We start from the raw sequence: 136738 nt of genomic DNA on the forward strand, positions 1-136738 counted from the left end.
AGGCCAGACAAAAACCCAACAATCACTTTAGCTGTTCAGTCTTACAGAGGGTCATTACTCTCAACATATGGACATTTTGGTTTTTCAAAGGTTGGGAGAATGGCTATCACTTATTATCTTTCTCATTTTGTCAGACGACACCGTTCCCATCGATCTGTTTTCATCTCCTATCAAAGGGATTTATTGTTCTAGCTGGGTAAAACTCTCTCTCTCTCTCCTTTCTCTTCAATCTGGGCAATCTCTCCCCTCCGATTATGCTTTAGCTGGATGAGATCAGTGCTACTCTGCGCGGGAGTAAAAGTGACCTCAGTCTGACTCAGTGGTCGGCATCCATCCGCTACCCGGACCCTACGACATGCACAGACTGAAAAAGAGGCTGACAGGAAGGACAGACTGACTGAGTACTGCTGGGTAGACAGATGTGTAGAGACACAGACGTACAGACAGGCAGGGTCCTATATGTTTGCCCCCATAAGGAAGGAAGGAGGCAAGTTAGAGAGGCCGGACTGTGACCTTATTGGCCAGACGGGTAGCGAATGGGGGCGCTGGACTACATTTGACGTCACAGCGTACAGGTTGTGGAAGCGGCCAATCGCTTTCCTATGTAGATCCTAAAAAGAGGAAAGAGAAAGCAGGAATTAACGATTAACCCTTCACCCGTAAACCCGAGCAAACATAATTAGGGATTTGATAGCGCATTCTGCCTTTTCAAAACCAAAGATACAGGAGCAAAAGTGTAGGAAATGAACCAGTGTTTGTATCTGCTCTGATGAAAGTTAACTATCTACAGATTATATTAAAAAATGATCTAAAAAAAAAAAAAAACGGGCTCACCAATGGCACAAATTAGGCGTTTAGTATCGAAGTTTGATATAAGGTTGGCATCGCTGCCTTACACCAGTAGGAGAGGTCAAGTGAAACTGGTGGGTTTTGGTCATTTCTTTAAAAATCCTAAAACTCTGAAAATCGAGCTTTTAAACAGAACCTTTTCTCACTATGCCATTTGGCTTGCTTCCTATGTTTCACAAATATCCACTGTATCTTTTAATGAACACCATTTCCATTAAACCCTAGACGAACGAAACATCCCATCTGGACGGAAGAGATGACCTAATGGACGAGTCAGGAGTCACATGAGTTCAGAGGTAACAACTGGACATTTGAAGACAACTTTTTGGTGAGTTACAAACCAAGTGATGATGCATAAATACCAGAAGTGCTGCACTTATATCTTTTTTTAATGGGAGCTGCATTTTTTTTCCGTGCTCACACAGTAATCATCTAATCCTTTCAATCCTTGAGGTCTCTGTCCCTGTAGCGGGACCAGACTCCAGCGTTTTTTCAAAGGTTGTTGAGTGTGCCACATTCAATAAAGAAGCTGCAAAGTGGAGGCTGAAATATTGGAAATAACCCAATATTTTTTTTTTCTTCTTCAGAAAAAACAATGAAAGAAATGTTAAATGAGAGATTGGGCTGAGTTACAGAAGTGAACTGGTTGTTGGATTTGGGGGAATTTACAGTCCAGAGAAGCAGCTGAAGCATCGTGGGAGGGAAAACCGCTTCAAGTAAGAACACAATGCACTTTCTTTATTTCCATTCAATTCATATAGATGCTAACATTTAGCATGGAACATGCTGTCACAGGTTTTGCCATCAACTCTATCTTTAAAAAAAAAAAAAAAAAAATCCTCTTTTTGAAACTAGTCAGCTGGATAAAATGGAAGACAACTCAGAGATAATTTATCATAATTAGCCAGCTAGCTACAGCGGATAAAATCTTCCAGCAACAGGGAAAGCTCAAAGGCGCCATCTAGAAATGAAACATGAAGCTGTTGTTGTCTACATCTGTTTGGAGTAAAGAACCCATTATTTAAAACATTGGTGAGAAGATCAAGCTGTAAATCTACCGTTGCAAAGTGCTTATGAGTCGTGTGAGGAAAGCTTAACAAGCAGCAACAGTAGGAAGTTGGAGGCAGGACGGTTGCAGCCCTGTAATGTACATGCAGTAGATACCAATGGTTAAAGGGTAATTGATGTGAGTTCGTCTCACCCGACTCCGAGTGTGAGCAGGTGTGAAGCCAGCAGTGACGGAACAAGAATGAGGAGGACATCAGAGGAGAAGATTCCTCTCTTCATCACCTCTGTCTTCCGAACGCTGAGGGAGCTCTGCTGTTTCGGGTGCTGAAACACAAACTCTCTGCAGAGAGAGAGAGAGGAGAGGAGTCGGAGATAAGAGATGCAGGAGGAAGTTAGATTGAAAGGGTGGGAAAAAAAAAACAAACAGATAATGAGAGCACAAGAGAGCAGACTGAGAATGCAGGAAAAATACTGAGTCTGAGACCAAGGAGAGCTGCTACCTGTCAAACAGACTTTATTTCACTGCAGGAGATTAAAGGTGAAGAGTGGCAGTGTAAATAAAAATGAGGTTGATTCATGTGCTTCAAAGGTAAGATCCATAAGTAAAGTTAAAAACACTACGTGCTCTTGAAGTTAAACTGAACAAGCAGACGAGACAACCAAGGAAGCCGTGCTTGCGATTATTTTTTAATGCCGTTATCTCAAGATCATAAATTAACTATTTTTTGATCTCGATAAAACAAAAAGCAGATTTCTTGTTTTCTATGAGACTTGCAAGCCCATCCCACTTTACATAGTGATCTCCACCGCATCGCCACTCCGGCCTACGGACACCTGTTGACTGTGACACTAGATTTCTATCAACAAATTTATGGGGTGGCATGACACATCTGAGGTTTAAAGAATATAAGAAGAGGAAACAACCTTCTGTTTTCTCTTGATAACACGTTGATTAACTTGAGATAACAAAGGTCGTTTTCTCGGGATAACAAAATAATGAACTTGTGATCTAGCAATAGCAGCAAAAAGTACAACAACAGTAACAAGAAGACAACATGACTTCAATCAGGAAGTCTCTGCTCCTGGATGCATCTCTCCATTAAACCATATTTTTGTTGTAACTATTCATTTTAATTACAAATTAAACAAACTGGATCGGCAGTGTTAATTACTGACCTCTAGAGGTGCTGCTAAGCAGAATTTAAAACTGGTCATCTTTGCTTTCCATCTTTATAAAATCTTTATGCTAAGCTAAGCTAATTGCAACATGGCTTAGATCTCTGACAACAGTAAATAGTGAAATTCAAGTCGGTCTTACTTTGGTGGCATATTTTCAGGCCTACTGGACCAATCCCAGACCCAGTCAGTGTCCACCCGTCGCTCTCCTTCCTCCTGCAACACACACAGTTCATCAGATGTCTGACAGTAAAAGTAAAACTGTGACAGTGTCATCATTGCAAAATGGGTCACGTAAATCTTTTGAGGAAATCTAAAACAAGAAGAAACAACTGCTCACAGACAGTTCTATAAAACAGCTTGATTGGTTCCCTTGGAAGTCAGAACATTAAAAATTTAGATCCCACTAAATAATTTGTTACGTAAATGCCCAACATATTCCCTGATAATGATTACCGATTTCAAGCAAAGCTTCTATATCCGCAAGTGGATTTCTAAAGTGTTCCAAAATAAATAGAAACGATGCCTTTGTGTTTTGGTGGTTAGTCATCAATAATGTAAAATGTAATGCAGACACATGCTGTGTGGGTTTCATAACTACAGACAATGTTTATATTCTTTTCACTACATCATTAAATGGCTCTGTGGTGCGTTTCTGTTTGCAGATTACAGGAAGGAGGATCCAGTGAATATGAACATGTGTCAGTGTTGACAAAATGAGCACCTGTATGGTGATACAGTCGCTGTCCTGCTCACTAGCGGGTCTCGGGGAACCAGTGGACTGTGGAGTCGCTGCCTGTGGAGGACTGTGGACAACAAACACACGTAAACAATGTGGCTGTAACACCAAGAAATACACCGAGTGCAATGTAATAATTCAACATTTGTGGTAAAACAAACAAAAACAGAAAGTAAACACATTTTTTTTTAAAACAAGCAAAGTTCTTCTGAGGGCAGAAAAAAAAGCTCATTACTGTGAAAATGCTTTCCACACCTCGCTGTGCAGCTCAACCCCCGAACAAAACAAAACAAAACAAAGCCCACTGCATTACCTGTCTCGACTCCTCTCGCACTCGAGCTGCGCCTCCAGAAGGATCCTCTCCAGCTCCCCCTGCAGGGTGGAGGAGATGTTGTCCTGCGACCCTGTCAGACTCTCCCTGCGGCTCACGGCTGCGATCAGCTCCTCCAGCTCGACCCAGGAGCCTGGGGGGGGGGGGGGGAACAACACAGGCCACAGTTTGTAACGACGCTCAGGGGGACAGAAAACAATACTGCTTCATGCCGGACTGTAATGAGCCAGAAAGGAGTCATGATGAGGAGAGTAAACAAATCTACACCCTAAAAACTGATTGTTTACACAACATCACATTCATCAGGCTTTCAACCTTTATTTAGATTTTTATTGTAATTTTTGTTCAAATAATGAATAGATGTTAGCACTTTGCCTTAATTAACAAAAAAAAATCTACTATTAATCTACTATTTCTTTGAGCATAATTTTCAGCCATGAGAGATATTCATATTTAAATCAAATGAATCTCACATTTTCTATGAATGATGCAGTTCAGTGATATTTTCTGTCTATTCTGGTTGGATACACTCATACTTTCTATATGAATTTAGTCTTTGCATAATGGCCAAAACATGACTTAACACTTGTTTAATTTTCCTCCCAATTTTAGTTTCCATTGTCCACATTATTTTTACTTTATCGTCATGTCAACCTATTTGATTTTTTTCTTTTTCTTTTTAGAATAACTGAAGACTTCAGCTCTTGTTGTGACCAAACAAACCATCCTAGTCAGTGGCTTAGAATAATCCAGGCAACCATATTAGATTTACTGGACTTAATATTTCTGTAAATTCCCATTTCACATTGCGGTATTAATAGGCTCCATTTCACTGAACTCTAAAAAAGGCATGTGGGTAGTGAAGCCTGTTGGTTTCCTTCCAACCTGCCGACTGTTTACTGTGAATGGACAGGTGTGTGTTGTTGTGCGCTGACATATGGTGACTTATATCCTAAGTAGCACCTCAAATGCCCTGACGTGACATGGGGTGACCAGAGGGACCGCTGGACGGACATCCGGCCGCGTTACACACATGTACGAAACCCATTCACGTAAACATGGAGAGAGAGAGAAACAAAGCGTCCGTTTCCGTCTGTCAGTGCGCTCTGCAAAACATACGCAGCAATACGAATGAATGAATGGACACGCAGGTTCAATGGGTACAAGAGCAGGAAGAGATTTACACATGCACACACATAAACACACATGCACGCTGGTGTGTATGGCGTGCACACGGCCTCAGCTAAACAGTAGGGCAGGCCTAACTCGGGCTGACAGCATGCTTGCTTACGTAAGATCTTATTTCTGTTAGAGATTAGCCATTCACCCTCTCCCTTCCTCCCCTTGCATCTCTCCTGTCATGCTGTCGGTGTCTCTCTCTGACACAGACAGCTTTAACAAAATATCTCGCCTCATCTCGCCTCCCAAAGTATCCTTCCTTCTCATCTGATCTCTCCCATCTTCACTTTACCCGGGTTTATGACACACAAACAGCAGTGGAGGGGGTAGAGGCATGAGTTGGCACGGTGCTGGAGGGAGGGAGGGACGGCGGGAGGGAGGGAGGGCAGAGGAAACTGTGCCATTGCCCTAGTTATTCGCCTACAGACGGGACTTATGACATAACAGCTGCTTCGCTGATGACTTATCTATCTGTCGCCATTCTGCGGCACTAAATCAGTTTCTATGGTGCAATCATGTACACATTCGTCGGTGCCGCTGCCAAATCAGCGTTATGTAATGTGGACAAGAGCTGGATGCGAAAAAAGACTCAATGAACTGCGGCACAACAGATTCATTCTTGTTTTGCCAGGTTATGAACGCCTGTTTCCAGTTTAGGGAATGTACACAAATTATCAGGGTGTCAGGTGGAGTCAGCAAAGGAGGGTTTGAGTGATGCCTGGTTGTTTTGGGAGAGCAGGGGAGGGTAGTTTATGTGGAGTCATAAAGTAGTTATGTCCAAAACGTTTGTTTTTGTTTGTGTCCCGGACCTCAAAGGACAGCAATCTAACTACAAGTTAAAAACCCGAAGTGGAAACACCAAAAACAACAACAACAACAACAACAACAAAAATTGCAAAAAGGTTTTTGCCATTTAGTGAGGTGGAAAAATAAATTCCATCCCATTTTCCACAGTGTTGACATTCGTTTAGACTTGCTTTTTAAAATGATGCCGTCCTCTGCTTCATTGATTTGATGGCACCTCATTGGAGAATTTGAACTTGTGCTTATCTTCTGATGATAGTTTAATAGATGAAAATGTGAATTAATTTAGCTTTTTATTTAACATATTAAACTTGAAATTGAGGCGTAATTATTAGAGGATGAGGGTTGATATTTTTCAAAAGGAGCATTCAAATTAAATACTGATAACAGAGCTAGACTTTTGCACATCCAGTGCACTGTACCAGTGTTGATGTCAGATGATAACAAGAAATTGCAGTGCAGAAATATCAAACTAGGTTTGAAGTAATTATAAAGTATTATCCCCTTCACATAGCTTGTCCACTTGAGAGCACTGACAAGTTTATTTTTCAACTGTAAAATGTCCCACTTAGTGTTTCTCTTGTTTACAAGTCCTAAAAACACCTGATCCAGAGCATCCCTATCAAGTATATTTATGTGTTTAAGTTAAACAAGAGACTACGAGTTGATATATTATTGTTGGATTTTATGAGTGTTGGCGTTAAAAATCCAGTATGGGTCAGCCTTTATTTTATATCCCTGTTTTGCTTTTTAAAAAAAGTCAAATCCCCACCTCAGTAATTTCTGTACAGTAAGTCAGAGTGCAGCTGATTCCCAGCATCCTCTGTGCCAAGAACTGTGTACCCAGCACAGTGGAGCTATAAGTGTCAGGAAATTTCCACAGCTTAATTGGCTTACAGAGAAACGGACAGGTGAGTCAGGGAATCCGTTTACACAATGACGGTGTCAGTGGCAACAACAATGACAACCAAAAAACTGGCAGTGCCTTCTTCTGACGTTGGCATCCTCTCTCACACCTGCTCTCAGACTGACAAGCCTGTTAGTATCATGTCTCCACTGATGAGCAGCTGTGGTTGGATATCTGCACATCAGACCTGGGCTGGGGTCCCTGCGTGCACTGGTTACTCAGACTGATGATATTTACATGGTGAAATTAAAATGTAAATCGACACAAATCGACTCTGCTTTGTGCACACACAAAAGCTGATCTGTTGGCTGTTTAAATTTAGCGAGAATGAACTACGGTGAAAGGCAAATATTGAACTGTCATGACGCAACAGGGAAAAAAAACAACAACATCAGCGGCCTGGTCCATGTGCCACTCTCACTCACCGTAGAGTCCGTCTTCTGGTGTCTGCGAGCCGGACAGAGACATGCTTGAACGGCGGGGAGAGGCTGGAGACGGAACTCGGAGAAGATGCTGACACGGACCGAAGACGACAAGCAGGTGCAATTGGGTTTCTGCCCTGTACGCGTTTCCCCTTAATCACTCTGGTGTTTGTTGTCGTCCAAAGAGGACACCGGACATCGACGCTGAGCTAATCCGCTCCCCTTGTGCTCCCCGCCCCTTCCCGCACGCTCCTGTCCCCCCTCCCCGTTACCACGTGTCAGGAGGGAAGAGGTAAACAAAACAGGCTGAGAGCTTAATGTCAACAAGACGCACGAGAGCCCTGAAATTACCCTCAAATTGGGATGCGATGTGAATCTTTGGGATGGCAATAGCACCCCTCTTCCCCAACCGAGGCATTCCTATTGTTTATATATTTTTTAAAATGTCTAATATATAAATATTAAAATCAAAAAGTAGACTCATTAAAATAGAATCGATTTTTTTTGGGTATTTTTTGGTATTTATTTTTTACACAAAAAACCCCCCATAAAGCCAACACAGATAATCTGATTCGGACAATTGAACTTTGACCTTACTTCCACTTCCTGTTAGCCAGAGCTCATTGTTTTCCTAACTTTAGCATTATCATGAGCATAATGTTGTTTTACTCCATAAATGAGTCCAAACCTGGAAAGGAGAGTGATTGTGAATCTAACAGGGTGATGTTAATGGGTCTCATAAAAAAATAGTCGTCTCTAAAAAAGATTGCGCACGACTCCTGAGGATGCCAGCATTGCTACAGCTGTTGTTCTGTAATGAAGGTAACATCAGTAATAACTTACTAATGGTAAATGCATGATTTTTTTTCCCCCCCTTGTTGGCATGTTGTAAATGTAATGCATTTGTTGGTTGAGTCACAGACTCCTTATAGCCTCTGTGTGATTCTCTTCCATCTAACATTTTGTCTGTGAAACTGAAAACTGTTAATTCACAAGTGCAGGTGTTGGCAGGTTTGAGTTTTTGATCTCAGACATTGAGGCTGAAATGTGCAAACACACACACACACACACACACACACACACACACACACACACACACACACACACACACACACACACACACACACACACCTGTGTGGCTGGCTGTTTGTGTGCCGGACGTATCCGTGATGTAACTGTGTGAAATATTATACTCAGAGGTGTGTTTACGAAGGCAGGCCTGTGAAGCTTGCATCTATTTCCCCTGGAGCTGAATATCTCGCTTTGTGTTTAAGCGAGCGGCAACTTAAAGTGACGTCACACCTCGGTTTGTGAGCTGCCGTTGTAAAGTCTCAAGTGCGGCATTTCGGGACATCTTTGGAGCCAGAAGTGAAAATATTAGGACGAGCTCACCTACCTTTAGGGGAAACCTAACAGGACCACAGGCCTGTCAATCAACCCACACGACTTTTTCAGGCATAATATCACATACATTTTGGGGAACAAATTTAGCAAGTGACAGAAGTTGAATGGGAGTCTATGGCGCCAGAGGCATTTTTTGAAGCCATCCCCTAGTGGCCATTGGTGGTATTACACACACACACACACACACACACAATTGTATATTCACAATTAGGGTTCCAGTGTGATTTGCCATATTGGCATTGATGTTACCCCTCTATGCATGTTCTGGCTGTAGTACGGTGTTATTGATACCTTGAATAATAAGAATAATACATTTCCCATCAACAATTGATGGGAACAATAATGATTACTTGGTTACGTTATCTTTGTCTTGTAATATGACACGATTCTTATCACATGTACAAGCACTACTTTTACAGGGGCAGCAAAAAGTAAATTTAGAATTATTTTACTGTTTGTTAACAAAAATCTCACACAATTCTGCAAAGCTTGTAATGAACACATATCATTTTACATGCAATTTAATTCTGAATGTGTTAAATAAGCTTCTTGAAACAGTAAATAGCGAAAGGATGAACACTGTTTTCAAGGACAGCACATTAAAAAATAATAGTGATTATCAAATGATTATATGCATATATAAACAAGGGATTTTAAAGGCTAATTTAATGTTACTCTGAATTTTATCGTCAATTATTCTTGTGTAGAAGTATAAATCTGTCTGATGGTGGCACTTCAGGCAGGATCCATGTGGTCCTCTGGTTATACGGATGTCTACATTAAATTGTACAGGAAACAAGCTATTATTGGATGTTGCAGCATTGTCATGGTCCAAAATGTTGCTCGAGATGTTTTGGGCCGGTGATGTCAATAAAACCCCTGGAATTTCATCTTCTGAGGACCATGAATGTCCAGACACAAAATATCAAGGAAATGTGGTCAGCTCTCATCAACATCAGACAATATTACCAGCCATGTGCCCAAACTATCCTCTGTTGTCTGCGGAAGCTTATAAACATGTGCTGCTGCAAGTGCAGCGAGCAGAGTCTCTCCTGGCATGTGGAGGACGGATTGACGGGGAGCTTACATGAGTGTGTTCCAGTAGATTTGGAGTTACACAGCACTTGACAGACAGGTTGTTCCAGGCAGCTTGGAGGACTTTCTGCAGTTTTTGGGTGGATTTTGTCCATCTCGGTGTCTTCTGTGTCCTCATGTTATCCCAGACGGACTCCGTGATGTTAAGATCAGGACTTGGAGGGGTCCACACCGTTTGCCGCAGGACTTCTTGTTCTTCTTGTTCTTCTTGTGGCTGAGCGGTTCTTTATGACTCTGGCTGCATGTTCAGCTCAGTGTCTTGCAGCAGAATGAATTTTGGAAACAATTAGATGTCTCCCTGATGGTATTGTGTAATGGAAAAACATCTAAACTTTTGCACAGTGCTGCATATATACATGTGTGTCACATAACACATCTTACAGTTCTTTGACGCATTTTTTTTAAAGCTAAATAAAATGCTGTTTTACTTTGTGAAAGGTGATTAAGGATGACTTTCTTGGTCCTGGGAACAGGCCGTCCAAATCCCTCTCAACTCTCCTATTTATACTACAATAACTCAACAATAGTGCAGTTTATTTGTTGGATTTGCGGATGGATTATGAGACGATTGCTCCTGGGTACAGACATTGTAAAAGCCTCATCCTTTCTTCCCACGCAGGCAGGGTCACTTGGAGCCATTTTGTATCTCTTTCAGCAGCATTTTGCAGGTCGACTATGACTCTTAACTCCTGCTGTTGGTTGGAAACTACACCTGTACTTCAGTATTTTTTTTTTCTTTTACTATAATCATGAAAAGAAAGTCTGTTCAAAGCCTCCTGCCATATCAAATCCACACTGAGCGATTTCCAGAGCCACACAGCCATCAAAGATATTTCTTTTCTAATTTTAATATAGGTGTACTGTAGTGTAAGTAAGCCCTGTGGAGCAAAAATAATAACAAAAAGTCTTACAATAACAGGTATTGGATTTTCAGACACCGGGCAGGAGGAGTCTCGGCCCTACAGTGAAAAGACTCAGAGACTTCTTTGATCAGAAGCAAAGCAGAAAATAAAAGAAGAGAAAGTATGTGATCAAGACTTCCTTAATTCTCACAGAGTGCTTTAAATTTGCAACAACAAAGGTTAACATCAATTTCTTCATTCAAGGGGGACATGGTGTCCTGCTGTAATATCCTGTTTGAACCTGATTTGTCAATAATAGAGAAGTCCTCAGGGCTATCTAAGGGGAATGAATGTGATTATTCTTGTGTTGAATATAGTGCCGTCATGATTATAAAGTTTTAGTTTTATGACAACATTACGATATAAGGCTAATGATAGTTTAATAATACGTATGCAAATACAAAGAAGAGCCATTTATTGGCTGTGGTGTTTGGCTTTGTCAGTAATATTAATGTCAATATAGGCTCACGAATGTGGCCTGTCGAATATTAGAAATTAAGCGACTTGAGATAGTTGGTGGCATTAATTCTCCACTCGTATGCATTTATTCTTGGCTCATTTATATTTAACCACACCTTAATGACAACACCTGTTGTTTGGACATTTGTTTGTTTTGGTGCCAAATAATTTAACATTACATCTGTTATATTGGTAACAGTAATGTTTACTATGATAAAAATGATGTTTTCATAGGTTTTAATATAAGGTTATTGCCAAACTCAAGAATATATTTCAAAAGTTCTCCCTTTTTAATCTTTGGCAAGCTGCACAGGCTGGAGAATACCCTTTGATGTGTGCCTTAAAAACATCAAATGAAATGGACCAAAGCAGATTAGGATGTTCATGGTTGCAGCATCATCACTTTATCAGCATCATGTACCTGGAACATGTGAGAGCTCGGCGCTATATTTAAACAAATTCTCGTCAATTTGATCGAGAATGTGTTTGAGATTTTTCCGTTGGTGTGTCGAATGAGCCCCGTGGCCAGTGATTCATCTATTTCTGTGACATTTCTCTAAGACGCTTGGCATCAGTGACATCAGCAGCGCAGCACAGACTCAGTGCTGGATTTCCTTCATGTAGCCAAGAGCAAACAGAGGCACAACACAGGAGGAGGCACATACGACATGCAACAACAGTGCTCATCATCATTAATGTGTTTACCGCTTTTTTCTGATACTTCCTCAATTGAACAATTCAGCCTTGAGGGTCAAATGAGTAAATAACATTTGAGGGAAATTGATTTTTTTTTTTTCTCCCTTTCCCGGATCATTTGGAACATGTATTGTGAAGCAACATTGCCCAACACTTTATGAACAACATCACCACCTGGTGGAAAGAGCTATTAAAAAGCACCATGTCTTGAAGCAGTTTTATTAGCCAGTATTAAAACCAGAGCTGCTGCATGCTTTACTGATTGAAGTCCAACTGATTTAGAGCCTCTAACCTCGTTTGTTAATCACTTTTTAAGACTTTTTTGAGGGTAGACGAGAAGACGGAGCATTAAGAATGATGCAATGTATTGATAGTGCCTCCTGGTACATAGCAGCTGCCAGAAACCACTCGGCTTTCACACTCTATCCTTTCACCCATTCATTATGTTGCCAAGCAGCATTTCTCTTCTGACCTCCAGCCTTGTTTCGAGGGAAGAGGACAGACACAGAAAGTCATTATTCGACCCAGAAACAAAGCAGGAAAAGTTACCTCATCCATCAAAGGAACTTAAGATCTTTGACAATGTCCTGGGCCCGGCTCAGATCAGAGAGAGAGAGATGGCAGCTGTACTCGGGTCCGGCAAATGACTGGCCACCTCGTTCATCCATCATGCTTGAAACTGAGATAGCAAAATAATAAAACCTTTTCAGGTAATGGCCACAGTTAGACCTCACCATTACACACATCCCCCAGCCTACAACCTTGTATTAGGCTGTGATTGATGACTTGATCTGAGTGGACATTACAGGATCTGCTTAAGATTCAATGTTTTTATGTGGGTAGGCAGTCGCAGAGGCTGATTAATGAGTACCAGGGGAAACAAGTGGTGTTCTTTTGGTGGCTCTGTAGGCACTTTGAAAACAAGATCTGATTGGGTGTATGCAGGGAGCCTGTGATAAATAATAATTACTGTCCCTTGGCCCACCCAACAGCATGGTAACTGTGGTGTGGACAACACAAAAGCCAGAGAAAGAAAGAGGAAAAAGTACATAGAGAAACAAAGGATTTTATATAACAGCTACGTGTGGTATACACACTTTACCATGACATGTGGTTGATTTGTAGCACAACCAGTGAGAATTCACAGCCTTGCTATTACTGAGGCTGTAATTGTTATGGTGGTGCTTTGAGCTGAATGCTAACGCCCGCATGGCAACGTGCTAACCTGCATATAGGTATCGTTTCCCAAGATCACCGAATGAAATGAGGATGTTAATATGCTAACATTTGACTTTTAGCACTAAACAAAAAGTACACCTGATGCTGAGAAAAGTTTCTCCTCTTTTGTAGGTATTTATTTCTAAACCATAATATTGAACAAATTAAAATTTTCACCTAATTGAGGCACTCATGAAAAAGAGTCGGGCTTTTGTAAGTCAGGTCGGATTCGTCTGTACAACGCAAAGTTTTGATGATTGGTTCTGTGTTTTTTTTTCTCATAATCTGGCAACCTGTAGGCCTCCCGTGACTTCTGTGCAGGTCTCCCACAGAGCACAAGTCCTAATAACCCTAACTCTTTAAAAAAAATAAGAAGAAATGCTCGATTTGAAGAATCTCAGTTCACAAAGCAGCTGCTGCGTCTGTGCCTGAAAGGCTCTAAAACTATAAAGAGCTTCTTTTTTTTTTTTAGGTCTCTAAAAATGGCTTGACCATCACGCAACTCCACCACAATCCACTGGAAAACAGCTGAGATGGTAGAGAGCTTCAGCATCGTCAAAACAGAAAGGGCAATACACTGAACACCACATAAAAACACCGCCAGGAGAAGATCTTTGTTGTGTGTAAACTCAAGGTCCTCTCTGTTGCCAATATGGCTGCTCTGCCTGTTTAGACGCCTCATGGAGTCTGTCCTCCTGTCATTATACTTCACGGCTCCATCTGCTGCTTCGCCAGGCTGACGGTCTCCAACTGCCACAGACGTGCTAATTCGAACATCACCGGTCTTTCAGCTCGCCCAGACATCAGTCGTGCAAAGCAAAGCTCTCGATGCGGCACGTGACCCTGAACGCCACTTCAACCCGTGCGTCACTCTGCTTCAGCCCAGCTGCAGGTGCAGATCGTGGAGCCTGATCCTTAGTTACAGTATCTGTGCAAAGTTAAAGGTTTTAAAGGTTCAGTGTGTAGGATCTTACAGATTCAATATTATTTTGACAAGTATGTTTTTATTAGTGTATCTTCACCTGAAACTAAGAATCATTGCGTTTTCATTCTGAGGTCAAGTCCTTCATATTGATGAAGGGAGCGGGTCCTCTTCCACGGAGCACCGCCGTGTTTCTACAGGAGCCCAGAAGGGACAGACCCAGCACTTCAGAGGACATGTTGTTTTGTGTTTTTGGCCACCGTAGATTCTTCGACATGCTCAGAAGGGGAAGGTGAGAGGAAAGGTGTTTCAATCTGTCACTAAATCCCACTCCTTTAAGTTTATATGGTGAATATTAGGCGACCTGCAAAATAGCAACATGCTTGTATTGTCTGTTTGAGCCTATTAGCACGCCGTCCAAGCACATAGCTGTGCCTCAGTATGGCCACATAGAGCCAGATGTCAACTTTCAGTGGAGATCCAACAACAGATTTGAAGATGCGCACAAACCCACTGAAGACATATTTGTGACAGCGAGCCACGGTTAACACACCACAATGTGTAAAGAATGCTAAATAGCTTGTAAAACGCATACAGTATGCATAGTTAGGCAGCTAAAATGCTTGACTCCATATTCATGTGTCTTTCACATTTTGGCACATTATATCACATTATGTCTCGGTAGCGCAGTGGACGGCTCGTCCATTCAAGTCTGATTATTGTACATTCAGTGGGAGTAATTGTGTTCTTTCCATGAAATTGTATTTGAAATCTATTCAATTCCTAGAAATTGAGTCTGAAAGCGTAAAGTAGAGCAACTGAGAGATATAAAAACTCGATTCACTGGGATGTTAATGTAGGTCTGATAGAGAGAGGAGATGGGACAAGATAAGTGATCAGAGCTGATAAAGCAGGATGAGATCTCTCAGCCCTCGAGGCATTTAGGTGTAGACTTTATCTCTCCGTCTCTGCTGTGCAGAGTGGTTTCTCCCGCAGCCTCAGGTGACACCAGCCCGCACCGTTATGATGGGGTCGATGTACAACAATGAGGAAAAGAAATCAGTTTGTTCTAGTCATCAAGCGCAGACAAAAAACAACTTGTTCCCCAACACTCACAACTTCAGACAGGAGGGCAGAAATATGGGATTCATTTAATACAGATTGGCCTTTTATTTACATGCGCAACACTCACGCGTGCTCTAATCCAGAGAGGCCTGAAAACACTTAATCTTCGATGGCTATGGATCTGCCGCTGCCTCAGAGGGCCGTCGTCCATGTGTCTCTATTATCCTGCTGGTCACGGTTCCCCGGCTCGGCCCCCGCTCATATGGGAGATATCTGTAGAATAATTCTACCTGTCTGTTCCTATCTCCTTCTCTCTCTTTCTGTGCCTGACCTTTCTGCATTCCTCTCCAGCTGACCTTGGTGTCCTGTCAGCTCGTTCCTTTTCCCCAACCTCACACTACTAGCTGCTCTCTACCCCCCCCCCCCCCCCGCCCCCACACACACCTAAACCATTTCCACCCCCCGCTGACTGCTTCTTTCCCTCCCTGTCCCTCGGTTCCGCCCCCTGGATCACTTCGCTCCCCTCTCTCCTCCCCCCTCTCCTCCCCCCTCTCCTCCCCTCTCTCCTCCCCCCTCTCCTCCTCTCGCCGTGTCCCTCTTCGCTCTCTGCAGCTGTACATACTCTGCTTTTTAATTAGACCGACTCACTAGCTCCACCTCCCTCGGCTTCCTACTCTCCATCCCCCCCCCCCGCCCCTCTTGCTCCCTCCCTCTTTTTGCTTACAAGGATACGGGGGCTTGCATGGCGACACGGAGAGGAGGTCATGATGGAGAGATGCAGAGAGAAAGAGGGAGAGAGGGAAAAGGAACAAGACAGGGAGAACTGAGAGGAGCATCTGAGAGGATAACTGCCTGTTTGCTCACTCTTGTCTTCTTGCTCCCCCTCCTGTCCTTTCACTTCCACTCACGGCACAAACGCACAGACAACTAGGTAGGCACAGCGGAGCACAGAGCTGTGAGGGATGGATAAAAAGGTTCCCACGTGAAAGCCATGAATCCGCGGGAGAGAAGAGGAGGGTGAGATAGAAGAAGACACAGCCAAAGAGGAGAGGAGGAGAAAGAGTGGAGGAAAGGAAAGACAGGAGAGGAGCAGATGGACTCTACACAGAGGAGAGGAGACGGTGTGAAGCTCACCGAGCAGCAGTGACAGAGAGGTGGGAATAAAAGCAAACATGAACGCCAGAGGGATGGAAGAACGGGAGGAAGCAACGTGAAGGAATAGCGGAGAAGAGGAGCGAGCGCTCGTGGGAGAAAGAGACAACACAGAGGGAAACAGGAAGAGAGAGATGTGGTATGTGTGACTCAGTTCTGTGTCCTGATGGAAGATAGTACAGCAATCTCCCCAGTAGCCTTCTCTCAGCATCACCATAGAGATAACCAAGTGAGGGGAAATCAGAGACGAGGACAGATTTAAAAGAACACACAAGTATCTGTTTCTATTTACTGAACACGAGTAGTGAGAAGAATTTACTTGTTGTTTTGTTTTGGCTCTTTAAATTCTGCTGAATTGTACAACGAAGCAGAGGCAGTGTCCTTGCATGCGTGCACACACACGTGCATGCACACATTTTGTTTATGTGTTTGGCAGGTGCGTGCATGCACACATATTTGTTTTGACAATGGGGGTGTGTTCATGTGCTGGCGATGTGCCTCTGCTTGTTTTTGTGAAATGTAGTGAAATTGGATTGCGTGTGTGTGTGCGAGTGCGTGTGTTTGGAAACTGGGATTTGCTTTACTGCAGGTGTGGGAGTTATTTTCTGAGATTGTGCAGCTTTATGAGGAGCTTTAAAGAGTGAGGAGCTTAGATTGGTCTGTCAGTGATGTAGCTTTGCAGATTCGAGCAGCATGCTTTCATTGCATATTTGTCATGAGGCAGGACAGTGCGTGTGTGTTTGTGTGTATATATATATATATATATATATATATGTATGTGTGTGTGTGTGTGTGTGGAGGGGAGAGGAGAGAGGGGGACGCAGAAAGTTGGAGGAGGAGGAGGCACTGAGTGAGGGAATTCCATTTGTATGGATCTATGTGTGTGTGTGTGTGTGTGTGTGTGTGTGTGTGTGTGTGTGTGTGTGTGTGTGTGTGTGTGTGTGTGTGTGTGTGTGTGTGTGTGTGTGTGTGTGTGTGTGTACCCTAAGCAAGGTCCAGTGCTGTACAGGCTAGTCCTCCCATATAAATTGTTAATGCAACATTAACACACTTCAACATTATGATCACACATTTAGATGTAACAGTTTATTCTAGTTTGCACGTTTTCACGTTTCTTAGTTAAGTAATCTTGTCCCTGTCAAGCATGACACACACGTAATTGCACATACATTCTCTTGTGCATGCACACCATCACATACACATGCATGCGTTTACCACGCACAGGTGCATTTTGCACACACGCACTCGCTGTGTGAAGAAACGCTGTGCTGTTAATCCTGTCCGTCTTCCCACAAGTCTTTCCTCTTGTTCTCTCACTCCTTCTGCTGTGCACTACTGTATCTTTCTCTTTCATCTTATCTCATCAGTGGCTCGTTTAAGGGGTCAGCTATCTCCATCTCCCAGCTTTCTTTCTTTTTTTCTGTCTGGCAGCCCTTTCCTAACATTTCTTATAAACGTGTTGTCTATCTCCACCACTTAAACGTCTTCACCCGACAGCAGTCAATGTCCTCTCTTATTCTTTTACTTTGATTTACTTCCTCTACACTTGGACAACCTGTCTGTCTGCAGGCCAGGTGTTTTCTCTGGACTGACAGCGACTTGGCTTTATAGGTAACACACTATGATGTACTCTTGGGACATTAGTCTGGACAGGGACATTGCAACACGACAGTCCAGCAGAGAGTAGCCCCCAGGGAGTGCACTGTGCTCTACGTACCTACATGAAGCATGCTGCTGTGCACTGGACATGTCAGTCAGGCCACCTGTTCTGCTTTGTTGCTGACAATTCACACAGAGAACATAGGAACTTCTCTGAAACCCGCGGCGGAGTGGAAAAGAGAGACAAATAAGCTCGAGCATAAATTAACTAACCAGCCAGTGAGACAAGACAATTAGGCTGCAGAATGAGTGCAAGAGAGAAAACTATGTTTACTCTGGCTTTCTTTCACACACACCCAAACATCCTCAAATTTGCTCACAATTGGCCGAGTATGCTTATGACAATCCAGTGGCCTACATATAGGGATTTTATATTAGGCAGTGGATTTTGGTCAAAAGATGACAGATGGAACAAATCATTTATGGCACTCACACCCTAAAAGTTAGAAATAATCCACCCATCCTTGAAGGAAAGTGGAACAAGTACGGCGGCCGCAGTGACCTCTTTCGTAATAAGCTGTCATTTATACATGTTTATGTGACTTTTAAAGTAATGATAGAAGTAGAAGATGTTCAAGTATTTGCTCTGTGAGGTGAGCAGGGCATTACAATAAAGCATTGAAAATGAATTATAACTCATCATTGTGAATTATGAACGTCTGTCTTGCTAATGAACAGTGCTGAGATATGGAGCATCAAAGTTTCACATCCATCCATCAAAGTTATGCTGTTAATTCTGAAGATGATTTTAAATGTTTGTCTCCTAAAACAAACCAGCAGGAACAACATTTCCCAGATAAGACATATGAGCTTCTTAAACCTCCTTCCAGATCTGTGCATTGCATCCCTATTCAGTATCTGTTAAAAATGAATGTGAAAAATTGTGTGTGAGGTGAAAAGGGAAAAGCAGAAATATCAGGTTAAAACCTCTTTTTTCTTTCACTACAGTCTCTCAGTCAAAACAATAACAAAGGACAGAATTTAATGACATTGTGAAGTAGCATGAGATCCTGGGAGTTGTTGTCTTGATTGTTAAACAACCACCATTAGCGATTCAAATCTTAAATTTGTTTTTAAATCAATGTTTAGCTTAGCATCTAGCGATGTCTTCTGTTTCTCCCTCTCACTCTCCTGCTGTCTCTTGTTCAGCGAGTCTTATAATTTGCTATTCCTCTGCTTCTTTTAGTGATAATGATACATGTGAGGAGTGTCCTTTATTTGCCGTGTTACAGATAAGCCTCAGTGAATTCGAAGGGAGGCTCCTCACTATGGAAATCCAATCGTTAGCTGCTGTAGTTCACCAGCCTTCAGTAGCCGGTGCGAATCATCTGGAGAACGTTCAGGCTCGACAGGACGCAGAATAACATTGGTGTTCAACGGCTGTGCGTTGAACATCCTGTGGGGTTTTCACACCTCTGACACACACCCAAAATGTGAGAAAACCCAGAAGCCATAGCAAAACAGTGCACATTGTTTTCGGGTTGAAGGTGCACCTGGTCTTGAGAGTATTTCACAGTTGGAGCAAATCAAGGGGGTAAAGTGGATATGACGCCATGGACAGGCGACCTAATTAAACACTTTAATTTAGATTACTGATTTCTCTGAACATTGCTGGAAACCTTTGGGATGATATGTCTCGTCCTTTTTTAGACATTTTAGTGTGAAAAAGTTTCATATTACACCTTTAACTAAAAAAAAAAACGTGCATGCCAAACTAGCCAGGACACTCTTGAAGGAGCGGTCTGTATGATTTAGTGGCATCCAGTGGTGAGATTGCAGATTGCAACCAAGTGAACACTGTTCAACTCACCCTCCCAAGCATGAGAATCTACAGTAGAAATGTAAACATACAGTAAAAACATGCTCCAAAAACACAACCTTTCTCAGTTTCAGGTGATTATACACTATAACATTTTTTTTTTAATTTTTTTTTATGGAAATGATGTTCCATTCATGATTCTATTCATGCCAGTAGATTCTCCTAAATCCTACACACTGGACATTCAAGTGAGCAAAAAGTGTTTTCTTGCCACTTTGGGGCAGCGGAAGCAACTTGCAAACGCTACCACGGCAAATGATCGTCTTTTGAGTTGTAGCTAACTTTACCCGACCGTCACACATCCAGCAGGCACACAGAACACTCATTTAGAAATGCGTTGCCGGCCACCAGATGAATGTTATATGAACACTGACTCTCTTTTTTTAGCTCTGTTTGTCTCTCCACTAACTCCTGAGGGACATATTTGTCATATTTGTCATGCCCTAATTGGTCCACTTTGTTCACCAGTTAGCCCCTAACTTTGGCTGTTGTTTCTCTTTTTAAATTTTTGCTGACTAGAGCTCCAAATTTAAAATGCGTGTAGGCGTGTCCTCCTCTAAGAACTCACATGAAACAAGGAATGCATCACGCTGCCCATGGAAGAGAGAAAATAGTCGCCAGCTTGCTAACAACTAATGTTGATTCCTCGAACAAGAGATAAAGTGCAGCTGTCAGTGCCAGTGGACTCTCAGAGATCATCTGTGTGTATAGACTTTTGTAGACACTTGGCATCTAGAGGTCAAGTGCTTCAACTCTGAGCCAGGGTAGTTACCACTTGGGCAATAACTTCATTTAGATGAAGGGGAAAATAAATCCTCTGTCTATTTGTATATGCTGATTACAGAAAACCTCCAGTGCAGCTCGTGCCTCTTGAAATATGGCTTGCTGTGATTGTAACTGACCAAATTGGATGCCAGTACACAGTCATAAACAAACAAACAAACAAACAAACCGACGTTTACTGCCGGATGCTTTTACACAAGTGTCTGACAGGAATGACAATGTCTGTGTTGCCTCACATAATGAATTAAGAATCGTAATTTAATTTACGTTTGTTTCTATAATTTAATTTGCTGTTCAGCATTACCACGCTTAAGATTTCGTCAGTCAGAGGAAGCAGGAGTAACACCGCTTCCTGCTTTGATTATCGGCAAAGAACCAATCTTATTCCCCAGACCAATAAAGATGATGCGTTTACTTGGTTTCCCTACAAGTTGTACATTTCTTATTCCTTCATCAATGAATAAGTGTATAATTTCGGGCTGTGTTTAGTTCCTGCTTTAGCACCACTTAGGTCTGCATGTGGATCTATTTACGGACGAATCTTTGTGCCCACAAAGTCTTTTATGGGCTTACATGTGCATTTTTTATGCGCTCGCTGGTTTCATAGTATCCAATAAAACGAAGCATCCCCCTGTTTGAGATGTTGCTCTGCTCTGCTCTGCTGCACACAATGCTTACCTAACAAAATAGTCATCTACAGGCAACTCCCAAGGAGCTCTTCTTGAATCGAAGATCTCTTTGGACAAGAAGGTAAACACCACAATGGCTCATGCACTTTGCGTCTGTTCGGTGAGCTGACTGTGTTGTAAGTTCCTCTGACAGAGCGCAGGTATAACTCTTACGCTCCTTGTGCTCACAGGACCAATAACCGATCATATAGCTTTTTTTTGTTCCTCTCCAGTTCTCCCTTAAATGCCCTGACATGCTGATGCTCCTGATTTACCACTTCACTGAACCCTAACCATGACATTTCCTCTGCTGCCAGGGGTTGTTCCCTCCTGCTTGGCTCCCTGTCCCCCTACCTCCGCCTCTTCTCCCTCCTACTTATTCAGATTTCTACTCCTCTTAGTTTGCTGTGCGTTTCATTGCCTCTCTAAATATAACCAAGCATGTCTACCTCCTCTCCTTCCTCTTCCTCTTTCTGCCTCCTCTTCATCTCAGTCCTGTCTGACAAATTTTAAGCGTGCCTAGACAATCCAATCTGACATGCCTTTACATAACAATTCAATCCACAGCACCTTCCGCCTCCTCAGCACAGTGAGAACCAAAGGTGTGTTATTGGCATGGATGCAATTCTCAACATCCCTGAAAGACTCTGACTCAGAATATTATTAGATCAGCGCAACCAGAGTCTTGACTTCTTGTATTTTGAATGCAACACACAGCCATGAAAAGGCACACACCGGAAGGAGGTTAGAAGCCCATATTCATCGAAAAGCCTTCTCGGAGACGCAGGCAGGGAGGCTATAGTAAATCTTAAATAATAACCACAAAGAGTTATGACCCTTGCTGGCATTATGCCGTTGCACACCTTCCTCCTCTTGCCTGGTGATTTATCTCTTGTCTGCCAATAATGCTCAACATGGAAATGTCACATGTGGGGCAGGACTGGCCTCAGCCCAGAGAGTGAGCCCATGCAACATTAAGAAGGTCTCAGAAGGATTCATTAAACTGTCGGCGTAAATTTTGATCCGAGGGTAGTTTGCGGAGTGAGAGGGAGGAACTGTGGATAGAAAGGGATGTGGGACAAAGAGGCAGCAGGAGAGACTGTGGCAGAGCAAGTGGTGGCGTAGGAGGAGAAAAAGATCTGAGTGACGGAGGTGAAAAGACAAAAGAGAAAAAGCCAGATGTAAGAAAGATGAAAAGAGGGCATGTTCAGGATGACACCCCCATAGAATGAGCGAGGGTAATGGTCCTACGACGCGTGGATGGAACTCTGAGGAAAATCTGTCAGGGTGAAGGTTGGGAGTAGAGTGCCTTTTACAGGGGATGGGTTTGGAAGACTGACGACGGGTATAAAAATGGGATATTTATGAAAAAATAGGAGCGGAGGAAACACGATTTTGTCCAGGAAGGAAAAAGAAAGGAAAATCCCCATCAAGGTCAAATGGACAGCGTGGATCCAAGCAGGTTAATGATATGCCGTATAGAGCATGATTCAGTCCTCCATGCTTGAGACATGTGTACCACTACCTAGAATGAGTTGGTCTTCTGTGTGATTCAGAGTTAAGCAGTTCATCTGTATACACTGCAGTGATAAGAAAGTAAAATGAGAAGGAATCCCGTGGTTTTGTTTCTAAATTCATTAATATATCTGAGTGTGTATGGTTGATATTTCCCCTCAAGGCTCTCTCTGCTGTGATTTTAATCATAATTAATCCTAATAACCATGTTTTTAAAGGGGTTGACGGGAAGGGGGGGCGCAGTTGTGACAAAGATCCTCCTCCTCTGAGCCGGGGAAAGAAAGAGAGAGCGCGAGGAAAACAGTGGACGTAAATAAAAGTGGCAGCCCCTCGGGTATCTCTCTCCCTAAATAACCTGGGAGCTGTGAAGGAGTCACTAATTACCCCTCCCACAGAAGATAGGGAGCACCGAGCAACGGACAGTCACACTTGCGCACAGAATTAGCCCGGGCCTGTCAGTGTCGGAGGCTATCACGATGAGATAACAAGAAACAGATCCATAGATGGTGTAAGGCAAATGACAGCATCACGCCTGACTGCTAGTGGCACAGACAGGAAATGGAAGTGATATATACGTATCAAGGCCACAGATCGTCAAAAACAGACCGCAGAATCAGAGTGACGAGAACATACTACTAACTACAGCATGGCGGACAGACTGTCACGAAGTGACCGGATGAATCAGAAAGGATGTCAACATGACAGATCATCAAGGACTGATAACAGGGCCACAGACTCTTAAAACATGGAGGAAAAAGAAAAATCCAAAGATGCACACATGTGAAGAATAACAACCACGCTGTGTGCCCGAGAGGTAATAATACTACCAGTGCTGATGCTACTACAACACAGCTACTTTTAACAGTAATGAGGGAGATGAATATCGAACAGACATAAAACATAAGTATCCCCTTCAGGCAATGTGAATAGGCCTTAATTACAATCTCTTGTCACTTGTTTTGAGTGTGTATTTCTCCACCGCTGATGATATTCCGAGTGTTTTTTTTCTTTTGCCACCTCCATCCTTTCTCTACTTTTTCTGAATTGATGTCTTCTTCATCCTGCTCTCGTGCATTTCAAAATAGCTGCATGTCATATATCTTCTTCATTATCCTGAGGCACAAGCACATTGTGTTTCAATAGAAATGCAATAATATGGAAACAATTACAGTCTCTTACTCCTCTTCTTTCTTTCCTTTGTCTTTCTCCTCACTCTAGGAGCTCCTACTCTCTTCAGCCATGAGAGACTGAGTCACCGAGAGAAGAGCTAAGAAAGAAAGAACAAGAGACAGAAAGTAATAAACTAAAAAGGGGAGTAGGAAAGAGCGAAAAAGTTCCTAAAGACAGGCTACTATGGGGAAGCATGCAAGCCCATCCCATAGTTTGGCCATCCAATCTCCTGAGGTCCCACGGGACAAAGCAGGTGGAGAAGGAGGGGCTGCCAAGCCAATGTGATGGACACAGAGAATGGACAGGATGCATTCCCTTCCTCTCGACTTGTTTGCAGGTAACCTCTCTGGCCTCGTCAAGACTTAACCTTCCTGGAAAGTTAAATGGAAATGGGAATAAGAAGCAGAAGCGCACAACTTCAGTATGGACATGCTCCTTTTAAAGAATATTTGATGCTGCATATATTTATTTTTGTAACAGTATAAGAGTAGAGACCCATAAGGTTCTTTGGGTTAACATATGATCTATACTCAGTTTTTACTGTCTGTGCTTGATATTACCACACCTTGAACTGTGAATATAATCCACCTTTTTCTCGGGGACAATCTTAGTTGCAAAGGAAGTTCTCGTCCTGGTGTACAGATAAGCTGAGCAGCTATACACAGTCCTATAAAGAGACATCTATATCTCCAGTCTGTTCTGTGGTGAAACTGGAACCCAGTCAATAAATTGTATAGATCTTTCATTGTTGTTATGAATATATAGTAATGGAGAGATCACTTTCCTTGTTGACGCAGTAACACAACAAGGCCTTCACGACAGCAAACTCCCTGCAGAGCCTGTGGATGTTGGGGGAGCGAGAGAAGCAAGAGAAATGGTGAGCAAAGAGCCCAACCACTTGCTCACAGGCCGAACCAACGGCAAGAGCACCTTGGCGGACAAGTTGCCCGGGACAATGACTGTGCGCTCTGTGCTGCTCAATCGAGACTCCCCGGATATTGAGAGTCGCCTTAAGCGGCGCCGCAGCCGCACCCACCAGGTCCGCTTCAAAGACCTGGAGGATGGCAGCAGCAGCAGTGGCAACAGTGGAACAGGAGATAACAATAGCCATCAGAGGCCTGCCACAGACTGTGACAGCCCACATCCTCTTCGCAAACACAGCAGCAGGTCCCTGCAGCCATGGACTGACAGGGACAGGCCACAGACTGATAGTCTGCCAGGCCAGACCTCTGTGGTGGGCGCTGTGCGTGGGGACATGGCAAGTACTATTGAGGTGGTGGCTGCTTTTTTAGCCCGGGCCCCTCCTCATCCATTGACACCAGGCCCGACACGTCGATGCTGGGCACCGCCACAGACGAACTCCTTAACCTTGCCAATGACACGCAGGCCCAGTACGAGCACCAGCACAGCCATCCAGACCTCCCCATGCCTGAGAAAGCCCCAGCCTCTCACTTCCACTCACACACGTAGCCACAGCCTTGGGGACTCGGTCGGTGTGGATGGCGATGACGAACACGACTCTCAAGATGAGTACCTTACGCACAACCATGTGCCGTCTGGGGCCAAAGATCAGAATGGCCCTCATGGCCATGGGGATCGAACCGTTGTGGAACGAAGGTCTAAGGTATCCAGGGCAGACCTTAAGTCAGCTGTTAGTGTGTTAAAAACCTCAAGGCACAGCTGCCCCCCTTCAGTCCTTCATAACACTGAGCCATGTCACTGTTCCTCTGTATCCTGCCGAGACGGCCCGAAGCGTCAAGGAAGCAGCACTCCCTCGGTGGTCAGGAGGAGAAAGCGGCTAAGTAGGACAACAAGTGATCCTGGAAAGGAAGTGCACTACTGTACCACTCCCACGCAGACTGAAAGCCCCAGTCCATCCCCGCCACCCTCCGATACCAAAATCAGTACCACCCAGGTTCAAACCGAGAGCCCTCGCCCACCTCTAAATTCAAAGTACTGCACCACCCAAAGTCAAACTGAGAATCAACATCAGTCTCCACCTTCGAGTGACGAACAATGCACAACCCAAGTTCAGATTGCCAGTTCTCATCCGGCCCTACCTCCAAACGCTGAACAATGCTCCACTAAAATACAAACAGACTCTCCCTGTCACTCCTCTCCTAATCATAAACCTTGCACTACGCAGACACAAATTGACAGCCCCGTTGCTTCCCCACCTCTGACGGAAACACCCGGCTCAGTGCAAATTCGCCCTGACAGTCCTGTAGTCCCAATCACAACTCAAGACCCTCCCACCACCCAAATAACTACTGTGCCTTACTGTACCTCCCCGCCACCTACAAGTGTGACAATACAAACCCCTAAACACTGCGCTAAGCCACCTTGCTCCTCCCCAGCTAAGCCAGCTTGCACCACCCCACCACCGCCCAAAGCACTGCCCATTCCTTGCTCCACCTCTGCACCCGCTGTGATCCAACACCCTATCCCCTACTATACTGTTGTGTCGCCACCAACAACCCCAAGCACAGCTGTGGTCTGCTCCAGTCCTTCCTCAATTGCACCGCCATGCCCCACCCAAACCTGCACCACCCCCATCCCAAACTCAATGTTATCCCCTCCCTTAACCTGTTCCACCCCGACCCCAGCTATAACCCCTGGTGTAACACCTTTTGACCCCAGCAAACATCCAACCAGTGCCCCAAATGTAAAACATCATCCACCATCAGGTGCATCAAATGCTACACCATCTACAAATCTAACACCCTGTACATTTGTAACGCAAACAGCCCTGTCTTGCACCTCCATATCATACTACACCACCACACATCCAGGCGGTCCCCATGCACCTCATTTAAATCAAACTACACCTTCATATGCCACTGTCATACAAACTGTATCTCATTGCAACATCCCATGTCAAGCTCTGCAAAATACCTCTTCTGCCAACACAGGCATAACCCCCTATTCCTCCCCAGTCCCCAAACTAAAATCTTGCACTTCTCCACCTCCACTTGTGAAAACTTATGTTTCCACTCTTCCAAACTTGCAACCGTGTGCAACTCCGACTAAAGCCGTCCCTCTATATTCTTCCACATTTCGTGCTGCACCACCGTACACACCCCCCTCCTTCAATGCTCAGGATAAGAGGGGCATTCGACTTCCACCTCCTCCCCCACCACCTCCACCCTACACACCACGGAAAAAAGGAAATGATCCACCTGGTCCTACAACCCGAACACCCATGCTCAGGGCAGACGGCAAGGCCGGCGAGAAAGATAAAGAGAAGGAGAAGGAGAAAAAGGAAGATATAAAATGTACAAACTCACCCAAGCTGTGTGAGAGAGCCAGCTCTCTGAAGCACAGAGCTCAAACCCCGCCAGTCGCTGTGATGAAGGGAGAGAAGCAAGCCTCCTCCTCCTCTCCTGCCAAGGCCTGTTTTAAGCCCAGCTGTCTTAGCTCAGCCCAGGCTCAGCTAGGGGCGCTACACAAAATGCTCTGCTCAGGAGCCAACGCCAGGCCCAACACTCCCAACAGCCAACATGCTCTCCCTTCAAACCAGCAGGGCTGCTCAGGAGCCAGGGGCTGCTCTGCTTCGGGGGAGCGGCCTACAGCCGGACCTCTGACTGCCACCCAGGCTGACACTCTAAGACAGGTCCAGGAAATTCTGGGAGGGTTGGTGTCTGGGGCCAGGTGTAAACTGGACCCTGCCAGGGTGACAGAAAAGCTGCTGGGCCCTAATGGACCACTGCATGATATCCGCAGCCTGCAGACCCAGCTTCACAGCCTGGAGGGGGTCCTGGAGACCAGCCAGAACACCATTAAGGTCCTGCTGGATGTCATTCAAGACCTCGAGAAGAAGGAAGCCGAGAGAGATGGGTGAGGCTGTATTTTATTTTAGTGGACAATTTACATAATGAAAAGCTAATGGCTGCGTATTGACACCCAACTGTTGTAATCAACCAGGATTTCAGACTTTTGTCAGGTTGTAACATTTCCTTAAACGTGTGTTCAGGCAGCGGGGAACTGGGAAGGGGAAAGTCCTACTTCCTAGATAAGAGCATTTACATGACAACAACAAACTGGCAACATGGCCACCCCTGAAACTGTACTCCGTTTATGTTGTCACTGTACAGAAAAACCTCATCCTCATCCATATAAACCTACACAGGGAAAGAATGGAACTCAAGACGTCAATATTATTTGAACACTACATTTCTACAAGCTTTGATCTACTGTCGTTTTTAGCAAACTTGCTAGGCTAGATTGGCTATTTCACCTTACTTTTTACCGTATTTGTGTGCAGAGCAAGAACATTTCTTACCTTTTTACCTGAGCTCTCAAAAACCGCCCACATTCCCAGAAGGATATTCCTCGTTCAGCAGATTTTAAAGTATATCCCCCCCCCACTCAAAGATCATAACTTTCTCAGTTCCCAGTTGCTCCTGAACACACCATTACAACTGCTGACTTTCTAACAACTGCTGACATTAGTGGGTCTGAAGGCGATTCATGCTTGCTGTTAATCAGCCCTTGGCTAACGAAACTCTTGAGTCTGTAGAAAGGCTAGTGTGCTCAAGGCAACGCCTCGCTTTGTTTTATCGTAGAGCTTTTTTGTAAGACTTTTAAGAATTCATACCTGAAAATTTAAAGCCCAAACTTTATCTCTTTGGGGGTTCACTGCACACAATTCAGACAAGCACCGCTTTGATTGGATAAAAGTGCCATCTTCACTGAACTGATATGAGAACAGTTCAAATCTCCTTTCACACAAAACAATTTTAACCATGTGCTTCTGAGGCTAAAACTGAGATGTGTGAGACCCTGCTCCTGCCCGGAGTGGAGTTTAGTATGGGGCTTTACGCTCGCATATATTAGTGCAAGTGTAAACTGGGGTTAGACTATTCCTGGGTCAGCATATACCACATTTCACATTTGAAAGGTTAAACAAAATCCCCCCAGGACTTTATTTTTTTTTAAATTTCACACAGCAGGGACGATGACCCCCGGACCACAGCATTGTTCTGTGTACCACATGCCCAAGGTGTTGTCCAAAGGTAGCGTTAACAGTAGTGTGAAAAGTGTCGTAGCCTGGGGGTAAATCAGGGGTTTTGGGAGTCAGCTTGTTTGGGTTTAAATGCTGTGTGACAGCCCTGAGCCAAAAGAGGAGCTATCCCATATTTTGAAGTTGTAAATGTGAAATGACTGGAACCCTCAGGCTAATGGAGCTGTAAACCCAAGGCTAACAGGACCGCTCAGCCCAGGGCCAAGTGCACTATGAGAAACCATCTGATAATATTTAACAGTCAGTGTTCTCTTAGCCTCTATTGAATTTAGATAGATAGATAGATAGATAGATAGATAGATAGATAGATAGATAGATAGATAGATAGATAGATAGATAGATAGATAGATAGATAGATAGATAGATAGATAGATAGATAGATAGATAGATAGATAGATAGATAGATAGATAGATAGATAGAAAGAAAGAAAGAAAGAAAGAAAGAAAGAAAGAAAGAAAGAAAGAAAGAAAGAAAGAAAGAAAGAAAGAAAGAAGGATAGAAGAGAAGGATAGAAGAGAAGGAGAGACCTACAAGCAGCAGGATAATGTGCAGTAAATTATGAGTGCCTGGTACTTTGGAGACCTGCAAAGTAAATGTCAGCATGTAGCTTAAGTGCCAACTGTTTTATTCCAAGACAGTTCATTTTTCTACTAAGGATCTGGTTCCACACATACAAACAAACGAGGGCCAGATGCGATGTTGTGATCACAGCTTTGCACTAAAAGATGGTCTCCTCTCTCCTGCAATGGAGGAGACAAGTGGGTTGTTGTAGGCAGATTATTCTTCTTCACCAAAAAGGGAATATATCCACAGCCCAGCAGTAATAACCTCCCCGCATCGTGTGCTGTGAATATTACAGATAGATGGTTGTTGTGCCTGAGCTTTGCTCTGATGCGCCTCCTCTATTTATAGCCAATCCCAGTAAGCATTGTAAATACAAAGCTGTGTGGACAGAGCACAGTGTAAATTTGGATCGAATGACAAGGCTAGAGAAACAAAGTGGCTAAAACGGCAGGGTGAGCACCAGAAGAAGAGGGGGGGAAAGATTGAATTCCGCAGATAGACAGCAGGGGAGCATCTGCAATTATTTTTATGAAGTCTCATGTCAGTCATCCAAGTCTCAACTCTCAATATGCTGAAGAAATTATGTCATATCCGACTACAGGGAGCCTTTTGGGAGTTTGGTTGCACCTATTTAGCAGCAGCTCTCTTCCTCATGCATGTATGCAGCAGGCGCGGATAGATGGAAATCAGCATTTGGCTGTCATCTTGTTGGTGGTTTCAGATGCTCCATGCCTCTTAGTGTAAACCCTTTACCATTCTCATCAAGTCTTTAATTAATCTGCTTCCTACGTTGTAAGCTGCTTAGTAATTTCTGCCGCCTTATCGCAGCAAAATAGTACACGACGTGGGGACGAGAAAAATTCTTGGATAGGAAGCGATACACATGGACGGATGTGTGTCTGTGAATCCACGGAAAGGCTTGAGTGATATCTGAGCAGCGTAATCCAAATCACGGTGTTACCAGTAATGCCAACACTATACTTCGCAGGCATTGAAACATGTGACTGAACGGCCCTGTGTCTCATGAAGTGACTCTTGCGTGTTCCAGTATTAGGACTCAGTGATTGGTCTTATGCACGCAGACTTGACTTTTACCTCATAAGCATTATTTTATGCCTGGAGTGATATGGTGAGTCATGGTTTACATAACAGACTGAGCCTGTTGGAAGGGGGTATCGTTCATTAAAAAATGATCAGGGGTGATTTCAGAGTGGAGATTGGTATATTTGAGAGAGAGCTCACAAAGACATATTCAGGTTACGGTTTCCCTTGTTGAACTGAATTTCTGGCACACACACACACACACACACACACACACACACACACACACACACACACACACACACACACACACACACACACACACACACACACACACACACACACACACATTAAAAATCATTCTATTACCCCTGATATGTCATTTCTATGCTTTTCAACAGAAGACATTCTTACAGAACCGGACAGGACATTGAAAACTGTGGGACCTGCAGGGACTGTGCCTGCATCATCTACAGGTATGTGGATCTCTGCACGTGTGAATTGCTGCATATTTGTCGCTTGTTTTACATGCGAGCGCTGAGAGCACAGAGCTCGTCTCGGTGCACAGTTGTGTGCATCACGCTGTCATTTTGAATCACGTCAGTTTTTTTGGAAAGTTCCGTTTCATGGCTTGGTAGGATTGTCATTCTGCTCTGTGTGACAGCACAGCCGGATGCAGCACTTTGAGTTTGGCCACTCATTGCATAAACACCGCTGCAGGTTTGATCACTGAGCACAGTTACAAGAGATTTATTAAGATTTATTACACACACTCGTATGCTCTCCCTCTTCAATTTAATGAGGTGAAACAACACAGACTTAAGTCGTGCGCCCGTGTGCCCTCTTTGTTTCCTCGCTCCTCCTCGTTTTGGTGCTCCTCTTATTTCTGTTTTACGCACACGCACACGCACACACACACACAAGCACGCACGCACGCACGCACGCACGCACACACACACACACACACGGTGTCAAAGACACAAACACACAAGCAGAGTTACTGCATAATCATTGCGCTCTGAGATTTGAATTGAAATCAATCAATTAACAAACAGGATTTCACACTTTTACAGGAGGATGAAGAAAGGCAAAAATAAAAGTGTAGATCGCTATGAAATTTAAACCCATGTCTGTGAGTTGTAAATGTCAAAATTTTAAAAAGAAAAAAATCCTGCGGAGAGAAAGGAGAAATAAAACAGTGGAGGGATGACACGAGTGCAATTTAATTTGATTAAGACCGGATTAAAGCGGCACTCTGATTATTAGAACTTTCATGTAAACACCTCAGAGGGGTTATGTTTGTCAAATTATGTCATAAATCTGAGGAAGCATAACCTCATTAACAAGCCCAGATTCATCATAAGGCTTTTGAATTGTGGACTGGAGCTATGAAACGTGGCACGTATATACCGTAGACTGATTGCTTTCAGTGATTTTATTCTGCGCGCTCACCTACTCATTTATTATTTATTATTTAGCTCTGCTAATGAGGTGTTTCCTGTAGCTGCGACATATCCTCGACCTCAACTCCGTTATCAAACAAACCATATTATAGCTGAAGTTCAGTTACTGTAAACCACATCAATGATTCAATCAAGCTATCATCCTAATCTGCTTATGCTCAGTAATTTATTTATACTGTGTATGCAAACCTCCTCAATCAAGGCACATAAAAAGAGAAGAGAAGAGACGGTGGGGGAGGACAAGACGAAAGGCAGTTGAGGATAAGGGAGTGGATAGCCAAAAAAAGAAAAAGAAAAGAGAGAGATCTGAGAGAAAAGATCTGAGATTTAGAAATGGAACAAGAGAAAGTGAGAGCAGAGGGAGAACAGGCCCATAAAGAAAATGATTCATTCAGAAACCAAATAGAGTTCATCTTGAAAGATTAGAATATTACTGCTCAGGAATGTCGGTTTGAAGTAGCGGCTCCTCAGCTTGAAGTGAGCGAATAAGAAATACAGATGACACAATACAGGAAATGTGACAGAAGATCTCATTCTGAGATGTTGTACTGTATCGTCGTGTGTTTTTCTTGACAGCTTTACTTAATATTACACTGCACAGTCGACATCGCAATTCACAGTTTTATGGTCAGACGAGGGCTTATCACTCAATCAGCTGTCAAGTCGTCGTGTTCCTTTCATGTGTGACAAGAGGATTTTCCTGCTTTGTGAAGGGGAGGAGATTCTCTTTTTGCTGAGGCTCCAGTTCAGCCGAGTTTAAAAAGAGAATTTGGCAGCAACAGAGAAAAAGGTGAAGATAAAGTGAAGCCTAAAAATGAGTGAGTGATGGAAAAGCCACAAGATCTGACAAGACAGATTCCATCAATTAGAAAGCTTCTTGAAATCCAGAGTCCTCGAAGAAAAGCACAGCTCAGCACACTGCACACTGTCAGTCTACTTGAAAAGCTCAGACAGGAATACATTTAGAAAAATGAAATTAATTTCACATTTCTATGCAAGTATATTTGTCCTTGACCAATCATCCAGCAACAGAGTTGACCTCAGTAAATCTACTGCCAGAGAGATTTATTTTGAAGCTCCTGTAATAAACATTAACAATAAGGTCAGATGACTAGATATAATGTAAAAAGAATTTCCTGCACGGGTTAAGGTTCTGTTTTGGACCGCAGCCCACAACTGTTTCCAGTAGGAATCTAAACAAGTACATTATTTGGATATGAAGAAGTTATGAGCTCAGACCAAAAAAACTGGATCATTTTTGAGTTAAAGTAATTTATATTTAACTTTAACTTTTTCCCATTACACAGTTTTAAAGCAATTGTATGCCTGACGCACTTCTGACTTAATAAAAACCTCTTCTGTTTTTGTTCACACATACACAGCTTTTGTTTCAACTCTTTTTAGACTTTGAAGGTTTCACATTGTACACTTGTACAGTGTTTTATTTGCAGTCTTGATATCCATAAGAATTGGGTTTTTTTTAAGTATAGTTTTTTATCTTCTCTCTTTAGCCTCTGTCTGGAGCTCTGCCGACAACAGGATGTTCTGTGTCTGTGTCCTCAAGATGCATTGATATCAGTGACTCTTTCTTCTGATTGGCTCGTTCTTTTCTGAGTGACGCATGCCCAGGCCAACCACAGGTTTTCTTCGTCTTGTAGATCACTACCTCCATGACAGAATAAGCACATATGACATGAATGTGAGTTTGTGACGTCACAAACTTACCAGAGTCCAACCAGCAGAGTTGCTGAATATGGGCTGTGTGTATTTTTCTCTGTGGAGACTTCTGACATCTAAACAGTGTTTACAGCACCTTGACCTGCTTTATGATAAAATAAGAAATCTGATTTGTACAATACAAGACTTTTTAAGTTGGTTTTAAATGCAAACTATTAGTGATTAGCTGGTGAATTTAGTGAAGATATAAAGAGCCAAAGAGACGCCTAACTTTTTATTTAGAGGTTGATGGAGAGCAAACAGATAAATCTGTTATCTGAAGTCAGTGTTGTGTTTACAATTTACTGTGCTTCCCCAAAATGGCAACAACAAATAACTCGAGGAATTAATTGTAATGGAGAACCTGAAGTTTTTAAGCACAGCAAATAATATCAAAAATAAATTGTAAAAACAAAGGCACAATATACCAAACAGACATTTTAGGAACATGTCAGACTTAGTTTGAATGTATTTGAGCATTATAAGAACTACAATAAGCCCTCATTTATTTGTATAAGATAATATCATAAATGGAGATTGTCTTTAATTGAAAAAAACCTAAAAGAAAAATATCAAAGGAAAATACATCATATTTGCTTCAAAGAAGGTAAATAGCCGGAAATAGCGGACATTTCTTTAAAAGAAGTAGAAAAATAAAAGGCTAACAACAATATTGATATGTTGAGTACAAAGCTATTATGATACATATATAAGTAAGCCTGTCTTTGTGTGTTTGCACACAGAGCTTTGTTCTCCAGTTACTCAGGACATCTTTCAGGGCAAAGCTTATATAAAAATGCTAATGACACTTTAAGCATGCAAATTTAGATAGTAAAGGCTAGAGAATGTAACATTTTGTACCCAACCAAGACTCATACGTAAGCGTTTCATTTGCTCTGCTTTTTTAAGGTCTCATACAGGAAGAATAATGCATGATGTATCTGATGTTATTTATCCAGCACCAGTGGCACATTATGTGCATATAAATACGTGAATCAGATTGTGTGGCCGTTGTGTTAATTGGCAAGTGTAGTTGTGATGTTTCCCCGTTACTCTTTTTGCTAATGGCGAATGTGCCGTATGTAACAAAGTCGGGAGGTCTAACAAGGAACTGTTGTGCTTAATCCCCGTGGAGTGTGCGGAGACAGCAGCCTAATCAGATCTGTACTCTGCTGCTTTATCTCTGCAACTGCTCTGTCTATTGCTCGATCACGCATTTCGCTGGAGGAGCTCGATGGGCCTCTACTCTGAGATGGATTAATGACTCTCTGAACCGTACGTTTTCAGCTAAACTATAAGTCCACTAAGAGTTTTTTTTTTCCCCTTCAAACACAATCCGTCATCGCCTTCACTGAACAGCAGATAATTGAGAAAAAGGACTGCTGAGGTAGCATTCTTGGTCTGTCTGTCTTTCCTGCTCGCTGATGGTTATCTGTGGAGATGCCACTCTTGCTTGTTTCATATCTGCTCTGTGGCCTCATTTCACACGCACATTGTTTTGTCCCTATTTCTCTCATTTACAGTCTGGTTTGACTGTTTATAGGTGCTCTATGCACATGTTTTAGTTTTAAACGTTCAATTGTAAAGCTATCCACAAAATGTGAAGAAAAAACTGTTTTGACATGAAGTCAGAGACATCAGTGTGTTGTGTTGCGGAGAGATCTAACCAAGTTAGCATGCTAACCAGCTAGCCCCATCCCGTACTGTCTCGTAATACCACTTTGTACCTCAAGAGGTGTTAGTGAGTAACTGTAGTGTCCAGTCTGCTCTCAGTCCAACAACGACGAAGTAAAATTCATCCTCTCATTGAACAATAAACACAAAGATGGCTGAAGCTCTTGGCAAACGATGATTATCCCCACCAAAGAAAAGAAATGATAGTCAATCAAACAGACACCCCCCCAAACATCCTGCTTCTTGAGACCTAATATCTAATCAGAAAATGAATAAAAAGCTGTGACCGTGGTCGATAACACCATAATGACATGTGGATAAAAATTTTTGACTTTGTATTTCAAAGGAGAAGTTGAATGGGAGTCTATGGATGCAGAACCTTTTCGGAGCCAACCCCCCTAGTGGCCCTCGGTGGTATCGCAGTTTAAGGCACTTCCGCATTGGCCTCAGTTTTCAGACCCGAAAGCTACGTCCACTTTTAGATACAATCAATGGAGCAAACTGGATGCTACAGTGACTCACTGACGCCTCTTGAGGTGTAAAGTGGTATTACAAGACGGGACTCAATATGTAAATACAGCACCATTAAACATTTGTCAATGAATGTTTCTTCACATCGGGGACACGCATATGCATGCCAGGCGCAGTGGTGGTGGTGGGAGGGCGGAGGATTCCTCTTGTGAGTCTCCAAGACTCGCAGGATGAAGGCTGTAGACTGATCCATCAGTGGAGGACTTGAGACGAACATTTTGTGACAGCGCCCACAGTAACAACTCATCACTCCCCATTCTCACCACACATTAATAATGAATCAGTGCGTTCTGACGCACATCTCCAGTGACACAACATTGCATGACAGAACCGGATACTCGCACGCTGTCCTTCGATTGAGATAGACCACAGAGAGAGTTGGTGGAGCATAAGAGACTCCGGAGACTGAGCAGGGAGAATGAAATTGGGGTGACTCTTCCTGCAGCTCAATATCTCCAACTTTTTTTTCTCTCACCACGTATCCCTCATACCTTTGCTTCGGAGGCTCTCCCCACACCCCACCTTTTTTTTTTTGTTACAATACCCTGACTCTAATGTGCAGTGAAATATTCATCCCCATTAAAAATTAATCACAGAGGCTTTAAACGATTTTAAAAAGTAATAATAGTGTTAAAGGAGACCTGGAGACATCTCCTCGTTGGCTCGGTGTGGGTAAAGGATGCCTGCCAGACACATTGGCCCAATAGATCCCCATGATGGAGCAGTGCTTCGTGTCTTGCATGACTAAACATGCAGTGTAATGCAATTTGAGTTTCAGACAGAATTAATTGATTGAGAGACATAATTGATTGTGGTAAAAAATTCCAAACAGCATGTGGTTTTTTGTGCATCTGTGAAGGGCTAAACAAGGGAATATGTAGATGGGGAACAGACAACTCTAAAGTGGAGAATCTAGTAAGAATAACATGTAGTGTCTTCGCTGTCACTCAAGTCAATGTTAAGAGCTGTGGGCTGTGGTGCATGGAGCCCTCATTCATGCTACTCCTGCCCTCTATAATGTGCTTCTGTCTCCTTCCCCATCTCCAGGGTGCTGCTTCTCAGCTCGGGCTCACGTTTCACTTTCACCGGCTTTGAATCACTTTCTCATGTGGCCCAGAAGGGCGTAGCAGTCCAATTCAAATACTCTCCACACGGTCCTAACACTGGCCCATAGCTACTGACAGCTTCTCATTGTCCGGGTTTCATCCAGACGAATATGCTATTTTACAGACATCAGAAAGAGGCGCCTTTTCCAGTAGATTGCTTGTGTCACTTCCTCCGCTCTCCCCCCACTTCTCCGTTTTTCTCTGCTTTGAATATAAATACATTTCACACCTAAATGGGGATGAGGAGAAGTGGTGCAAACTGGCAGCTCTGGATTGGGTCTAGGAGCAGGAGGAAAGAGGAGCAACAGAGAGGAGGTGAGTAGGAAAGATTGCCTCGGCAGCTACTTACAGCTTTGCCTTTTCTTCCACAGTCAAATGAACCAGAACCCGACGTGTCTCTGTGCACAGTTTACTCCGGGAAACCAACATCTGCACTATATATATAGTATGTAAATGAGCAGAAACTTTTCCAAAATAAATCTGTGCCTCAGCGTGCACACATTTAGCCGAGCTGCTCTAAAACAGTGATGTGTGAGCAAATTATAGATGAACTTCTCATGTTCACAGTCACAAGGATATTTCTGAACCTGTATCTAGCCTCCAGCCTTTCATTAAACATTGACAATTCTCTGCCATTATCATAACATGGAGAGAAAAGACCTGACTGAATAGAATATAAAATGAATTCTCAGGAAGATATGCAGGTTGAGAGGAAGAGTGCATCTGTATTTGAAGAGGCAATGAAGCAAAGCAAACAGAAATATTAAACATATATAACCGTATATAACAGTGACAGAAGAACCTGCGAGTGTGTCGGAGTAAAAGAGAGAGAGAGACATCGTACAAATTTTTAAAAGAAACTTAAAAAATTAAAATTTTTAGCTCCGTATTGGTGTGATTTACGTCTGTACCGGACTATTCTGCACTTAATTATGTATCTAGTGTTAAAGTCCAATGTTTGTTCAGAAGTTGTTGTGGATGTGGCGGTGCTGGATGGACACGTAACGAGTTTGATTTTCATGCATGAGACTGTTCCACTTAAAATCATAGTTATTAACTATGATCTTTCCAAAACCTAAAAACATGTATATTCAATATTTTTACACCAACGATGTTTCAAACAACAATGTGAAAACAAAGTGAAGCGGGTCACTGCTCGTGTTGAACCTACAGAGACGTCTCATCCAAATGTACTGCTTTAGTACCGTCGCCCTCACAGAGCTTCAAAGCAAGTTTCAGCTTGGTGTTTTTGGTTTTCTGGCCTACAACCTTACTGTTTTGCTTCGTCGGACCAAATTACAGTTAAGTACTTCATCGTCTCCCCATGTGTTACGTTGGCTCACTTTTACTTGTCTTCCAGTTCCTTTTCTTCTTCTTCTTCTTCTTCTTCTGTTTAACGGGTGACGATAGCCTGCCTCAACTTCCTGCATTGGTCAGAAAGTTCAAAGCATCCAAGTGTTTTCACAACCAAACCATGGCTCAGTTTTATCTGGACTGAGACTGCCTCTCTTGGCAGGACCATACTTTGGTACTTTGGTCCAGACCAGAGTCCCTGGCATCTTTCACACATACTAATTTGGCTCGGACCAAACTGAAAAGTCCCAAGGTCTGGGCCAAAATCCGTAAGAGACAAATATTTCCATCTGGAGTTTATAGAAACCAAAAACAGAGCTAAAAGATCATTATTATTGCCCATTAATCAGGTGGACTCACATGAACAAATACAACAAAAAAAAGAATGGAAATACACTAAATGACAGTCATAGATTGTAAATTAGGCTTGATGTAATAACATGTCTAAATATTGTGGCATATATATGCATAAAAGAAAGAAAACAGACACTGATCTCAAATAATAAAAAAATAATCCAGTTACCAGTCAATAGTACACATCGAATCCTGAGGTTAAGTCCCTCAAGTCAGTCAACATCCAGACATAATCTTCTCTCTGCAGAGACTAGATTTGTTTTTTTCTGATATTCTAAATCGCCAAGTTGTCAACGTGTCACCGGAAATTGATCTGAACGTGAACAGATTTCCTCCTTTCTGTGCGTCTTCAATGACAAAATTGAGTGAAAAACAATGATAAATAGAATCTGATATAAAGACAACAAGAAAGAAAAATAATAGCTCTTGTATTATCAGTTTAACTGGCTGTCAAGGGTTTGAAGATTTGTCAGATTCTTGACTCTGACCTTTTGCTAACACTGTCAGAGCTCTCAGACCTGAGTGGATGTAGAGGTGTGTGTGTGTGTGTGTGTGTGTGTGTGTGTGTGTGTGTGTGTGTGTGTGTGTGTGTGTGTGTGTGTGTGTGTGTGTGTGTGTGTGTGTGTGTGCGCGTGTGTGCGTGTGCATGTGCGTGCGCACCACTTCCCCCATGGATGAGGCTGATAATGGAGAAGTGGTGTGTGTGAAATGTGTAAAGGGCAGGGCAGGCAGTTCCTCTGCAGTAATCCATCTTTACTTCAGGGCTGAGCCGTGGAGCAACAGGCGTCTCACAGGGGAGATGGAGAAAACACACTCTAGGCATCACTCTCATTCATATGAAACTACACAGAAGAAATGTTCAGCCAGCAGGAGCACCAGATTTTCCCTGCAAGAACACAAGAAAACAGAAATGAAGATTATTATTTGTTCCATATTCTCTCCATTAACAGCTGTACGGTGAGGCACACTCGAATGCGAAATGTTAGCAGTACATACATCTAAAAACACTTTTGTCTCAGAACATTCACCGGAGATGCCTCGCTGTAAAACTGTTATATGTTCTCACAAATGTGTATCCATCCACTTGTAAGTTTGTTTTTGTGAGGAAGTGACAGATATAGGGGCTGGGTGTGAAACAGAGGGAGAGGGAGTGCGAGACGCACCAAGAAAAGGGGGAGTGCGAGAACCCTTGTTCATGCTGTTTGGCAATAATCACAGAGCCGAAGTCGTGCCAACAGTGAGTGCCAGATGGTGCCCATCACCGTTGTGCCATGCCTTTGAAACACGGAGGAGAGAGCAAGATCAAGAGTGGCATGTGGAACAAGGAAGCGCAGCCTAATGTGGATGATGTGTCAGATAAATACTAATCACGCTAGAATCACACCCACAGCTAAATTAGATCCCTGAAGCTCATCCACTAGCACCCACTTTCAATCGTCTCCTTGCTTTGGCACCGTGCATCTGTCATTATCAGAGAGTATCAATAGATGAGAACATAAATGCTGAATGTATTTTTTTCCACTTACTATAATCAAATAGTATTCATCAGTACCACTTTATAACGTCTGTATGTGTGGGCGGGTGGGGACTATTTGCTTTATTAAAAGATATTAAATCAATTATTAATACTTTGTTATAAGCATTCTTTTAGATTGCCATGTTGTAAGAAACTTTTGGCTGATGTTTGGCCACCAACATGAACTCCGGACTAAAAGACTCAAAATGAACTAAACTACACTGTGTTGTCCAAACTTCTCTGTAGGAAACCATGTTTATATCGTCCACACTCAAAAATAAGAAAGCTGGTTGTAGACCTGATTATTATGTTGCAGTTTCAGTCTCACGATAAATGACAGAATGGTTTCAAGGTTGATAAAAAAAAAAGCTTTAAAGCGCCTTTCTGGTTCAGCAATTCGGAGACAAAAGCTAGCAGTCGTGAGAGAAAAATCTTTGGTCGATCTCAGTCAGCCCCACTGTGACGGTCTTAGACAAGGACGGAAGACATTATGAGAAATTTAGGATGAAATTCTTACAGTGTGGCCACTGCTACAAACCACATCGATAACTAACCAATCACAATTGGACATGAATTGACTACGCCGACTACGCCAGCTAATTTTGTGAGTGCCAGTTTTGCAACAAGTCCTCCAACCTGAATGACCTTAAAGGTTGCTATCAATAGTTTACAATGATTAACATGCTGTTAATCTTTCATAACAATCATGGTTAAAGCATTAACTTTAGATTTAAAACCGCAAACAAGTTTCCCTTGATTAAGTCCAAAATTTGTTGACACATCCATCCGCCCCGAGCTCCTCCTCATGCAGACAATGTGTCTCTAAAACTACATCAATTCACTTCGTCCTTTACATAATTACCATTGCTTAATGAAATGTAACTCTTTAGTAATAATAAACTGTTTAAGAGAGGGCAGTCTCCAGTTTTGAAAAACGTTTTAGAAGAAAAACACACATGGTCCACACTTCTGGACAACCTCTTTCTCCACACTTCTGGTTTTTTGATAGATGGAAGAGTCGGCACTGTGGCCAAAGCGTGTCCATATTTATTTTGCTGCATTTTCAAACCATAAGAGCGGCACAGATGGATGACATGGGCTGTGTTTTTATATACATCCTTTCACTGCAATTCACCAGACAGTCATTGCACAGTGTGACATGACTCAAATTGATATCATGGTTGGACACAGACGGCAAACCAGAATTTAGTTTTGACCCACCCTGCACAGTGTGACATATGGGAGACTCACACAAAAGTTGTCATTCCAGTCTAAAGGTGCCTTTAGAGAGAAGCTCATACTGTTTCAGAAAGTTCCAGAAAGTCTGAAGGACCCCTTAAATTCCAACATTAGAAAGCTGTGAGTGAAAGTCATTTCAGACTCTGTTCGATCGCCCAATAAACATATATATACGAGAAAAATGAATAAATTTATGTTCTATTACTCTGGTTTGACAAAAATTTGTTTGCTTAATAGCTTTTTATCCCAAGGCTTTCAAACACACGTCCCAATCTTCCTCAGTAAAAGGAGTTTGCTTCATGTATTTGCATCTTTATTTTGTCATATTTACATGCAGGTGTGAGATGAAAACAATCCTCAAAATTCATAGATTTTGAGGATTGTTTTACTTATACCCTCCATTTTCTTATTACATTATCATCTCATTGTTAGTAATCTGTGAATGTATTTTATACCACGTAAACACAAGTGGATTAAATAAGAGCTCCAGGCACAAAACTGGCATTTTTTTTTTTTTTTTTAGAGAGATAACAAAACTAATCTAAACAAAACAAACCTGAGTTAAATACTGTCGTTTGTGGTTGAATTCTTCAGTTGTCCGTGGAAATTCCATTTAGATAAAAGAATCAAATAAAAAGATGATAATAAAACAATCGAGATATCCATATTTTCTGCATCTGTGCACATATCGTCCAGCTCACCTCAGCCCTAAATCTTCATTACCCCTCCAGGCTCTTTTTTATCCGTCCCGCCTCCAAACACTGGTGAGGTGAAACAAGAATACACCTCGTCACACAGAGCAAGCTATGAAGAAAGCCTCCGCGCGTTAGTGTGTGTTTATGAATGGGTGTGACAGAGATAGAGATGGATTGATTCTAACTGCTGGTTGTTTATTCTCTTTTTTTTCAGGTGGCAAACTGCCACCGTGCCGTCACACCTCCCTCCCTCCGATCCCCCCGACAGCCACTCATCCATCAGAGCCTTCTGCTCCAGCAGCTTTCACTCAATACCTCAGTGGTGCTGAGGACAAACAGGCGATGTGTGCAACCAGCCATCACCTTTTGCCTTTTAATTCACCTTACCTGACTTACTGTACAGCTGCTTTGTGGTAGTATCCGGGTGAATAGTGGACAGACTTCTGCAGTGACAGGAAAACTCTGCGGTACTTTTGTGTGTACAATTGCTGGATAAATATCGATTGTGGGCGAGTGGTGAGGAGAAATCCTGGCTCGAATGTTGGGACAGACTGTGTAAGCACACCTCACCACATATGCTGCACTAAATTTGGCCCGAAACAGCCCCGGGAGGCCGAACAGTAAGTTTGGATCCAGTTTTCTCGATACCAGCACTCAGCTCAACACAAATCTACACTGTTTGTGTTTAACTACTCTTCACGCTGAAACTGTGTTTTACACTCAGAATTACAGATCAGCTGAATTGAAATGACGTGTTCAGCAGTTCGTGGTCCACAGTAACAGGGACGGTTAACCATCGTAGTTCAAATTTTCCTGCTCAGCAGTCCAGAAACAGCGCTGTAGAGGCAAACTGCAGGCATGTGAAAGATTTACCATTAAACCCTCCTCTTTCCTCTGTCAAGTCTGCGATGCAATTAAAGGTTTTGTGCTTCATCAAGCGTTTGGAGACCAATAACTTAAAGGCTGCGATAATCAATCATTTTTACGTTGCGTAATATGAAAAGGTCACTTGCAGTGATGAACCGTCACCCGGCGCCCCACCCCAACAGACGATTGAATAGGTGGTCGTCATCACATCTATCCCGAATGTATGGGCGAGTAGGGGGCTACGTAACCAACAACACATACACCAGTAGCAGCAACATATGTAACCTTCCTGGACTTTATCACTCTTTATATTACGTCACCTGACTTCCTCCATTCGAGGTCGCAGTTACTGTGAACTTCTAGCCGACTACTATGTGCAGTAGTATGTGGGTCCGGCCGGTGTATGTGGAAGAATGTGTATCAATAACTGCCTCTTCGGTCTGATAACAGTCAGATCTAGTGAGACTCTGCAGTTGCCCTCAGCTCCATAGAGGTTTTTTCTGCATGTTTCACACTCACATTTTTGTGTTCTGGCTTGCATCGTTATTGTTTTGGTCTCTTTGCTGTCATCAGTGTTGTTTCCAGACACATCAGGCAGCTGTTTCTATTGACAAAGCTCTAAAATCGGCTCTCACCGAACAGCACACAGACACAGTTAGCGACTAGCTGGTGAACATCAGGGGACATTTAACAACTAAAGAGCTGCACATTTCCCTCAGGAGATGGTGGAGACCAAAGACGGAGCTAAAGGAACATCACATATTGTCTGCTGGATGTCGATGTAGATGCCTCTCTGTTAACGCACTCCGCACATGAACTGACGTCCAAGTGGATCAGTGGCCATAACGTGATTTTGTTTTCTCCTCAGAGTGAATTCTTATGTCCTCTTACTTTGTCCGTCAGCCTGTTGTGTCATCGATCTACCGTACATCTCACCTACCACTGCCTCTGCTACGCTACATTTAACAATCAGGTTGCTCAAAGCAGCTCCTGATAGAGGAGGTTAAGTGTTAGCGACGTGTGCGCACACTGACCTCCCAAAGTAAAACAACAGCGAGTGTGAATTCACAGCAAACCGTTTTCTTTTCCCCCACAGAGCAGACTCTGGATGTCTCAGGACTGCCAACCTCGCTTTTGGCTGCATGTAAGCTTGTCGTATATATACACTTTGTACAGCATCTTCCCATGGTACAATGAGCTCTACGGGGTAAACAAAGCACTGAGAGTTAGACCACAATAGCGGGTCAAGTCTTGAGCTTGCACAGGCGAACTCTGATGGGACCGTGAGCTCCGAGCCTATGTCTGCTTTCATTTCCTCATCCTGAGCTCATGCTTCCTCAGTAATCAATCTTAACCTCGCTTGCTCTTTATTTACGAAGCTCTGTGATGCAGGGGATCTTCTTTGATCTTAAGCCTCTCAGGTTCTTCATCTGGTATCTTCAATAAAAACACTATTTTGTGTTATTTATTCATGCGCGTGGAGAGAAATACAAACAAGGTGACACCCTGCTTATTCTCTCCAACAGCTCAGTGTTGCTTTCTGAAAAACAAAGCTGTGTGGAAAGTACCAGAGGTCACTAATAAGGTCATATTAGTAAAATCATTGTGGCTAATTGTTTAATTGTTATAAAAATGTAAATATTAGGCATTCATTATTACACAATTGGAAAAATAATACAAGAGAAAGGGCAGAGATGCTGGGAGAGACGATGATATTGAGGCTGCACAAGGTTAAAATGATCCATAACAGGTTTCCCTTTGTTTATTCTGAATCGCTGCCAAAAACTTCAGCACTTTGTTATGAAGCCAAATGAACTGACCTTGAAAAAAAGATAGTTTCAATAAAATATTTTGTTCTGTTATGCTAAGAGGCATTGTGGCGTAATGTGAACTGACTGCTGGTGATGTGCTTTTAGACTTTTAGCATCCTATGATTATCATAAATTATAGTGTATAGTCAAACCTGACTGTGGGCAGCATAAATCATATGAAGATGTGTCCCCAAGGTATTAGTTGTGTTTACAGTGGCTTTCTTGTCTCATTCAGTCACACAGTCTCCTCTCAGCGAGATGTTCGCTGCCTGTTGGAGAGATCCACTTCAGCTGGTTCTCGCCTTGAGTTCACTAACTTGCTGCGCATATGACAACCAAACATCTCACCTGATTTGGATCTCGCCACCATGCCATTCAAAATAGTCCCCTCGAGCAGCGATACACAGAGATTCTGCCACAGCTGGACGTTGAGACGTTTTAATGAGATTTCCTCCAGACTTCTGAGTTTGATGAATGAAGGTGTGAAAATGACTGATTTTGTGTTTCTCTCCAATATGAAATCTCCTCTTATTGCTCCGTGGTGACCGCTGTGATTGGGTCTCTCTGTCAATCAGTTCAAGCCATCAGACGAAAGATGTTTTAGTCAGCTGCCAATAAAGTGACAGAGTGGTTGTCATGCTTGAAATCACACCTTAATTATCTCATTATCTTTAGATGTAAGACAATTTCTCATGATCATAACTTAATTATCTGAAGCTTGTATTTAGTTTTCAAGCCTGTCATCCTGAGATACTGATTTAAATATCAGACATTGTCGACAATCTTACTGTAAATGACTACTTGTGCCGAAAATGTCTACCGGTCGGTTCACTGCTTTGATTCATATCTCGAAAACTATTACATTAATATTTCATTTGTGGTTTTGTGTGAAAAAACCCAAAACTATCACTGTGAAATTTTGTACAAATATTCCAACCTGATATCACACCAAAGCTTGTAATAAACCCGTCAGTCAGACAGTGTGTCAGTTTCACAGTCGGCCTCGCCTCACAGAGAAAAGTATGGTGTCTTATGTTTTGGCATGTTTTTACCTAAAAGAAATCCACCTTTGCTGTTTGCAGCCTGAAACACGTGTCGTCCTGGTGAAAGTCTTGTATTTGTTCCATCCAACCACCGCAGACTTTCTTTTTTCTGACTTGATCATTCTTTGTACTTTGTTACTTGATCTCCATCACATAACCTTCGGGTTTTATTTGCTTATACTTTTCATGCCTATTCGAGGCAAAACGTGACACAGACACGGTGTCTCGGTGAGCCTCAGCTGCACTTTCTGTTTGGTGCTACTAAAAAAGATGTTTGCAAGCAAAATCTAGTCATTGTCATTGTCAGTATGCCACTGTTAGCATTTAGCTCAAAGCTTTATTGTGCCAAAGACAGTCCACCCTCTCAGAGCAGCATGTCTGCACACTCTTGGTTTTTCATTTTGCGGTGCTCTTGTTTCTTTCTTAGAACTATTTGATTTTGCTGAGGTGGTGTAATCACCTCACTACCAATTTAATCTCTTTTCTGTCTCATTCAGGTTTGCTCGGCCAAATTCTGGCCCTGCAAAATTCAACTGCACTTACTGTCCAGTAATTGTAAGCGATGCTCACAGAGAGCTTGTACTTGTCGCTCTCTTCACCTGACTACCTTGAATGACTTTGAAGTGTGAACCTCTTTTCCCATAGTGTATTGTAAGGCATTATATAGTGTATGTTATCTCCAGCTTCAACAGAAACAAACAGACTTACACTATGGTTACATCTGTAGCTAAATAACAGGATTCAGCTGAGATCACACACACAGTATTGTAAAAAAAAAAAAAACCGCATAGATATTTGGACAACATTAAAGCAGTGCATCTATCAGTATTTGAGGAAGATCTTTATTCAAAATTCTGCATCCTGCTGCTGGGTTTCTTGAAATGGATGAGCTAAACAAATCACACCTGGTTGGATAAATTACCAGCTTGTAGAAAGAATCAAAAGTTAAACAACGCAACCTTGGATACTGCAACACTCTTTCTAAAACGCACGCATCTGTTTGTATCCCACTCCCCGAATCAGTGCAGTCTAAATGTTAATGAAGAAGTGACTTTAAAGTAAAGGATTTTTTAAACTCGTCAAGCAGCTGGTGGATCCATCTTGAGGACGATAGTAGGAGGGGGGTGTAATACCTCAGGGAGCATCCTGTTCTCCTGAGCAGTAATAGGAAAGTTGCCGTGTGTGCAGATGTTGAGGTGTGTATGTTGCATGCATGTTTATCTGTTTTATTGTGTGTCTACGTATGTATTTTGCGTTTTTTTGGGTGTGGTGTGGAATTACATGCACAGTCCATCTCTGGACTGTGCATGTAATTCCTGCTAAACGGAAATGTTCTGTTTTTCTTTTTAAAGGATAGTCAGCCTATAGGAGAGAAAATTGCAAAGATATTTGGAATTGATTGCCTTCCCACTGCTATATTTCTGCTGAAAGTCTCTCCTCCGACAAACCAGAGGAGGAGAGATGGAGAAGAAATGATGTTCTCCTGCTGGTGCAGTTGAATGAATGTTTTATAGATGGAAGGATGAAAAAGAAATGAGGCCCTGCCCAACCACTATGCCTACATTATTTTAGTTTTAAAGTAATGTGTTATTGTCTGTAATATTTCAAATACTGCTGTTAATTTTATTTTTAATTTACTGTTAATTTTTTCAAATGTGAACAACCTTGAATTTCATTAGGTGGTTAACTACAAATCTGCTGATTCAATCCCCTCTAGAGATGCGCTGGGGTAGTGCTCTTGGGCAAGGTCGCTGCCTCCCAAACTGAATGATTATAATAGAGGAGATTTATACAGTAAATCTCTTAGGATGGAATAATGTGTGCAAAGTAAGGTCACTCAGTGGGAATAGATCGTATACTTACATTTTAACAGCGAGAAATATCTACTTTTTCCAGCTGATGCGAGTTGACTTTGGAGTCACTTTGATCTTCCTCGTTCGGAAACTGACATCAGAATTGTTTCAACCACTGAGACAATTAGATACGAGTAGAGAGAGAGAGAGAGAGAGAGAGAGAGAGAGAGAAGAAGCCCCTCAAGACACATGACAATACTCTGCTTTTAACGATTGTTTGCGAGGTTTCGAAGGTTTAAATGTTCAACACAAGATGTCTCCTGTGTCGACTGTTTGTGAAATGGCAGCATTAATAGAGATTGAAATGTCGATGTGTTCTCTAAACGTTCTAATGTTCAGAGACTGTGATGAGCTTCGGTGCATCCCAGTAACTGGATGATGATGATGTCAGTAATTACCACCATAAATCTGGTCACATACTCGCCATCGTCTCTGACACTTCCGCTGAACTTGCTTAGACTAAGTGTGATCACACTTACACATGGTACTATTACACTACCATCACAACACATTTCTTTCTACTTTACTTACTGGATGCTAGATTTAGAACGAGCTCGCAGCTGCCAAGTCACTCGAGCTCAGGTCAACACCGTAATATAGTTTTGAAACTCTACTTCTATACGGCGAGAATTGTATGTAAACACACCTAATATGGCCACAGGCAGGAGATGAGGTGGGGCGCAGCCTGAAGCCAAAACTGCAGAGTTGTGAGCGGAGGATAGAAGAGGAGCAATGGGGAGAGCTGTGTTAGGTTCACAGCTTCCTGCCTGCCACAGTTTGTGGGCTCAGTGTGCAGATAATTAAGGTTGAGGGTGGACAGCTCCCCACAGCACCAATGTGCCTTGATCACGCAGAACTGTGGACCGGGGCTATTCATTTTCAACAAAGAGGGAACACAGCAGAAGGGAGGCGGGAGTCACTGGGGAGCTCTATAGGGAGCTGAGCTGTATGGTGGCACAAATAAGGGAGGCTGTGAAGATGAAGGAAAGGTTTACTTTGTTTATTCTGTTCATTTTAGGGTAGCAGAATGGCAGAGAGCCTCCATCACGAACTTTCCCATTGACTCGTGCCTCATTTTACACAGCTTTGGAGGTTTGTTTCTCGCTGTGAAACAGTCCCCGTTGCCACAGAGAGGTTTAGTTGAAGTGGCTTTTTTTTTCCTACCTGCTGTAAATATTGTGGAGTGAAGAAATCCTCTCCACTGCTCTTTGTACCCACTCACTCTTTTACTGTTTACTCTGTCCGCACCTATCGCCTGCACTGTGCTCCTGTCTGGAGTTTGATGTTTCATTTGTTTGGTTTTTTTGCTCATTTGAATACCAGTGGGCATCCACTCCAGTGAGGGAGTGGGAGCTATGAAGCCAGATGGAAATGAATGTGAGAGTCCTCGTTGTTCTTGCCTGAAAACTCCAGGCCCGGCTGCTGCTGCTGCTGAGCTGAGTTCTTCTTCTTGCTTCCTCTGCAGCACTTCTCTCCTCATATCTTCAACCGAGGGAGTCCTCTTTATTTCCAGCATCTGTGCTGTGATGAGAAACACCAGCTAACTAGGCCACTGCATAATAAGCAAGAATAGCAGCAAAGTAAAATGAATTAAAAAAAAAAGGGAAAAAGAATCAGTTCACGGGGGGAATGCTTACCCGACATGTAACTGCTGACAGAAGTAATTCAGTAAGCAAATATTGTCCTTATTCCTTTATTGCCGATGCATCCATTTATTATTGCTTACCTTTACCTATAGCTTCTGCAGAGGTGCATCAGAGTTCACGTCTCATTTCGCCAGTGAAGCCCCTGAGCTATACTGTCATGTGACTGACAATGAACCTTGCTGACTTTTCCTTTGGTGTGTGTCAACTGCAGTTCTGGGATCCCTGCTGCTGCTGCGACATTTCTGTGATACTCAGCATTTTCTCACTTGATTCACTTTGTCAACAGCTTCATTATTGTCTTCTAGGAAATGGCAGATATGGGACTCTCCATTGTCTGATGCTTTTCACACTGGCTCTTTGTTGTTTAAGACTCAATGTACACCCCTGTAATTTGAAAAATGTGACGATGATTAAAGCAGGTATAATTACTGCTCGTATAATTTATCAAATAACATTATAAAATCAATGTGAAAGGGGAACAGCTGCAGAATCTGCAGCTTCCTCTGTGTTATGGACCTTTATAGTGATTTGTAGCTTATTGTTTAGCTTTCTGGCCTGAGAATTCACTCTGGTTTCCCTCTCACTGCTCTCATAGGGTCACTTTCAGTTTCAGGTAACAGTTTGTACCTGCTTAACACCAAACAGCATTGTACTGGGATCCTCCCCAGAAATATGGTCACTTCTAGCCCCAATAAAACCAAGATGGCAACTCCACTCGAGGCTTCAAAACGGCAGTTCACGAACCAGGGGGTGACGTCACAGTGTGTTGCCGCTTGGTTTAAATGCATACAACTAACTCTTCCTTGAATTGTCTGTGTTTTTGTCTTTCCAGTGTAGAGCACGACTTTCGTCTGCAGGAAGGGCAGGTGGTACGCACGTGGAAGGTGGGCGACCCTCCGGAGGGCTCGCCACCGACCCCCACTCCCCCGCCCACAACACCTCACCAACAAGACTCCCCTCAACCAGTGCGACCCCCTGCCACCACCAAGAAGAACCGGAAGAAATGCTTCTGGTTCCTCTGAGCGCCAGAGGATGGAGACATTTTGATACTGTAATGCACTGCATACCCCTCGAAAAAAAGAAAAAAAAAAGATTATCGATGGAGATTTGTTTAAAAAAACAAAAGGGAAATGAACTTGAGGATTAAAATGCAAACATAAATCCTGTGGGAGTTGAAAGCGCCACAAAGGTTATGATGCTAGCTGTTTCTGTTGGAGTCGATGAGAATAGTTTGACTGGGCCGCACATGTTGTTACTGCTCTTAAAATGCCACTGCAGCACTTCTAGGTTTGACACTGGTGCAGGAAAGCAAAAGTGCTGAAGTCAAATAAAAGCAAAAGTTCAGTACACAATATGACTCACAGTTAGGAAGCAATTAGGAGATGTAAAGAGAATATATAGCGGTCAAGGGGCACAGAACAAGAGGCAACACAGCAGAATGGATGGAGCATATTTATAAAAGATGAAATGACTTTATAGACGAAGAGAGAAAGAGACAGAGACGAGGGATTTATCTTCATTAATGGACTAATGAGGGTCAGAACACCAGCTTTTATATTCAGAGACATTTAAAAAAGAATTATTATGACCTGTATTTAAAACTTTTAATATACTGTAATTGATGAAAAGACTACCACACATGTCGACACACACACACACACACACACACACACACACACACACACACACACACACACACACACACACACACACACACACACACACACACACACACACACAGAGCACACACACACGTGGACAAATAAACTGACACATTTACATGGAAAGCATATATAAAGTGGAGAATAACGGTGAGATGAGTTCTGTACATATCAGAGCTATTCTGCTTGGATGATATATTTCAGATATGGATTACTGCTCTATAAAAAATATTTTACCACAGCTCCGTGGTGTGTGTTGTCATTCGACATGTTTTCGACAGGAGACAGTGGAAGAATCACCTCCTACAAAACCTGCATTGAAAGTCCTGCTGAGGTAAAAGTACGTTGATATTAGCTGCAAAATGTTTTTCGGTTATTAAATGTAAAAGTATTCGTGAAAAATTGACACTTAGCTGGTTTATTACTATAGATTACATTATTCACTGTTGCAGCTGGTTGAGTTGGAGATAGTTTTATACAGTTTGGTGCTTTAAACCAGTGGCTTAATGTTTGAGGGGGTCACAAAAGGTCAAAAAATAACTGTGAGGGGTCATGATATGATTAAGAGGGCAGCGAAGAAGAAGAAGAAAGAAGTTTCTATGCATCTATGTTTGGTAACCCTGTTTTAAACTATTTTAAAATATTTGCTTTTTTATTCTTTGAACAGTGAAACCACTGAAGAAATTTAGAAGTGAAAATAATTTCTTGGTGCAACTGGAAACAACTCGCTGATCTAAAATGGGTCACCTCCAAGATGTTGCTTTTCTGGAAGGGCCAAAAAAGTTGCCTCCAATTCACTTAATTTCATCACTGGTCATCATCAGTAAGCGTTGGTCACTTCCGAGTGACACGTTTTTTTTTTTTTTTTTTTTCAATGTCCTTTGATTTCCAGGAAAAAAAAGATACCACGACGGAGTGCGAGCAAAGGAAACTTCTCAGTCGTCAGATGGCGGCTCAGACAGCCCACTTTCGTGGACACTGCGGGGCAAGTCTCAGGAAATTAAGCCTCAGCTGTTTGATGGCTGCAAGAAGCCCCAAATATTACTACTTAGTAATTCATGACACACATAAGCTGCTTCTACGGGGCTCTGAGGTGGTATGAGATCCTGGCCTAATTTATTCCAAACTTTAGAAAGTGTTCGCTCTCAGTTTGTTTGCCGGCTTGTTTAGATTTGTTCGACTCCCGGCAGCTCCCACTTTGCCTCCAAACAAAGCAGTTAGAAGCAGACTGTGTTTTATTTTCGTTGGGAGGAGTTATGTGGGAAAAGACGTTTGAGGCGTCTGTCAGGCAGCAGTCCACACACTCTCATGTACTGGACTTGTAACTGCCACTTGTTTTTTTGTTCTTTTTTCCTCTTCACTGGGCTCTTAAGACACGAGTACACAAATGTGCTCACATGAGAATCCTCGCATGCATCAGCCTAAAGCTTGTTCAACTTGTTCACTGACTTAACTCTGTCCTGCTGTGCTGCGCTGAGGTGCACAAGTTGAAAAGCTTCTGCTGCACGTATTACCGCTTCAAAATAAGAAACGCACTCACACACAAACACAAACCCCTGTCACACACACTCTGTCTTCTAGCAGCCACACATTTCCACTACACACACACACACACACACACACACACACACACACACACACACACACACACACACACACACACACACACACACACACACACACACACACACACACACACACACACACACACACACACACACACACACACACACAATCTCACAGCTAACATATTGTTCTCAGACCAACACAATGCATTATCTCCCCCGCAGTTGTTCCTCTCCCCTTCACAACCAGGCACACGCTCCGTCCTGGTAGCTCTGTGTGTGCCGTGCAATGCTGAGAGGAGTGTAGAGTTGTCAGTCATTAATCTGCTACAGCACAGCCTGTAATCCTGATGACAGAGCGGAGCGGGTTTACAGAGAGCACAGAGGATCTGAGCCCAGCCTGGAGTGGGGAACAAAGGAGCCGGAGAAGACTGGCTTTGAATCCGTAAAGAGAAAGGAAGTGTGTGTGTGTGTGTGTGTGTGTGTGTGTGTGTGTGTGTGTGTGTGTGTGTGTGTGTGTGTGTGTGTGTGTGTGTGTGTGTGTGTGTGTGTGTGTGTGTGTAGGGATTCTAGAGTGAGCTAGGTAACTATTTTGTCAGCATTGCTGCAGTGCTATTCAAGAATGCTGGCACACACAAAAGGAAAAGAAAAAAGCTCTACATGGAAAGCAACCCTGGCTGCCGGTGTGTCACGGCAACACATCAGATAAACCGGCTCCGGTCCAGACTGGTCTTTATGGAGCTCCGGATAGAGACGCACAGGTCTGCAGAGAAAGAGAGAGAACAAGCTTATTTGGAGGGGCCTCTTCAAAGAAACATCAAGGGTCAAAGTTGGCTCACGCAATTCAGTGCAACATCAGACGAAGCTCGGCTGAAAATGAAGGAGAGAAAAAAAGAGAAGCATGTCTTCAGGCATCAACAAGCATGCATAATGGGCATGTGAAAACAACTACAACTGCCCCTGCACGCTGAGAGGAAGCAGTAAAGCTAATACTGTATGAGTCATTGAGTTTAGGCTGCTATAGAGGTATTACGTTTCACTTTACCACATTACAACTAAAGAGGTCATCTCACAGTCAATCAGACCGAGAAGTCGGAGGTGCTGCAGCCGTAACCTGTCCAGCAGTCAAATAATATCATTTGAGGACTAATGCAGGAAATGATGCAACATAAGCTGTGTCTTTTCTCAATGACTTAATAATGATGCTGATAAACAAGCCCTGAAGTTGCAATGATACTTGAAAGAATTTTATTTTCTTTGAACTGAGATAGGAGCCTCATTAGTGACCAAATAAAATAAAAATATGGATTGAATGTGGACCGGGGGATCCAAATTAAAAAAGACCCACACACACAACACGCAGACTGACACAATGCCTGGGCACATCCTCTGGCTCAGCTCTCTAGATTTCAGAGGCAACGCACACAAACACACACAGTATTCCAGTCATATCCGAGTGTGTGTGTGTGTGTGTGTGTGTGTGTGTGTGTGTGTGTGTGTGTGTGTGTGTGTGTGTGTGTGTGTGTGTGTGTGTGTGTGTGTGTGTGTGTGTGTGTGTGTGTGTGTGTGTGTGTCTTACTGGGAAATGGTAAATAATGAATTAAAATGTACCCATTTCAACACGACCTGCCAAGTTTCTGAGTCAACTGCGATAGCTGCAGATTGGTTTAATAAAATATGAGCTAAATTCTCCCCTGCCACTTCTGTCACTGATGCAAAAAAGGGCAATGAAATGTAAATACGGCGTGGCTGGGCTGAGAAGGACACGGCAGAGCTGCGGCACAAAGGGGGGGGGGGTGCTCCAGTCGTGGAGAGAAAGACGATCACATGTTGATGTTACAGAGGAAGAGGAAGGGCTAAATTTGTTGTCCATAAGTTGTTTTGCTTTGTTTTGGACATTTTCCCTTCACGGGAAACCTCTGAGCAGGAACGCATAGGAAAGCTTTGATGATGATATATGTGACAAAGGAGGTTCAGAAAAAGCAAACAAACCTCCCAAATGTATGTAATCAGGGCTGCAGAGGAACATCCACATAAGAGCTGGGCTGTCAGGGAATTTTTTTTAATGTCTTCTCATTCCTTTACTAGTAACAATTGTCCTTATATCCTTTTGTTTTGCAAGCTAATATAGTGCACACTGTTTAGACCTCAAATGAATCTGTTGATATCATGGAAAACAAGAAAAATCTGTGTTTTCAGTGTGTAAAATATAAACATTCTTTATCCTTGATAAATCATTTACAATTTTGAAATTTCCGCCTCAAGAATGAACAGTTTTCAGACAATACTCAGGGATGTGTTACATCAGAAAGTCAAATAAAGTATGCTAGGAAGCCAGCAGGTATATAAAAAAATTAAGTTGGTGTGCATAAAAGTTACCAAAAGATACCAAATCTTTGAAGTTGAAACTTGTTTTTCTGTTTCTCTTAGAGCCCTTTAAGCGAATGTACACAGGAGTCAACCAGATATTAGTGTGTAATATTTTTGTCAGTCTACAGCAAGATCCTGTGAAAGTGTCACTGATGCACCTTTTCTATATGAGTAGTGTCACACATGAAAGACAAAAGAAAACAGTTAAATCCACACTAATAATGACATTTTTTTAGATCTTCAAAATGGAGACTTCTCACCACAGCATGTCATGCAGGAAAACTCCTGATGCCAAACAACAGAGTTCGTAAAACAGCAAGAAATTTTGAACAAAGACTAATAAGAGTTCATGCCTGTGCTGCCTGCAGGGTAGTCAATGTGCTCAGGAATACGTTTGACAATTATTTTCAGGGGAATATGTCACTGTTTTAGAGAAGTTTTCTGAACATGAAAGTCAGTCTCTCTGAAGACATGTTAGATAACTTCAAAGTCTTGTGACTGCTTTGCCAAGAGGTGCTTTTCCTTTGTTTTGTTCTGCTAGTTTGTTTTCTACTCCGTTGTGGAGTCGATGATAAGGACTTTGAGTGTCTATTGCATCATGAACCTGTTCCTTGTAATTTACAGTTCAAGGACACGATGGACATTGAACATGATTTTAAACACCGAAATATTCTGACAGGTAGGTATCCATGAAGCTCGAAGCTCGAAGCTCACAGAAGCCCCTTTGAAGCTGTTTCCGTTTCTTCTTTCTTTTGCAGAAATAGTCATGAATTTGTGATGATAAAACAGCATAATTTTAGAATTTTTAAGTTTTGATTTCCAATTTTATCACAAATTTGTCACATTTGTCCTTATAATAATTTTTTCGCTTAATTTCAGTTCATCACAACAGAGAGAAAACTGTCCTGAGTTTATAAGAAGACAGTGAAAGGAGAAGGGCTGCGTGTGGTTGAAGTGCGTTGTTAGTTGGGTTGCCATTCACACTGAGCTGTGCACTCATCAATATCCTGCTTTTTACCATTACCTGGTGAGATTTTTAATTTTTTACAAGATAAAAACTTTTCCAGACCTTCATTTATTTTTCATAACAAATCTGAACCAAAGATATACAGCCAAAAGCTCCGGCTGATGATAGAGCTTTCAAATGGGAAATGGATTTAGTTTTCATGTCATAGTTTGTTGTGCTTTAAGGCCCTCCAATTGACGTAATAATAATCCATTAACGTAATATCTCGTTTCCAGTCTTGATGCTATGCTGAGCTGCTGTTGGTATATTCTTATTAAATGGATGCCAAAGTGTGTAATACACCCGTCAGTTCCCTCGAGGATACCGTGTCAGTGTCATGTTTTGCATCACCTGGGAGTGAAAAGTAAACGCTTGTATGACCGGGGTTGAAAAAGGAGGTCAAAAGTTTCTTGTAAGCAGTTTTTTACCCGAACCATGACCTTTCCTTAAACCTCACCCAAACCACATGCGTTTACTTTTCGCAACTCAACGAGGCAAAATGTGACACTGACACGATGTCCTCTAGTGGCCCGATGGGTGAATTACACACTTTGACATGATACCTGGTTACGATGTTCTCAGTCGGCTTTCTCCAAAAAAGTTTTTAAAAAGTCGACTTCCCAAAATGTCAAACTATTTCTTCAATAAATTACTCCAGATAGTATTACTGCCCATGTAATCATGAATATGCACAGTAATTGGGAAATACTTTCCGAAGGATCTGAAACATTTTCAGGGTCGTTAAATATTTCATATTGATAACCATCTGGATACATGCGTGGATACAAAGACTGATAAAAAAAAAAAGAGCAGCTGCTGTCATATCAGAAAAGATCAGCTGTCGTGAAGTCTTTATTTCCCACGGCATCAAAACAGCAATGAGAGGCTGATGCCTACAAGTCCTCTTAATTAGTCGAGTATCCTCCAACAACATGCAATATTCATCACATTATGAACCTCACCTACCTGCTGTACACATATATTAGGTCTCTGGTGACATAATTATATGATGATGCAGCGTCATTGGAATTACTATCCCTGAAGATCAGTGTCGGTGGATATAAGAGGACTATCTCTGTGATATTAGCCCAGAGCCCACTCAGGCAATCACAGTATTTAATCTATAGAATGAGCCAGATTGATAAAGAGGAAGGACATGCAGCGTGGAAAATGAAAACATGATCTCTCCAATCTATCAATGCCTGTCAAGCAAAATAAGCAATTTGTTTTGAGCATTTACTTAATTTGTAGAGCTTTGTATTTTTATCAGTAAAGTGCCAGTAATGTGTGCACAGGACTAACATTGATTAGTTAAATATATACAGCAGCACTGTAGAAAAAGTTACAACACCAGGACAGACATTTCACTGGGCTTCGTCTAACGCAAACGCAAAGGCAACATCACCTTCTCAAATAATGCACAACTGAAATTAACATACCACAATGTGTTGCATCACATATTCTGGTAACCCGCCTCCTCCTTTTCCTATCAACTCCCGCCATTTCCATTTCTCCGTGTAATACAGTATTGTAGAGTATAAAACATGCAGTAATAAGCTGCTTTGGCTGTGGATGAGAAGATTTACTTTCTCTGTAGTATGCTACAATATAAAGAGGTATCCAACTTCGGAGATCACACAAGTGATTTCATTTAGTTCGTCCCCTCCTCCAGTTTTTTTTCATTCTTTTTTTCAAGTAAATTAAATGTAAAACAAAGTGGCAAGAAAAAGTAAGTGAACCCTGTGGAATTACGTCTGAAAAGATGATCTTCATCCAAGTTACAATTATAAACAGACACAATCTCTTTGAACTAATAATACAAAAATAACTGTGTTGTTCTTATTAATACACTCTGTGATTATTCAGGGTGTAGATTGAAAAAGTCAGCTCATGACATTAATAAAAGCTAAGTATGGTAAACCTGGGAGTTAATCGTTAAAAATAATTGGAGGTGCAGGTTAAAGCTAAACATTCAGTGGGATGTTGAGAATCAATCAAGATTTCTTGATTTGCACGAAGCTTGAAGGGGGTTACAAATTCATCTTAAAGAGTTTAAATGATGAAATAGTCAGATAAGCTGTTTACGATGTAGGTTCAGCTCTGTGGCTATTCTCCTTTGAGGATGACCCACGCAGAAGAATCACTGCACGCTGTTCATGTCTCTGAAAAAACACATCACAGTTTGCCTGAAATTTGCAAAGAAAAAACAACTTTAAACTCCACAACACCACCAGGAAAATGTTTTACGGGCTCTTGAAAAAGGCATAAAAAGGGCACCGCATGCCAACATGAAAATATCATCCCAGCGGGGGGGTGGCATCATGATTTGGTGCTGTTTTGCTGCTTCTGTGCTTGGACAGCCTGCTGCACACGACCGCTGGCAAACTGGCAGAATAAAGAGAAGAGGTATAAAAATGTGCATTTATCTCGAGAGCTCTATGCATAAATTTATGATTCAAGAGATCTCTCATGTTTTAATAGACTTTATTCGTGTGTGTGTGTGTGTGTGTGTGTGTGTGTGTGTGTGTGTGTGTGTGTGTGTGTGTGTGTGTGTGTGTGTGTGTGTGTGTGTGTGTGTGTGTGTGTGTGTGTGTGTGTGTGTGTGTGTGTGAGGACATGTGGACACTAACACAAAGTGTCACAGTTGAAGAGCCAAAAAAACACAGTGCACATCTGCTCAGAGAGCAAACAGCAGACTCAAGTAAACACTAGACCCACATTAAAGGAGCCGTTCAGGCAGAGACTTTCGATGGAGATGTCTGACCCCACTTTCATATTTGTTGCTTGAACATGAACCTGCAGCCAGTTAGCTTAGCTTAGCGCAAACAGTGAAGACAGGCAGCCTGGTTGAAAAGGAGTGTGTGTGTGTGGGGGGGGGGATGTGCCCACTATCTGCTCACAAGTTACATCTCGTTGTTTAATCTGTACAAAAACATGTCAAAATAAGAATTTGCCGTTTTAGGAAAGCCAGGCAACCAACAGAAACACCAAGAAGTTACTGGACCAGGTCAAGAAACAACATAAAATAATGACCAAAAAACAATCCCTAAAACTAAATTGTTGTGAATATTTGTAATTATTTTAGCTTTGGACAAAGTCAGGCTGGCTGCTTTCTGTTTTCAGTCCTTGTGCTTACATTGCAGTAGGCTACATCAATACTGCAGATGACTTCTCAAACCAGTAGCTGCAGTTTATCGCCACCAAGGTTTCTCGTCCCTCCTCTGTGGAGAATCTCAGCATTAAATTTTAAGAATATCTTGATGGTCTTCTAATACACCATGAATGATTTTTTTCTGATTGCTTCAGACTGGCCCAGTTAAAGCAGTGAATTTTTTAAATGCAGGGATATCGTTTCACAAAGCAGACTGCTGTGGTGCCAACGGGAAAGGCATTTGGCCAAATAAAAAATAAAAAAATCCTTCAGGCAAATATTACTTCCCCCCCAAAATACTTAACGCATCCTCTGGGTTGAGGATTAAGCTTTTCACTGCAAACACACTGGCCATCTATCGTTGATGTGGGCAGTGACTTCTATGTGACTGAATGTCAGTACAAATTACAGCAGAGTGGCCGCGCTGGCAAAGAAAGCTACTGACAGATGCTTTAATGCGGCTTTTCTGTTCTTGTTTGTTGTTCTGATCCCAAAACTATGATGGTCAGTCTGAGAGCGAGGAGGTGACTGAAACAACTGTCACACCTTATTGATGGAAAGAAAAAAAGCCAGCTGTTTTCCAATGTGTGGATTTTGATATAGACAACTGTGTTGTGAGACAGACAATGACAGATAGGTTATCTCAAAATGGAAAAAGTACCAACACACAAAAAATGCTCTAGTAAAAGTAACATTCCTGTATTGTAGTATTATCTCCAAATAAAGAATTAAAAGTTAAATTTATCCCACTGCAGAAAATACCGGCCCTTTGACTGATTTATATGACACTTTAAGATTGTAACTGTACAGCGTTAGTGTGTAAGCAGTATTTTACTGGGGTGCTTTATATACCGTTTGGTAAGGCTCCTTAGGCCCTTTCCAAAGGTCGCCAGATAGGTCATGATTACTGCAAAATGTTGGTTATTTTCTGTAATCTTTGCTTTTTGTGAAACACTGAAGCCATACTTTACTGAAACTATATGTGACGTTTAATGAAACTTTTGCTGGAATAAAAATGTATGGAAAGTCAAAGATTTGACATTTACCATACCTATGGTGTTGCCAATAGGCTTTTAGCTGATTACATTATGATCTAGGCCTACATGCACTTATAATTTTACAGGAGGAGGAAATACTAAACAACAACAAAAAAAGACAGTCTATAGACAGTCTATTTATTAGTTTATTAATTAAATTGTTTCATACTGACGAATCTGCGCCTTTTCGGCTGCGACCCACTGGTCTGATCCTTGTAAAGTAAAACGATCTCTGGCTCTCATGTTGAAGTAATTTGATAGGTGCTTGCTGCCATTGAAGGAGAGTTAAGTCTTCACAGCTCCAGCTGGCAAACATCCTTCCGTTTCTGCAGAGTTTCGGCTGCAACCTGCTTCTTTGAGTCCGTGGACTTCCCGCAATGAGAAGCACCTTCAGCAGAACCGGGTGCGGGGACGACGCCTGAACCAGCTGGGCTCCGTCTAATTACAGGAAGCCTCTTGATCCCAACAGTAATGGGGCGATTTTTGGTGCTGTGGATGGTAACCCTCCTTCAGTTTTGTCATGCAACGATTTACACCAACGACTGGGCGGTAAAAATAAGAGGAGACTTGGAGTCTGTGAACAGGATAGCAGAGAAACATGGATTTACTAACATGGGTCAGGTGAGTGTGCTGAAACACGAGAAGACGTCACAAGAACACATCAAGCATGTTGATCTCAGTTGTTGTCAAAGTTTGTATTACACTGTTATTTTCAGTCTGTTACTGTTTATGCAGGCCGGTAGGGACACACACCGTGTAGGCCTTCAGATTAACAGGTCGCATCCCTCGGATGGAAAATTATAACAAATGCAGACAAAATCCAATATTCGTTATGATGATATGTGTAAAATATTGTCTCTAATCTTTCACCATTGTGACTGATAGTTTTAATAAAAAATAAATAAATAAACAAGTGTCCCATGTATCCAATTACCAGACTTGCCCTCATGCAGTCATAAAGCAATATTGCAAAAAACCCTACTGGAGTGGAAGCATGAATTGTGTTTTATTAGAGATGTTCAGATGGGAATTACCTGTTATTGTGTCTGTAATTCACTGTCAGCCATCTGCAGGCAGAAACTTGAGTAATGTTTAATAATAATTGATGATTGTGATAAAACAATAACAACTTTAATTGTTAGAAGTAGGATTAATGATTAGGATAGTGCACAAAGAAGCTAAAAATATATATATATTTTAATCATATAGACTGGATTTCCCTATAGAGTTTTACTTTTGTCGCTTCCAGGAACTCTTTTAACAACCTCTACAAGCTTGCTGGGATGTTAGTCAGGTGTAAGGGATAGCAAGCTGCCAAATAACACACAATTAATTCTCACTTTTCGCCTTAATTTAATAATTCCATACTTGAGCGTATTTTATGGATTATCAGTGAAATTTGATAACTCTAAAGAACTAAGATCCTGTACTTGTCTAGCATTTTAATCAAAGTTGCACACAGTTTGTCTGCACTCGTCTACACAAAAGAAATACTGTATAAGCAGAATTAAACCGGATAAGACTTTCAATAGGCCCACAGAATGGTCAAATAAATGAAGAGAGCAAATAAATAAAACCGAGTTATGGAGCCTATGCCCATAAAACTCAACACGTACTCCGACGGGATAGGTGCTGTAATGAAAGTCTCAGGCATTCAGTCTGCTGCAGGTAATATAAACCAGGAAGACCTAAGGAAACTGAAAAGAAGACTATACAGCTTCTTTATAGTGCTGAGGTCAGAAATCAAACAGTAAATTACACAACACAACCACCAGGGGATATATTAAGGCTATAATTTATTAGTCAGAAAAAAGAAAGGTCAGCCTATGACACGTTTTTATAAAACATTAAATTATTCACTGCTCTGCTTCTTTTTGTACAAAAAAAAAAATCACCTTACATCATGACATTACAGACCTAAATACACACACATACACACACACACACACACACACACACACACACACACACACACACACACACACACACACACACACACACACACACACACACACACACACACACACACACACACACACACACACTAGTAGCGGTGTGGCTGAAGTCTTGTGGCTCAGGTTGCCCTCACCTGAAAGTCTATCACAGGTGTAAGGTAGCCGCCTTAATGAAAGATGCCAAAAGCGCTTTCATAATTTAACAGCTGTTTAGTGCAGAGACGCATCGCGACGAGCAACACGCCTCCACCTGGAAACAAATGCATTTAGACCATTTCATGTCTGTTTCACCAGATTGGAGAACTGAAGGGTTATTACAGTTTTTGGCACCACGAGACAGAGAATCGGTCCACTGTGTGCAACAAAGAAGTGACTGTTGGCGTCGCCAAGGAGACCAAGGTATAGTAATGGGATATGAGGAGAGCTGGAGGACTCTGCTGGATTATTAATCAGCAGCATGTCCACTCCCTACCTCCACATACACGTCAGCAAACACGTTAGTCTGCTGGAGCCTTCCCTCAGATCACAACCTGACACACACACACACACACACACACACACACACACACACACACACACACACACACACACACACACACACACACACACACACACACACATACACACTTACACACTTACACTTACAAAACCTAAAGACGTCAAGAGTGATTTAAGGACAACCAACTGCACACCACATTTAGACGATGGTTAGCTCTAGAACATAGTTGGATCACAGTTTTGTCGATGCTGCCGTCATTACTGTCAATAAAAAAGTTTTTTTTTTTTTTTTCTTGAACATGGTGCAGGATGTCAGTCGGACAATTTTTTTTTAGTAAATTCTTCTGAGCATTCGAAACTAAGCAAATATTATTCTTTTTATTCTCAAAATTTGACCCATTTCGCACAGTAATCTTTGAAAAGTCTAGAGGAGCCATATGATTATTTAATTTCATCCCATTCATGTGTGCAGGGCGCCAGCGGCAATCTCAGTCCTCATGCTCCCAATGTGCTCGTCTGGGAACTTTCTGAGAACTGAGAAACTTTCATTTGAATGAATGATGCGCCATCTTATAATCCGGTGTCCAGCTCTCTTCAATACATCAGTGGTACAAACAACCTGTGTGTTCCTTTGAAGGTGGAGTGGCTCCAACAGCAGGTGCTCCAGAGAAGATCGAAGAGGAGCTCCAGAGTCAATCACATCTCTTCCAAACACCTTTCTGCCGCCCGTCGTCCGTCCAGCGGCAGCCAGACACTTCACTTTAGCGACCCAGTGTGGAGCAGCCTGTGGTACATTGTGAGTCAGATTTAATTTTTTCCCTTTACTCAGCTCAAGTCTGAAACACAGACACACAAACCCAGACAGACAGAGCCTAAAATAGACCCTGATTTATTCTTTACTCCCAAAGGCTAAGTTGGATGTCCCACTATTTGCTCCACAGCGCTGCAGTGATGAGTCTAACAGCTGCCAGTCTTATATGAACATCGCGGGGGCCTGGAGGAGAGGGTATACTGGGAAGGGTGTGGTGGTGTCTGTCCTAGATGATGGCATTGAGAGAGAGCATCCGGATCTGAAGCCAAATTATGTAAGTGCCCTGGGATGGGACGCTCTTCTTGGGAGGGGGACATTAATCATAAGCAAATTGGCAGAGCTCTCGGTGTAAGAGCGCGGAGCTGAGACAGATATTGCAGGCAGAGCTTTTGGGCCAAAGGTTTGGAGGGGGGGGGGGGGGGGGGGGGGGGGGGGGGGGGGGGGGGGGGGGGGGGGGGGGGGGGGGGGGGGGGGGGGGGGGGGGGGGGGGGGGGGGGCCGGCTAAGAGTATTGGAATGGACATTAAACGTCTGATCCACTTAACTGTCGAGTGGACCGGTGAATAATGCTCTTTGTGATTTGTCTGATGAAACGGAGACAGATAGCCGCTGGCATCCTCTTACGTGCTGCTACTTACTATCCATCTGATCTAGGATCCTTTTGCCAGCTATGATGTGAATGGACAAGACCAAGATCCTTCTCCAAATTACTTCAACAATGCTGCTAACGAGTGAGTGCCTCTTATCTCAAGATTTCTCTTTGCACCTGCTTTGCAGCTTCCCCATAGTAATTCCAGTTTTAATTAATGCATGCCTCTCCTTTCTGTTTTTCAGTAATTACATGCACATATGGATATGCAAATTCCCCAGTCTGAATTCTGTCTTCTCACTGGTTTGATGTAACGGAAATAGCCTGTCTTCTCCTCATGCATATGCAGCTAACCTCGTGTTCTGATGTTCTCCTCCTTTCTCCGAAGCCATGGGACTCGGTGTGCGGGGATGGTTGCTGCGGCTGCAAATAACTCTCAGTGCACGGTTGGAGTGTCTTTCCACGCACGGATAGGCGGTAGGTCCATGTGACGGCATGAAGGCGGCGTGCTGAAGGACTTCTGGAGGCCGACGTTTTCTGTACAGCGCATTCACACATTACCGTTGCTCCTCTGCCCTCTTTCCCTGAAGGCATTCGTATGCTGGATGGAGATGTGACAGACATCGTGGAGGCCCAATCACTGAGCTTCAGGCCACAGTATATAGATATTTATTTAGCTGGCTGGGGGCCAGAAGATGACGGGGCCACCTTGGAGGGACCTCGGCCTCTGACTCATCTGGTTTTACGGAACGGCATTCAAACAGTGAGAGAGAGCGAGACAGAAAGAAAAAGGCTGTTTGTTTCTGTGTTTGTTTACATTTGTGTCCTACCTGAGGCTGTATATTTACTTCACAGATTTATCCTCTTCTCCTTATCAATATGTAAATATCATTAATAAATTAATGTGTGCTTCCCCAATTAATCTCAGGGCCGCCGTGGGCGGGGCTCTGTTTTTGTTTGGGCGTCGGGGAACGGAGGGCGAAGAGGTGACCACTGTTCCTGTGACGGCTACAGCAGCAGCATCTACACTGTCTCTGTCAGCGGCAGCACTCGGTGTGGAGGCCGGCCTGATTACCTGGAGCAGTGCTCCTCCACGCTGGCAGCAGCTTACAGTGGTGGGGAGACGGAGGACATGGTGAGTGGAGACTGTGAGAAACATCTCCAGCATGGCTGTAAAGTGCCAGAAGACACAGACCTTTATATGAGATGTGTCCGTATGAGTAACGGTTAATATTATACGCTTTCTCTAAATAAAGGTGTGTGTGTGTGATCCACAAAAAAGGCACTTGGCCTTCTGAATCATCAGCAACAACCACAGTCTTTGCCAGAATCAATCCATTAAGAGTGGTTTTTACCAAATGCTACAAAAATATTTATTTTCACTAGAGGCTAAAACAAGGTTGTAAAAACACTTGTTTATGTTTCTTGGCACAAATAACCACAAGTTTTTAAGCCTGAAAAATCAGGTTATCAACAAAAATAAACAGTATTTAACTGGTAAATTAATAATTCCAATTAATTTTTTATCATAACTTTGAGAATATTTTAGTGGGTGCAAAAATGTGAAATTTGTCTACACACAAGCATACAATTCAACATTAACACACAATATTTCCAGTTACAAGTGAATAATGAATTAATATTTCCTTTGTCTTAAATTAACTTCAAATACATAAAACTGAGAGTGCAAATTGACAGTCCTGAGGGTCAGAAACTATCACTGACCTGTTATTTCTGATAATAAAATTATTTTAACACAAAATTAGAAATATATTTAACATCATTTTTGATGGCGACATCTGTAACTTGGGTTGAACTCTTAAGCGCTGTTTTAAAGTCCGTAGTCGGATTTAACTTTCGCCGCCGTCTTGCCAGCTGCTTCAAGCCAGAAAATACACATTTAGGAAATGAGGCGTGGGCTGGGGGGAGCTGTGTTGGGGGAGAGCGAGCGACAACTTCTGCAGTTGAGTTTGATACTCCGAGACACCTGTCAATCAAGAAAATATGCCCTAGAAGTACCCTCTCTGAACTTTTCCTCCTGGTGGAACAATAACTTTGAAATTCAAAAGTCACAGGAGCGAGTAGCTGGTGAGAACCTGTCGCCTCCTGTGGGGAAAAAAGATCCTGTGTTTTACAGTACGCTTCAACAGACTGGATATTTTTGAAGCTTTTAGTTTCCGGCAATAAAAGCCGCTAGAACACGGACAGTATGGCTAAATAAAAGTTTTATGAAGTTTGAAGAAATGTACTTTTCTAGAAATACCTGATTACCCTCTTTTTACCCCTTCTGCTTGATTGATTAGAATTGATGTTTGTGTTTTTATAGCAACGCACCAGAGTTGATACATCGTTATCATACAGTAGGTAATGCAGTGCACTATTGGAAAACAATACCACTGAAAAGGCTGTATATCGACTCCATATACTGATTTATGTTGGCAGTGTTGGGAAGCAGCAGTCAGGTAGTGGCAAAAAAAAAAGAAAGAAAAAAAAGTCCAGTTTGAATTGAAATGCTGTCTGTCTGAGTGAATTTGTGGTTTTTGAGTCAGAGGGCAGAAAGAAGCAGACACTTCTCTCGTGTCATATAATTTGCAGGCGCCACGGGTAAACAGAATTGGGTGGCTCATTACAGTAAATTGGGTGAACACTGAGAGCTGCTCCCATGGCCTCAGGCTTATGTGTTCTCCACTTGTGCTTTCTTTTGTGAGAATCTCACCTGACAACATACCAACAGCAACATCACGTATCCCCAGCAGTGCTCAACTATTTCACTGTTACAAAACCCATGAACTTTTCTTTTCCTTTTTCGTCTCCCAGTTTGATAAACCGCTGATGGTTTATAAACTAATTTTGCCTAAAAAAGAAGCCTAGTGATTTTCTGCCGGATGACATGGTAATCGGTACGTCTACATAACAAGAGGAAGCAAAAATAAGAGCAGGAAAACCAGAAGCATTTTCAAAATAATATATTATTCTAAATTGTCAATTTATCTTATGAAGATAAGATCTTGATCACATTAATGTAAAAATACGTCAGTATTTTTGTTCAGTATTGACAAATTCCATAGCAAATTCCTCACAGAGAAAAAAACATTCTGTGTAATTGATAACTGTTAAATGTTGAAAAGCTGAAAAGATCTGGTGTCCTCTGCAGGTAACCTTGGGCCCACAGCAGAGCTGCCGCAGGGCTCCATCGGGTACTTCCCTCTCCGCCTCCATGGCTGCTGGTGTCATTGCTCTCACTTTGGAAGCCAAGTAAGCAGCGAAACTCTAAATCCATACACGTTAAAATCGATATGTATAATGAAGAGCTGAGAGTATGTTGTTTCCTTTTCTTTGACTTTTTTTTCTTTTTTTTTAATTTTCAGTCCTTTGCTAACCTGGAGGGATGTGCAGCACATTATTGTCCGAACATCAAAAGCTCGTCTTCTCACTGCTCCTGACTGGCATGTTAATGGAGCCGGGTACAAAGGTGCTCTGAATATCTAATTCTAAACATTATTTATTTCAATATTCTCAGTACATTACATGACGACTTCTGGAAATCGACTCAAAACTTATAATAAAGAGCAGGGGCAAAGATGAGTTAAGCTTGATAAGCATATTTTGGGTAATTTTCACAGCTCTTTTTAGGGAAACTATAAAGCAGTGAGCACACAAACTAATGAGATACTGTGAGCAGAAGAGCGATAAACGCCCACAAAGTCCCAGGAGTACGTGAAGTCTTTTATAAGCTGCGATGCCTTCTCTGCCCCAGCTAATGTGTCTGTGTGTGTCTGTTAGTGAGCCACCTCTACGGCTTCGGCCTGCTGGATGCTGAGAGCATGGTGAAGGAGGCCGAGCGTTGGAAACGAGTCCCCTCACAGCACGAGTGTGTGGAGGAGGCTGCCATCCAGCTGAGCAGGTATCACACCCGCCACACTGTGAGAGATCTTCGCTTTGAGTCAGGGCTTCCCTTGATTCCTCCGCTGTTATCGCACGTTATCTATTTCTGTCTCAGTCCTCACATGGATTTCTCTCGCATTGATTCCCACCCACTTTAATGGGTGTCATTTTCTTTACTGCTGCTGTTCCTTGTAACTCTCGACTCTGCTCCTTGTTTTCTGCCTCTTCCCTTATCTCTGCCGCTCGCTGTGTCTCTTTATTCTTTTTCCTCTCTGTGCCTCATGACAGAATTATTCATCCCGGCTCGGTGCTGACGTCTGTGTATGAGACTACAGGCTGCTCCGGCGAGGCCCCGCAGCACGTTGTTTATGTGGAGCATGTCGTCGTCCGTGTTACCATCACTCACAGTCGTCGCGGCGACCTTTCCATTACGCTCACATCACCTTCGGGCACCGCGTCACAGCTGCTCGCTAACAGGTAACTAGGAGCGATGCTCCATCCAAACTACGATAGTCCCCCTCCCACGTCTTCACCACATGATGGTTTCTGTGTACAATAATTGATGTGCATCATTTTTGTTTTTGGAGCGCAGCATCTACTCTGCAGAGCTGAAGGCTTCAGTGTGTCCAATTAGGGGGGAAAAGTAGATTTTGGCAAACACTACTGAAAAATCACAGGAGTGGTGCTCATATGGCGTTTCAAGGGAACAAGTGTCTGGGCAAGTTCCCGGCAAAATTAATTCCTGGCAATTTTCCATTCAGCGTCTCACTTTCGATAAACTCTGAAATTCCAAAAATACACAACAAATTAGACCCAAAGTGTCGATTGAAAGCACATTGGCTCAGATACAATTTGACATAAACAAAGGGTAACAATGACTATATTGTGTGAAAGCTTTTTCTCCTACCCACAGATAATTGACACGTGACCGTGACTGTAACCTATGGAGCATTATAGGTTCTTTTAGCTCACTGTTTCACTCTCATCAGCATCGTTTCTGGCATGAGTGGGAAGTTGTTTTCAGTGTAAAGGCTGTAAAAAAAAAAACCCTGCTGTTCTCAACCTTTGAGGCACTTAACAATAAACAGATACAGTTCGTGACTCGATGGTAACGACAGAGGAGCATTTAGCAGCAACAAAGAAGAGAAACAGAGTTATTTATTATTGGACTGATAATCGTCTGGTGGCCAGCCCGTTACTGTGTAACTCCTGGATGTGTTACAAGGTGATTAGGAACACCTGTACAATCCACTGCCATAAATATATGTATATATTGAAAAATGTTCCTAATATTTGGTCCATCCCACCAACATACATGAAAGGGACGAATTATTTGGTGTTCCTAAATAAAGTGCTCGGTGAGTATTAGCGCCTCAAGTGGCCAGAAAATTATTGCAGGTTTTACTATCGAGGTACTTTAGTTTCACAACAATTCATATAGAAAATCCATACAAATATAATCTACGCCTGATATTGTGTATTTTATTGAGTATTTTAACCTGTTAGTTAACTAATTTGATTGTTAGAAGTATCAGTAGTTGTAAATTGTCTTCACTTATATGGCATTTTATCACAGTGGTGGTCTCAAAGCGCTTTACATTGTTTGCTATTCATGCTGCCATAAAAGGTGCTTGCCTCCCATCGGAAACAACTTGAGGTTCAGTTTCTGGCCCAAGGACACTTCGGCATGTGGACGATCGAACCCACAACCTTATGATTAGTGGACAACCGGCTCCATCTGAGCCAGAGTTGTCCCACGTAGTAGAAGTAATTAGTTAGTTATTGTGTCATGTACGTACAGTTGTTTAAAAAAACAAGTACTTTTCATAGAATTTTTTTATTTTTTATTTTATATATATATATATATATATGCCTAAAGAAGTTAACATTTGTTTTAACCAAATATGTTGAAAAAAAACAACAGTTGTACTCACTTTTTTACATGACTATCAGCGCCCAGCCCACAAGGACTCACAAAACACCCTGTACCCGCATACTGTTGTGGTGCATTTGTCAAACATACACAAGAACAAAACTTCTTGCATTACAAACAAAGAAGCTTTGTCTCACATCCGAGACTCCACAAATAGAACGAGCCACACAAAAGGCTCCCTACCCGAAACACTGCTTGAGTTTCTTATAATTATTCATCCGGAAGAAGTTATTTTGCTAAATAATGTTGCCTTTAAATCAGCAATATAATGAGCTGTGGTTGTAATTACAGCAGTGGTATAATAGTGATTATGTAATGTTTTGGTTTAGGCCCCTCGACGACTCTACTGAGGGATTTCAGAACTGGGAATTCATGACGGCTCACTGCTGGGGGGAGCAGGCAGCCGGGGAGTGGACTTTGAAAATCCAGGATACTCCCTCTCAGAAGAGATACAGCGATGAACTCGGTCTGCTCTTTCCCTTTGTAACATCTCAATATTATTAAACATAAACTGAATCAGAAGCAGCTGAGATCCGGTGCGAGGCCTCGCGGGATGAGCCTCTCATCTTACTCTGTTTTTGTTTCACAGGGACGTTAAAGAAGTGGTCCCTGGTGATTTATGGCACCGCAGAGCAGCCGTACCCTCAGCATCGTGAGCGAGCTCGATCAGCTGAGAATCTGATGGATAGTGATCTCACTGAGGAATACAGCGGTGAGTCATATACTCTGCATCTTGGTGGTATTAAGCTTCTCCTTGTTCTCACTCGGACCTCTCAGACAGCAGCTTAATGCAGCTGTGACGCAGACTTGCAGTAGATGACTGCTGAGAACGTTTCTCACATACTGTAGATGTACAATTAAATCCGCAGTCCGAATAACTTCTCTTCTCGTTGTTGCCATGATGGGGCTGTGACTTTTCGAGCGTTTGCCCTTGCAGGACCTTGCGACCCAGAATGCAGTGACGATGGTTGTGAGGGGCCGAGCCCGCAGCAGTGTGTCACATGCTTGCACTTTTTTCTCAAGTTCAAGAACAACACAAGGTTAGCATGATTACACTGCGCAGAGTGCAGATAGTAGACCCAGAAAGCCGTGTACAGTTCATCCTGTTGCTGTGGAGCATATGGCTCATACGTACCTGCCCAGCTGTTCCTTTATCCACATGTTTATATATTTTACCAACTCATTTTTGACTTTTAAAGGCTTGTCTGTAAGGAATAAAATGTAAATGACCAGGATGTCACATTATGTTGTAATTGTTTACACCTGTTGTCCTCCTGTGTGCTTTGATCCGTGTCTCTCCTATATATAGATTGTGTGTGTCAGAGTGTCCCAGGGGTTTCTGGGGCGACCGCCGGCGTTGTAAGAAGTGCTACTCCTCCTGTGAGAGCTGCACCGGGAGTCGCAGCAACCAGTGCACTTCCTGTCAGCCTGGTCATCACCTGACCGAGGGGACCAATACCTGCACAGCCAGCTGCGAGGACAACTACTACCTCGACCACGGTTGGAGGCTTCTAATTTTCTGTGTTTTTTGTCACATTTTTTATAATTAAACTTAACAAGATGGAAGGAATGTCCTTAAGCGAACATGTAAGGATCTGCGTCTTACACAGGAGTACACAGCTGCACACGGGCCTGTAATGAATAGTCAGTTGGTGTAACTGGAGCTGAGAGGTGTGTGAGTAAGATGGATTAATGGCTCTGATGTGTAGTCCATGTGTATTGTTTGATTTCCCCACAGATGCGAATATGTGCAGAAAGTGCAGTGAAAACTGTTGGAAGTGCACCTCCTACAGCATCTGCACAGAATGCAAACCAGACACAAGGTGAAACAAATTCTCTGATGGTGCTTGAATTAAGTGCTCGGTAAACACTGCTCCGTCTCCTGCAGCCACCGAGAATACCGACTCTCCCTGTGCACGCGCGCGCGCACACACACACACACACACACACACACACACTCTCTGCAGTATCATAACAATTAGAAAGAGCTACTGTATTTTTAACTCTGTATTCAAAACTTTGTGCTGTCAGCTCAGACAGAAAAGTGTATCTTGATTTCCATTTTGCGATATGATTAGGAGAGAAGATGAAGCATCTCTGACAAATTCACCATATTGTTGAGTTAGAAGTTTCCGGAATGGAGCGCTCACTGACTCAGTTCACTGAGTGCCTGTGGTGGTGTGCTGTGGGTTGGAAAACCGAGCCTGCAGTCGGAAGGCAATGACTCATCTTTATGGTGTCACATGATTGACTGAGTGTGTCTCGGTGCCACATGCTTCCTCCGCCCTCTCCAGTCTGCAGGGGAATCGGTGCCAGCAGAGCTGCGCGGCCGGATTCTACCATGACACACAGGAAGGCGCGTGCAAGCCCTGTCACAAGGCGTGTGCTACCTGTGCAGGTGAGGCTGAGGTCAAAGGTCACGGCCGTGAGCTGTATGAAAACCTCTTTAAATGTCATTAAAATGCGTGACTTTACTCTGTTGTTGCTTGCAGTACTACTTCATATCCTCTGTCCACTTAAGAGCGTGTTTGTTTGTGCGTCGTGCGGCATCAGGTGCAGGCGTTGGGGCGTGCAACCGTTGCGCAGAAGGCTACTTGATGGAGGAGTGGAGGTGCGTGTCCGCCTGCAGCGCCGGCTTCTACGCCACAGAGCTGAACCCGGAGATAGATGATGGTCACAGGATATGTAGGAGGTGAGCTCACTGGTGTGGGTGGTTTGTTTATCTGGTGATGGCAGGCCTTAATCTGGAGGTTGGCTGCTGAGTGCGTTTGTTTTTGCGCTTGCGTCGTGCGCCTGTACATGCGGAGGGTGTGGGTAGTTGTTGTTGTTGTTGTTGTCTCTGTGTGTGTTTTTATGTGCTCAGTCTCTGCGCTCTTCTCCTCAGGTGTGACGCCAGCTGTCTCACCTGTATTGGACCGAGCCGGGGGAACTGCAGCAGCTGTTCCAGCGGTCACAGCCTGCAGGAGGGAGTGTGTGTTGTTAGCACAGTGTGCTCAGACGGTCAGTCAACCATCTTCTTCCTCTATTACACGTTGGCTCGCTGCTGCTTGATGAATAAAATGCAACTTTGAGACATTTAGTTTATTTACACAAAAATACAAGTATTTCCTTTTACAGAATTAATACCATGTATTCTCAACAGCTACTCGTGTTTGTTGAGAGTGTAAGATTAGACCTTTTGTATCTGTTTAGAGTGAGATGTGTATTATCATATCCTCATTCTGAGCCCTCTGAGTCAACCATAAGTCAGCTGTGTTTATTTGTATAAACGAATGTTGTGGAGCTGCTCGGTTTATGTGTCCCTTCCGTTCTTCGGTATCTGACATTAAGCCCACCTCTGTGCCTCAGATGATTATTCATTCCTGACTCACTGTGGCTCTCTCGCTGTTTGTCCATCAGGAGAGTACCAGGACAGCGATGGGAAGTGCCACGCGTGCGATGCAACGTGTTTGAAGTGCACAGGGCCGCAGAGCGAAGACTGCATCAGCTGTGCTTCTTCACGGTGAGTTGGACTTGACTTTTTAAGTTTCAGGGTCAGAGGGGAGATGAATGCATCCCACTGTTTCTCTGAGTAATAAATGGTATTTCACGACGGTGTCGGATACCAAATGGTCATATTTCACAGATGTATTGGTTTTGTTTCAATAAAGCCAGTCAGATGCTGATTCAATTCTAAATCAATTAATGAACAGACAGACTTTGTATCCAGCTGAAATGATTAGTCATTAAATTGATTTGTTAAATAAAAGAAAGATAACTAACAACTACTGTAATAAAATAAATGACCATTTCAGTAATTTTAGGTGAGATAGTAAGAAAAATAAAAGAGTCTCTGGTTTTAGCCTCTTAAATGTAAAGATCATCTGCCAAATGTAACAGAATTAAGTTAAATAAGCTGCAGATACTACATTGACTTTTTGAATTTTTGGACAATCAATAACAGAATTTTTAACTCATTCATTGAAAAAGGTAACTTACTCCATAGAGGATTAGGTTCCAGTCACTGATAAGTACTCTGCAAAAGATTACTGCACTAAAAGTAAACTTGGGATGCTTTCAAAAATGAGTCCATTAATAGTGTTTATTTATCAGTAAACTTCAAACAAAAATCAGTAAAGAGAAAATACCTCAATCATCACATGACCACCGTTTGTGTTAAGAACAGCAGTTCTCTGAGGTTCACTTGTGCACAGTTTTTTTTTTTAAGACAGGCCGGTTGTTCCAGGACTCTTTGAGACTGACTGAATCTACAGAGCTGTGCAAGTTCTCCGTGTCTTCTGTCTCGTCATTTAATCCCAGACTGAGTCCATGATGTTGAGATCAGGGCTCTATGGGCGCCACACCGGCTGTTGGCTGATGATAGTTCCTTGTAACTCTGACTGGATGTCTGATATCGATGTCATGCTGCAGAATGAATTTCAGACCAATCAGACTCTGATGGTATTGCATGGTGGATGAGAATCTAAATGTGTAGTGTCTGACATTTCCACAGTATTGAATATCAGACAGATTTAGCAGACAGATTGGTTGTTGGAAATTCAAATTTTGAATACTTAACATTAGTATTTAAAAACATCTAAATTCCCTTTCATTTTAACCAACTTTCCTCCTCTGCTTTGTCAACACACTCTTTGTGAATCCATGTGTTTCATGCTGGGACGTAGATGAGTTCAACTCATGAACACAGACATAAATCACATGTGTGGACTTGTTTTGATGTTGCTGCAGGGCTCTCGACGAGGGCCGCTGCGTGGTGGCTTGTTCCAGGGGCAGGTACCAGTCAGGCGGCCAGTGTCACCTGTGTGACCACACCTGTGCCACCTGTGTGGATGCCGTGCCCGCCAACTGCACCAGCTGTGACACCGGTGAGGACGAAACCAGCGGATCACGCTGCGTTGAGCATGTGTGTTCAACTTTAATCATGTGCACCTCCAGTATGTAAAAGGGAAGTGGGGTGTGGTATTTTTTGCCCTCTCTTTACTCTCACAGTGGTGAAACAGGTCAGAAATGTTCCTGTTAAAGAATATAAAAACCTAAAACTATGTATTCCTTTTACTTTTTTATTCAAGGGATTATTTGAGTGACTGTTTTACTTTTTTTAGAATAAGTAAAATGGCCTGGAGTTTTTGACACATTAATCACACAATGATTTAAACAAGGTTAGTGTTCTGTTTTTATTTTACTGCTTCTAAGTTTTTCACTTTTATCCTGACCTGTTGTCGGGGTCTGACCATACCAGTCTGTAACTGTGTCTGTCATTGGCTGTTTGGAGGTCATGTAAGAGGTTTTTAGAGCTGTGCAATGAGCTGCCGGCTGCATCGGAAAACGGTCCTCAAGAGAGCGGCGACAGTGAATCAATAATTATTTGTGGGTTCGTCACTATAAGTGACCCCTTTCACATTGCACGCAATTCATTTACTCGCATTTAAAAAAGTAAAACTTAAATTTTGCCCAATAAATTATTAACTATGTAGCCAAACGACAAGCTGAATGTTTTGTACATCTCAAAGCTCAGTGTCACATGTCTTTGCACCACGAATGTTGTTGTTCTTCCAGATAAGTTTGGCATGGAGCGTTACCTTTATAAAGGCCTGTGTGTGGACGCCTGTCCAGAGGCCTTCTACCACACCAAGGAGAAGAGCTGCGAGCCCTGCTCGGACCACTGCCGACTCTGCACCAACCCCAACCACTGCCTGAAGTGCAACTCCTCCTACTACGTCTCTGATGGAAGGTGTGCGAAGCTGGAGTGTGGAGAAGGTAAACAAGCGTTATTTATGAGATGGCCTTCTGTTATCTGTTGTGTTACAGCTTCAGAGATGACCTTGAAGAGCTTTGTTTCACACCCGTCCACCCTCAGCGCTCTCTCACCTCCTTTCTCCAGTTGTTTCTCTCGCTGTATCTCTCCTCCACACTCCATCTCTTGTCTGTTTTCTCAGGAGAGGTGGAGGATCCAGATTACGACGACTGCATGGCTTGTGAGGAGGGCTGCAGGAAGTGTGTCCTGTGTAAGTCACGACTCAGTAGCCCTAACAAAGTTTTCCCCAAATGAGCGCTGCCTACGGTAGAGCGAGCTCTCCTCCCAGTGTGTTGCCGACCACGTTCAAAGGTTTTTCCCGGTAGTTCCTGTTTATAAGGAGAGCTGAGTTTTTTGTCTGCTTTCAACAGATAACCCCAGGCATTGCCTGTCCTGCACTGAGGGCTTTTACAAGTAAGGCTGTGTGCCTCTCTGTCGCCAGGTGTTGATCTCGCCTCTCTGCACCCGCTCTGCGTTTCATTTCACTGCTATACGAATGAAAAGGCCTCTTTTTGCAGTGAGAGTAGAGTTGATCTTGTGTGTGTGTGTGTGTGTGTGTGTGTGTGTGTGTGTGTGTGTGTGTGTGTGTGTGTGTGTGTGTGTGTGTGTGTGTGTGTGTGTGTGTGTGTGTGTGTGTGTGTGTGTGTGTGTGTGTGTGTGTGTGTGTGTTATAACCACAGGTATCGACTGCTGCTTTTGTTATCAGTTTTCAGGATGGCTGCTACAAAAACTGCCCAGCTAAGACGTACAGCATGGAAGAGGAGATGACCTGCATTCCATGTGAAGACAACTGTGTGAGCTGTGATGAACACGAGTGCTACTGGTGCGAGACCGACCTCTTCTTATCAGGTAAAACTGCCCCACTGGTTGAGACGTTAAGTCATGAAGCAGTATTTACAGCAGTGGAAGTCTTGCATTAAAGGATCAAAAGTTATTGATGTGGACAAAGAGGCTCCTGTCATGTTTTATTATACTGCACATGATAAATTAACTTTTATTAGAATTGATGTCGTTTTTTTTTTCAACCTACTTTTTTTTTTTTTTTTTTTTTTTACATTTAAAAAGCAGAAATAATGTTCTGACTGTTGTGGCACACCTCCTCCAGCAGTCTCCTGTTAGTGCTGCTTTTATTTTTGCCACTCTGGTTGGAGGAAAAGAAATGTCATTTTCCATCTGTATTCTGCTCAGGTATTACTCTGACATTCTTGTATTTTTTCCATGTTTTATTCTGAATATGTCCTTCAAGCTAAGACTCCCATTTATTTTTAATTTGCATATTACTACTGCCTTTTGCCGCAGTGGAGACTAGCAGTATTTAGATGGACAATATTATTTTAAATACTTTAAATACTACTTTATGTTGGGTGATTAATGTATGGCAATACATAGTACTTTACAAGATGAGCATTTTATATTTCAAGTATTAATATATTAAACTGACTGTTAACTGTATCCAAGGACAGATTAACCCACAAGAAAACTGATTGACTAAAAACAAATTTATATAAGCATGAGTATGCACCATGTCAGCTTGATAGAAACAGTTCTGATAAATGTATTAAACCTGAATTTTGACACTGCATTTTTACTTGAATCCCTGAGGCCACTTTAGATGCTTATCCCTTCAATTTAAATTGTGCTGTCATGTCTACAAACAAAGGTCTGTGGCCCCAGTGCCCCAGCCCAGCCTTGACTGTATCTGCCAATTACATGCAGTGCAGGTAAAAATACTCTAATGTTGAGAAGAATTTTAAAGTGCTGTAACATAAAATGAAAAAAACCCCGAATGCAGCCGAACGGATAGATTATCTGTTTTTATTCACCATATTCTTTTTCTTTGTTAAAACCAAGCAGCGACCAACAGTCACGTCACCCGTTGATTTGTGAACTGCAGTTCTGAAGCCACGATTTTGGTATTTTGTCCTTCGCCATCTTGCTATTTTGAAGCCAGAACTGGCCATATTTAGATGAGCTGGAGAGGAGCGAGAATTTGACTCGACCTACAGCGGAAACCTGACTGCACCACAGGCCGGTCGGTCATAGAGACACACCCCCAAACATGCCGCTTTTTGTAGCCTAATATCTAATTAATAATGGGATTATTTCTAGATGGACTGCCAGAAAACTAATAAGTAGTGACTTTAGCTAATGACACCACAGTGACTTGTGAAAAACATTTATTGACTTCATATTTCATGAAACAAGTTGAATGGAGTCTATATACACAGAGGCTATCTGGAGCCAACCCCTTGTGGCCCTCGGTGGTATTGCACCTTAAGACACTTCCGTTCTGGCCTCACTTCTCCGAGACAGCAGCTATGTCCACTTTTATATACAGTCTATGGTTAAAACCCAGTGCCTGTCTTACCCACAATGCAACTCAACCGCTGACAGTTCACTCAGGTGTGTTGTGCTAATAGCAGCTAATGTAGCTATAAGTAAACATGCCGACAGAGCCACAGTGACCTGATAACCTTTCTTCTTTCTAACTGCACACCACAAGATTTGTTTTTTTTTTTAAGCTGGTTGTCTTCAGACCCAGCAGATGTATCAGACTTCACACCAAAGCATAAAAAGGCTTTATACATCTTTTTTTCATACATGCGGTAAAACTGAAAACAGACTTTGATGTGTAAAATCGGTGGAGTTCGCCTCTTAGGAAAGTACAACCTCCCAAAATGGTGAACTCGCCCAGCTGAAGTTGGTTACATACAAGATGGATCTCAGAAAACAGAGAATTTTCTCCTTTTCTTTTTCCTCAGAGGGGAGGTGTGTTTCAGAGTGTCCCGACAGTTTCTATGGCGATGAAGACACCAACGACTGTGAGGAGTGTCACTCAGACTGTGTGACTTGCAGCGGCCCGGAGGACGAAGACTGTCTGTCGTGTGAGGAGGGGAAGATGCTGGAAAACGGAGAGTGTGTGTCTGACCATGAGGCCTGTCCCATTAAGACCTTTCGCAGCGGTGAGACTAATACTTGTACTCCACTAATCCAACCGTCTGCCCATAATGAATCAGGGATTTGGGCACTTTCACAGGGCCAGAAAAGAAATGTTGGAGGGTAATTGGTCTGTGTGCCATCGTGCCTGAACCCTGTACCAACTTAAGCACTCAAAACAGAATGAATGTCGGCCAGATACGGACTTTGAAATAATTGATCGTATACGCTGAACATTTTGTTCCCTCCTCGAATTAGTTGGACAGTCCTTAAAACAACATATGGTAATTAGTGGGAGGCAAGACATCTTAATTATAGGAACTAAAATAACTCTGAGAAAAGTGCAGAGGTTAATACAAAGGTTGAAAGTGAACGCACAGAGGTAAAGTTATTCTTAAACTTTTCAGCAATGAGAAAACAGAATCTGAAACAGCACAAAATCGCAGGGTGCAGTTGGGATTTTGTGTAATTGACAGTTAATTCAGATTGTGAATGTAGAATTTAAGTATTAATCCAAGTTGGTTTTTTCTAATTGCTGTTGTTGGAAGAGATTTTGGTAAACACACTTTCTTACCCAGAGTTAAATAAGAAGATCAATCCCACTTTCACGCCTGAAACAAATACACTTATTTGCTTTCTTGCTGGTATTTAAATGAGAAGTTTATCTTAGGACACTAGTTCTCTACTGGTGTAACCTCAGGAACTCAATTTGTCTTTGTCATTAAGTCACAACCCAAATGAGTCATTCATTTATCATAAAACACAATGCCTTCATGCACTATTAAAAACATGAAATAAATTGAAAAAAGTGGAACAAAAATGCACTCAATGAAAATGACTTTTATCTTGAATTAAACAGGTCAAATTTATCTAATCCCAAACCTGTTTACAGATGTTCCACTGAGAACTAATTATTGAGGTTAGGTAGTTACTTTTGGTTTTAACTGTCATGGCAATGTTAGCAGTGAACGGCTTCTGCACACGCACTGCATCGTGGTAAACGCATGTCCTTAAAATAAAAGGGCAGAACCAAAAATTCAGTAGACTTCACAATGAAACTTTCTTTTCCCTCAACTTTTTTTCTGCGACCCACTTGATGGGTCATAACCTGCCAGTCAAGGCCCAGTCGCTTAGGACAGTGACTGAACTCAGGGGGAAACAGCTGACCTGGCTCTGTCAAAAGGTAAAACGTTTGCCAGACAAAGTGGGAAGGACACTCAGAAGTCACAGCTCCCAGACAAAATGAAAAAGTTGCCGCACATAGCACCGTTTAAAGCCACAATTTGTCATTTTTACTGTTTGGTAAGTAAAGATCCGACTTCATAGTGTTAAGTAATATTTAGATTTGCTGGTTGGTGAATAATGATTTTGACCAGAGCCAACCTCATTGTTTCCTCCTGCTTCCAGTCTTTACGTTAAGCTAAGCAGCTTCTAGCTTTATCTTCACTGTAGGCTGCAGGCAATATTACACTACAAGCAGTATTTCTGCTTCCAGCAACCTTCCTCTCACTTCAAACGTCTCTGAGACGACCTGTGACCATTGTCTGAGTTCAAATTTTTATCGAATGACCGACATGTTTTGGTTGCATCTGTTGGCCAGGACTGTGATGGTCCTGGATCACGGCTCAGGTTTCCTCTGTTGTGCGTTTTGTGTGTTGTGATGTAATGTGAATCGTAACTCTTTCTCTCATGTCCATCGTGTTGTTTCCCTCCAGATGACGGTGCGTGCGAGGACTGCCACCCGTCCTGTGAGTCCTGCTCTGGAGAGGAGAAGAACCAGTGTACTAAATGTGCAAAAGGTCTGTTCGTGACTTCTGTAGATTAGGTTTATGCTTCCGGACCTGCAACAGCCGTTTTAATATTTTCATGGTTACACCACATGAGATCCTGCTCTCCCACAAAGATGATGTTTACTGTTTGTTGTTGCTCCTCCAGGGAGATTTCTAACCACACAGCAGACATGTGTGTCAAAGTGTCCGGGGGGCTTCTTTGCCAGTCGGCTGAGCGGTGTGTGTGAGGCGTGCCCTCCAGGCTGTTTGCAGTGTGTGGATGCTGAGCACTGCAGCCGCTGTCAGAGCACTCGCAAAGCTCAGTTGTTCCTGCAGGATGGACAGTGTGTCCAGGAGTGTGTCAGGTCAGGGGTCAATCCTATCACTGTTGGCTCAAATTGAAATGCATTTACGTGCTTCTTTTCATCTCTGCCTGGGAATTGATTAATCTCAGTTTGCAGAGATTTAACCTTGCTGCCATGTTGTAATCACATCTTTTGAACACCTGGCCAGATGTATGAATCCCGTCCTCTGGGGAGCCATAAATAAAATGTCAGGAGATGCATTTCTTGGCCATGGTTTTGACATTTCCTGCTTGATGTTTATGTGCAAATAAACCGTGATATCCTTGAAACTGAAAGCATGTATTGTCCTTGCTGAAGCACCATTAGCATTAAGATGACAATTTAAACTTTCCCCCCATGCGGGCTTTATGATAATTCATTTTTTTTACCACCGTCTAATAATTTTTTTGAATTACTTAAGGTCTGCATAATTGCCTGTATACATTATTAGCTGTCCTCTCGAGTGGAGCAGAGAGCAGAGCAAATGTCAGTCCACTTGTTTACCCCGGCGGCATTCATGACAGCTTATTTAATATTTTTCACATGCAAAAAAAAAATCCGTGCAGCTTGACAAGTACCGCAAGGAAAGAAATCATTTAATTAAGAGAAATAATGCAAGTGTGAAGTTTAATTTGTTTCAATATTATCATGCATGGCTTGAGTGATTTCAGCAGAATGAGGACAAAACAAATATAAAGTATAAATGCATGAGTTCAGTTTATTTATTTTCTTGTGTTTGATTATGTGTCTACCCATCCGTCATCCAACAGGGGTTATCCTGCAGGCCAGGTGTGTCGTAGCTGTGCGGCCGGCTGTGCGTCCTGTTGGAGGAACGCGACCCACTGCCTGAGCTGTGAAGAGCCTCTCCTCCTGCACAAGCACCAGTGTGTGGAGGAGTGTCCGCCAGCACACATTGTCCGGGACCGGGGGTGCCAACGCTGCCCCTCGGCCTGTCAGGAGTGCAACCCAGTCGGGCAGTGCACAGGTACTGAAACACAATGCAGACCAGGAGAAATTCAGCTGTTGGAGCTCATTCAGTCTGCGTGTTTTTATTCTACAAGTCCTCTTTTGACAGCAGTGTTTTCACAGGCAAGTTTGTTGCTTGTTATTGTCAGCCACACTAAAGGGATACCTCGAGGGACAGCATGACTGGTCAGTCCAGACTGAATTATAATCAAGCTTTATCGATGGTTCCTACACAGTGTATCCTAGTAACTTCTGTCTAGCGTCACCAGGAGTTTATATTTAGGGTTTTTAGTGATATATCACAAAGCTATTGCACGCTAGAGGGCTCTTAATTTGATACGAGTACAGAAAGTGTTACATTTACATTAACTGTAACTTTAAGGTACAGGTTTAAGGCAAACTACACCTGTGCCTACAAGGCTGCTATAATCAAAATTATAATCATGGACCAAATACAGGGTAAAAGGATCATCATGAAGAGTCCACAGAGAACTACCGGTAGCTCCCTTGGCTCTACAGAGCTTTGCAGTGAGTTTTAGATTGTAGTTCAGTTATTCACTCTCAAAACGCTGCAGCTGTTTTTAGTGGAAAAAGTTCTACTACAAACATGGTTAGTGTCTAGTTAACAGACTGTAGCATTTATAGTAGCTAAGGAGCCAGATATTTGACATCAAGAGCTGGTGGAGACCAAAAACGGAGCTAAAAGAGAGGAAATATTTAACTTATCTTCACCTGGTGGTCAGAAACATGACTTCAAACAACTGCTAGATGTTAACTACTGTTTGCAAACAAACTCACCGTACCAACTGAAAACCATTTGACCATTTGTCTCTAGCCGTGCTGTTCCTACTCCCTCACAGGACTGGTAGCATGGCTGTAGACAGATATGTTAGAGAGCACAACGAGGTCCCTTGTGGCAAGATGACAGCGTCAAACTTCATTTTTGTTAATCTACTGTGAACACACTTTTACGTTTTGCGGCAGTATTTGGATACAAGAAAAGTGTGCGTCTGACATAATACACAACTCGCCTGGATAATTTTTCATTCGTGGCTTGTCATTTTCTAACCAACTGAAGTCCATGCCTGACAGAGAGGACTTTTGTTAAAGACTTCAGGGTACTTACTATCGTTTCATTGAGTTGTAATAAATTGTTCCTCCATTTAGTTGAAAAGCTCTTCTCGGTGCAGGCTGCGAGGAGTATCACTTTCTCCACGAGGGCCTGTGCGTGCTCGACTGTCCTGAGAGGTTCTTCGAGGACAAGGAGGAAGGGGAGTGTTTGCGTTGCCACCCAGACTGCGCTTTGTGTGACGGGCAGAACAACAACGACTGTGATGCCTGCGTGGACCCCGACGCCACCCTGCACAACGGGGCATGTCTGGCACCCTGCCCCTCCCATACCTACAGGGACGCTCTAACTGGAGACTGTAAAGGTACGACCTTCATTGCACAGCAGAAAACACACTGCTTATCTGTCTTTTCAGATGTTTTGGTGAAAATGTATTTATCTTGGGCTGCATGGAGCATCACGGGCAACAAAAGTTACTCATCAGTGAAGCCGTCACCCATTTTTGAGTTAATAACGCTGAAATTATTTCTTACTACACAGTCAGAGCTTCTGTCCTTTTGGGTATGACATGCATTTTCTCAATTATATTCCGTAGTATGCCTGAGTGTGTTTCTTCACTTCAGCACTGACTAAAATAGCAACGCTTCTCAGACGGTTAACAGGCAGCTGTCAAACCTTGAAAACAGCACAGCGACGCCAAAGACAGTTCCCTAGAGAAAGACACACTGCTCTGGTTTTGTGTGCCTCTCCCTATAAAATGTTGCAGGCGATGCCCGCTTTTGTTGCTACTTAAAGTAGCTGCCTGCAGAAAGTCTTTTAAAAGCAAAGTACATTGCTCTGCTGCAAAACGGACAGTGTGAGCTTACAACAGAAAATGTTTTCACAGATCATGCACGGGTAGAAACTACCAGGTAAAATGTGCTGCTACAGTAAAAAGACAATTAATTAAAATCTCTGACCTGATGTTCATAGTTTATTTTCAGATACAGCTATTACATATTAGATATCATGTCTAGATGAAAAATATAGAATCTACATGTGCTTCACTTTAGGTATGATAGCTTTTGATGTAGTTCTTTTTCACTCATATCTCCAGACTGTGATACCTCCTGCCTCACATGCTTCGGGCCCCACGCCGGCTCCTGCACTAGCTGCAGAGAGGGTGAGAGGCTGGACGGTCACAGCCACTGCACGCCGCCCGCCAACAAGTGCTCGCCTCACCAGTACGCAGACCAGCACGGGGAGTGCCATCCTTGTCACAAATACTGCCACAGGTGCTCCGGTCCTGGCAAAACCCACTGCCTGAGCTGTAACCAGAGACATCTCCTGCTCAGTGAGTCCAGTTTGGGCTGCGAGTCCCGGAAAGCTCTTCGGGCGTCTGCGACTTGTTTGCTTAGCTGCATGATCGTGTGTTTGTTGGTACAGATGGCACCTGCACGGACAAATGCCCAGCAGACTACTACGAGGAGGAGTCGGGGCAGACGTGTGAACCCTGCCACGCTTCCTGTCAGTCCTGCGTTGGAAAGCACAGCCACGAGTGTCTCACCTGCAAAGCCCATCTATTTCGAGAGGGCAAGGAGTGTGTGGAGACCTGCCAGCACAGGTAGTTTAACCTGCTCGCCGTCCAACTGTGCCGCTCACCCATCACATTAAATGCGGTCACACAGTGTTGTCGTTAATGAAAGACAGGCCGTGTCCGATAATGACACTGTGGACACTAAACCATAGCTTTCTTTTAGTTAGCTGGACAGGGGCGCAGTTTGGAGATGCAAGCTAATTTACCCTGAGATTTAAATAGCCCTTCATGTGGCCTGTAAAATGCTAATTAGACTGGATTATTTTTGGGCAGGGGTGCTGTGACGGAGACAGTTAAATTAATGTGCCGTTAAATTGATGCGCAGTTAAATACTTTAGAGAAAAATAAAACAGGATGCAACGTCTACCTACAACAATCAGCTGAAAAATAAAGCTGCCTCCTCTCAGCCACCAAACCAGCTCTGATCTGTCCAGGCAGGGACTCATCAAGACCTCTGACAGTGTCCTGTGGTATCAGGATCCTTTAAGTCCTGGAAGTTGCGAGATGGGGCCTCTATGGATCAGACTTGTCTTTCCAGTACCTCTGGGGACTTTGTAGGCGTAGTCAACACCTTGAGCTTTTTGTCATGTTCCTAAAACCCTTCCTGAACAATTTTTACAATTGGCAAGGTGTTATCCTGGTGAAAGAGGCCACTTGGAAGCAGGAAGCAGTTTCCTGATGACAAAGGCATTACCTTTAAGAACTGACGGTTCACGTGCTGCCACATATGTCCTGTTCTCTGCAGGTCCCAGTGTTATTCACCTCACCTGTCAGTGGTTTTAATGATGTGGCTGTACTTTTATACCTGCATGCAAACAATGTGACATTCCTCAGCAGTGGATGGAGGTGTTTTGTTATGACTAGTGTATCAGGTGTTAGTCCCCGCCATGTCTAAATAGTTATAGTTGTGTAAATCTAAATGTCAGGCTGCAGGAAGGTATTTCCTTTGAGGACAAACAAAGCTCTAATCTCATTTCATTTAATTAAATCCAGTCTGTCATAACTTTTGACCATCTGTGCACTAGTCACTATGGAAACACTGACTCGAGGATGTGTGAGAAGTGTGACCCGAGTTGCGGGGAGTGCATCGGGCCCAGGGAGGACGGCTGCCTGAGCTGCGCTCTGGGCCTCATCTACTTCAGAAAAGAAGGCCGTTGCCTCCCCTCGTGCCCTGAGGGGCACTACCACGACACTACACACAGGACCTGTGAGCCCTGCCACGCCAGCTGCAGGACGTGCTCAGGTACAAGTGTCCACTCAGCAGTAATTTCATGTACGGCAGATGCACACACGCACGCGCGCACACACACACACACACACACACAGGTTATGAGATATTGATGATGCTTTTTTTCTCCCAGGACTGCAGATGTGAAAGTGGTGGAGAGCTCGGACAGTGTTCCGTATCGACCCTCGTAATGATATATACAGTACAGGCTCATGTTATTCGTACATCCTGCAAAGGAACGCTAATTTTAAACCTTCTTAAAAGAATCATGTAAACATTTGAACAGTTTATCTACTCTAAAATTAAATAAAAAGGCTGGTGATATTCAAAAGTTTTGCAACTGTCAAGAGATTTGATTAGAAGAGAAAACAACAACAACAACAACAACAGCAGTAGTGAGCTGTTAGCTGAGTGGTCGTACGTTATGGGTGCATATGCTCTGAATGTATGTGACCAAAAATTTAATCTTAAAAAAAACTAAAAAAAAAAAAGCTATGATTTTTAATGGTCTCAAATATTGCCAGCATGTCTGTAGCTATAAGCCTCAGCCCCACTGCTTCCTCGTCTGGCTCATCTCAGCAGCTTCAGTCTGGAAACCCTGTTTGCATTAGGGTTCGCTCAGCCCGACCTCGACCTCCGCGGCTGAGAAATGAGGCTGATGCAAAGTACCAAAAACAGCAGTTCTTTGAATGGCCACTTAAAGGCTGCAAAAGCGAGTCAATTTCCACAGACCCTGATGTTTATGACAACTGTACCAGTGGTGAATTGTTATGTAACTCACCCATCTAACTTGTATTAAGGATCAAAGTTATGCAAAACTAAGGGCGGTGCTGCTTTAAATGACAGGTGGCTGGCATCCCTGTTGGCTCGCTCCCTGCAGGTTTCAGCAATCAGGCTTCATTTGGGCCGCCTCAGCTCCACCCACGCACCATCTCCTTGCACATTTTTGAGAATAAGGCTGAGGCTCTAAATACAGTCTCTGACTCAGCCACTCGGAAGGGTTAAAGGCTATACTCCAGTGGTTTCCAAATTAACCCAAAGTCTACTCTCATTCAGATGCAATGACTGGAAACAAACCCTAATGGAGCGTGGCCAGGCTGGTAATACCAGGCTAGCTGCTTCCTACTGTACACATACAATTTTACTAATGAGTCACTAAAATACAGTATAATATTCAAAGAGTAATAAGTGTTTATATTTGTTAAGGATTACAAATTATGCTTTGGCTACACTGGCAACTCTTGCCATAGGATCAGTTGAAATTTGATTCATTTATATTTTTAAGGGATGAAGACTATCACCAGACTAACATTTTAAACCTGTCATGTGTCTGCAGGAAAAGTTTCCCAGTCCTGTGACTCATGCTACCCTGGATACCTGCTGTCAGGCGGCATATGTGAGTCCATGTGCGATATAGGCCGGTATCCTGTAATAAAGGTAACCTCACTTTTCTAGCTTTTAATTTCTCAAATATTAATTTATTATTTGAAAAAAATCCTTACCCTGTCCTTCACCAAAATAATTACTGCTAATATTTTGGCCCCGGGTATCATATAATGTAATTCAGAGTGACTTAGCAGAAATCTCAAACTGCAGAGTGAAAAATAATTAGTGTGCCACAATATCTAAATAAATCTTGCGGCTCATGCTGTGAGGCAGCTGATTGAAACTGTCGGACAGGTACATGCATGTTAATTGACTACTCTGAGAGGTAGTGTGTTACTTTCGTTCAGTCCTTTTAAAAAGTTTTGGAAAAAATAAGTCTCTAGTTACGATGTAAATATGCTCCGTGTCCGTCCTCTGTCCTTTCCCTCGTCAGGGTTCAGGCCACTCTTGTGAAGACTGTGACCGCTCCTGTCTGGAGTGTCGGGGGCCCGGTCCCTCCAACTGCACCGTGTGTCCCGCTCAGGCCATCCTAGAAGCTGGAGGGCGCTGTCTGCTTTGTTGCCGCCATGAAGAAGAAGAAGATGAGGATGAAGACGTCAGAGCACTGCAGCAGGACTGTTGTAACTGCACAGAGACTCGAGGTAGGCTCGACTTGTTGGTTCTTCTTTTTGAAAGAAAGTGGAGGAGAATGGTGAGCGACTTGGAGGGGAGACGATTTCTTTCCAAAAATTAGAGCTTTTTTTTTTTTTAGGGAGTGAAGGATGATCTTTGGATTAAACTTATCTGTGTTGATCACATCCCCTGTCCAGTAAAAAAAATACTGGGACTGTAACTAATTAGATTTTTTTTATTTTTGATTAATCTCTTCATTACTTTTTATAATTACAGTGCGTGATTGATCACTTGGTCTTTAAAATGTCAGAAGCGAAAAGAAAAATGCTCTCATGATGTCCAAGATCCCAAAGTAATGACTTGCTTTGTCTGGCCAACTCAACCCCGACCCTACACCAAAATATCCAACTTACAGCAACAAGAAACTAATTTACACATTTAAAAAGATGGATTCAACCAATTCTTTTTAGCATTTGTCTTTAAAAAATGAGCAAACTCATTTTTAAAGAGGTACACCAATGATTACTCTTGCATTTTGGTAAATTTGTAGAATCACCAATTAACCTGATATGCATGTTTTTGGATGGTGGGAGGAAGCCGGAGTACCTGGAGAGAACCCACGCAGGCTCAGGGAGAACACACACGGATTTGAACCCAGAACCTTTTCACTGTGAGGCGACAATGCTAACCACTGTGCCACCCAACATTGTTTCTGATTTCAATCGAAATGTTTAGTTGTTAAATCAGTTTTCTCAGCAGTGTAATCTTTATCTCCTGCCCGACAGTTTTAAGCTTTGTTATTGGAAATTTGAGGCTGAAAAGAACCTTGGGTGTCATAATTACCTGTTTCTGTTCACCAAACTGTACTGTCAACTTTTTTATTATAGAATCAGGTTTTTCTAATGCATTTGTTCATCTTTTGGGCTGATGTTTTAACCAGGAGAGTTTCATGTTGATTCAAGCAGTAGAAGAGCTTGAATGGGATTTTCACTGTCTGAACCAGGAGCACACGCAATCGCTCTCTTACACAACTCTGTTTTTCAGACTTTGAAAAACTCCCTCCAGAGCCCCAGAAAATATTATTTAGTTGTTTTGACAGGCTGAGTGGGACTTTTCATTCCAAAAACACTGAACTTTGTGTGTAAACTTGACAGAGGTTTTTTTTTAAATTGTCATCATTTAAGCACTTTGATATTTTCCTCTTCAGACAGCACAGTCACTCATACATCTGTCTAAACCCTCCGTTTTTATCTCTAGGAGAGTGCATCCTCAGCACCAACTTGGCATTCAGGAATGAGGAGGAAGAGCATGCCAGTGGTAACCTGACAGTCTTCATCATCGCCTGCATCCTTCTAGTGCTGGTACTGGTGGCCGTCATCTTCATCATCAGACACTCCCGGTCGAAAAGCAAACAGTCAGACCTTCCTCCCCGTGGCTACGAGAAGCTGGGCTCTGGCGGGGGACACGGAGGCGGCTACAACTCTGCCTCCTCTGCGCCGTATGGCGGCCGAGCCGGCTCCTCTGGAGGCCGCTTCCAGGAGGCTCAGCTGGTCGACATCGATCGTCGCTCAGGGAATAAGGATGACGATGACGACGATGATGAAGATGAGGACATTGTTTACATGGGCCAGGATGGGACTGTGTACAGGAAGTTCCGGTACGGACATCTGGGAGACGACAACGACGACGAGCTGGAGTACGACGACGAGAGCTACGCCTTCCGGTGAGGCATAAGATTTCCTCTAAAGAAACGTTTCTCCATTTTCTTCTGGATTCTTCGCTCTCTCATTCCTTCGTCTGTGCTGTTTATCTCCCGCCTGAGGGACAGACCCATTTATCCTTCACTGAATGAGCTCAACCAAATGAGACATGAGAAGCTATTTATATTGAGCAGCATTTTACAACTGCTCATTCACAAAACGAAACATGCTGCAGAAAAAAAAAAAATCCATGTTTAGCCTTGTCAAGGACTTTTTACATAATTAAGCTTGATTTTATAGACTTTGTTTGGAGTTTGATGACTTGCCACGTGTATGACATAATTCATCATGGGCATTTATTAGTTTTGACAGTTTCGTTAATCACATTATCTCTTTAGTTATTGGAGTGTTGGATTAGCATTTTAAATTTGACTAATCGTGCTATTTATTTTGTTTTTCCATATTCTCACGTGTTTGCTGTCATTGAATTTTAATTTGAAAATATGTTGTTTTTCCGTTCTAATAAAGTCTTGACTCATGACTTCACGAGGCGGAAACTGACTGATTCATCATTTGGCAGCAAACCAATTAAATTCCAGCTAACAAATAAGACTGAAAACAACATTTAGACTAGACTCCATTTTTATTGAATTACTAGACAGTGATTCTATAATTTCTTTGTACCTCCTCAATACACCATAGAAGAGTTATGGGTAGGAGGACCATTGGTTATCTAATGAGGGGACATGCACTGATGCACAAATACACACACACATGCGTGTGGACACACACACACAGATAACATGTTGTGCTTTACAGAGATCCCTTCATTATTTTCAGCAGTGATTTCTTTCTGATGCAGAAACCAGAGACACGATTCCTGGTTTGTATCAACAGAAAGACACATGCACTCACACACACTCACACACACACATTTGCAGAACGCAGCTGAAAAGACAAGCTGTCACACATAACGGACAACTTTATATAATATCTAACTTATTCCTTCTTGGTTTTAAATTAAATCTATAAAGTTAGTATATCTATTTTTAGGTTTATTTTTCAGTTTTAGAACGAGACAGAGGAGTAGATTGCTTAAATGCAAGTTGGTCTTCATCTATGGCACAAGGGTTTGTTTGTATTTTTTGGCTACACCTTGTGCTTTTATTGTAGATTGCTGACACACAAGTTGCCTCTTTGTCAGAAATACTGAGACTGTTTAACTGCTAAAGGGTGATATTATTGCTTCACTGCTTCTCATGCACACAACTACAACACTATAGACTCTATAAATGGATTTGCGCAGTACACTGTCTGGTGTGGAATTGCATTTTCTATCCTAAAGTGAACGATAATGCTACTCTGCTTCCAACTATCCCGCTTGACTAGATAGTTCTCTGGAGTGCAGGTGTAAGGTACAGCAGATGCTACAGCAACCATAAAGAATGAGATCTTAGTGTTAACAGGTACTATTGTAACTTGTGTTTTCATATTAAACTCCAGTGTCTAACTGACAAACACTGACACGCACGCACACACACACACACACACACACACACACACACACACACACACACACACACACACACACACACACACACACACACACACTAGCGCCACTATTTTCCAGCTTTACCCGTTCATTACGACAGTGACTTCTGAACATTAAGGTGACCCATCCATTTAGGATGTTTGAGTTTAAGAGCCGCTGGCACCGGCTGCGTCCGGTCTGCTGGGAAGATGAAAGTACAAAGCAGAGACATTAAAGATGGGTGTGTTTATCTACAGGTGACAGACTGCTGACACAGGGCCATTTGTCTTCCATGTGTGAACTTAAAAATGTCTTCGAGGACTTACTCTGTTCTGCTTGCTGCTGTTGGCTCAGATCCCTGCAAAAAACTATTGACTCTGTAATGAAAGAAACAAATATGGAGAGGCTGTTGGAACTTAATTTACTGTTGTAATACGTGGGTATGCTGTGAATTTGAAGGCAAATGCAACTTATGATCCAAAGCACAATTAGCCAGCCAGTGATGAGTGTGAATTCTGCAGCTTCATTTCTGCATTTATTATTTGTGTAGTAGATCACTGTGCAACAAGGAGTGGCTCATTTATTTTACTGTAATGATAAATGAGATGACTGCGATGCATTTAGCATCTTTAGCAACTTTTTTTTCGCCTGTCTCTCCTCTGTAATTGCAACCACGGCCAAATCCAATTGGTCCTGATCCAGCAGATCTAAAAGTGAGCCATCTGATATATGAGCGCTCCAGCCAAGGAGAAAACTGAGGCGGGGGCCACTGCCTCCACAGAGGAAGCAATGAGAGGCTGGAGAGTCGGGACTTACTTTGAGTTCTCCGCTGCCTCCTTCAGTTCCTTGTCGAGTCTAAAAGGTGAAAGTTCAAATGACAAGATGAATACAAAGTCATTTAACAGACGGCTCAGGCTCGGAGGAGGCACGGCTGATGTTGCGTTTGTGGGTTTAGAGGGACTCACCTAATGATGCACTCTGGGATCTGGATGCAGTCCATCGGGATGAGTTTATGCAGCTCGTCCAAACTGTTCACGTACTTTATCTTACTGCTGAACTTGGTGCTATAACAAAAATAAACAAACACATTAATAAAAGCAAGTGCGAGGGCAATGATAATGCTAACATGTAAATGTTTATCAGGTACAATGTGTACCTTGTTCAGAACCAGAGTTTATCTGTTAGCATAATTGGTAACAAGCTAATTAGAATTTACTCAATTAAAAAAAAATCTATTTTGGAGGACAATTATAGTCCGAAATGTTATGGCAGTAGATTAAACAGCTGTCGAGTGGACCTATCGTGATGCTAGAGTGGCAAATAAAAGTGGAATATTTTTACCTGATGAAAGGCTTGGTAATGGCTAGAACGGTCCTGATAAACCATGAGGGATGGAGAATAATGAAGGATTTCAAATTCTTTCTGAGCCTGAAGACAACACAAAGTGTCACATACTAGGTCAACGTTTATTTTCACTTTCATTATTGAGAGCTGCAAATGTTCTGAGTCATACAGTTATGCAATGCTACTGTATCACACAGGAGATGCAAGTGAACAGGACAAACCTTCTGTCAATCATCTGATAGCACTTCTTCAGCCATCCGAGGCCAGGCATTCTTCTGTGAGGTGTGGCTCCATTCAGGTACACAATCATGTAGTCCTCTGCCACCATCAGCTCCAGTGTGCTGATCACGTAGCTGAAGACACACACACACACAGACATTACATTTACTTCCATTATTTCCTGGTGTCTTACCTTGACTGTAACTAGTAGTTGCCCAGCCTTGACCCTAACCTTAAACCAAGTCTTCATTTAACAAGTTACTTGATGGGCACTATTTTTTGTATCCAAAGGGAAGACAGGTCCCCATAATGTGACTGTGTAAACAGATTTATGCACGCAAAGCATGAACCGTACAAGTACAGACACACATTAACACACAAACACGCACACAATGTGTCACAAAATAATGTCCTCACAAAAATGTTTGCTTCTCAATACCTGGTCCTTACAAGTATAGCAAAACAAACGCACACACTATGAAATGTGTTACAGAATAATGTCCTGCCAAAAAAAAGGTTGTTTTTCAACACCAGACCCTCACAAGTATAGTGAAACCAGCAAGAACACAAACAAACAAACACACACAATAATGTCACAAAATAATGTCCTCACAAAAAAGGGTGTTTCTCCATGCCTGGTCCTCACAAGTGTAGCAAAGCCAACATAAACACACACTCACAATGAAATATGTAAAAGCATAATGACAAAATGACAAAAATAATATACATTAAAGCCTGAGAGTAAAACTGTAATTTGACCCATACTTTGTAAATTGCACTGTATAGTACACCCCCCACATCACATAATGATCGTGGCATTTTCTCTCAGTGAGGCATTTAGAGGAACGCTAACCTCAGCATGCAAACATGCACACAATGACAAGCTGATGTTTAGCAGGTGTAATGATTAACAAGTTCACCATGTAGTTTAACCTGTCTGCTAATTGTCTCCAAAATGCAAAGTACAGCTGAGGCTGACAAAGATGTAATTATTTCTGCAGGTTTTTGATAATATATCAATAAGTGCCTGGTCAAATTAAAGTTTACACAAATCATCAAGTTTCAAACTTGAATGTTTGAAAGTACATTCATTGCAATCCCTCAAATACTCCAGACACTTTTTCCCCAAACCCAAAATTTTAGTCTCATGGAGGGAAAAACAAGGGGATCTCTTAAGTATTGAGATTCATCCTCCGAGCACCATGAATATTTGCACCAAAAGTCAAAGTGGTCGTATGACAAAGAGAGTGGTATTACCATCACACTATATATTTTAATTTGGTATTCTACTTTGAAAATTGAGACTACAACAGTTGATATAAATACATAATAGTACATGCTAGCAAAACCTCTAGCTTGTGAATAGGTCAAGGACAACAATTTACTAGTTTTTACAGGGCACATAAAATAATGGGCCAAAAAATAAAACTAAAAATATAAAACAACATCAAAGTGGAGATTATGAGTGGACATTATCTGCATTTTGGCTCCTATTCCAATCCAAAAATTCAACAAATCAAAGCAAAGCTGAGTCACAAAGGCTCTAACTTGATGTTTTTTTTTAAAATGGTGAAATAGAGGAGCAACTTTTATTTGAACCTGAATGCCAAAGACATGAGGAAATAGGACATGAGTTTTACCCTGAATTTAAAAAAAAACTCAACTAGCAGCATTTTAAAAAAAAATTCTCCTCTGATGTCAGCTACGAGAAACTGATGAATGCTGCTTCACAGAAAAGCCGTTTTGAATTATCCCTTTTTTTCTTTGTTGCATGAATCTCAGAAACTCGATCAGACTTCTACCTTTCCAAAATCCAATTTTTTGATTGAAACCAACAGAAAGTTATCCTTTCTCATTTTTATCCTACCCCCCCCCCCCACCCACCTCCTCTCTGTCTTCTCAGTCAGCAGGGAACTTTGTCACTTTCTTTGAAAATGAAGTTGACAATGTCCTCAGCTAGTTTCCACAATGAGTCCTCTAACTCCACTGACTTTGCTTTCAGTCTGACTCTCCTCTTGTCCTGATTAAATGTCATTCTCCATCTTACAAACAAACCCTGCTGATCCACTCTGTTTCGTGACTATTGTGATCATCTCCCACCGACATCAAACTGCAACCCTGTTCCTCCTCGCAAGGATTCAGACCTCAAGCCATCTGGCATCAGAAACTGCACACACTACGGTTTACCTCCTTTCATTTCTATCCAAAACTCTCAGATATGCCAGCTTACTCAATATCTTTCACAGAACAGCCTGTGGGATCCCAACCACATCGTCCGGGCATGAAATGCATCTGTGCCAGAACAACAGTAGAGTTATAAACACAGGCAATCTCAACAAACAAGCTAGACAATCATTCTATTTCTGCCACTTTATTTGGAGAGTTTTCCTGTGGCTGATTTAAAACACTAACTAAATTAACTCAAAACATATAAAGAACCGTGGAGCAGCTTTTAGGCTGTACTTTGGAGCAGCAGTGCCTTGAGCTTAATGGCATTCATTCCTATGTTCCCCAGATTTTTATTGCACATAATGTAAAGATAACAAAGGGTCTTTGTTATTTGCTGTTCATTTTCAATCTTTTTCCCATTGTGAAGGAACGACATACTATAGGATGACTTTTTCCCCCCCTTTTTGACAGCGTGCAGTGGTTAGGACTGGCATCCCCACAGTCAAAAGGTTCTGAGTTCGATCCCAGGCCTGGGTGTTTCTTTGTGGAGTTTGCATGATTTCCCTGTGTCTGCTTGGGTTCTCTCTGTATACTCCGGCCTCCTCCCTCCAAACACATGCATCTCAGTTAAACTGAAGATTTGGACGACGTGCAAATTGTTATTTCACTTTTTAAACTACATGCTTTAGTATGACTATTATTTCACTTTTTGAACTACATACTTTAGTATGACTTTTTTTTTTTTATCATATTTTGGACGACATGTTATAGTATGACCTTTTTATCACTTTTTGGACATGCTATAGTTTGACTTTTTGATATTTTTTTGGATGACACGCTATAATATGACCTTTTTATAATTTTTTAGACGACATGCTATAGTATGACTTTTTTTTTCATATTTTGGACGTGCTATAGTATGACTTTTTTCACTTTTTGGATGACCTGCTACAGTATTATATTTTTTTTCATATTTTGGACGACACATTATAGTATGACTTTTTCTTTCACAATTTGGACAACATATTATAGTACAACTTTTTCTTTTTCTTTTTATACAGTATGAAAAACAGTATTATAGTTAATAATTTATTCACAGTGGGGGACTTCCTCAATGTTAATACCATGGCTACAACCTTGTAACTTGGTGATCCATTTTAGAGTTAAATTCATCCAACCCTTTTGAGTGAGATCAAACACCAGAAAAACAAATGGCATTCCCTTTGGCTGCTTTGTGTTTGGTGCTAATTCACAAAATGTTATAATGCTAACATGTTAAACTAAGATGGTGAAAATGTTAAACATTACACCTCCTAAACATCCGCATGTTGCCATTCATCGTAAGCATGTTAGTAAGCTGAGCATTTTGCTAAAAGTCCGCTTTGCACTGATGTGACTTCAAAAATGATTCATGGTTTATTCCAACTTGTGTATTTCTTCTAGATTTTGGCCATAAAATGTTGTTTTTTAAGTCTGTAAATGGTCGTTGATGGGTAAATTATCACAAACAAAACTAAAAAACAAAATAAATAACATCAATCTAAAAACAATAACTGAAATTTCTTTAATCGAAAAATGTACACGTGAACTGTAATAGACCAATCTCAAAACATGCAAAAAAAAATGTAAATGAGTGGTTTAAAGTGTGTTAGTCACTGCCGTGTAGTACTCACAGGAAGAGGTTCTCCATTATTTCATGGTAGTCCTCTCGGTCACTGTCTGGCAGAAAGCAGGCCGCAAACACTATGATGGCATTCACTCCGTTGCTATAGTAGCCTTGATAAAAAACACACACAAACAAAAAGTAGTAAGAGTCAATTTGATTTTGCTCCTTTGTTTGGCGAGAACTTGATTGCCCTCTTATTTTCCTGTTTTTTTGTTCTATTTATCTGCCAATCTGTCTCTTTTGTCTGTCTGTCTCTCTGTCCTGCTTCCTCTCACTACTTTTCAGATTAATGCAATTTCCTTTTATTCAGCAGCCCATTCATTACCAGATTTGGTGTCACGCAGACAGAGGGTCTTTTATCTAAATGACAGAGCTGGTGATATTGACTTTTCAGTGACAGACGTCTCTGTTTCAATGGGACGGCTGTGTTTCACTTAAGCCCACAGCGCAGCAGAGCACAGTGGGAAACGCTCAGCCTGCTGTGGTTAGGAGTCTTATTTCCACCTGTAATGGTACATGGTTCGTGCTTACGTGAACCACAGGCTTACCAGGGCACAAGCCTCATGGCCGTGGGGTTTTAAAGGTCCCCACAGAGAGGGAAGAGACAAAGATGGCGCCCCTAACTGAGAAACCAACATGGTATGACTTAGTGTCAATTTAAGATGCAGGTCCCCCACATAGTTTTAATAAAGTCTGCACATAAACTGCTTTAGTACACTCTGCTTCATGATGAACAACACAATCGTTTTGATAATTAAATTATTCTTTCAAGCACTTAAAATTCTCTATTTGTCAATCCCGTATTGTGATGATTTGTAGCTTTTATTTGTCTTATGTGATAGTAAAATTAGTTTTGTGTGTTTTAGGTGGTTAGTTAAACAAACAAAGGCATTTCAAGATGTCACTTTGGGCTTTCGAAAATTGTCATTTTTTTTTCCACTATTTTCTAAAATTCTATAGAAAGTTAAAAATGTTCTTCATCATATCAGTAAATAATTGTTGCAGCCTGTTTGTTTTGATGATGGTGGTGGGAAGTGCTGTCTAAGACAATTCCATGAGTTCAGTTCTGGTAACGCTGCAACATATTGTATGATATATTTCTATGGTCAAACCAATTCGTGACTTCTTAGGCCCTGTAGAGAACCGTGCTTTTCCTTGATCATGTTTGCATGCTCGTAGTGAGCCGTTTTCAATCTTTTATTAATCACGGATAGATTTATTGAAAATTGGCCACTGCCAATTTTCCTCCTGATTCCTGTTGTTCCTCTGTAGAGGACGAGTGAAAATTGGACATCAAAATTTGTGAGGAAAAACTCATCTGTTGGTTTCAGCCTACAACCTGTATTTCTTCTTTTTTGGTTGGACTGCCGCCAAGATAAGACGGAGCATTTAAAAAATGACACATCAGAGACAAGAGGTGATTGTGAGACAACAGACCTGTGATGATGCATTGTACAACATGGGGTTACTTCAGTCCTACTGAAAACTGAGAATACTTCCTCTGCTGTTTTGATTTTGTCTGTTCATTTTCTCTTTATCTTTGTGGCCACAGGATTGACGGAAGAATGCTAAAGGATAAGATCATTGCTTTTATTCGCACTGCCTGTCAATAGTGATTTCCTAACACACTACAGAAGTCATAGTCTTCCTATAGTGCACGCTAAGGTTCATCTGAAGCCAACATAATTCAGTCTGCTAAAGTCTCATACTGGCCTCAGCTAAACTTTACAATGCACTTATGCACTAAACAATGGTCGTGGACTTGTCCTCCATCTTTTACATGAACTGTGTTCAGCTGGCATTACACTGGAGGATAATTGGCTGATCTGAACCATGTATCTGCCCAAATGATCCTGCAGTGCTCTTAATATTACTGACTACATCAGAGTCTCCTGGATTTTGAATATTAAATATCAGCTTTCATGATTTCAACTACTGTGAGAAGAACAGCGAGGGAGTATCAAGCAGTAGCCAATGAGAGCGAGCTGACCCAAAAGTGTCATCAACCCCACGAGCCCAGAACACAGTAATATTAATATGGAACGGCATCTCCATGGCAGTGGAAGGTCAGAGGATGTAAGACTACATTTCTGATAATCACAGGTTGTCTGTGGTCTCTAAGGTTTTTTAAATTCAGCTGAGATTAGTGTGCAGCAGGCATTAGAAAGGTATCTCTGCTCGGCCATTGTGAACACGAGGAATAATGTGTGCATTTCCATTTTTACTACAAAGAGCAGAGTCTTTTACTGCATTGGTCTAAACTGGTGTTTTTGTTCATTATTCATTTATTGAATTATATGGGAGAGTGCACACTAATCAGCCCTGATGTTAACAACATCAGCATAAATGTTCAGAGAGCTAATTTGTACTCCAGAATTACAAACATTAACTAAATTATCTTAATGCAAGAGGAGCCCTGAGTCATGTCTGCAGGTCTACGTCTCAGGATCCACACAACCCCAACAACCTGCCTTTAAATAAAATGTGGTATTCTTGTCTCCCTGCGAGATCAAACCCAGGGCACATAAAAGTATTTAATTCACTCACAATTCCTAATTAAGGTGAGAACACATTCGTAATAATGGCAACTCAGAGGGAGGGCTTTCAAAAAATGTGAATCTACCTTTTAGATTCGACTTTGAGAATAATGATAATAATAATGGAATTTTCTTTTAAGCATTAATGGGTGAATTTGAAAATATTTTTTTTCTGTAAATATAGCTAACATAGCTCTGTTGGTGAAGTGGGTCTTTGATTCTCACCTCCATGTGAGATGACTCTCATGTAGGGCTCAATGACCTTCATGTTGATTCGGTGCTCCTGCTCCCCAATGATGACTGTCCTCCATAGCTTGCCATCCTGGCGCTCCTCCTCAGCGCTGTATGTTGGAATTGTGTTGTACGACTCACTTGTCCCACTTCTACTGGGTGCACTTGGACCTGATATGAAGAAGAAAAAAAAAAGAAAAAAAGACCAAAATACTGTGTTGTGGGTCATTTTCACACTTTTAATACCATTCATGACGTCTCTGTTCTGTTCAAGTGGCCCAGTGAGCCAACATGCACAGCAGCAGGGCCCTGAGAGTGAAGCAGCTTAATGGTCAGTGATTTGAAGAATTATACCCCAAACATATTAAAACCATCTACAAAATCTTGACAATAAATACACACAAAAATTAAGGCTTTTTAAATTTCATCTAGATATGAGACTAGGTAATAAACTCTGGTTATCAGGAAGGAAGGAAAACTGCAAAATCTAATGCTTTATTTTATTCTGTGCTCTTCTTGCATTCCTCACAGTGATTCAGGATTATGGGGATGTCAGACTGACATTGTCTCCAATATGACCGACCCACCTTCCCAGTCCATTTCATGGTCTGTGTAGTCGAGGTAATCCCCCTCGTCTGGAGTGTCGAGGTCGTCCACGTTAATGTCGAGATCGTCTGGCGTCTCCCCCAGGTCATCCTCGCTCTGGTCCAGCGACAGGCTGATAGGAGGGGCAGAAAGCTTTTTTCTCTGGGTGGCACCTTGCAGGGGTAGAGAGGTAGGAGGAACTGAAAAAGAGTACATACAAATTTATATTTATTTGGACTAAAACAGTCTTTTAGACATTAAGAGCATTCGATTCGCACTCACCTGGCCGGCCTTCGCCCGCCTCAGAGTTCATTTTGCTCTCTGATGGCAGGTCTATCCCCAGGGGGACCTATGAAAAGATAATGACAGTTATTAAATGGACAGTTATATTACAACGACACACATGGACGGTACCCACACTGTCGTGTAATCTGTCGCCTGTAATGCCTCAACATGAAACCAATTACAAAGAACAACATCAAGAGTAAGTTAAACGTGTTAAAGGTATAGTCTGGGTAATGTGACCTCAAAAGCAACACTAGTGGAAAGTAAGTACAGTTACTCAACTGCTAAATTTAAGGTACGAGAGTATTTCCATGTCATGCTCATTTTCTACTCCAGAGTTTAAATGGAACCTTTTATACTACGACATCTATTGGACTTCTTTAGTTAGCCTTCAAATTAAGTTTGTACGTATAAAACATATGGTGAACTTGAGAGAGATATTATTATATATACACTGGTCAAATAGTTCAAATTGGACAAAAACTTTAAGCAACCCTGCTAAAATCCACAGCAAGAATAATCCATCATTATAAAGAAAATGGAATAACTCTTTTGCTTTTGACATGTAATGGAGTATTTTTGTATTATAGTGTTGCTACTTCTACCTGAGTAAATAATCTTGTTTGTTTACATGAACACTTGATAAAATAATAAATAAACAAAAGTAAACTTCCAGGCTGTTGTAGTTAAGAAGTATCCTGATGTCAATGTCAGTCAATATAACCTGATTATTCTGATCTTTATCCTTTTTTGTGCATCTCCTCATAGTACCCTACGCTTCATTATATCTCTCATTGTGATGCAAATATCCTGGCCGCACACACACCTGTCAATAACAAGGCTGCTGCAGAAACAGTAATGAGTTTGGGAGAGAGGGCTTTCATTTAACCAATAACAATGGTTAAAAAGTCATACTATAGCACGTCGTCCAAAAAGTGATAAAAAAAAAAAAAAAGTCATAGTATAGCATGTCATCCAAAAAGGTCAGTAGCTTATTGCAGGATCCATCACATTAATGTTGTAAAATATGTCATGTGTGTGCATCTTCAAAAAAAAAAAAATAGATGAGATCCACCTCAATATTATTGTTTATGTTGAAAAATTGCTATTGGTCTTTATAGTTTTATTGGATTTTTAAAGTCCTAAATATCAATATCAGTACTCGGATCAATAAACCAGGAACAGGAAGCCCATAAAACCAGCATGTCTTAACACATGTATTGATTGTTCTGGTCAAGTTAAATTTCCATAGTTATTAGGGAATAGGGGGAGTAAAGACAAGAGTGGTAAAATGGTAGGGGGAGAAAGAGGGATGAGGTTAAAGGTCATCTTCCCCTGTGAATAATCCCTCTATTCAAAGTGGAGGAGGGGGAGGATGATGAGTGGTGGGTGGGGGCGGAGAGGGGGGAAGCGGGGAAAGGGGGCAGGCCTCGTTACATCATGACAAGCCCATTCCCCTCCTCACTGCTTTTTCCTCGTGCTGATTCAAAGCGAATGAATGCACACTCGCCTGAGCACAGATTGGGCAGAGATGCAAATTCAGTGTGCTCACTCGTATGAAAAAGAAAACATCCTTGTTCCTCCTCGGTTATCTGGAACAAGCTGAGGAAATAGGATTGCATTACCAGCTGCAACAGAAAAAAAAATAACAATGCTGAATGGTTGATTCCTGTACAGAGGAGAGGACTGTCAGGCTGACGATGTCTACAGTATACAGAGATAAAAACACAGCAATACACGGTGCTATACTGCAGCATAATAAAAATCAGCATCGTGTTATATGAGGATGCTACAGATCTACTTCCATAGCAGAGCACAGGACCACAGTGCTGATGACAGCAGCCCCTCCCTCACTCTCGTTTCCTGTCTGCTGGCTGAGAGAGAGGGAGAGACAAAAAAAAAAAAAAAAGAAAAAAAAAAAAAAAAAGAGAACATATCCCATCTTTCTGTTCTTTTTATCTTCACTGAACAAAAGCCATCGACTCACCGCTGCTGGGGCTCGGGAATATCTGTCCTCCTGCGTCTCACAGCATGGATGTACCTCCAAGTTCCCTGTCTGCTTCCTGCTCCTAGCCTCTTCGATGGAGATGCTCAGCTTACAAACAGCTCACAGCTTCCACCATTTTGTGGTCACATGATCTGGGCCATTACCAAATAAGGGCGATCACCTGCTATAACAGCTCTGTGCACAGCAGCTTCCTCCGGCAGTGAAACTGAATGGGGATATAGGAGGGTGTGTTTATGTGTCACCATTATCTTCCACTGGAGGGGATAAACTCAGTGTACTACATGTGCAGGTGCTGCTGTGCTATTACTACACAGCTATTAATGCTACCAACGCCTGACAGTAGATTTGTGAGCCTGGCTGTGCAGTTACAAGATTTTATTAGCCCTTGAAGGGGAAAAGGAGCAATAACACTAAAACGAGAATACTGTCGGCTTCATGTGCAGATAATATTCAGTCTTTACCACAAGCTGCAAGAAAATATTGACTGATCCAAAGCTGATGCTTACGCTTCCAGTGTTTATAAAGCTGCTTCTAATGTGTGCTTTATATTCTGCATTAGCCCTGAACTTTTCAACCCTTAAACAAGCAAACTATAACCACACAGCAGATGAAAATCAATAGTACCTAGATAGTCTCGCCTTCCGTGTGGAGACAGGCATTGTTCTGTCCGCAGGTCGAACACCGCTGAATGCCTCTTTTTACTCACCACTGTTCGGTCCCAACAGTTAGACAGGAAGACGGAGAACACCCTGTTAAGACGCTGCACATTGTTTTGGTACAAAGGTTGTTACCACAGTGTACCAATGACTGCAACCACACCTGAAGAGAGGACATCTAAACAAAGCCTCTGGGTTAATCAGTGCCATGTCGCTGCCGTCACACAACATCAGATGGATCATAAATTTCTGGATAGAAACCTTTTTTTTTTTTCTGTAATAATTTTAATGTCAAAATAAAGGGACAAAGATGAAGAAACAGCAGAATTCCAGTTGTTCAAAAACACATTAAATGTGGTTTCAATATCTATATTTCATAAATGTTAGTGGGGGAGAGGGGAAAATCATTTTATGGGCTACATGGTTGTTGAACACAATAAAAACAGTAGGACTGCATTAGAAAAATAAACTAAGGCACTGCAGGTTCCTGCAGGTTGTCTTTTTACTTCCTCCTGTCAGAGCTGTAAGGCAGGGTGAGTTGGATTCTTGTTCGATAAGACTTTGTTAAACCAGTTTGATACCATTTCAGACAGTAATGTTACATTAAAAAAAAGGACCTGTACAGTACAGGAAAACTATTAACTGACATTGTTTTTTTTCCTCACCTGTAGAAATAAAAATATTGTTTACCAATTATGATAAACTGTGACGTTACAATAGTCACTTACTGTGTGATACAGTAGAGATGAATGCACCTTACCTTACACCGCTGTCTGATTCTCTTTGATCTTTTTGAACAAGTTGCAACTGACGGCACACAACAGATAAAAAGTTCATAAAAGTGTGACGTGATTGTGACCAGTTTCTTTCATCCTGAAGGTGAGACAATCTCTGAGTCCTTTCTTTATTCGAGGTTGAACTTTTCCAGGTTATCTCTGAAGAGTGTATCTTTGACTGCTTTGAAGACGACCCGGATGTTCTCCGTGTCTGTGGCGCAGGTGTAGTGAGTGTAAAGGGGCTTGTGACGCCCGCTGTGGTTCTCCACGTACATTTTCAAGATGAACTTTTTCGCTGATTCGACGTCACGCTGAGGCCCTGTAGGAAGGGGAAAGAGGTAGCAATCAGAAGGAATCTTTGTATTCTGAGAAAAGTAAATGTTTGTGTTTTCGGACAAACACTAGTTTATTCTACTGAGAGCATTGAACTGAGATTTAAGAACTTATAAATCAACAGGAATTTGTGGGATTTAATTAATGCCACAATACTCCACCTGTTCTGTTGCATTGCAAGATTTCCCACTTAAAGAATAATTTGTTTTAAATCATCAAACATTTCAGAGTAAATCCTTGATTTAACATTTCATGTACAAAATGCCAAAAATGTGCTCATCACAGCTTCTAACAGCCCAACATGACGTCTTGAAATTTCTTGTTACGTGTAATCAGCTGTCTCAGACACAAAGATATTTAGTTTATAATGATGTGCACAAGAGAGAAGCTGAAAATCACAAAAATTGTAGACTGGGAGACTGAAACGATTAATGGATTATAAAATTAGTGGCCGATTCATTTCCTGTCAGTGGACGCTCACATAAACGTTTGAACACGTGCAGAGAGAGAGAAAAAAAAAAGGAGAATTTGCTTTACCGGTGAAGCCTGGGAAGTAGGTTGCCAAATGAGAATGTGTGATTTTCTCCTCCAGTAAGTCTGTTTTGTTGAGAAAGAGGATGGTGGAGGACTCCTGAAACCACTGGTACGACAGGATGGTCTTGAACAAGGCGAGGCTCTCCTCCAGCCGATTCTGAAAGAGGTGGGAACAGTTTTACACTGAATATTAACAGTTTTTTAAGCAAATAAAGGAATATTGATAGTAACTTTATTGCTTTTGAACGTACATCGTTCTCACTCTCGAAAAGAAACTGATCGTACTCGCTGAGGGCAGCGAGGAAGATGACGGAGGTGACGTTCTCAAAACAGTGGATCCATTTCTTCCTCTCTGAACGCTGGCCACCCACATCCACCATCCTACAGACACATGATGGAAATTATTAAAAGTTACAAGATTACTGAAGGTAGAGCTCAGTGGTTTGGGACATACGAGAGGTAATCAACAAGTGCAGCAACATGATGCACATGAAGCGTGAGGCATATTTAACCTTCCTAAGTATTCCAAGTTACATTGTTAGATCAACATCAGCACCCGAGTTACAGACATTTATGTGACCACCTGCATGTGCCCAGTGACCATGAACTTGAACGCACATCAAAATGTGTGTCAAACTCTGGAAATCTGCAACAGAGACCCTTGAAATGTTTCAGAAAGCCTACAGCAATGAAGCGATGATCCGAGTGAGATGCTTTAGCGGCATTTGCGTTTCAAGAGGGCAGAACGTCGCTGCTCGAGACCGAAGGCGCAGCAGGAGCAACCCAGGTGGGTTTGTTTGACATTTACGGGATTGTGCACCGAAAATCTGTCCTTCAGGGTCGGACTGTCAACGCCAAGTTCGACTGTGACGCTCTGATGGAAAACATTTGGTGTAAACCACCTGAACTGTGGCACGATGGCACTTTGCTTCTCCACTATGACAACGTGCCCGCTCAAGGCGAGTTTCTCGTCGCTCTCCCACCGCTCCCTAAAACTTTGACAGGGAACTTGAAGGCCACTGCTTAGATTCCAGGTTCATGGTGGAATCACAAATGTGCACATGCCAGTGGTCACATGAGCGTGTGTAACTCAGGCGCTGTTAACTTAAAATACTTCCCCACAAATGGGATAGTTTCAAATATGCTCTACAGGAGCAGCCTTGGAACTTTTTAAACCACCTTTATGTACTTATTTTTTTTTGCAGCTGAGCGTTAGATCAAATTAATATCAGTCATTTTGTACACTAATAAGCTTTAACTTAGCATAAAAACTTGACTGAGGGGAAACAGCTAGCAAGCTAAAAAAATTAACACTTTTTTTAGTCAGAAACTCTGTCAGTTCTTTACTAATTGTGCTGGCCAGGGAATAAAGTGTGACATCATACCTGAAGATGACTTTTGAAAGGTCGAAGGGGTACTCTATGATGCCCGTGGTGGGAACTCTGACCCTCAAGATGTCCTGCAGGGTGGGGATGTAATTCAGCACTGTGATTCTGTCCAAGTCACTCAGGTAACTGAAAAGTTAACAACAAAGCATCCGATTTAATCTTGAATAATGCTTAAAAAAAAAAAAAAAGCACTGTAAAACTCTGACATGAAATATGGAAAAGTCTTACTATTTGGCAGAGTCTGATAATTGGTATTCCCTCCGGCGGTCGTAGCACTTTTGAACACCGTGGTCACTCCACACTGTCTTGATGGCATCCACCTGCCAGGACTCCAAAGTGGACGCATGGGTCGAGTCCATCTGTTTCAACTTCTCTGCAAGGCTCTAACACACAAAACATCCACAAGGGACACAACCTTTCAATCCATATTTGTTGTAGGTTATTTCTCAATGCTCCTCTTTTCTCTCTCCGCTCTCCCCTTACCTCAACCAGTCTGATTCGCTCTGAGGTGTCAATACATGTTATGTTTAGACCTAAATAGCAAACTAAATTTTTAGTGTTTTGAGTTTTGTTAAATGTTACAGACACACTGAACTTTATCAAATGCTGCAATAATCTTTTTTTATAAACAATGTACAGCTTCTCACAATGTTCTTGTCATCAACGTAGTCGATCTTTAGGCTCTTCATGGCATCAGTCAGCGCCTGGATGGCGATGATGATGTTCTGAAACACCAACCGAGTGAAACCCTTCTTGTCAGCTTCACTGTATCCGCTGCCGTGGATGATCCTCATCTGTTTGATGAAAGTGCTCTTCCCACTTTCACCGGTCCCTAGGCAAATAAGATGAATGAGACCGAAGGATGAAAAATGGAATAAGATCAAAGCAATGCCAGAAATAGGACATCTGTGACATGCAAAAAAAAAAAAAAAAAGAATCATCTCAACTTCAATCAGCTGCGGCTAAACAGGATTTTGGCAACAAAACAACAACAGAAAAGGCTTCATTCTTCGGAGCGGCAGACTATTTTCAAAGGGATCACAGGTTCTAATAGTTTTGACTCAAGCCAGATACGCATGTGTGTGGGTGTATATGTGCTTGGCTTCTTCAGGCGCATGCAAGCTGCCAAATCTTAATTACTATTATTATTACTAATGTTAATACTGAGATACAGAAGAGAACTTACAGGTTGAACTGGAGGCACAAACCTGTTTTTAATATGATTTTAATTAAAACAGGTGGAAAACAAAGAAAACCAAACAATAAAAGCTCAAAATACAAAAACAAAAAACTGAAAAGAAAATGACAATATAAATAAGATGAATTTAAGTTGTATTTGTTTTCTCTTGCAAGTAAAAAGTTTGTTGCGTACTATTCTGGGGCGGTGTGTCCTTGAATGCAACAGCGAACCGCTTCCTGCCCTGTGGTTGTAAATTACTCTCGATAAGGGTGTCAGCTAAGCACCTAAAAATGCCAAAAAATGTTAACCATTAGACTGACCTTTACAGGAGGATATTGTTCTCCAAACAACTCAAGCTAAGGTTTAAAGTAGCGCTGACCTTTAAACACAGCCCTTCGTGTCTAATGTATTGTTTCCAACAGTCTGGCTTTTAGAAGTGGCCTGTTGTGATTGTTTTGGGAAAAAACAGGCCTCGTCTCATTTCACGAGGTCCTCCCTCTTCATCGTGTTGTCAACATGTCGCTCTGCTCTGTGACACATTTATTCTCTTTTTATGAGCTGCAAACTTACCTGACCCTGGTTTTGCACATGCAGGTTGATAGTTCAAACAAAAGCAACAAAGCGAAAGAAAAAGAAAAAGGCTGCATGTATCATATTGAATTTGCACAGCTTTTACACTGAAGCATTATTAATCGAAGACCAAAGTGTAGTGAGTAACATAGAACCTCGATACAATTAGTGGGTGAACATCTAGTCTGATGAGGGCAGTCTAATTTCATTTGAATGAAGAACAACCAAACCATCAGGCTTACATATCAGAGATTCATCAACTATTTGAAGAATGCAAACAGTGACTTGTAACTAAGCTAAAGAAAAACAGTGCAGCCAAAAACACATACCAGAGCCTCTGTATCTATGGATCTGGATACTCGTGTTATTGGGTGGGTTTGTGAGTTTGCATGATGCATCACAGTTCAGTGACTCATTGATTCTGGAAGCCACGAAACACACCGAGCACTCACAGGCAAAGATAATGATACAGTGGGTTACAGTCAACAAAACTTATCCTTGTTATCCATTTGCTAGTTGACCACTTTGTTAAAGACTGAAATATCTCCAAAACATCTAAATAGATCAAGCTTTTGGTGATGAAATTCCTCAACATCTAATGAATGGATTGTCAAAGACATTTTGGTATCAACATTAATGCTCACCACATAATGAATGCTACAATCGTTTTCTAAACATAACCAAATGGTTTTTGTGCCTAAACCTAACCATATCCCATGTTGAAATATATATATATATATATTTTATGGTAAAAGTTCTGGAAAACACCTGACAAACTCAGACATATTTGAGAAGACCAGGACCTCTTAACACTGCATTATGTGGTGGTGGCGGCACATAATTCAGTGAGAGGTTGTGGTCATTTAAGAAATGTCAAAATGCAAATATTTGTTTTTGAGGTACCAAGATCAGGCCAATAAATCCCTGCTTCAGCTTCAGAGAGCTGAGCTTCCAGGCCTCCCAGGTACTAATTCAGTTATGCTGCTCCCTATCATCTCCTCGCGTAAAGTGGTATTACAACACGACACCTTAAACTTACATATCGCATCTTTAATGTCTTGTAGTGACAGCGATACTTTTCAGAAGGTAAATACGTGGTGATTCATTACTTTCACGCATTTCCAGTGAGTCAACAAGTGAACGTTAATTATTGAGCTCTCACCTAAAAGCAGCAGCTTCAGCTCCCGGTGCGAATCTCTCTTATCACGGCGAATCTGCCTCTCTATTTCTTTGTGTATCCTCCGTCTCTCCAAATCGTCACCAGACAGGCAGCACTCCTCCATCGTGGTAGAAGTTCACCGGCTCCTGCTCCTTAAACCACACCACAGCTGACAGGGATTAGTGAAATGAATGGATGTTGCTTTTTCTCAGACCTTCTAGGAAAACTCTCCCGGAACAGGTGTGCTGGCAACTTTCTGCAGTCATTCTTCCTCATTCGGGATCCAGTTCAGGTGCATTTCACATTCCTGCTGTGCAGGGGAGGCGGGCTCTCAATGAGTTTACGCAGACAGCTCAGGAGTATCTGTTTACAGGTCCACACTCCGGCTGCTCAATCTGGAAGTCTGTCCCCACAGAGAGGCAAAGTGCAGGAGGGAACATATTATGGAAGACAGCCAGGTGTAATATATATTAGCCCTGTTTATATCTGCAATAAAGGGGCACGGACGTAGAACCTGGAGGCATCAAATCCAACAAGATGAAAAGGTTTCGAAATGGCTTGACATTATCCAGAACATACAAGTGAGGTTAAAAAGAGTTATAGCGATTTATTATTGCACTTCCGTCAAGCTGGGAACTCACAGATGACTTTATTGAACCAGGAGAGGCCAAAATATTCTGACTTTTAGTCCCCAGTGTGAGTGTGAGACTGTGTTGTTCTCAAATGTGTTGCAATTAATCGATTAGTTGATCGAAACAAAATTAAACACCAGCCGTTTTGATAAGCCGTTTGATTAAATGGTTTCAGTCCTTTTTTTAATTAAAAAATAAAAAATTATATGAAATTTAAAAAAATATTATATTATATAAAAATAATTGGTTCTTTTAGTCATCCATGACAATAAACCAAATCTCTTTCAGTTGGGGAGTGTTGGCCCGGACAAAACCAGACATTTAGGCTTCACATTGGCAGACATTTTAAAGACTAATCACTTAGTCAATAAATAATCACAGATTAATTAATTCTCAAAATATCTGTTAGTTGCAGCCCCACTCCTTCTAACAGCTAAACTGTGTGTAAAACATCGGCAGCGGGCCCTTTCTAAGTTAAAGCACACAGCAGGTATATCACAACTGAAACTTTAGGCGATCACCAAGATTTCTTGTGGTCCAGGTCAAAGGGGTCACGGTACAGGGGGATTTGTGTCCTGGGTGTCACGGGGGCGGGGCCTCCCTGCTAAGGGCCACTCTGAGTCAGGTTTGGGGCCAGAGGGGTGGCACGGGGCTCCCGTAGAATCTGATCAGCTGCTGGACCGAGCCGCTCCATGTCAGACAACCGCAAAAAACACACAATGACCACGAAGATGAAGAACTTGGGGATGTCCAAGCATTTGTTGTCTAATAATACGGCTTTGACTTGTCACAGGTGAACTTGCTAACATAAATGTGTGTATTTATTCATTGGTTTTACTTTTTCAAAAAAAAAAAATAATAATATTTTTATCCATCTTATTTTATTCTATACGTATTTGTAATTTTTTTTCTTATTGTGAGCACCTTTTTCTTCCTGTGATGACCAAATTTTCCCATTGTGTGATTAAAAAAGTCTAAGTCTCGGTCTAAATGATGACTCATTTTCATTTCGTGTCCCAGTAACGCATGACAGTGAACCGGGATGTTCGATAGCAGTACTTCACCTCAGAGGAATGCAGCCATCATTAACACACCTGCTCTTCCTCCTGACATACCAGAGTATCTGCTGTGAACGACGTCTATCTGTCCCGTGGCAGTGTCCATGAGTACACCTGTATGTCACTGGACCAAGATAAGAAGTTAAACCACTGGAGGTCAGCAAAGACAAGATTTCCAAGATCTACTAGCAACACGTCATCAGTTCAAACTTCTTAATTGTGAATAATTTCTGCTTTTTTATAACTTGGGTTTTTGTGTGTTGGATATCTGGAGACGGTGTGTCCTTTAAAACCACTTTTAAGATAAATTGCCCGTAATTAATTGTAGATTAGTTAAAAAGTAAAATAATTGTTAAGTACAGCCTCGGCATAATGTACAATGTAAATTCACATGAATGGGTTGCACTAGTAGGCAAACCGCATACGTCAACCATGAAGAGACAATCTGGCTTCATGAGGCTGTATTGCATTACTGACAATATTGATTAATTCTTAAAACAAATGTCTCAAATGGTTTCTGATTCCAGTTTTTCAAATGTGAGGATTTTTTTTGTATCTCTTATGGGAAATTCTAATTAAGTCTTCATTGTATTCTACTATCGAACCTAGAAAATAATCAATTAGTCTATAATAAATTGTTCGTTGTAGCCCTGGTGCTTATCATATTCAGTGGATAATATGTTTGGCTGGAATCAATAACATTTTTGAATTCAGGGCCGATGTGGAAAGGACCACTGAGGATTTTCTACCAGCAGCATCTTCCCCCTTTTAATCCATCCTTGATAGTGCCATGTACACCTGCTACATTACTTTCAGCATCTGTCCTCCAAAAAAACATTTTCCGCCACTCTACAGTATATCCCTGTGTGCAAGACTAAAAATATGGACGTACTGCTGCAGGCTGCAGCCAGATGGATGTATCACCGAGGAGGATTGAAGGACTAACACAGCTCCAGATGAGCTGATGGAGCAGCCAAGTAGACAAACACTTGAATAGCAAAACCCATCAGTGTGCAGAAGCGTGTTTGTAAACACAGACAAAACCTGAGCAGCAAATGAACAGACTGTTTATTTATCCACTCATATTCAAAACACTACGTCTGCATGGAGACGCTTCAGTGACAGTGAAAGGTACCCATAAATTAAGTCGTACAAATTAGACTGTAATTATTTCTAACAAGAAGAAAAGGGGTCGTGTAAACATTAGTGCTGTGGATACACTCTCATTAGCTTTTTATTCATGCATATGATACCTTTGAACTGCATAATTTAAGACAGAGAACACACAAGATTAATGCCCCAAAGATTATTTAACATTTAACAGCTCTCTCTTTAGCAGTTTACCTTTCAAAACTGACCTCAATGCAAACAAAAATGAAACATAAACGCAGTATATAATTGTATCATGCAATATTCACAATTTGTTCAGATAAACAATCACACAAGTTCTGAAGCCCTTTAAGCAAAGGATTTTTTAACCAAGAAACCTAAAAATCCAATCAAACAGTCCCGAAACTGAATGAACTCACTATTCTACAGTACAGATTTGACAGCAGAAAGAAGTTTAAAGATCCCATTTGAAATATGTTAAATTACATAAAAATATATGAATGCTGTGCCCACACAAAGTGATTCGACAATGCCACCGCATAAAGTCAAGTGAAATCAGGAACAAGTTTGCAGAAGTGACATGATTCTGACTAAGTAAGGCACAAATAGCAACGTTACACAATGTACCATGTGCAGTAATACCTGTAATAAAGTGTATGTCGTTAGTGTTAATTATGACTCGTTCCCTTTAATTCAAGAGACAAACTAAGCATTAGACCATTTCAAACAGATTATATCTTAAAAAAAAGACCAACTTGGTTAGTGATGTGAGGTGCTGCATTGCAGTTAGTCTACAATCACTTCCACAGATTCCCTGAAGCAGAGACCTAGTACATCACAAGTCCTCTGAGACTTTTCAGCTCAATGAAATACTTTTTTCCCTCTTAATCCATCTATGTGCATTTACACTGTTACCGCTCAAAAACGTTCCATGAATTTCAGAGTAGTAGTTAAATAGACTCCTTACCAAGGCAGCACTTTAATTGTCAAGTCACACTTGATAATAGCTGGAGACATCCATTTTCAAAAAGTCTAACAAGAAAATTTGAAATACATCAGTAGTACAGTCATTAGACGACAGGCTCTGCAGCTTCCCAATTTCCAGTTTTGGATAATTGCGTTCAGCAGCAGCGTGAAGCAAACTGAACCACCGCAGAGCTCTCTGGACCGCCAGCTGCACACAGCCGATTGAATTACAGCAGCAGCAACGCCGCTTTAAACCAGGTTGTAGCCGTCCAGGTTGATGTGCAAGATGTGGTCCTTCACTGCGAGGAAGACAAATCGAATGTTGTCTGTGTCTGTGGCGCACGTGAAGTGGGGGTAGACTTTTTTCCCGTTTGGATTGAGACTTTCGAACTTGTGAAGGAAGAAATCTTTTCCTGCTTTGACATCCCGCTGGGGGCCTGAGGGATGAAAACAGAGGGCACTGTAGTATTTTCATCGATTTAAAAAAAAAAAATATGATATTAAAATAGTTGCTGAACTTTTTTTTTTTTAAAGAAATAGCACAATCTGAATAGATAAGCAATGAAATACAACCTTCATCCATTCACTACATGCTGGTACAGCTGTACTTGGCTGTTATGACCAGTAACTTGTATTGGTTAATGTTAGCGACCCGTCACGTCAGACAAAGTAGGCTGAGAGTGTGAAATTAAGCAAGGGTGTGTGTTGTTATTTATAAACAGAACTTTTAATAAGTAAGAGCAAAATTGTGTTATTTTTTTTAATAAAAAAAAAAAAGTCATAGTGTTATTTTAAACTAACTACCTCAAAGATCTGTTTTGATCTCTTTGGCGGCACCTGTGGCGATAAGTGGTAACTGCAGCTGTGTTTTTGTTGTACTTCACTTCCCAGAGATTCAAACAGTTTCACCTGTGTGACGTCACACAGTTCGCAGTTACGCAGCTTCACATCAAGTGAGTTGAAGAGCGAGCCTGCTTCTTTAGCTCTGCCTACTCTCTTTATCCAGACAAGGGCAGGCACCATCATGTTGATAGATATATGAAATCTCAGTTTTTTTAATCCAGCTGTTTGTATAGATATTAATAAAAAAAATAAAAGATTCTAATGATGCAAAATGATGACTATTATGCTGAAATAATTGCGAACACGCATTTTTCCCGGGAATGTCTCCACACACACTGAGCTCAGTCCGTTTATGTTAATGCAGCTGGAGGAGCTTTCATCAGTCTGCCACAAGTATTATTTCATTGCGACTTGAAATGCATTTAGTCAAATAAAAATCTTTGAGATTATTAGTTTAAAGACGCAGCAAATCTAAATAACTAAACATACAAAGATGCTGTCATATTGTATTCGGATGTTCTTTGCCAGGAGTAAACTGTTCCTTCTTACCATCAAACTCTGGGAAGTAGTCGACCAAATGCGAATGCATGATTTTTTCCTCCAGTAAATCAGTCTTGTTGAGGAACAAGATGATGGAGGAGTCCATGAACCACTCGTAGGTTACGATCGTCTTGAACAGGGCAATGCTTTCCTCCATTCGATTCTGTGAAGAACACATAAGCAGAAATATGAAATAAGACATAATGTTAGAGAGCAGTACTTCAGCAGTGATTGTCTGTGTAAGCAAATTCAATTGGCTGTAATCTCATCAAGTGAACCAGCCTTGCTGAGAGGTGCCCTTTCCTGAACAGAGTGACTAAAGAGCTCCCCCTGCAGGTGAACTACACGCACTGCCACAGAGGAGGCTCGAGATGAGGTTTGTGTGACCGGAGAGGGAGGGGAGGGGGGAGAAAGATGGAGAGAGAGAGAGAGAGAGAGAGAGAGAGAGAGAGAGAGAGAGAGAGAGAGAGAGAGAGAGAGAGAGAGAGAGAGAGAGAGAGAGAGAGGGAAAGCAGATGAGTGCTGGACTCTGTGGAAATCTAGGTCATCATTTCCACCAAACAGGTTTGGCCTTAAACAGAGTAAACAATGTCCCTTTGTGTCCCTTCCAGTGACGTTTCTGATCATCCCAAAGCGAGCCTCCTCTCTCCTCCCATGTGCAGAATAGCAACATACATGGAATCAGACGAGTTATTTTGTGGGCAGCAGTCTGCTTCTCACCTCGTAGTTGGACTCAGCGAGGACCTGATCATACTCGCTAAGTGCCACCAGGAACATGATGGAAGTGACATTTTCAAAACAGTGAATCCACTTCCTCCTCTCTGATCGCTGGCCACCCACATCCACCATCCTACAGCCGCAGGTTTATGTCATCATTGAAAACAGAAACACCATCGTGTTACCAATTCACAGCTTAATGAAAACAGATTAGAAGTAATGTTCTAATATAAGATTTAACTAGACGAATCCAGTGTTTCCCCTTCACTGGGACCCCCTAACCCTCCTGAAAGAATGCATGTGTAGGTCTAAACCTAGTAGATGGCTGGACCCTGTGTGAAACTGGAGGGCTTTTAATTTGAAAAGTCACGGCATTCAGCCGAACTGCGGTGCAACTTTGATCTGTCACTCACTCAGTGACGGACACTTTACAGCTCAGGCCCCGCTGTCTCGGTCCAGCCCAAAATATTGTATATTATTTACCTAATTTATTAGCAGTTGTTTCTTTTAGTTCAGTTTCAGCTGCGTTTTGAGAGTCTCAGCTGCGTTTCTGTCCTCTGATCTCTGTGTGTTTCATGAAGAGGCCCCTCCCTCCCCCCTCCACCCCCCTCCCCTTTGTTACACTGACACAGTGTGGCACAGACACAGGAGAAGGAGAGCGAGGGGAGATTGCCCACTCGTTAACAGATCACATTGATAGCATCGTTATCTCGGAGTGGTTAAAAAATAAATAAATAAAAAATGATTAAATGGGTCACCAAATATACAGTATACGTGGGTGGCCACCCCAAGTACATCTGTGTATGGGAAACACTGCATGTTGGTCAAACCTTCAGTGAGCTACTCAGGAACAGATAACCAGTTACTGGTAGCTCGTGAGCAACGGGTTGCAGACCCCTGGTTCAGTTAAATACGGTATTTGAACTGCCTTCACCGAAAAGCTCTATTTGGTAATTGTTAAATTGTTAAATTGTTAATTCTTACTAAATTCCCATGACAACAGCATTCACCTTGAAGGTATCATGGTTAAATTCTGTGTCTTAAACCCAAAATGATCAATAACAACAATACCCCCTTTGCAATAAAACCACTAAAACTTAAAACATAAAGACACTCACCTGAACACCACACCCTCCAGGTCAAAGGGGTACTCTATGATACCTGTTGTGGGCACCCTGACCCTCAGGACGTCTTGCTGGGTCGGTAGATAAGCAGTGTCAGCAATTCGATCCAGGTCATTCAGATAGCTGACAGAAGAGAAATCATAAAGAAAATCATGACAGTAAAATGAAAACCACTTTGACAGACTGATGAAGAACCAGGAGAGAAGTTAGAGAATGGAGACAGTTATTGTAAAATATTCAAGACATGAATGTTCCTGTTTCAGTCACGTCACTGTGATTAATTATTTATTGAGATTTTAAATGGTGTTTTTTTTGTTGTTGCTTTTAAGCCTTTTGTCAACAGCCTTAAATGGAAGAACTATTGAACCACAGCAGTTCGGGTGCATTAAAGAGACAACTGGTAGATGAAACACTGTAAACTATTTGACAGCGTCTGAGGAGTGATTAGCCACTGTTTACACTCACTATTTGGCTGAGTCAGAGAGCTGGTACTCCCTCTTCCGACTGTAACATTCCTGAATCCCCGCGTCGCTCCACAGGCTCTTCAAGGCGTCCACATACGGTTTCATTAATGTTGTGACCTTTTCCACATCAACACCATTCACAATATCGGCATTGGCCTGAATAACAGAATGACACACTGGAATTAATGGCACTGCCCGACACTTTCAGAGACAAATATATGGACTGATTTTTGGAAGTATGATCTCATGTTTGTGCTCTTGTGTTATTGCAGCATTATAAACAAAGAATCCGTTTGGGTGTTGGAGGGAAGGGGGATTTCACTGAGGTTAGTAAGAGTGCAGCTCCAACATGGACTGGGTGTCTGGGTCTGAAAAGTCGAGTACCCCAAAGTACAATATCACTGATGGCCACTAAGGGCCGATACAAAAAAACAACAACCTGGCTCTATAGACTCCCCTTAAAAAAAAGCTTATATTTCTCTCATTAAATACAAAGTCAATAAAAAAAAAAGTCACAAATTATTATGGCCTCATTAGCTAAATTCACTCCTTCTGATGTTCTGGTGATTCATCTGAAAATAATGTGATTAGCTATTAGACCTAAAAAAGGAACAGTATATACAGAGGAACATGCCTGGAGTGGACTTAAGAGTCAAGGCTTTAAAATGGCAGTTAATAAACCAGTGGGTACCATCGTGGTGGGTTGCCACTTGTCGTTTCATTTAACGGGATGTAATTCAGAACCTGAGGGTTATCACCAATCAAGGACAAAAAATAAACTTCCCCATCAACAAGTAGCCTGCATAAGTGTGATAAGAAGCAACCTTTTGAGACCAGCCAACAGGTAGACAGAAAGTTTGGCTGTCCACATGAGGTCAACAACAGAACCACTGTTGGCCTGGAATTAAAGGTGAGGCCAAAACATTGCAGCAGTTCAGGCATCCTTGAAAGAACATTGAGTCGGATCTCTGAGTTTCCAGAGACATATTTTAAAGGTTCACGTGTATTAAGGCTTCTTCAGTCCTCTATGCCAACTTGTCTGCAAAACTTGCAACATTTACTTAAACGATAAGTTTAAGGGACAGGTAATCGCTTCAGGAATTTTTCAATCAAAATTGCCAAACATGTCATGTCATGAAGTAGACCCCGAGCGATTTATTGGTTGGTCAATTTTACAGATATATCAGTATAGAACATGATACAGAAAAAGATGCTTCAGGTCATTTGGAAATTGTTCTATTAATGTTTTTTAATATATAAAATATAAAATATCCTGCCTCCATTACATAACATTGTCACAATAGTAACCCTACTCCAGTCACTATATCGATATCAGAGGTTTTTTTTACTTCCTAATATTAGTATTGGCCCCAACAATTCAGTATTGGCAGCTATTGTTTTTAGGAGTTAATGGATTTAAAAATATTTATTGGCAGGCTGATCAATTGTGAAAATAATCATTAGTTGCAGCTGCAGAGTAAAATTTTACTGGCTAAAACATTTACTAAAAATAACCATGGAACAAGCTAAGTGGGACTACCAACTGTATTAAAAACCATAGTCATAGAAATATGGCCTCTTACATTATATTACATTATCTAGTTTTTCTTCCCTTTCACATATATTCATAAACACAAAATGCTAAACAAATTACAAAGGCTGTTATGTCATCCTGAATGATGTCTTATGTCTTCTTGGACTGCTTTAATTTCTGCCTGATTAATAGTAAGTGTTTTCCTGACAGCACGTCCCACTGCTGCACTGTGGAACCGCAGCGCAAGCGTTCAGCCAGAAAACACTTCTGCACAAGCTGTTTGAAGTACCACAATGGTCATTTATGGGTGAACTATTACAGTCTGTTTACGCTCAGTTGTTGCTGCCTCAAACTTCGGCATGATCACAGGGGAGGTTTAACTTTTTGTACAGCCTTTTCGTACAAGCTACTATAAACGAATTTGTCCAGGCATGCTTACGTCAGAGCGTATAACGACACAGGTTAATCCACTCTTACAACTCTATATCCAACACACAAGTTCTGCAGGTGGAGAAACCCAAAGCCTGCCATGCCTATTTATGGTTGCTATTGGACATCACTTTTCAGGGGAGGGTTTGAAAGGTCACCTGACACACCAGCTGTGTCTATTGACTGTATATAAAAGTGGAAGTAGTATCCAGGTCTGAATAATGAGGCCAATGAATGTGACATAAACTGCAATACCAAAAATGCCTCAAAAAGACATGTTTTGGGTGCGTGTCTGTTTGATTGACAGGCCTGTGGTGCAGTTAGGATTCCACTATTGGTGGGCGGGACATAGTATTGCCGGGTGTTGAGTCAGATCTTGACCTCACCGACCTCACGGGTCGTCGGCACTTCGTCACTGAGGTCTGCTTGCTGCGTTACAAACAGTGCCATCACGACACCGTCTTCACTCAGAGACAGCAATAAATTCCATGCTGACTTCCCGGCCTGGCTCTCATCCTAACCTGGAACTTCAGCTACTTGTGTGAGCCAGGAGGTGTGTGTGGTTAATAAACTCCAACCGGAACGACAGGAATGGACACTTGTATAACAGATAGGGAATCTTCAATCTCCCTTCTTCTTTGTCTCCTGTATTTGGAGCCTGTCTTTACATGCAGTGCTACATCATGGGTGTGGAACCAGTTTTGCAAAACGAAACACTGGTGCAGGGGTAGCACAGTGGTGCAGTGATTAGCATTGTTGCCTCACAGTGAAAAAGTTCCGGGTTTGAATCCGGGCCTGGGCCTTTCTGTGTGGAGTTTACATGTTCTCCCTGAGCGTGGATTCTCTCCGGGTACTCCGGCTTCCTCCCAACATCCAAAAACATGCTCCTCGGGTTAATCGGTGGTTCTACAAATTTCCCTCAGGTGTGAATGGTCTTTGTTTCCGTCTGTTTATAGGTGTTGGCCCTGTGATGGACTGGCGGGCTGTCCAGGGTGTATCCTGCCTTTGCCCAAAGTGAGCTGGGATAGCCCCACCACCACCTCCCCCACCGTGACTCTGTTCAGGATAAAGCGGGTATAGATAATGGATCCATCCATTATAGATAATGGATGGTTGCAAATTACCTGAAGTGTTTTGCAGGAATACACTCTGCAGGCTCCGTCTCTGTCAGACACAGTAAACCTTGCTTCTGTGGAGCACTGAGTGGTAAAAGCTCTTCCTTAATTTGTCTGAGCAAAGCAGCAAAGAAAAGGACACAGAAACAACAGTCCGGCCTACCTCGTTGTGTTCGTGCTTGTAGGGGATCTGCAGCGTGTTCATGGCCTGGATCATGGCCTGCATGGCAGTGAAGATGTTCTGGTAGACCAGCTGGGTGAAGTCTCTCTTGTCATCATCGGAGTATCCACGGCCATGGATGATCCTCATCTGTTTGATGAAGGTGCTCTTCCCACTTTCACCAGTTCCTGGACACCAACAGATGCATAACATTACTGCACACAGGTATACAACCTCAAGGATAAGGCTGATGTTGTTATATATTCTGTTTTAGTTATGATCAAATCCCATTGAAATTGGGAAATTGACAAATCGTTGGTCTTTCGCTTAATACGAATGCTCATCGGTCCCTACTGAAGACCTCCCTTTTTAAAGCCTCAACAATTACATACAGGTTTTAGCTCAAATGTGAATAAACTGTCTATTTGTTGGGGACTATTTTCAGCAACAGACTAACTTGGTGCAACAGTGAGCATGTGGGATCAACTCAAAATGAACTGCAGTGCCCACATCACAAAGTGTGGCTCACTGACAGTTTTTATTAGCCATCCTAGCGGCTAGTATCTTTCTGGATGGAAATATCCGTCTTTCAGTCCACCTATCTTTTTTTGTTCCCATCAGAATGAATCTGAACCACACTGGGAATCTAAATTTTTCAACTGTCACTATCATCAGGTCAAAAGTTCAACACTTTCAGATCTGTTGTTTACGATGACGTTGTATGACATTCCCATCATCCTCAGCTGCACACTGTTTTAAAGGAATTTGTACCTGCTAAATGTCAGCATTGTTTTGTGAGCATGACTGCACTCTCAAAGAACTATTATACCAAAGCACAACCTCCACCAGCAACTTGTTGGACAACGCTGATTAAGGCTCAGAGGAATAAACTACACTACGAAACCTGTTAGTGGCAATTCACTGTTAGTTTTGAGGTCTTTGTTAATCATTATGAAAAATACAGAATACCACCAGCTTTGTCACTTGAATCTGCCCATTGTTAATATCAAAGAAAACAAAAGCAAAAATGTAATCTGTGTTCACTGTTATGCAATGCTGGATTTCTGTAATTGCCCTCGTCTGGGTTGCGTCTTACTCACGATCCCTGCGGGTCTTATGTTCATTCTTTACGTCAAGTGTTACAAACAGTACTTTGGCCTCACTGGTGACGGCCTGAATCATTTAAAGAAACTGGATTAAGTTGCAGCATTTCCTCCTGAAGCTGACAACACATAAATAGCAGCATTCACTGAGGACAGTGAAAGAACTACACACAGGGATGAGCACTTTCCCTCTGTAGCCTTTTACATCCATGAGAGTAAATATGAACTAAAAATCTATAGGTAACAGAGAAATTCTGAAAACATACAAGGATTCAATGTGCAAATAGATCAAAATCAGAGTTGAATCTTTGTTATCCAATGTTGCCATCTTATACAATTATGTATTGTTGTCGATTAAATTTACCAAACTGTGTAAAAACATTTAAATGAGCTCTACCAAGCAATAACATAAACATATGAGGAATAAATCATGTTCAAAATATTCAAAACGTTACCCAGGACATTGAGAAAGTCATTGAGAAATTTAAACTTTTAGTATTTTAAGATCATTTTGTTGGTAACTCCATTTTTATTTAATAAATTTTTTGGATGCACGTTTTTTTTACAATCTATTTCTACGGGGGGGGGGGGGGGATACTGCTACTGGATTTCTCCTCCACCTCTGATCACAAGCCCGACACAGAGAAGTATTACAGACACACTGAATTTTCCGTCTCTTACCGAGCAAAAGGAGCTTATATTCCCGCCGGGCATCCCTCTTGTCCCGGCGGAGCTGCCTCTCAATCTCATCGTTGATCCTGCGAGCCTCCTTGGCTTCCGGGCTGAGGCAGCAAGCCCCCACGGAGCTCAGCGTCATTACTCCTGGATAACACTTCACCTTCCCGGGCACAGACACACACACACACACACACACACAATGTTGGTTACACAGCGAGGACAGTGAGCCCCGTTGTTACCCCCGAAGTCCTCATGGTAGAAATCCGAGAAACCTCAACTGAGAGCTGCGGAACAGTCTTCTCCGAAGCTGGGAACAAAATGCAAGTTTAAGGAAGTGAACTTTTCGTTACTGTTTGTATTACCTTGTTCCTCTGCAGTCCGGTTAGGAGGAAATGAACTTTGTGCAACAACTTCAGCAGACTGTCTGTCTGTGTGTGTGTGTGTGTGTGTGTGTGTGTGTGTGTGTGTGTGTATGGGCGTGGGTGTGTGTTGAACCCTGGCCGCGGAGCTCCGGGCGTGGTGGGCTGAATATGGCGGAGTTTCACTTCACGGCGTCACAAAATGATACAAAGATGACATAAGTTATTCTCTCCGAGCCAAACAAACAGATCCTCCCGACTCTTGTTTCTGCCTCTGCTGTGTGCTGCTCTGGTGTTTGTCCCCCCCCTCCTCCTCCTGTTGTCCCGTCCTGTCCTCCCCCCCCCCCCCTCCTATTTATTTCTCCGGGAGAAAATCGGCAGCAGCATGTGACGGCCGGATCCTTGCTGTTGATGGGAAACCGTGTGGGCTTCAGCTATTACATTATGGGAACATATTTCCGGTGTTAACCAGCAAACTACGGATGCATGTGACAGTCAGAGCAACAGGCTGACACACTTCACCTTTACTGGAAACCACATTTACTCCAGAGCAGGACAATTTATTCTGCTTTATTCTTCCACTCCATTTCAGAGGAGGATATTTTGTTGCCTACTCTTTTTTTTTTTTTTTTTTTTTTTACTCCACTAGCTGCATTTATTTGACAGATTTAGATGCATTTAAAGTGGAAGATTTGACACAAGCTAAAGATTATTAAAGATTAAACCGGTGGTTTCCAACTTTTTGGGCTTCTGACAAAAAGCAGTGTAGTTGGAGCCATGTTTCACATGTCAGAATTTGTATCAGCTCCAACTAATAGTGATTTTTTTTTTCTCCTTCTAACCTCCACGTGGTTTCGTGTAAATAAATGATCCAATACCTTACCAAAAATCAACTTACAGAAAAAACACAAAAACTAAAAAGCATATATTTTTTTTTGTCTCTCAGTAATCATCTGATGACCCCTCACATTTATCTGAATATAAAGTAGTTTAAACTAGCGCCGTCTGCAGCAGTTACAACAGTAACGTGCTGCTTACACACTATTGATGATGTCATCGATGTTCCAAGGAAAAGTCAATGAAATAAGAGGAGGTGGCTTTTGGTGTGTACGGCCAGAGGAGCCGAGAGCTTCACAATCTTTAAACACCTTTGAAGTAAACCTCAAGACCTACCTTTTAAAAAAAAAAAGCCTTTTTGTACTCTACTTTATATAATAATATATCAGTCAAAGGGACCAAACCAGGACTTTTACTACATTTTGCTGCAAATACTTCTGGATTTGAGTAGAATGTTTCATGCCGGACTTTTAATTATAATAGAGTGATTTTACTTTGTTGTACTGGTACTTTGCTGTGGGAAACTAGTTACACAGCCTAAAGAAAATATACCATATTGCTACGTTGAAATAAAACACAGTCAGTGAACTGTGACACAGACTTTATTTACTAAACACCTGCAGGTACTACACAGATACAGAAATCACCACTCATGGACTCAAAGCTGCACGCGTCTCACGTCAAACCGCACCTTAAGAGATCCTTTCAAAAAAAACGTTAAAAAGGTTCGTTAACGGTCAAAAATTAAAATGAAAAAAATGGATCTAACAGATGAGATGGTAAGGTTGCATTACAGCGAGTCCATCCCTGTGAGTGGCAGAAAAAAAGAAATCATAACGATGGAAAGAAAACAAAAGATTACCAAAGCTGTCTATTGGCCCCTTCTTCCAAGAAAGTATTAAGTAGTCTGGGCCAATCTAAGCACTCACTGTTTTATGTAAATATACAGTATATATACACACACTTTATACAACGCTCTGTCTTTCAATAAAAGACAGATTTTTTTTTTTAAATGTTCTTTTTGCCAAAACACAGTGGCACATTTATCCCAACTTAAAGCAAAAAGTTCGATATTTTGGGAAATAAGTTTATTCGCTTTCTGTTGGACAGTTAGCCAAGTTGGATGTGAAGATTGACACCAATCCGATATGTAAATTAAAATATTAAACTATTTTACAGCTAGCAACCAGTTAGCTTAGCACAAACACTGGACACAACAAGCCTGGCATGAGATTTGTTGTTGTTTTTCCTAGGATGGTGAGGGAATCTCTTAACTTGACCACACATCAAACTAATTAAATTGGTCGTTTACCTTAATCCTTCAACATCTAACAACCAATCACAGCTGCATGCAAAGTTGTACAGTCCCTCGTGGCAGAACATAGTCACCATCCTACTTACAAAAAAATCTAGCTATCCTGATTCTGTTGAACAGCAACAGTGCACCTACAGCTTCAGCACCTCAGAGACTCACTAATTATACATCATTTTAAAAAAAAAATTGTTTTTTTTAAAGTGTACATAAAAATCAAGCTACATTAATACAAAATTTGGCCTTGTTCTGGTAACATATCGGACAATAAATGTTTTTTTTTTGTCCTGCCTAGAGGGAGGGACTGGATCGGTTGTTACATAGCGGGAGGTTCATGTTAGGGACCAATATAATTAGTGGGGGCGTGGTCAAGGCAACAAAAACAAAAAAATCCATTTCTCAGCTTCATATTTTAATGGACAGACATCACAGTGGTGTCCATCGCTTCATCTAACTTGGTTAATTCTGTTACCACCCTTGGGGGAAAAAAAAACGTTTGGCAGTCGTTGCCAAGCAACCAGGAGATACTCTACAGAGCCAAGAAGTAGTCAAACAGAGTCCCTTTAAGCGTGAAATTGAAATTAAATAAGTGAGATATTCTGGATTAAGATGTTATCTGAAGAGAGACAGTCAGGCTGTTTCCTCGTTTTCAGTAATCTAACCAGCTGCTGTTTCTTCATAATAACCGTCCAGACATGCTGCCGGTATCACAAAGACGTTTTACACTGGACTCCAGTTGTATTTTAGAAATTAGATCAGTCTAAATAGTTTAACAAAAGTATAGACTAACGTATTTTAAATTAGCCTCCACACATCCAGGGTAACTCGGAACAAAAGCCATATTTCTATGGCAACAATAAAAGACACCTGCTTAGCAGTGTTTTCTTGGTAACAATTAAACCTAGTCAGACCTTACGACCATTAATTAAATTCTCAGCCAATTGTTTGTGAAACTGAACAATGAAAGTGTTTAGATTTTCTCAGTAGTGAATAATCGTATTTCCCAAACCACCCCATTAAAGCCCATTTTACAAAAAGCACTTCATTTTACAGTGGAAAAGGGTGTCGGAGGGGGTGTAAAAACTATTATTTAAATGAATTTTTAACCATTCAGAAACCATGCATCTTCATTTGGAGATAAAAAAAAAAACTAAAAAAAACAAAACTAACCATGTTCCTTACAAAACGATTACATTCTGCATGCTGTACTGAAAAGAGGGGAGATAAGGGCCAGGGGCGGCTCACAACACCGAAACTTATCACACAGATGGGTTTACTCCAGCGACAGCACAACAATCTCCCAAAAAAGAATTACACCAGCACAGAAACATGTTGCTTTGACTCCTTGTTTGCTGTTTGACAGCTTAAGATTTTTCAGAATCTACAAATAAAAACTGCGATGTATAGATCGGTGGTGTTGTGTGTGATAGTGAGGAGGAGGATGAAGGGGTGGGGAGAGGTGAAGGGGAGGGGGCGGGGGCACATCTACCCAAAGCAGAGGAATGTAGGCTCTGAATAGAAGGAGCAAACAGTATGGCAGCATGGTTTCACTCTTCATCTTCGCTTCGATCCTCCTAGAAGAACCGTCCGGAGTACTGCCTCACACTGGAATAACAAACGGAGAAGGGTGAGCACGTTGCAAAAAAACATTACGAATATTTATGTGAGCAGGAACATGACACGGGCCAGGAGTTGTAAAGGCTGGATGCTGCAAACCGCCAGACGTTTTTCATGTGGCGCACAATAACTGTAAGTTATAAAGAAGTATGCCAAGGTCAAGGCTGAAAATAAATTCAGTCTGCGAGAAGCAGTAAGACGAGCGAGACCGGCCTTAATGACGGGGAGGGAGGCGAGAGACCCGAGACACACGATGAAACACGCCGTTTTCATTATCGATTAATCTGTTATTGTCTCAGCTGATTGACTCATTTTGTCTATAAAATGTCACAAAAATAGTGAAAAGTCAACTGGAAGATATTCAGTTCATGTTTAGAAATCTAAAATAAACAAGTAAATTTCACAATCGATTATCAACATAGTTGCATTAATTTTCTGTCGATCGATTAAACGTTTAGTCCATTAAGTTTTATGTAGATTATTTTTTAGCCTGTGTTTGTCAAAGTGAAGTTACATTTAATTTAATTAAAAGTAGAGAACTGTTTGCTTCCTCCTGGCAGTAGACGAGCTCACAGGCCAGCAGAGGAGGAGACCTGGCTGGTGGTGATGTCGGGGAATCGGAGGATCACGTGCCTGTTCTGCAGCAGGTACTGGGCGTTCTGGATCTGGTCCTGTGTCCCTGTGATGGTGATGATGCGGTCCTCGGAGCCCTCTAGTGGCTCGTCGATCTTGATGGACGCTCCGGACTCGTGGCGGATCTGCTTGATCCTCTGGCCGCCCTTCCCGATGATGGAGCCAGCCAGCTGCACAACAACACGCAACACGGGCCGGACGGAAATGGATTCATGAGTGGCGTTGTATTTCTGTCACCGTTTACAGCCAGAGTCGGGTCTTACTTACATCTTTTGGGATGGTGACTTGCGTAGTGATGACGGGGCCTCCGATGTCGCTGTACGACCCTCGACCACCTGAGGAGGAGAGACGGGACATTTGAAGGGAATCTGTCTTTAAACTAAAGTGTGCGACATGAAGAAACAATCCCTTCAGGACAGGAAACAAAGACGCAGGGACAACAACAATCCATCCCGACTCACCGGACTGGAAGTGCTCCCAGGAAGAATTGTTGTCTTTGAAAACATTGGGAAGGAAACAAGAGAGTGAAAAATGAAAGTGCACCGCAGAGACAAGAGAAACGTGATAGTAAACAAGAAATACAGGCAGAACGCCCAAGACGGCAACAGCTGAGATTTATCAATTGATTGATTAATCCGTCAACAAAAAAGTATGGGAAACAATTTGCATCAGTTTGTCTTATAAAATGCCTTAATGGATTCAGTTCACCCTGGATGATAAAAAATTTAATATATTTGGCAAAGGAGCCGTTTGTCTGACAAAATAAGACATTTGATGAAACCTTCTTGGCTTCAGGGAAAGTGTGATGGACTTTAATAAAATAATGATCAGACTGACTGATGAAAATAATCACCGATTGGTTTGGGAACTGCCGTTATGAAGCATGTTGCTAGTTCGGAGCGGTTTGGAGCAGGAAGCGACCATATTTGGACGAGCAGCGGATCTAACTCGATCTGATTGGTTGTTTTGATTCCGTTTGATAATGTGAAGCGCTTTGACCAACCTCTGTTGTGTTTTAAATCTGTTATATACATAAATCTGACTTGACTTGACTACCATGCGCCAGTAAAAAAAAAATGGAAAGAAAGAAAAAAGGGGGAAATAAGACAGTTGCTTTGATTTTCTAATGATGACCCATCAGAAGGGATATGTCAACACACAGCAACAAGTATACACAGAGTTTAATAAGGTAACTAAAGAGTGATCAGGCGGCCAGACGCATTTTTAACAACAAAGCACTGCAGTTCATTCTTGCAATAATTAACTAATTTAAGTTCAACCCAGTTATCCAATGTAATATGCAATGAAATGTATATCATGATCATCCATTAGATTGTAAAACTGTTTTCATGTGCAATCATGCTCAAAATAGAGTCAGCAAAAATCAAACCAGGAAGTGACTCTGCAAAACCTGGGGCAACCAGCTGATACACATTTTTGTGGTTTCCGTGTGGTTTGTTTATATCACTGCGGATTGAAAGAAGCCACTCACGCAGCCTCTGCGGATGCCCCGTGTCCAGCAGAGTTATTGTACTTCTACGAGACATGTCTGAAACAAATTATGGCCCTAAATCTGTGCCGGATTTACATAAAGATCAATACTCACCATATCCGCCTCCACCCTGCATGTCAGGATCGATTGAAGGAAAAAAAAAAAGATGAAATAGTTTTAATGTCACATTAAAGACAGAAAGCTCTCAAAACCTGAAGTAAACCATGTATCAAATATCCATTCAACATTAAATCATAAACAACTGTTACAATTATTAAATGATCACCTAAATGCGGGTTATTTAATCTGACCTTAATCATTTTGCATAATTGTTACAAATAGTTTCCATTCATCTGAATCAACCCACTGAACATTTTTCCATCATTATTTCCACATTATTTTCTCCTGGTAGACTGTCGCGACGTCATCACACCCATTTATCAGCAACATTCAGGCCTTTGCACTTTCTCTGAAAAGCACATCGTTAAGTTTGAATTTACGGCGGCTTAAACAATGTGAAGTAACTGCTGAACCATCCTGTGATGACTTTGTCTTTCTGGACTCGTTCATTTGAATAAAACTGACCACAGCAGTGAAAAGATTCACATGAACAGTGATAAAGTGTCGATAGTTTTGAGACACCTTGAAGCTCGCGTGGAAACACACTGTCCTTCATGTCGAGTACCTGAAAGCATCATCAGTTACAGGTCGAGTGCTTCGGCTGTGTTTTTCAGCCCGTGTCACACGCTTCATTTTAAAGAGTCAAACTATGTCCACAAGCTGCTTCACAGGTTTACGTGCTAAAGTACAAAATGTATTCTTAAGCTTTGAATGTATTTTATTGCGCTTTGCGCAATGATGATAACTGACTAATCTTTGACCGGTCGTCAAAACTTTATCGTCAAAACCTTATCACATTATATGCAGTCATAGATGGAGATCTGATGCTGCTCTGCTAACAGGCTGCACATGTTCAAAGTACACGGGGTTTTTTTTTTTGTTTTTACCAAGTGTCTACATGTGGTTATGTTTTTTTATTTTAATATTTAATGCAAAATATAAATACTATATGATTTATTACTTTAAGATACAGGTAACTGGACTGTTTCCCTTTTTTTTTTGTCACAGGTGGCAGCTCAGACGTCAGGAAACAAGAAACTTGAAAGTGGGTCAAAATATTAAAGCCTATCTGGAAACAATTTAGTATATCACTTTTTTATAGACACTAATTTAATCATGTCAAAGAATTAATTGTCCCTATTTAGGACATTTAAAATGCAGAGTAATAATTTGCTTTAACCCTGTAAATCCCCCCTCTGGCTATTCAAAGTGTCACAGATATGTCTTATTAGAGCAAGGTTAGCCTCAATATCCCAAATAAATAAAAAGTAAATATACTAAATATCTTAGTTTTTTTGGAGCATGTAAACACTTTCCTACCTTCACTACATACAGCAGTAAACTAGATATTGTAGTTACAAAGACTTTACACGAGTAATAAACAGTGATACGCTTCTCCCTGCTGAAGTTCATCGGCATTCCCTGAAGTGAAAAATGACACGTTTAATTTTTGTGCTGTTTCCAAGGATATTTGTGTTTAAATCTCAGGAATTTATTGACATCTATTGGTTTCTATTTGCTCAAATGTGTTCTTCAGCCTTCTTATTGAAACAATTTGCTTGCAGCTAAAATCCTGCAGGGAACCGGTTCAGGAATTGCTTTGGTTTCTGCTCAAGTTCATTTGCTAGCCCGGTGGATCTCTGGACTACGTATTCGGCTGCTCTGTGGTAACCAAGGAGACAGCTGTTGCCAGGCAACAACAGGCCTACATCAGTGTGCATACACAGTAGAGAGGGAAAAAAAAAAAAAAAGAAGAAGAGGAGAAACGCAGCACAGTGTCCAAGCCTCTGCGCTTCTACTACACTGAAAAAAAGGAATTCCAATCATCTCGTCTGAAACATAATTCACAAACACCTGCTGCACAGAACCAGGAAGCGACAAGCGCACACAGCCGAGCAGCTGCAAACACGCACGGCACTCACCATGCTGTCGTAGCGGTCTCCTCGGCCTCTTCTGTCACTGCGAACAAAAAGGTATGCGTTAAAATAGTTTCTCTGGAGGACAATTCGATTGGTGTTTAGAAAGCCGAGTGTGACAGACGACCCGTGATCGGGTTGTAACTTTCACCGACATCTGTTGCTCTGCTTTTGAGAGAAATGAAACTCGCAACCCTGCTCACCTTGGTCTGTCGTCCATGCTGCCGTGATAGCTGCCGTGTGAAAACCTGTCTCCCCTGCAAACAAGGACAGAAGAGGAAGTAAAGGGTGTGAAATGCAAAATAAATAAACAAAAATAATAAACTGTCTAAACAAACAGGCCGTCTACGGCTGCTATCATCCCCTAAGTTTGATCCATTTATGGTCGTGACCAGGAAATAATTAAATACACGGTTGGCTTTTAGTTTCGGTCTGATTAATATTCACACTGAGTTTTTACTGTAAACAGAAGTCTCATGGATCGACTGGCAGCTTTCACACCGGCCAAAACAAACTGAACCACTTTAGCAAAGTCACCAGAGTTTGTTTTAACCAAACAGAACGGGTCTGAAAGTTAATCCTCACCCTCCTCTTGGCGGCGGTGGCGGGGGAAGAGGCAGGTTACGAGCTCGGCTACCTCCTCGTCCTCTGCTCAGCGGCGGCGGAGGCCCTCGCCGGGGGCTCATGTCGTCGTAGTCCCTCCTGGAGGGAGGCATGGGTCTGCTGCCGCGAACGGGGGGCATGCGCTCGAACCCCCCACGCACTCGAATGGGAAAGCCGCCGACGGGCCGTCTGCCTCTCTCCTCGAACAACATGGTGAAACCGCCGTAGTCGTACGTCTCGTCGTAGAAGTTGGGGTCGTAAGGCTGGGCGCGACCTTTGATTGGCGCCTGCAAATGAAATTAAGAAAATTACGTTTAAATCGGTTTAACAACATATGTCACGTCTTTTAAAAGTCCTTACTGCATGAGGTGAAACATGATGTGCAGCAAACTCACCTCTGAAACCAGCTCCAGGATAACTTTTATACATTCGATGACGCGTTCTGGCTTCCCTCCCACCAACACCACTCTGTCAGTGGAGTGTGGACAGCACTCCTGGAACAGCTTGATGGTGGTCTGAGTGTTCTGGTGCACGCAAACATGAAAGTTAGTCGGACATCCAGATCATCAAATTCACTGATCATCCCTTTGCTACGGAGCTCGCCAATACACATATCATGTGTCACTGCTCGGACTCGTTACATCACGGAAAATAAAAAAAATAAAAAAAAGAAGTCAGTACAGGTTATAGAACATCTGGGAAATACAGATGCACAGCGTATCAGGTGGAGAGACATATTTTAATTTAACATTCAGTATTTATCATCAATTCATCTGCAGGCCAGCTGTTGGTGCAGAGCGTCACTGAGTACTGCTGCCGTCTTACCTCTCTCAGCTCCTTTATCTTGGCACCTTTCACCCCGATGATGCCCCCTGCCAAACTCTGATGGATCAACAGACGAAGCTCAGAGTCGAAATCAATCCCGCTGTAATGCTGGTACTACAGGAACACAACGCAGGATCAGGAGTGTCAGTAGGTCCGGAAACTTTTTCTATTGTTGATGAGCAATCAGATACTTTCTCGTTTGAAAAAAAATAAAAGTCAACGATCGAACACAGGGCTGCACAATATACAGTTTCAACATCACGATGTATGCATGTGCGGTATTCACATCGCATGATGTGCAATCTCAAGACAGTCTGGGGGATTTAGTGGCATCTAGTGGTGATATCGCAGGTTGCAACTCATCGAACACCTTCCACCTCCAAGCATAGAGTCGGTGTTTGATTTGTCCTTTCTGGGCTACCGTTGAAACAAGGCAGTGGAACATGGCGGGCTACGTGGAGGAGGACCCGCTCTCTGTGTAGATATGAAGGGCTCACGCTAAGCCAAGGTAACAGTATAAGTTCCATGTGATTATACACTAATGAAAACATAATTATGAATATTATATTTAATTTCTGCCAATTAATCCCCCTAAAATCCTACCTACTGGCCAAAATTAATACAACATAAATGTCAAATGCTACATATTTATGATCAAATGCATTTCTTTTTTCTATTCTACTAAATCCAGCAGGAAGCATGTTTCAAAATGAGTTATCAATCATCTTTGACTGCTCTCTGCTTTAACTCACACAATTAGCCTGGCAGCTTACCTCCTCTAGAGTCGGTATGATTTTCAGCAGAATGTCTCCAATAGTGTCGATGCTGGCGTTCACACTCAGGATCCTGTCCGAACCATTTTGGCCCAAAGGAAGCAAGGCGTTACAAGAAGGACAAAGATAGAGATCTGATAGACCTGATAGAGAGTACACGAGAAGCATTCCAGCAAACAGTACGGACAGACTCACGACAGCTTTCAAACTAAAAAAAAAATCAAGGCTGCTGCACACTATGCAAAATTATAACTTTTCCCCCAACGCTATACTGATTAAATAAGCAGCTGACATGCACTGAATCTAATATTATTTATAAAGTAGGAGAAGCTTTGGGAGGATGGACTGTTTGAGAACGGCTCAAATTAACGTGAGAGCGGCCACACAGAGTTCGGTGGGGGGGAAGGAGAAGAGGGGGGGGGTGTAAGAGAGAGAGAGAGAGAGAAAGAGAGAGAGAGATCTATAACCATCCCACCACCAGCAAGTTGGGAAGAAAAAAAAAATCAACATAACAAACTTAACACAATATGTTGCATTGACAACTGCACCACCAGCACACCTTCTCATTGTGACCAGGGGTTGAGGGGGAGGGGGAGGAGAGGGCTCAGGGGGGCTGAGGTGAGAGGAGACGAGGTGGGCAGTAGAAAAACAGTCACAGAGCGGGGGGTGTGAGGGGGGAGGGGTTCACCAACTACTTTGTGGCACAGAACAGGAGCGGGGTGGGGTGGGGTGGGGTAGGGGGGGGTTATGAAAGGGTTCAGCAGGCAGCTCTGATGTCGCCTGAATTTGACAGAAGGTATGCAGCACGATGAAATAAAGAAACGACGTTAATGAGTGACAGAGCGGAGGGGAGGAGGAGAAGGGGGGGGGGGGGGACTGGCAAGACTTCATGGACAGTGATGCTGAAAACGGGTGGGGAGGGGAGTGGGGGGGGGGGGCAAAGAGGACAGAGTGAGAAAGAGATGTCTGCTTTCCACATGTTTCATGGTAAAACTTAAAACACCACAGCGAGAAGGAACGACCTCCAGCCGCTGTGCTGCTAACGCTACGACACCGGCTACGTGGTCGTGGGGTTGTCAGTGATTCTCTGCACGCACAATAAACTGCAACGACACAAAAGTCCAACTCAATGGAGGTACTGAAAATGGACAGAAAAATCAAAAGGAACAATACACGTCTCTTACAAGTGGTGGAGAGGGAGGGGTGGGGGTGTTTGGGGGAGGGGAGGGGTGTGGGGGGTAGGGGTGGGGGTATACCGTCATGTAGATAAAGATGTTAAAATGAAACAGAAGGCAGGTTATCAAAGACATGTGTTTCACTGTTCTAATCAGGCAGTGAGGCAATAACTGGTGGGACATACCGCTCTGGGCCACTGCTGTCTGGGACTGATACACTGGCATTGTACTGCATGGGCCGAGGTGGTGGTGGTGGTGGTGGTGGTGGTTGTGGTGGTGGTTGTGGTGGAGGAGGTTGGCATTGGGCGGGGGCATTCAATCACAAGATGTCAAGTTAGGTGCCCGATTAAGGAGGGGCACGGTTTATGGGCAGGGCCAACCGGGAGTGTCAGGTGGGCGGGCGGGCGTTCAGGGGCGGGCGGAGGTTGGGCCAACGTCAAGGTGGGCAACGCAGGAGGGGCATGTCGATCCAGTACATGGGCAACGGAGGAAGGTGGCCAAAAATGAAAACAAAAAAAGTAAAAAGGAGAAGGGAAGAGGGGGAGAAGGAATACATTTTTAATTGAATACACGCTACACTTTGTCCCAAAAGTGAAATGAGAGACTTGAAACTGTGTTGAGTGAAGAAGAACAGGAAGTGTGACCTGGGCACAGATAATTTCAATAAGCAGTGTGGAGCACGACAGAGATTAACGTCCCTGAAAAAAAGACTTTCCAGTCAGGCTTTCAGGCACCTGTTGTCACTTCAAGGTCAAACGGGACTGGAAACAAAATCCAACGGCCCAACACGGCCTTCCTGGTCTGTCCACATGAGCCAACTTGGTTTCATTGTAACAGTGCATGTCAATCGTTGAGGTCAAATAATTAAAACCTGCAGGCAATAAAAATCTGGGACGGTTTCTGTGGGAATCCAATGAACTGGGTTTGGAATTAAAGGGAATTTCAGAGTGGATCAAATGTTTGAATATGGCACATTGGTTCGGTCCAACAAGACCTCTACAGGTTCTGCAACAGAGGGGGCATCATTAGCCAACTAAATTCTCTCCTCACGTGCAGACATGTTTCCAGGATTTCATCGGTTTACTCACATCTGTGCGCAGCGCTTTTATGTTCTTGCCACCCTTTCCGATAACGGCACCGGCATTCTGCAAAGACAAAAAAGAAGATAAAGATTTGATCAATAGTGGGGGGGGGGGGGGATGCAGAGTGGCCCAATATCTAATGCAGCCCACTGTGGCCCTGTTCAGACCTGGAATCAACAAGGGTTCTGGGTGATCGGATCACAAGAGGTGAACTCGAAGGATGCATTGAGATCTGATCCGCTCAGACCACATATGGAGGTCGTCCGGCTCTGGTTTCAACAAAGCCTCTTGTGGGTTTAAGTTTTGTTTTTCTTTTAGTCGACCTTGTCTGTATTTTCATCAGACCCACAGCGGTGGAAAAGCCCCGCCCACCTCGCACGGTTACATTTATTCACCGCAGCGCAGGGCCCAACCCTCTCAAACCTGCTGGAATGGCTAAATAAACCTGAACCAACCCGATCGGGTCGAGCCTGACGACTCAGGTTCTGAAGGAATTTACATGGTGAAATACGGCATAAATTTCGAATTAATGGTGTGTTAAATTGAGGCTCCAGTAAACAATAATTTTTTTATATTTATGTTTCTGAACCTGTTTGCATCTTTATTTCCGTGTATATTCGTGACATGCGTGTTTTTTTATAAAGTCATCACTTGAGACACGCGTGTGAACAGACGTGGTCAGAGCCGTCCACCCAGAGCGCATGTTAACGGCAGCTCTCAACAGCCTGTGAACTAAACGGGTCTTTACTTTGCTCTGAAGCAGCACACGCAGCTCCACCATCTCATCTGTGTTGCGTGAACGTTTGAAGGCCTGCTCCTCATCCATGTCCTCAGCTGGCCGTTTACCTGAGAGGGAAGACAAGTCGGGTCAAAAACGGGAGCCAGAAATTCGTAAGCTCGGCGTATCAACCAACTTTGAGCCCAAAGTTTGGCAGTATAAAAAAAAAAACAACCACGTTTGATTCTTCAAACTTTTCACCAGGATTATCTCACTTTCTAAAAAGAACTGCGACACATGGTGGCAAAACTTTGGGACTGCGTCATCGTAATGTTTAGAAAGAAACCCCCAAAGGGAACTAAATTAACATTACTGGCTCCAGCCACTGAAGGCTTAATACAAGTGGCAAAATATAAATACATGGCGGGTGCTGGGGTCTACAGCATGTTCCACCCAAAGAATGGGTTTCATTCAGCAGCCAACGGTATCCTGGAGGAAGTCCAGCACCATCATGTACCCTTCCTAGATTAAAACACAGGCAGATCTGCTCAGGGCCCACAGAACAGCAGTAACTTGGACAGGAGAATCCCTCAACCATCTGACGTGTCCACATGCTATGTACTGCCAGCCAGAAATCTGCACTTTTTTTTCCCCTCTTTTTTTTTTTAAAATTTCCTCCCTTGAGTGAACTAATTAGCCGGTAAATCTTTACACACAGTATTTCATGCTGGTTGTAGCATCAGACAGACTCAGCTCATTTTCTGCTTAATGCACGAGTTCATTCATATGGTTTACAAGGGTTTAATCAAAAGGTTCTCCTGTTGCATACGAACCGGAGCGCAGCACCATAATGTGAGAAGAGCAGGGGGAGGCTGTAGCCTTAGGGAGGAAATATTAACAGTACTGCAGCTTGATCAAAACCCCCAGCCGAGTTGCACACATTTTGGTGACCATTGCTACATGTGTGATTTCACAAAGAGCAGCTGACAAACTCTGGGAATCTGCAACAGAGGCACCTGTGATGTTTCAGAAAATGTCTGAAGCGATGAGCCGGTTTTGAGTGGCATTTGGATTTTTAAGAAGGGCAGGACGTCACTGTCCAGGACCGACGGAGGAGTTTCAGGTCAGGAGCTCAAGCAGGTGGGTTTTCTTTTTACATTAACGGGGTTGTGCACCGTGAATTCATCCTTCAGGGTCAGACTGTCAACACAAAGTTGTCAAGCTAAAGATGTGCGTCTTACCATTCGTGTCAGTGTTGCTGAATGAGATGTCTTCGTCCTGCTGTTCGACTTTCACCTCCATTGTCTTGCGCCTGCAGTGGAAAGCAAACAGGTTCCTCTCCCTGGATCTGCTGAAGGAAGGAGGGTGAAAATATGATAAGTGAGGTCACATACAGAGACACACGTGGTCAAATATTCTTAGTAGGGTTGCAACTAACAGTCTTTCTAATTTATTAATTTCAGACAACCATTTTCTGAAGTTGTTGACTAGTTTTTGGGGCTTTTAATGTCACAAAATAGTAGAAAATGACAACGATATGAACACATAGATCAGAAAGATATAGTTAAAAAAAAAAAAATTAAAAAAAGGATCAGGAAGAGCAGAAAATCCTCATAAAACAGAAGCTCCATCTAGAGGATGTTTGGCTCGATAAACGACTGAAACAATCAATAATCAAACTGGCTGCATGATATGAAACCACGAGTCAAAAGTGCATCCAGCAGCACGAATACTGCCTTGATAAATCTGGATATTGAACAGCTGAAATACAGCCTGCACACATGCAGCCCACCTACACACTCTGCCCACTGTCCAAGCTGTCTGTGCTTCTGCGAGCATCCCTCCTTCACTGAGGCCTTGCTAAAACTTGAAGGGGGGGGGGAGGAGGAGGAGGAGGGGAAGGGAGGTGGAGGGGGGGGGGGGACGTCGACGCCTACATAGCTCAGGAATTAACAGCACCCATTTTAACTACCCAGGGCTTTGCAAGGAGCAGCTCGTGTTTGGATGAGGTCCTCCACAAGACACAGTCACATGTGCACTGGTGCCATTTCTCCCTCGCCTCTCCTCCAAAAAAAAAAAAAATATATATATATAGCCATTTGTTGAGGAAAGCTCATCATGTGCTGAGCTATCGAGCCCTTTTCCTTTATTTGAATCTCTAAAATGAAGTTTAAAAAACAAAAAAAAACCACCTAAAGCTCCCCGAGGTGACTGCACACGGAAGGAGACCTGCAAAAAAAAAAAAACCCGGAAACTTAGCCTGCATTCAGCGGCGTTGACATGACAGTGCCATGCTAACAGCTCTGCTAAGCTGTGTTTTTCACGAGGCGTGTCTCGCAGCTACAGCGTCCAC

General features: G+C 42.2%; 7 protein-coding genes and 1 long non-coding RNA gene across 13 annotated transcripts in view; 2 read left to right on the top strand and 6 right to left on the bottom strand.

Moving 5' to 3' along the window:
* LOC138630976 (BCL2/adenovirus E1B 19 kDa protein-interacting protein 3) overlaps positions 1-7661 on the bottom strand; it is a 7811-nt gene extending 150 nt beyond the window's left edge. The window contains exons 1-6 of the mRNA XM_069715671.1: positions 7419-7661; positions 4086-4236; positions 3758-3839; positions 3176-3249; positions 2051-2197; positions 1-611 (exon numbers count right to left, since the gene is read on the bottom strand). The exon at positions 1-611 is cut by the window's left edge and continues 150 nt beyond it. Of these exons, the coding sequence (XP_069571772.1) occupies positions 563-611; positions 2051-2197; positions 3176-3249; positions 3758-3839; positions 4086-4236; positions 7419-7461 (546 nt within the window). The 5' untranslated portion in view covers positions 7462-7661 and the 3' untranslated portion in view covers positions 1-562. The remainder of the gene's footprint in view (positions 612-2050; positions 2198-3175; positions 3250-3757; positions 3840-4085; positions 4237-7418) is intronic.
* An 8250-nt stretch (positions 7662-15911) lies between these two features.
* On the top strand, positions 15912-51338 carry LOC138630987 (mucin-2). Of its 3 annotated transcripts, none has more exons than XM_069715687.1 (5): positions 15912-16467; positions 23991-24279; positions 24740-27779; positions 30973-31047; positions 50271-51338. In XM_069715687.1, the coding sequence occupies exons 2-5, from the start codon at positions 24240-24242 to the stop codon at positions 50458-50460; spliced, it is 3345 nt and encodes a 1114-aa protein (XP_069571788.1). In that variant the 5' UTR covers positions 15912-16467; positions 23991-24239; the 3' UTR covers positions 50461-51338. The 3 variants fall into 3 exon arrangements, with proteins under 3 accessions (XP_069571788.1, XP_069571790.1, XP_069571789.1); XM_069715689.1 differs by having other exon boundaries at positions 30976-31047; XM_069715688.1 differs by lacking the exon at positions 15912-16467 and adding an exon at positions 22149-23586.
* On the bottom strand, positions 39316-42367 carry LOC138630999 (uncharacterized). Its single transcript, XR_011311678.1, has 2 exons — positions 42080-42367; positions 39316-39654 (listed from the first exon to the last, which is right to left on the bottom strand). It is a non-coding gene; the product is annotated as an uncharacterized lncRNA (long non-coding RNA).
* A 9179-nt stretch (positions 51339-60517) lies between the features above and the next one.
* pcsk5a (proprotein convertase subtilisin/kexin type 5a) lies at positions 60518-89818 on the top strand. The gene is made up of 37 exons (XM_069715683.1): positions 60518-60849; positions 62478-62582; positions 63319-63477; positions 63623-63766; positions 64146-64222; positions 64469-64557; positions 64671-64843; positions 65009-65215; positions 67235-67335; positions 67449-67552; positions 67864-67984; positions 68254-68442; positions 70228-70364; positions 70488-70610; positions 70836-70938; positions 71208-71398; positions 71637-71721; positions 72193-72296; positions 72452-72590; positions 72783-72898; positions 73298-73400; positions 74627-74763; positions 75455-75655; positions 75835-75903; positions 76064-76106; positions 76399-76541; positions 78455-78655; positions 80345-80428; positions 80565-80763; positions 81513-81727; positions 82899-83141; positions 83874-84110; positions 84203-84380; positions 85379-85596; positions 86918-87018; positions 87401-87608; positions 88837-89818. Exons 1-37 carry the CDS (start codon positions 60700-60702, stop codon positions 89304-89306), a joined length of 5667 nt encoding a protein of 1888 aa, XP_069571784.1. The 5' UTR covers positions 60518-60699; the 3' UTR covers positions 89307-89818.
* An 85-nt stretch (positions 89819-89903) lies between these two features.
* Positions 89904-101989, bottom strand: prune2 (prune homolog 2 with BCH domain). Of its 3 annotated transcripts, none has more exons than XM_069715694.1 (11): positions 101834-101989; positions 99844-99910; positions 99564-99734; positions 98971-99147; positions 96216-96318; positions 92376-92507; positions 92152-92238; positions 91776-91874; positions 91627-91665; positions 91137-91187; positions 89904-91011 (listed from the first exon to the last, which is right to left on the bottom strand). In XM_069715694.1, the coding sequence occupies exons 2-11, from the start codon at positions 99872-99874 to the stop codon at positions 90978-90980; spliced, it is 924 nt and encodes a 307-aa protein (XP_069571795.1). In that variant the 5' UTR covers positions 99875-99910; positions 101834-101989; the 3' UTR covers positions 89904-90977. The 3 variants fall into 3 exon arrangements, with proteins under 3 accessions (XP_069571795.1, XP_069571794.1, XP_069571793.1); XM_069715693.1 differs by having other exon boundaries at positions 89904-91008; positions 99564-99761; positions 101834-101988; XM_069715692.1 differs by having other exon boundaries at positions 99564-99761; positions 101834-101987.
* Positions 101990-102772: 783 nt separating this feature from the next.
* LOC138630989 (guanine nucleotide-binding protein subunit alpha-11-like) lies at positions 102773-108715 on the bottom strand. The gene is made up of 7 exons (XM_069715691.1): positions 108454-108715; positions 106189-106373; positions 105770-105924; positions 105539-105667; positions 104405-104534; positions 104157-104310; positions 102773-103605 (listed from the first exon to the last, which is right to left on the bottom strand). The coding sequence occupies exons 1-7, from the start codon at positions 108572-108574 to the stop codon at positions 103415-103417; spliced, it is 1065 nt and encodes a 354-aa protein (XP_069571792.1). The 5' UTR covers positions 108575-108715; the 3' UTR covers positions 102773-103414.
* Positions 108716-111784: 3069 nt separating this feature from the next.
* On the bottom strand, positions 111785-121583 carry LOC138630988 (guanine nucleotide-binding protein G(q) subunit alpha-like). The gene is made up of 8 exons (XM_069715690.1): positions 121286-121583; positions 120927-121083; positions 119146-119330; positions 115906-116060; positions 115435-115563; positions 114320-114449; positions 113609-113762; positions 111785-112653 (listed from the first exon to the last, which is right to left on the bottom strand). Exons 2-8 carry the CDS (start codon positions 121060-121062, stop codon positions 112466-112468), a joined length of 1077 nt encoding a protein of 358 aa, XP_069571791.1. The 5' UTR covers positions 121063-121083; positions 121286-121583; the 3' UTR covers positions 111785-112465.
* A 1120-nt stretch (positions 121584-122703) lies between these two features.
* hnrpkl (heterogeneous nuclear ribonucleoprotein K, like) lies at positions 122704-136248 on the bottom strand. Of its 2 annotated transcripts, XM_069715634.1 has the most exons (15): positions 135627-136248; positions 134416-134513; positions 133674-133730; positions 132771-132814; positions 131411-131483; positions 130638-130751; positions 130208-130336; positions 129795-130099; positions 129413-129466; positions 129216-129252; positions 127288-127303; positions 126143-126175; positions 125949-126016; positions 125682-125851; positions 122704-125036 (listed from the first exon to the last, which is right to left on the bottom strand). In XM_069715634.1, the coding sequence occupies exons 1-15, from the start codon at positions 135685-135687 to the stop codon at positions 125006-125008; spliced, it is 1290 nt and encodes a 429-aa protein (XP_069571735.1). In that variant the 5' UTR covers positions 135688-136248; the 3' UTR covers positions 122704-125005. The 2 variants fall into 2 exon arrangements, with proteins under 2 accessions (XP_069571735.1, XP_069571736.1); XM_069715635.1 differs by lacking the exon at positions 126143-126175.
* Between the last annotated feature and the right edge of the window lie 490 nt (positions 136249-136738).

This window comes from Brachyistius frenatus, unplaced genomic scaffold (genome assembly GCF_029030835.1).
Source record: "Brachyistius frenatus isolate BFR_SWC_R1_liver_20210118 unplaced genomic scaffold, ASM2903083v1 Contig_146, whole genome shotgun sequence".
In the NCBI taxonomy this organism is placed as follows: Eukaryota; Metazoa; Chordata; class Actinopteri; family Embiotocidae; genus Brachyistius; species Brachyistius frenatus.

Coding starts and splice junctions, on each gene's coding strand:
- LOC138630987 (XM_069715687.1), top strand. CDS start 24,240: ATGGACAGGATGCATTCCCTTCCTCTCGACTTGTTTGCAG. Junction 27,780..30,972: donor AAGGAAGCCGAGAGAGATGG/GTGAGGCTGTAT, acceptor GCTTTTCAACAG/AAGACATTCTTACAGAACCG. Junction 31,048..50,270: donor TGTGCCTGCATCATCTACAG/GTATGTGGATCT, acceptor TTGTCTTTCCAG/TGTAGAGCACGACTTTCGTC.
- pcsk5a (XM_069715683.1), top strand. CDS start 60,700: ATGGGGCGATTTTTGGTGCTGTGGATGGTAACCCTCCTTCAGTTTTGT. Junction 60,850..62,477: donor GATTTACTAACATGGGTCAG/GTGAGTGTGCTG, acceptor CTGTTTCACCAG/ATTGGAGAACTGAAGGGTTA. Junction 63,478..63,622: donor GGAGCAGCCTGTGGTACATT/GTGAGTCAGATT, acceptor TTTGCTCCACAG/CGCTGCAGTGATGAGTCTAA.
- prune2 (XM_069715692.1), bottom strand. CDS start 99,874: ATGAACTCTGAGGCGGGCGAAGGCCGGCCAG. Junction 96,319..98,970: donor GAGAGTCATCTCACATGGAG/GTGAGAATCAAA, acceptor TTTTTTATCAAG/GCTACTATAGCAACGGAGTG. Junction 91,188..91,626: donor GAGGCAGCGGAGAACTCAAA/GTAAGTCCCGAC, acceptor CTTTCATTACAG/AGTCAATAGTTTTTTGCAGG.
- LOC138630989 (XM_069715691.1), bottom strand. CDS start 108,574: ATGGAGGAGTGCTGCCTGTCTGGTGACGATTTGGAGAGACGGAGGATA. Junction 104,311..104,404: donor TTTTCGAGAGTGAGAACGAT/GTACGTTCAAAA, acceptor CACCTCTTTCAG/AATCGGCTGGAGGAGAGCCT. Junction 103,606..104,156: donor CTACTTCCCAGGCTTCACCG/GTAAAGCAAATT, acceptor CCCTTCCTACAG/GGCCTCAGCGTGACGTCGAA.
- LOC138630988 (XM_069715690.1), bottom strand. CDS start 121,062: ATGACGCTGAGCTCCGTGGGGGCTTGCTGCCTCAGCCCGGAAGCCAAG. Junction 119,331..120,926: donor ATATAAGCTCCTTTTGCTCG/GTAAGAGACGGA, acceptor GTTGGTGTCCAG/GAACTGGTGAAAGTGGGAAG. Junction 115,564..115,905: donor CTCTCTGACTCAGCCAAATA/GTGAGTGTAAAC, acceptor CTCTTCTGTCAG/CTATCTGAATGACCTGGATC.
- hnrpkl (XM_069715634.1), bottom strand. CDS start 135,687: ATGGAGGTGAAAGTCGAACAGCAGGACGAAGACATCTCATTCAGCAAC. Junction 133,731..134,415: donor GTGTGCTGCTTCAGAGCAAA/GTAAAGACCCGT, acceptor TTGTCTTTGCAG/AATGCCGGTGCCGTTATCGG. Junction 132,815..133,673: donor TAAAAGCGCTGCGCACAGAT/GTGAGTAAACCG, acceptor CGGCCCATGCAG/TACAATGCCAGTGTATCAGT.